This window comes from Macrotis lagotis, chromosome 3, assembly GCF_037893015.1.
Source record: "Macrotis lagotis isolate mMagLag1 chromosome 3, bilby.v1.9.chrom.fasta, whole genome shotgun sequence".
Classification (NCBI taxonomy): Eukaryota; Metazoa; Chordata; class Mammalia; order Peramelemorphia; family Peramelidae; genus Macrotis; species Macrotis lagotis.
Genome location: NC_133660.1, coordinates 131,681,778 through 131,825,956, shown reverse-complemented (window position 1 = coordinate 131,825,956; position 144,179 = coordinate 131,681,778). Strand labels below are relative to the sequence as shown.

At 35.2% G+C, this 144,179-nt stretch overlaps 1 pseudogene; it reads left to right on the top strand.

Annotated features, from left to right (window-relative positions):
• Positions 1-110,532: 110,532 nt before the first annotated feature.
• On the top strand, positions 110,533-111,796 carry LOC141519202 (tubulin alpha-1C chain pseudogene; annotated as a pseudogene).
• Positions 111,797-144,179: the final 32,383 nt, after the last annotated feature.

The following is a 144,179-nucleotide window of genomic DNA, read 5'->3' as shown; positions in this document are numbered from 1 at the left end:
TTCATTTTTTATAGCACAATAGTATTCCATTATATTCATATACCATAATTTGATCAGTCATTCAATAATTGGTAGGTGCTGCTTTAGATTCCAGTTCTTTTCCCTCATAAAAAATCTACTCTAAATATATTCATAAATTTATGGAACCTTTTTATTCTTTTTAAAATTTCTTTAGGGTATAAGCCTAGTAGTGGTATTGCTGGGTCAAAGAGAATGTTCAACTTAGTAACTCTTGAAACACAGATCCAAAATGCTTTCCAGAATGGATGGATGAATTCACAGTTCACAAAGAAGATATTAATGCCAGCCAAATCAAATATTTTCAAAATAAAAAGACATCAGAGATAATCTAATCTAACTTCCTCCTTTTCTTCCTTTATGCATTAAAAAAATGAAAGTTCAGAGAGATTTAGAGACAGTGTCTATGGTAACACAGGTAATAGAGTATATAGCAGAGTTTAGAATTTAACATGGATCTTCTGATTCCATATCCAGTGCTTATTCCAATATACCATTTGGTTAATCAAAGTTCATAGTATTCAATTTGTAATCCAAGGCCTCCCTATTTCAGGAGCTATTTTTTGATTAATCTGGTTCTCATTCCTTTTAGTTTAGTTGGCAGATCTGTCAATGCTATCCTGGAATTACTGTAGGCTCATTAATTTGTATCTCCTCTTCTAGATTCTAGAAGAGTGCAGGGACCAGTCTACCTTTAATCCTAAATGCTTAGCTTGTTTCTCTTCTCTCCATGGGCCTTCCATTGACTTCCTATTGGGAAGAACCTAAGAATTCAGGCCAGATCACAAGTGTGCATCTTTGGCAGAGATCTGCCAAAGACTGATAGATTTGCTGATGCAGCTGATGAACCCAACTCATGTGACCATCTAATTATGGGCAGTTAAATTCCTAAAGGCACTCATCACAGTAGAGAAAAGCACAGCCTTAGGATACAAAGGCTCCAACCATTCCTCAGTTTAAGGAGACTGAAGTTCAAAAGCTAAGGAACATTTTTCTACCCATTAACAAGCAGCTGAGGTATCTAATAATTGGAGAAGAGGGTGCAATTATTCAGGGAGTGTACGATGTTCTAATAGTAAGTCACCTTGATATTTATGGGCAATTATTCCATGAATCAAAGACCACTATTAGACTATAATGTATGCCCAGATATACATCAATGGGACTATAAAATTGTACAAAGGCATCCAATATGAAATTATATATTGCATATAAATCTTTTATGCTTAAGATGTTACATGAGAATGTAAAAGGTCTCCTAGAGAGAAGTATTACAAGGGAGAGTAAGTATTGTATTGGCAGGACATCAGGACAGGGAATAGAAAATCTTAATTCCTCTGGTACCAAGAAACTTGGTACCATTAGGCGAATTGCTTGGCTTCTTTGGACCTCAGATTTCTCATCTGTAAAATGACAGGACTAAATTATCTAAGATCCCTTCCAGTTCTAAAATTTGATGAACTAAAATCCACAAAAGAGAGACAGAACATCTTAGTATTGAGAAAGATGGCCTCAAAGTCAAGAAGAACAAGGCAAAAGTCCCACTTCTGACATATTAGCTGTGTGACCCTGGGCAAGTCACCTAAATTCTTAATAGTCTGGGAAAACTCTCCAAGACTCTCAGCTACAGAGTAGGTACAGATATGCATTGGTAGAGGGAGTTTCAAAGTCTAATTTCTGTCTATATCTAAAGTCCACAAAAGAGTCATTCATTCCATATTTACTGAGTGTTTACTCTGGAGTATTTTGTCTAGGTGCTGCATGGTGACAAAGATTCACAAGACACAGTGCAGTTCCCTGTACTCCTGAAAATTAGTGTATTCAGACAGGTAACACACACAGAAATAGTAAGGGCTAATACATACCAGATGCTAAGAGAAAGCATGATTGCTTCTAAAATATTGGAGTGAGCTGGATATCAGGAAAGATGACACGTAGGATCTGAACTGAAAGAAATTATCAAAGGAGAAAGGAAATAATATTAATGAAAAAAGTAATCCATTAGAGCATTGAAGACAGTCCTTACCCAGTTTTCCAACCTCTGTCATCCCCTTTATTGGTTTATCTTCCTCCTGCTGTCCCTAAAACTGAATTTTCCTCAAGCCTCTGTCTTTTGTCCTCTTCTTTTTCTATCTTGTAAGTTCAACTATTCTTGAGACTTCAATTATTACCTCCAATGATCCCAAATGCCTATCTAATCCAGAAATTTCCCCAACTCCAGTCTTCACCCTTTAATTGCCTGCTCATCCATTCTGAAGAAATGACCCATCGATATGCAAAACTCAGCATATTTATAATGAAATTCATCATTTCTTTTCCTCAAAACCCAGCTTTTTCAACTTTTCCAGTTCTCTATAACCCCTCCCCCCAGTAATACAGGCTCACAACCTCAGAGACATGTTTGACTCTATTAATACCTGACCCCAGACATCTTGACAGTATCTTTTTTATTTGTTTCTCTCCTCTTCATACACAAGTATACTACCCTAGTTCAGACTCTCATTTCTTCATGTCAGACTCTCCCTTCATGTCAGTGTCTTAATTGGCTTCCACACTACTGTTAGAAATATCTTCCTAATGTAAAAATCTAATCATGTCTTCTCTTTGGTCAAACATCCCCCAGTTCTTTGCCAGGAACCTACTTCCTTCATGTCTTGTCCTATTAAAATATTTTTTCTTCTTTTAAGAACATAACGAAGTTCCACCTCGTCCAGGAAGGTTTCCTTGATCTCCTCAGTGGAAAATGAATTGCCACTAAAATTTCTTGCCACATTGTCTAATTTTTCTCATTGACCCTATTTCCACACCATGCTACTTATACTCTGATCATCATCTTCAAAGGGCAGCTAGTTGGTGCAGAGTACAGAGCACTGGCCTTGGATTCAGCAGGATAGGAGTTTGAATCCAGTCTCGGACACTTGTTACTTGCTAGTTGTGAGACCTTTGGCAAGTCACTTAACCCTGATTGCCCTGAATTCTGGGCTGTCTCCAGTTATCCTGATTCAAATCTGGCCACTGGACCCAGACAGCTCTGGAGGAGAAAGTGAGGCTGGTGAGTACCCTTCACTCGAATCCAAGTCACATGTGCTTGTCATATCATCATTTCCCTGATGTCATGGTCTTCTTCAAAACTAAATGACAAACATGTAGATGTGCCCACTGCTACCTGGACTTCCTGATTTGATAGCTGAAATTTTTCCATTGCTTTTTCTCCCTCAAAATGAAACCTCTTTTCCACTAATTTACCATTTCCTCTGCATGCTTTCCCCTCTCACCTCCTTCATACATTACCTCTATTAGAACATAAGCTTCTATAACACAGGGACTGTCATGCTTGCTTGTAAATGCTTCTTCAGTTCTTAGCATGGTCCTAACATATGGTAAAGGGAAGTAATTGTTCTATCTTTATATGTATGTATCTATCTATCTATAAACCATTCTATATTATAACATTCATATGTATATGCTCACCTTTTCTCTTCTTGGGATATAAACACTAGGTTCTTCTTTTTTTTTTAGGTTTTTGGAAGGCAAATGGGGTTAAGTAGCTTGCCCAAGGCCACACAGCTAGGTAATTAAGTCTCTGAGACCGGATTTGAACCCAGGTACTCCTGACTCCAAGGCCGGTGCTTTATCCACTATGCCACCTAGTTGCCCCTAGGTTCCTCTTTAAGGGCAAAGTTAAAACTGTTTTTCATCTTTCAACCTTAGTACTTTATCAAGCAAAACTTAAGAAAGTTAATTGAATGATTCAGTTCAAGAAAGGAATTCAAAATTAATCTAGGCCTCAATTTTTCAGAAGAGGAGATCAAACCCAGAAAAACTAAGTTATTTGTCCAAATTCATGGAGAGCAATGTCTGATGTCTCTAGATCCAGTATATTTACTGTAGTTGAGTCAATAAGCATTCATTATGCTTATTATATACCAAGCACTCAGGTATCTGATCAGAATACAAAAACAAATAGAAATAGTTCTTTCCTTCAAGTAGCTTACATTCTAAAAGGGTAGGACAATAAATACATCAAAAGAAGCTGAAAGTCAAGGAAAAAATGGTTTGAAATTGCAAGGGAGCAGGAGAAACTGCAGAGTCGGGAATGCAGTCCTTAAAATAGAGATTCTGAGAGGAAACAGTCAATCAGAGGGAGAGAGACAGAGACAGGCAGAGACAGAGACAGAGACAGAGATAGAGGGTGAAGAAGCAAAGGTTATATCCCAGAAGTCCAGGGGTGGAGTAAGTTTTCAGAATGAAGAGTTTTCTTTGGCATGAAAGAGAAAGTCCAGAAGAGAGTTAGGAGTGCAGTACTGTTTGTTGATATTATATCTCAGGAAACTGAAAATGTATGCCTTCTTAATGATATGATTACATTGGCCTGAGAATTGCTTTCTCAAGTTTATTGTTTTCTAAGTTTTTTAAGAATAAAGTATCATACTATTACTAATTATTTTTATATTTGTAATTATATCTAAATATATAGTTTAGGTGAATTATTTGTATAAATTGTTGTTCATTACTTTTAAATTAAAATTTCAAATAGACAACATCTTTGTTGCTAAAAGCATTTCTATAATGCTATTTAATAAGTTGTATAACTTCATATTGCTCCTATTGGTCTCTTTTTGTTTCCTGTCTCCTTACCTATATCTCTCCTCTCCATACTCAGTAGTCCCAATGTAGCTGAAAGGATACCACGAAAGATACCAAAAACAACCATATCTCTCCTATTCGTCATAACCCTTCAAAACCTCACTCATAATCTAAGTCCTATCATGAAAATGATCTCTGAATCAATCAGGTGTTTGAATAGGGAAAGATTCAGAACAAAGAGTTGAAGATAGGAAATATTGCTCATTTAACATGCGTAACTAAAGTAGAACAAATACTTTGTCTCAGATAAATCAGTTCACATACTACTGGAGCATATAAAGATTTCTTTAAATAGGTATTAAGTATTGTCTAATTTGGCTTTCTAGTCTGACATTTGAAAGGTGGAACTAGAAAAAGGGAGACAGACAGACAAACATACAGAAAGACAGAAAGGCAGACAGAGACAGGGACAGACACAGAGACAGAAAGAGAGAGAAAGTTGAGGTCAGGAGAGGCAAGTAAAGGAGAGGAGAAAGGAAAGGAGAAAGGGGAGGGAAGAGAATGAGAGAGGAAAAGAAGGGAGAGGAGAGAAGAGGAGAGGAGAAAGGTGAGGGAGAAAAAAGGAGAGGGAGAGGGAGAGGAAGGGATAAGAGAACAGAAATTAAGGGGTCAGTCTGGAGGCAAGAGCTGCTAGTAGGCTGGCTCTGTGGAAACTCAGATGGGCTTCAGTAACAATAGCATCTCATATACTTTCTTTTTTCCATTGCCTGTCAGAAAATTGAAAAACGAAAATAGCAGAGAAAGGGAAAAATCAAATTATTTTTCACTCCTATTCTCTGACCACTTTTTCACAAGGTGCAGAGGTTGTCCAGAGAAGAAAATTGCAGGCAAGATACAAACAATTCCACTTTGAAACTAAAATTAACAAAGAAGTAAATCTATAGTCCTCTCAATTGTTTTGCTGGATTTTCCCAAACTTTTCTTATAATTTTTTCATTGGCATGAGTGGGTGGTGGACTTTGTAATGCTATCTCTTTGAATGGTGTTATAATTTGTGAAGGAAATGATTATGGTAATAATAATTCATGTTTATACAGGTCAATAAAAAGGTACAGTTAAAAAATGGGTAAAAAAATAAGACTGAAAATAAAGTATATAATTGACTTTTAATTTCTGGTTTACTTCTTTTCTGGAATATTGGATTTTTGTCTTATTATTAATAAATAACTTCATAATTGAACAACCAGAATGCAATGTTTTTTAGCTCAATTCAATTCAACATATGAGGTCACAATGACTGAAATAACTGAACAACAACTACTAATGGAAAGCATTGTACCACATTCCAATACAACATAAGTTTCTTGAAATCAAGACTATTTTCTCTTTTGTATTTCTACCCCCAAGAGGCAGTGTTAGAGAGTTTGGTCATAGGGGTCACAAGATCCGAAGTTTACATTTAGCTTCTTATATTTACTAACTCCGTGACCAGAGGATGATCTCTCAGTTTTCTGACTAACAGTGAGGCTCAGATGAGATAATATCTGTGTAACCTGATTGAAAATACTCCCCTACTCCTCATCAAGATGCACTGTCATGGAGAACCTCAATGGGACCATAGCTATTTGCTGGTCTAAAATGTAAACAGGCATCCAAGAAAGTCCAGGTCTTTTCGAGATTTAGTGCCCTCAAAGAGAAGATCAGCTCACTCCCCCCCCCCCCCCCCAAGGAGGGAAACTAGACAGGAGATATGAAAGGAAAGATACAAGTGGAAAGGAAAAATTATAAACTGTACTATAGTCTATGATCTTGGCAGAGAGCAGCACAAAGTTGCTCTCTCTTTGACAAAAGTTATAGAAAGAAATGTAAATCCTTTGTAAAACTATGTAGGGAACAAAAAAGTATGTAAATGAGATGAGAATGAATGATTAGGTGGAGTCAACTGTGGCTGATGAAAGTAAATGCAATATAATCCATAGGTCCTTTCTCAACCTTTTCCCCCAAAGCATTGATCACAAATTTTCACCTAGATTTTAAATTTCAACTCCTTTTCTTTGTCACTTCCTCAGACCAACTAGGAAGAAGAGGAAAAGAGAGAAACTGATAGACAAACTTGGCTGCACTTTGTCTTGTATCCTCTTAACATTGCTTTGGTGTCTATCCATGTTAACTATGCTACTTGAGGCTATTAATAGATTATCTGATCATTAGTAATGATTTTTATTTACTCTTGTGGGTTGGTGAAGGACAAGACTGAGAGAGAGAAAGCCTATCCTTAGGGATAAAACATAGGACTTGAGTTAATTAGAGAGAGAGAGGTAGGAGAGGAGAAAGAGAAAGAGAGAAATAGGGAGACTGAATATACACATACATATATATATATATGTGTATATATATATATATATATATATATATATATATATATATACACAAAGAGAGAGAGACAGACACACACACATACAGAGAGAGAGAATTTGCACTTTTTTAATGTTTCAGTGCATCCCAGAGCAAATCCAACAGATTGTCTGGAAATAGAATTAAAAAGGGGACAAACCTGTGAATCTGTGTGGCAGAGTGGGAGGGGTGGAGGACATGGAATAGTTGCCTCAAGTGTCCCTGTTTCCAGCCTAGATGGGTCTAGCATATTGAAGGTGCACTTTGGTATGTAAAAAACTTAAAAGCTTTAAATCTCTAGATCTCAAGGACTGCAGAAAAACGGTTTTCACCTTCAAGCTACTTCCATTATGCTGGAATTTTATCATAAGAATAATACTCCTCTCTTCAATATTGATTTTTATTTCAAAGAATGATTTTTTAGCAAAGCAAACTATTCATTAAAGGACACTAACTTTTTTTTTTCTTTTCCATCATTGGAAACTGTTTTCAGAGGCACTCAGAAAGTTCTCAAGTCATTTTCCTTGTGAAAACTTGTCCCTAAGTTTGAAGTCTTTGACAGACTAAGGAAAAATGTAATCTCTTCAACTACGCACATATACAGACAAACACACATACACACAATCTATGCAGTAATCCTATGCAGTAAGCTATGCAGTAAAAGTTCACACTTCATCAACTGTATTATATTATGGGTTGCTGAAGGACTGATTAGGTGGGTCAATTAGGGAAGTTATTAACTGAGAAATGAACTATGGTTCTGAACAACCAAATTCTAACATTCTAGCTGCTTTTCAGGTTGTTATACATCTTGATGAGTCAATTAGGTAGTGCTCTGCATAGAGCACTCCACCTGAAATCAAATAGACTCATATTCCTAAGTTCAAATATGGCCTCAGACACCAGCCATGTGACCCTGGGCAAGTTAATAAACTGTATTTGTATCAGTTTCCTCAATAGTTAAATGAGCTGGAGAAGAAATGAAAAATCATTCTAGAATACTTTGTGCATATATGTGCATGCATACACTCAAATATACACACACACAACTCATAAGGGATCACAAAGAATCTAATATGACTACAAAAATAGATCAAAACAACAAATGTATCCTTGATCTTAAATTCAGACACTGGATAGTGTACATTTGGTTGCTCTGTAAGAATGTATTTATAACAGGGAATGTATGAAGACATTCTAGAAATGGATTTGAGTTTTTAACCAACTTACTACTTGAATATCATCTAATAAAAATACAAAAATCAAAGGACCTTTAACAAGTCACATAGGTTGAATGTCACTGACTCTTTCTGATGGTGTTACACTATAGAACAGCAGCAAAATATAACTTCTTTTTACCATAATACTGTTAGAGATAGAAATATAGACTTCTGGTGTCTAATCAAAACTACAAAAAATAAGAAAATATTCCCCAGTCACCATTGGTTTAGGTTTCTTTTATTCAAAGTGAATAAACAGAAATGAAAGCTTGACACCTGGCAGACATCCTTCAGCAAAGCTCAGGATCTCTACCAGGGATAGAGAAAGATCAGAAAGAAGACAAGCTCTTTCTTATTCTTTTCCAGATATCAATTCTAGGGCAGTTATTCCTGACATCAAGGAAAAACTCCTAGAACAAAAGGGCATGGAGTCACTAGCCCCATCTGTGCCTCTTTGGCTCAGGAGTGCTGGTAAAGATATTACATTAGCAATTTAGGATGAAGAAAAGAAAAAAAACAGGGCAAACCCCCTTTTGTGAAGGTATATTTAAGGGGATCAAACAATAGACAAGAAGGAGGAGGAGGAGGAGGGAAATGAGAGCTGAAAACCTAAACTAAAGCACTCATTAAGCAAATCTTCACCTGACCTTTTAGACAAAAGGTTTCCATTTTTAAAGCTGACTAGGGAGTTATATACATTAGCCCACTGCAAAAAGATACTTTGATAAAGTGTGCTTTAAATGTCTTGTTTATTTACATATATTTTATCTATTAGAAACCATTTATTATATAATGCTGCTTTTATTTTATATTTATATTTTTATTAATAAAAACTATGTTTCCTTTTAACTCAATATTTATACTACAATGAATTTGATGTCAAAATCTCCTCCACTGTTACCTTTAGTCAATACGCATTTATTAAGAACTTACTATGTGGAAGGCACTCTGCTAAGTGATAAGGTACAAAGAAAGGACAAAGACAGCCATTGTTCTCAAGGTGTCACAGTATAATGGGAGAGACAACATGGATGAGTTATGGGTATACAAGATATATTATTGACAAAAAGAAGGCATTTGTATTAAGAACGCTTGAGAAAAACTTTCTCTATAAGGTAGGATTTTAACTGGGCCTTGAAGGACACCAAGAGGCAAGAGATGGATATGAGGGAGAAGAGAAATCCAGGCATGGGAGATAACCAGTGAAAATATACCCATAGAATCAAGACAGGTAGTATCTTATTTGATAAATAGCAAGTATGTTAGTGTTATAGTTTCCCAGAGTATACCTAAAAGTGAATAAAGTATAGGAAGACTGTCAAGACAGGAGAAGAACTTTGTTCATTTGTTTATAAAATGGGAACATTAGTAAAGGTTTTATTTGTTTGTCAAGAAACAATTTAAAAAAAACAAAAGAATTGGGGGGAAAAGGAGAAAAATATGAAAAATCTCACTTGGAAAAAACAACTGACCTGGAAAAATCGATCATATGGAGACAATTTAGGAATTATTGGACTACCTGAAATCCATGATAAAAGAAAGAGCCTAGACATATCTTAATAAATTATTAAAGAAAAATGACTCTGATCCATTAGATCCAGAGAGTAAAATACAAATTGGAAGAATCAACCGTCACATGCTGAAGGAGGCAACCAAATGAAAACTGTAGGATTATTATAGACAAATTCATGAATTCCAAGGTCAAAGAAAAGATACTTCAAGCAGCCAAGAAATTATTAAAATAACACAGAGCAACAGACAGGCTAACACAAGATTTAGCAGCTACCAAGATAAAGGAATAGAGGACTTAGAATATGATATTCCAGAAGACAGAGCAGTTCAGATTATAAACAAGAATAATCTACACAGAAAAACTTGAGTGCAATCTTTCAGGGGAAAAATAAACATTTAATAATGAAAAGACCAGAGTTGAATAGAACATTTTTATATTCAGATAACTGATTCAAGTAAATCATAAAAAGATAAAAATGAAAGAGTAATCATAAGGAATTTGATAAAATGGAACTATTTACATTTCTATATGGGAACATGATACATGTAACTCCCAAGAACTTTATCATCATCATGGCAGTTACAAGGAGTTTAAAATGAGTTTATGTAGATATAGGACATGGGTGTGAGTTGATTATGTGGGAATGATCTTTCCCCCAAAATGAAGGAATAAGAAAGTGGGATACATTGGGATAAAGGAGGAGGTAGAGGCAAATTGGGGAAAGCTTTCTCACATAAAAAGCAAAAAAGGAAGAGCTTTGATAATGGAGGAGAAAATGGAGAGAGTGACCGGGCAAGGCTTGAATGGTACTTTCACCAAAATTGGTTCAAAGAGGGAAAAATATATATGTACATATGAAGTAGTGAACTGATCCAACCATTCTAGAGAAAAATTTGTAACTCTGCCCAAAGGGCTCAAAAACTGTGCATATCTTTTGACTCAACAATGCCACTACTAGGTTTGTACCCCAAAGAGATCAAAGAAAAAGAAAGTAGAACTTTATGTACAAAAAATTTTTATCAGCTCTTTTTTGTGGTGGCAAATAATTAGAAATTAAGAGGATACTCACATGGTTGAACAAGTTGAGGCATATGAATGTGGTTTCAGAAGAAATATGGCAAGAACCTTATTAATTGATGTGTGAAGTGAGAAGAACTGAGAAATCATTGTGCATAGTAACAGCAAAGTTGTGATGTAATGTGAAAGACTTGGCTACTTTGATCAATAAAGTGATCTAAGACAATTCCAAAGGACTCATGATGAAAAAATGCTATCCATCTCCAAAGAGAAAACTAATTAATTCTGAGTGCAAATTGAAGGGTTGAATAGCTTTCTCTCTTTTTTTTACAATATGACTAACATGGAAATATGTTTTTCCTGATTTCATATGTTGAATTTATATAATTTTTCTTGCTATCTCAGTGAGTGGGGAAGGGGTGAGAGGGAGAAAAAATATGGAACTCAAAATTTAAAAAGAAAAAATAATAAATGAACTTAAAAAAATGACACCCATCCTGTGCTCTTGGATTTCCATCTATGTCTTCCTACTCTGATACTTATTACCAGTACAAAGGCAGAACAGTCTGATTCTCCATTTCTTCATCTATGGAACAAAAGGGTTGGCTTTTATGGATTCAGATCCTTTTCTTTTATAGATCAAGGATCATAAGATCTCAAAGTTTATAGGATCAAAGCTTTAATTCTGGGATGAACTTTTATGACCATATAATCCAACTCCCATTTTCTTACAACAGAAAATTCAGGCCCAGAGAGGGGAACCTTGCCTAAGATTACAGAGGAAGTCCCAGAACTAGGATCTTCCAAAGTCTCCTGACCACTCCTGAATGCTCTCTTTTCAGTCTCCAAGTGTAGCATTCTTATGGATAACTCTTTATTGACAGTATCCTCATTTAAACCTTCCAATAGCCCTATGGAATAGGCACCATAGATATTTTAGTTTTATCCAAACAACTTTGTTATTTCATTTCCTCATTTATATAACACTTTTGATAGCATGCATTGACTGACTTCTGTGTAATATGGGACCTTAACCACCATGTTGTTTTACAACAGAAGTATTAGGAATTAGAGATAAACATTATGCTTTTGCTCATCCTCCCACATTTTAGGATTATTAATAAAATAAATCTCAATAATGTTTTGTTTTTTTCTTTTTATTAGCATAAGGAACTCTCCAAAGAGTAAACTTTCTCTACAGTTTTTAAGAGAATTGTCCAGATAACTGAATTATTTGCCCAGTGATACAGTTCCAGAATATCAGAATTTATATTCAGGTCACCCTGAGTCAGAAGCCAGCTTGCTCCTCTGAGTGATATAATCTTACCCCTTCCACAAATGAAAAAAATGAAATGCTGAATGGTGAAGTGCAGAATCACTTGCTTGTGGTTACACAGCTAAGTAATAGGTATTGAATCAGAAAGACTTGAGTTTGAATCAGATCCACTGAAATAAGTTGCCTCTTGAATAAACATCTTACACTGCTCTCTCTGTTGTTATAGTTCTATCTTTCAAGCTTACTTGCTTTTTGCAGGTTAACCATATTAGAGCTAGGCCATATAAGCACTAACATATAAACAATTAGCCATGAACAACAATATAGGCTCATAGGATTTTATCTCTGAACAAAACTGCATAACTTAATAATCATTTCTAGAAAGGAAAATTGAAGCTAAGAGGTCATATAGAAAGGTAGTAACAGAAGTAGGAGTGATGACTGAGTCAAAGTGGCTGTTCAGAGGGTCCTGCCAAAGTGATTATTAGATGTGGCACTTTATCAGGAGCAAAATGATAAGATGTTGAGTCTGAGGTCCCATCATTGTCAGCATCCTTTAATTTTCCAAGATACAAGAAGGTAATAATCCTCCTTCAAGTCCCTAGACAGCTAAATTGTCAGTACCCAAACTATATTTAGTCTTCATCTACTAGGGCATTAAATAGTCACATGAGTATTAAGATTGGTATACTTGTCTTTCAGACAATCTTCTTGTCAAAATTATACCTACAGAATTTCTTGCAGGGTTTTTAAGAGCAAAGAAAATATCTAATCCCTCATTCACAATCTTCTCTAAGTTCTTGCCTCTTAAACATGTGACCTTGAAGACCTCTGCATTCTAGATTTCTTATTCACCAATTTTTCATTTCATCTCTTATCATTGAAGGTTAAAAACAAAAGCACCAGACTCCAAGACTTCATGCCTAATTAGTCACTTCCCCATATGGAGTTTCCTGACAAGGACACCACCCTCAAACAGAAGGTGATAGAACAAGTGTGATTTGGGAAAGGAAACAATTTGAAAGAATATGGTGAAATCTTAACAAAAATCATCATCATCACCACCATGCCTTCCCAAATCTCCACTTAGCCCCAATTTGAATATTTGATGCTGCTTTCCCCAGGATGCAACATATGTCAGGAGACTGTCAACATTTTGGCCTAAAAATATTTTCCCTGAATGGGGGGATATTCCATTACTTAACCATTCAGTAAACATTTATTAATCATCTACCATTTCCAGGCATTTTACAGATATTGGAGATAATTGAAATAAACAATGAAACTGTTTCTGATTTCAAGATTCCATTTTATCAGCAGAAACTATATATATATATACTTGGTTAAGTGTAGGCTGACTTTTAAGTATGTCTAGTTCTGAGAGTAGATGGGTGATTGAATGGCTAGAGTTCTGGACTTTGGGTCAGGTAGATATGAGTTCATATAAAAACTCAGATACTTATCGGCTATGTGACCCTTGGGAAGTCACTTGACCTTTGTTTGCCTTAATCCATTGAAGAAGGAAAAGCTCTCCAGGATCCTTGGCAAGAATGCCTCATGGCCAATACTGGAAACCTATAGTCCACAGGTCATGAAGAGCCAGACAAGGCTAAGAGTTGGCCTCTACATCTCTGACCAAGTGATATAGGCTCTTTTAATGATGAGCCTGAACTGGTGACCCTGCCAACTTTTTGGCTGAGCTCCTAGGTTCTGATCCCAGTTAGGATGATATGAAATAAACTGATGAGAGGGAGAAGGTCATTCTCCTGTTCCCCAGACTCTGAGAAAGGGCTAGGGGAAGGAGGAGAGGCAGATAATTTGTTTGTCCTCACTGCAGCCATCTACTCTGACAAGAATGCCTTGAGAACCAAGGGATACCTAGGACTCATCACCTCTGAGCTGCATATTGTAATAGCCTTTGAATTAGTCTACTTATTTTTAGTCTCTTCATTCTATCCTCCACAAAGTTACCAAAATTAATATGAAGGCATAGATCTGGCCATGCCATTCCCTCACTAAGAACTCTTCAGTGGCTCCCTATCACTTCTGGGAAAAAAATGATAAAAAATCTTTAAGATTTAAATCCCTTCACAATCTGACTAATCTACCCTTTCAGTCTTTTCTCCCATTACTGTCCTTCATGCTGATTTATGGCAAATCAAATCAAACTACATGGTTCTCAAGCTTGGTGTTCCATCTCTGGAGCTTCACATGACCATCCCCTGGGTCTGGAATCACTTCCATCCTCACTTTTGCCTCAGAGAATCTTTAGCTTCCTTCAGGCCCATCTCAGATGTCACTTCCTATGGGAATCCTATCCTCCACTTCATCTTCTATCCTACTGTCAAGTTTTTGGAGTTCTCCCTATCTGCAAATTTCATTATAATCTCTACTTGTTGTAGCAAAATGTAAGTTCATTGAGGACAGGAACTTCTTTGAGTTTTTTTTCTTTAAACTACTTAAAGCAGTGCTTTGTACTTAAGACATATTTGTTAAGGTGAATTTAGTTAAACAGAAGAGAGGAGTTATTAAACAAGCAACTTAGATTAACACCATAGAACAAAAACTAGAATAGGACACAGAAGAGGTAGTTAGGTGTCACAGTGGATAGAGTGCCAAGACTGGAGTCAGGAAGACATATTCCAGAGTTCAAATCTGACCTGATACATAATTGTTTTGTGATCCTGAACAAATCACTTAACCCTGTTTGCCTCAGTTTCTTCATCTGTAAAATAAGCTGGAAAAGCAAACTGAAAACTTCTTCAGTATATTCACCAAGAAAACAAAGAGTAGACATGACTAAAAACGATTGAACTTGCCCTTAGTTTTATAACTTTGGATACGTAAGTTAACCCATTTGATTCCTAAAATAATGTGTAGATCAAATATATATATATATATATATATATATATATATATATATATATATATATAAACATTTTGAAACTGTAAAGCTAAATAATATTTGCATGCATTGATAGGATCATAGACTCAGAACCATAAGGAATCTTAGAGATAATCAAGCCTAATCCCAGACAAGGATAGGCATAGAGGTGTTAAATGATGTGCCTAAGGGTCACATAGCTAGGAAATATCTGAGGTTAGATTTGGATCCAGGTCTTCCTGATTCCAAGCTCAGCACCCTAAACATAATACCATGGATATATCAGTGTGGAATTTCTCTCCATCAATATAGATTGGGAATTCATCTATAATTTGTCATTTTAAACCAGTAAGTAGATTTCTAAGAATAATTCCTGTAACCACATATCAAGTCAGGGATAAAACTTGAACTCAGATCTCTCCAGATCTGTCAATTTAGACAATTCCAGGCAATTGTCATTTATAGGTGCCCAAAAGATTCTTTCTCTTTTTCTAAGAACTTCAATACCTGAGCTTTCAGTCTTCTTTCCCAATCCAAATATAATGTTATAATTAATGACTTGTATTTTAGGAATTCACCTCACATGTTGATGTACCCTTAAAGAGTCCTGCTTCCCATTTCATCAATGTCTTCAAGCACCATACACAGTTACAGTCATACCGTTGTTCATAAGATATCTCACAAGTATTCTACAACTATAATCCATGACTCTGAAATTCTTGAATTTTTCCATTACCTCCTTCCCTTCCAGTTCATCTTTAGTCTCACTCTAACTTTGGAATTCATACTGCCCATAATTAAGATGAAAACCTTCAAAAATCTCCAACAAAGGAAGAAACCCAGGCTTATGCCTCATTTTTCTTCATGATTTACTTTGGACTTTATCCACCATCATGCCCCTACCCTCAGATTTTCAATTTATTTGTGTGAGTGTGTGTGTTTATGAATATGTGTGTGTGTGTTTGTGAGCATGTGTGTGTGTGTGTTTGTGAATATGTGTGTGTGTTTGTGAGCGTGTGTGTGTTTGTGTGTGTGTGTGTGTGTGTGTGTGTGTATGTGTTTGTGAGTGTGATGCTGTCCATTAGGAAAAAAAACTCCTCAAGGGCAAGTCTATCTTTTTTTTTAATATGAATTCCCAGCATGCATTGTCCCAGGCCCTGCACATAGTAAGAGCTTATTGACTGATTTAGCACTGTCTACAATTTTGTTTTATATATATATATATATATGTGCATATATATATATACATACATATATATATATATATATACATATATGGCAAAGCATCTATGTAGCTACTTTCTTACTTTGTGCTCCAGCCAAAGTCACTTACCCTCTGAATCTGCAATAAAATCAGACTTAGTTGATTATTCAAGTCCTACTGAGAACTAAAGTCCACCAGAAACTGCCAAAATTGAGACTTTTCATTTATGAAATATTTTATTCATTCCCTAGTGTTGTTGAAAAGCTAATATAGCTTTAGTTCTTACATTGTCTTCCCTAAGACCAAATGGAAAATACCAAACTTATGGAATTCTATAGCCCCTTGTTCTTATTACTTCAAGTCTCCCATGATGCCTACTAAAATGCACCCTAGTTAGATGAGCTTGAAGTATCAGCAGCTAGCAATCAAGCAGCTCAATGAGAGACTGCAGTGATTCTTTGCTATTAACTATACCTCAGAGAAAATAACTATCCTAGATTGAAATCCACTTATGATTTTCAATATCAACTGGACTCAATTTTTTCAACTGGGAATAAACAGCCTAAAAGGCAAAAGGCTCTTATTCTTCATAAATGGATAAGCTAGAAGAACAAAATAATGTTTGAGAAAAAAATAAAGGGAGGAAATAATCCTGTTGTCATTTTAAATAGCTGAACATCATAAAACTAGGAAATCTTTTTTTATTATTTCAAAGAGTTTCAAAGTGAAGAAATAATCCTTTAATCTTTAAATATCCATCAGCATATTTGTAAATGCACCACCAACCCTCATCTTTTTGTTCAGCAAACAGAAATTAGTTTTGTCTCTTGAAGGTGAAATGAAAGAATAATGTAAGGCATCTTTGTTAAAAAGTGACACTTCCTGAAAAAATTCATCTCTGGTTAGAGCCAAGATGGCAGAAAGAAATCAGGAAGTTACCTGAGCTCTTCTCATTTATATTATAGCCAGAGAGCCCAGAATTATCAGACCAAGGAGAAAAATACTGCAAGCAACCAGAAAGAAACAATTTTAATACAAAGGAGTCACAGTCTGGATTACACAGGATTTAGAAGCTTCAACATTAAATGATCAGAGGAACTAGAATATGATATTCAGGAAGACAAAAGAGCTTGAATTACAACCAAGACTCAATTGCACAGCAAAACAGAGTATAATCTTTTAGGGGAAAGATGTATATTTAATGAAATAGGGGACAATCAAACTTTCCTATTGAAAAAACCAGAGCTGAATGAAAATTTGATCTTTAAATACAAAACTCAAGAGAAGCGTGAAAGGCAAACAGGAAAGAAAAAATGGTACTTAGTAAAGTTAGGTTATTTACATCCCTACATGGGAACATGATACTTATGATGCTTAAGTAATGTATCTCTATTAGGACAATTAGGTGTATACTTAGAGGGTGTGGGTATAAGTTGGCTTTGATGTGATCATAAAAAATAATTAAGGGATAAAATTTTACTGAGAGTAGAGGGAAGGGGAAGGCAGATTGGAGTAAATTATATCACATGAAGATGAATGAAAAACCTGTTTCAGTAGACAGGAAAGATAGGAGGGGATAAGAATTATTTAAACCTTATTCTCATTGGATTTAGCTCAGATGATAATATAAACACTTGGCTGGGTGAAGAAATATTTCTTACCCTTTAAAGAAGTAGGAGAGAAAAAAAAGGAGTAGGCCTGATAGAAGTGAGGGCAGATTGAGGGATGTAGTGGTCAAAAGCAAAACCTTGGTGACGAGGAATAATGTGAAAAGAAAAAGAGAATTATAAACAAAGAAAAAAATAGGGTGAGGGAAATACATAGTAATCATAACTGTGAAGGTGAATAAGATGAACTCTCCCATAAAATGGAAACAGCAGAGTGGATTAAAAAAACAGAATCCTACAATATATTGCTTGAACAAAATATATTTGAAACAAAGAAATTACACACAGAGGAAAGGTAAAAGACTAGAACAGAATGTTATGTTTCAGCTGAAGTAAAAATAAAAAAATAGGGGCAGTAATACTGATCTCAGACAAAACAAAACAAAATAGATCTAAATAAAAGAGACAAGGAAGAAAACTACAACTTTCTAAAAAAACTCATCATAGACAATAAAGTAATATCAATATCAAAAATGTATGCCTAATAAGTGGTATATCTTCCAAATTCCAAAGTCATAGAGGAGAAGTTGTGAATAAGAAAAAGGAATAGAGAGTAAAACTACACTAGTGGGGGACTTCAACCTCCCCCTTTTAGAAATATATGAATCTAATTATAAAATAAACAAGGAAGAAGTTAAGGAGGTGAATAGAGTTTTAGAAAAAGTTAGATATGATTAAACTCTGAGGGAAAATTAAATGGGAATAAAAATGAATATATATTTTTCTCTGGTACATGGCACTTATACAAAAATTGACCATATATTAGGGCATAAAGACTTCACAATAAAATTTAGAAAGGTAGAAATATTAAATATATTCTTTTTAGATTATGATGCAGTAATAATTATATGCAATATAGACCATGGAAATATAGATTAATATTAATTAAAAACTAAATAATCTAATCCTAAAGAATGAGTAGATCAAATAACACATCATACCAGCAATGAATAATTTTGTCAAAGGAAATGACAATAATGAGACAGCATACCAAAGCTTATGGGATACAGTCAAAACAGTATTTAGGAGAAATTGAATATTGATACATGCTTACATGTATAAAATAGAGAAAGAACAGATCAATAAATCGGGCATGTAACTTTAAAAGCTAGTAAAAGAAAAAATTAAAATCACATATTAAACATCAAATTAGAAATTCTGATAGTCAAAAGAGATCAATAAAATTGAAAGTAAGAAAATTACTGAACTAAAAAAACCTGTTTTTTTTTAGTTCAATAAGTTTCCTACTTTCAAAATACTGTGGGGTGGGGGAAGGGAAGTAAGATTAGAGGAAAAATCATAAAACTCAAAATAAATAAAATCTTTAATTAAAAGAAAAAAAAGAAAGTTAAGTTCAGAGACTTTCCAAGATAGAGCCAAGATGGCAGAGAGTTAAGTTCATATCTAGCCTCAGATATTAACTAGCTAAAGCCCCACAAGTTTTGGTATGTTGTCTCCATATTTTCATTGTCTCCAATGAAATTATTAATTGTTTCTATGATTTGTTATTTGGTTTCCAATTTTAGGTCTATTTCTCTGTGGTCCTTTATTGCATGTAATTTTTATTGCATCATGATCTGAAAATGATGCATTTAATATTTCTGCCTTTCTGCATTTGGTTATGGGCTTTTTAATGTCCTAATATATGACATTTGTGAAGTGCCATGTACCTCTGAAGAAATGTATATGTCTTTCTATCCCCATTCAGTTTTCCTCATAGGTCTATCATATCTAACTTTTCTAACATTCTATTCACCTACTTAACTTTCTTCCTGTTTTTTTTAATGGTTAAATTTATCTCATTCTGAGAGATGGCAGTTGAGGTCCATCACCAATATAACTTAACTGTCCTGTCTTCCTATAACTCATTTAGCTTCTCTAAAAATGTCAATGCTATACTGCTTGGGGAATATGAGTTTAGTATTAAAATTACTCCACTGTCTATAGTACCTTTTAGGAGAATGTAGTTTCCTTCCTTATTGATTTTAATGAGATCTATTTTTTTAAGGTTTTTTTAAATTTTTTTGCAAGGCAATGGGATTAAGTAGCTTGCCCAAGGCCACACAGCTAGGTCATTATTAAGTGTCTAAGGAGGGATTTGAACTCAGGTACTCCTGACTCCAGGGCCAGTGCTCTATCCACTGCACCACCTAGCCACCCCCAATGAGATCTGTTTTTGCAATTGTTTTGTCTGGGATAAGGATTACTAACCCTGCTATTTTTACTTCAGCTAAAGTATATTATATTCTCTCCAGTCTTTTACCTTTACTCTGTGTGTATCGTTCTCTTTCAAATGTGTTGTTATTATAGGATTCTGGCTTTTAATTCACTCTGCTATCCACTTCCATTTTTATGGGAGAATTCATCCCATTTGCATTCACAGTTATAATTATTTTTTATTACCCTCCATCTTATTTCCCCTCCATTTGTACTTTTCTTCCTCCTTTTACCCCATCTATCCTTTTTTAAATTAATTTTTTCTTTTATTTTCTATCTTAGAATCTCAAAGAACCGTCACAGTATAATATAGATGCATTATATTGAGTGTGTGAGTAGAAGGAGGTGAGAATAGTTGTGGTAAGAGTTGGGATTGGGGAAACTGAACCTAGTGGCCTGGGCACCTATAAGTAGGATTAACCCCAATATCTACCTAACCTATTAGTTTGTATTTGAGCATTGGAATATATAGTTTCTGAAAGCATGTTAAAGATTTCTCCATAGAATAAGAAGACCACAGAATTGAGAGATGTCCCAAATCCAGCCAATTAACATGAATAATGTTACATCTGAATCGACTCCAATGGCAGGACCCTCCTCCTAAGATGACAAATTTCATAGCTGGATAGCTCTCATTGTTAAGAAACCCTTACATCCATTTGCATATTTAAGTTGGACAATTATAGCTGCACAAAAATGGATGGGTACCCTTGGAAATATCAGATTTCCCTTCACTGGAAGCATTTAAGCAAAAGTGGGAGTACCCTTCTTCTAGACTACTGAATAGTAGTATTACTCTTCTGATACTGGATAGACGAAATGGCCTTTTAATTTCCTTTCTTTTTTTAACCTGTTTTGCCCTTTATTTTTTTTTAAATCTTTTTTTTAACATTAATCATATGCATATGTATATTTTTTAAGTTACAAAATTTCCTTCCACCCTCCCTTCCCACCCACTCCCCTCAGCACTGAACAGTCTGGTTAACATTGTACATACATATTTGTGATAAACATAGTTACATATCAGTCATTTTCAATATGAGGAATTAGAATTAAAGGAAAGAGATACATAGGAGACATTTTTATAAAGCATTCATCAGATTCTGAAGGATCTTTTTCCTTTTTTTTTAGGTTTTCACAAGGCAAATGGGGTTAAGTGGCTTGCCCAAGGCCACACAGCTGCTAGGTAATTATTAAGTGTCTGAGGCTGGATTTGAACTCAATGTCCTCCTGACTCCAGGGCCCATGCTCTATCCACTGTACCACCTAGCCACTCCTGAAGGGCTTTTTTAAAACACCCTATCTCTTCTAACCAGTGTTTTGTTTCTCAGTACTGCCTCCATCAATCATCTTATATTAGTCACCCTCCCTTTTCTTTCCTTCTTCCCTTTTCCCTTCCTCCTTTCCTCCCTTCTGTCAATTCTTCTTTCACTCTCCACTTCTTTTCCTCTCCTAATATCTGAAGGATAATATGAATTTCTAAACCCAATTGAATGCATGTGTTACTCCTTCTTTGAGCCAAATCCAATGAAAGTAAGCTTCAAGGAGTTCTTAAACGCTCCCTTTCCTCCCCTCTATGATAATGGGATGTTTGCACCTTTTCATGTGATATAATTTAACCTCTTCTGACCCCCCTTCCTCCATTCTCTTTACAATCCCCCTTTTGTTAATGACTCATTTTTTTTAAATCATCCTACCAAAATCATCTTACATTGATACCTTCAGGCTAATTATAATCCTTACAATAGAGTTACAAGTCTCAAGAGTTATGAGAATCTTCTGCCTATGTAGGGGTGTAAACAGTTTAAGCTTATTGAATAACAGTATTTTTCTTTTACCTATTTACCTTGTCATGTTTGAAGTCTCCTATTTGAGTCTCCTGTTTGAAGATCAAACTTTCTCTTCAACTCTGCTCTTTTCATTAGAAAAGTTTCTAAATTGCCTATTTCATTAAAGATACATCTTTCCCCTTGAAAAAGCATGCTCAATTTTCTGGATAATTGATTCTTGGTTACAGTTCTGGGTCCCTTACCCTTTGGAATATCATGTTGCTGACCCTTCAAGCCTTTAATGTTGCTGCTACCAGGTCCTGTGTAATCTTGACTGTGTCTCTGTTATTTGAATTGCTTCTATCTGACTGCTTACAGGATTTTCTCCTTGATTTGATAATTCTGAAATTTGACTACAATATTCCTTTACTTTTTTTATTTTGGGGTCCCATTCAGGAGATGAATGGAGGATTCTTTGTGAATATTTTGCCCTTAGATTCAAGGTTATCAGGACGGGTTTTCTTGATGATTTCCTGTAAAAAAAAAAAAAGAAAGCTGTTCAGGCTCTTTTTTTTGGTCCATGGCTCTCAGGTAGTCTAATAATTCTTAAATTATGTCTTCTAGATCTGTTTTCTAGATCAATTGTTTTACCAGTGTTTTATCAATTTTACATTTTCTTCTATTATTTTTTTCATCTTTAAATGATTCTTTGTGTCTCATGCAGTCATTAGCTTCTATAACGTCAGTTCATTCTTCAAAGAGTTATTTTCTTCTGTTAGATTTTGAATACATTTTTTTCATTTGAATGTATTTTTACAGTATTTATTTTCTATCAATTCTTGTCTCAAGATGTTAAATTTATCTTGCATGTCTTTTCCTAATTTTTCAACTTGATTTTTAAAATCCTTTTTGAGCACTTCCAAGAAGTCTTTCATGGAGACCAATTCATATTCTCCTCTGCAGCTACATATACAGTATCCCTTCTAACATATTTTTCTGAGATAGTATTTTGTCCCATACTTATCTCCAAGGTAATTTTCAATAGACCCTGTTTTTCTCTGACTTTTCTGACTCATTTTGAAATGTGTTACTGGACATTATTCCCTCATTTTTCTCATCTGTGAAATAGAAATGATAATGAAATCACCCCCCACACACACACACACATACAGTTGGTGTGAGAAACAAAAGAGATAATATATGTAGAGCACTTTGCAAAATTTAAGGAATCATTTAAATTTCAGTTATCATTATCATTGTTAATAGAATATTATTGTGCAATAGAATAGATAATGAAATGAATATTTTAAGAAGAAACTAGAATGATATCTATGAACTGATACAGAGGGAAAGGAGCAAAACTAAAAGAACATTTTTTATAATGATAATAACACTCTAGAGAAAAACATCTTTAAAAGACTTTAGAACTCTGATCATTGTAATGATAAACTCATCAGAAGATTAAAAAATGAAACACATCACTCAGATCAGATCAAATTGTCGGAGTTGCAATAAATTTAAAATGTGGGTATATATAAACAAATGAATATGTATACATGTATATTATATATACATAAAACTATATCTAGATACATGAATATACACACTTGTTCTAATGTGGCCAATGAAGGAACTTATCCCTTTTTATGGACTATGCATGGTTATGATGAGGGTTTTCTTTTAACTTTTCTATTTTTGTTGATGGGGATAGATGATAGTAGGAAAGGAATATACTATAAATGGAAGTAAATATGAAAAAATATATTTTAAGAGGAAAAATTATGTTTCACAGAGCAAGGACTTTTTTTTTCATCTCTTTTCATGCCTGACAGATAGTACTCTAAAAAAATTAACTGAAGGTCAGTCAACATGTAAATTATCTGGAGGCAGCTAGGTGGTGCAGTGGATAGAGCATCAGCCCTGGAGTCAGGAGGGCCTGAGTTCTAAACCAGAATCAGACACTTAATAATTGCCTAGTTGTGTGACCTTGGGCAAGTCACTTAACCCCTTTGCCTTAAATAAATAAAAATTTAAATATCTCTTACAGGAAGTTTCTTGAGCTCTATAATTTCATTATATTTTTTCTCTATTCTTCTATTCCTTTAATATACTGCAAGGTACAACTTCTGCATGAAGATTGCTTTTGTTTTTGTTTTTGTTTTTCCTGACCACCCCTCCCTTCCCCTACAACTGCTAATATCCAAAATACCTTGTAATTAACTATTCACGTGACTTTAAATTCTCAAAGAATTGGTTATCAGTGTGCAAGCTTGGTCAGGCCATACACCTAGTTGCAAAGGCTACAACTATAGGCCAATGGTAGACCTTGTGACCATTTTCCCATATCCAGGGTAACTAAGTCCTAGTCTCATCAACACCAAGTTGGGGAATGATTAATTGGAGTCATAGAAATTATCTCAGACTTTCTACTGCGATGTATGCATCAGTAAAAGAACTATTTATTCAGCCAAAATAACAGATCCTTGAAATATCAAAAATACCTGCTTCTTAGCAATTATATCAGTATCACTTAATAAATGTGGCCTGTGGTACAGAACTCTTCAGTTCTGCATTCTAATGGATCATTTTCCATCTTGGTGGGGATGTCATTTCTTCACACAAACACACACACACACACACACACACACACACACACACACACAAACATACAATCTCTTCCACTTTCTTCCTAAAATATTACTCTGCTATGTTTTGCCCTCATTCAGAGTTTTCACTTGAAAAATCATAATATAGGACTCCATTAATGAGTCTAAGTCTTTCTTTCTCTAGGTACCATGCAAGTAATGAAGTTACTTATGTATATTGGGAACTAATCTTTATTTCAAGTCACAATCAGAAATTAAAACCAAGATAAACCAAAAAGGTTCATAAAGCCTTACGAAAAATTGATAAATTTTCCTCTTTCTCCAGTTATCTTACCCCCCCCCCCGGGAGTGTCACCATGTGGCTTGCATATCCCTCATGATGAAAGAGAAATTAATTTGGGACTTTTATATAGTCTAGGGAATCTTTTCTTTCTCCTAAGAACCTAAACATGCCTCCAACTTTCTGGCTTTTCCCTGAGAACAGCAACTTCCTCAATCTAAAAAATCAAATTGTGATTGCTATAGGTGCAATTCCCTTCCAACTGTACCTATGCTATTCAAATAGTTCACTGTAAGGGCAAGGGACAAAAATCTTATCTTTTTGAGTCTTCATATCATGTTTCCATCTTTCCCTGCTCTTCTTTGAAAGATACAGGAATTATGTTAATCTCCTCTCCCCAAGAGTTGGGTTCAACTCAGGAACTTTACTTTCTAGACTAGTCCTTGAAATTTCACTATTGGATAGGAAATCCCTTCTTTTCTATCCAGTTAGATGGGTATGTGACTCTATGCTCTCTGAGGTTACTTGTTTGAGAAATTCAGTGGCTGCCTCTTACCGTGATGATCAGCCTCCAGAGAAGAGCTGTGCCCATACTTGGAACTATTTCTTACAGCATCTTAACCCTATTGCTCTCTGGTCTGTGTTCAGTTTTTTCAGGATCTCTCAGAAAAGAACCAAAATCTTTGTGACCAACTCCTAATTGGAAAAATAAAATCACTTAAGAATTTATTTTCTCTTCCTGTTACCTCCTTCCACCATTATGGAAAAGAAAAACAAACAAAATGCAAAATTTGTATCAAATAGAATTAGTTAAATAAAACAAAAATCCCATATTGGCCATATCCAAAACACTAAATACTACTGAGCTGTAGAAATGAAGAAAAACATGATTTCAGAAAAATCTCAGAAGTTAAATGTTGAGTAAAGGGAACAGAACCAGAAAAATATGTGTATGCATATGTGTAAAAATACAAATATATCTACATATCTATACACATTGCATAAATATACATGCATATACTTATATTATTTATAATGCATAATAGAAATGCAGAAACAGATAGATAAACCATTGCAAAACTGAACAACTATAAAATATATAATAATCCAATTTTTAATAGGGCTAACACAAAAGGGGGGGGCAGCTAGGTGGTACAATCGATAAAGTTCTGGGTATGGCGTCAGAAAGACCTGAATTCAAATCTGAACTCAGGCACTGACTAGCTGTATGATCCTGGACTATTTGACTCAGTTTCCTCATCTGTAACATGAGCTGGAGAAGGTACCACACAAGTATTTCTAGCCAGAAAATTCCAAATGGGATCACAAAAAAGTCAAATAAGACTGAAAACTACAGTAAAACAGCAACACAAAGGAATGTTTTTATCTAAACAGCCTCAACCAATCATGGGTAAATGAACACATCCTTGATCATCTAGGAATGAGATATTCTCAGTCCTTCCAGTAATGTGCCTGTGAAGACTTCCCTACTTTCCATAGGAAAAGATCATCAAAATTGTTAAAAGCTTCCCTCTCAATAACCTCATCAGGAAACTTTTCTGATCAGGCCTTTGCACACTGGCCTAAAGAGCACCAGCAGGAAACAAAGTGTTAAAAATGAGTCTCCAAACTGTTCTAATAGTAAGTGGAGAGATGATTAAAATATCTGCCTTCTGTGTGATACCTTCAAAGTTTTTAATTAATTACACTGCACTGTCAATCTAGCAATGTGCATTGTGGTGTCTGAAAATAACTTTTTCTAGTGGAATAATTATGCCTTACTCCAATTACAATATTGTCATAAAATGTTATTATAACATTTGCTTCTGGAAAGAACAAATCTAATTGTATAAACAAATAGATATGTGTGACTGATAATAACTGTAGAGGGTCAAACAGAAAATGAATAGCCTCACTAAAGTTTGCACAACATCACAGAAGAAATTCTTCACAATTCCCAGAAGAGTCTTAGATTTCTGTTTTCTTCTACCTACAAATTCAGTTCTTTTTCAGCTTTATTTTTTCCTTATCAGTTTCTTTCTTGCTACCTTTAAGAAAGCAAGTCACCAATTAAGATTACCTGTTAACTCTAAAGACAAAAAAGGAGATTACTAAAGGTTTTTAAATTAATTAAAATTAATTATAAGCTGAAATACATCAACTCCATGTGGATGGTCAATTAGACAACTAATTATCTTGAAACACAATTGCTTGCATAAATAGATAAGCACACCCCCACCCCTTGCCCTCTCTCAGCCTTACCAGGTGTTCTAGTCATTGACTGAAATGTTTTTAGGACTTACTTGGTTTGAGTTAAAAATTGTACACACTCAGGATCTGCATTTCAATTTGATTGACATATTCCTATAACAATTACAATTTAGGATTCAACTCAAGTGCTGCCCATCCCTAAAGAGTAGTAAATGTAGTACAAATTCCACCTTAAGCATTCCAATTAATATTTTCTGTCCTTTTGCAAGTAACAACAAATAACCTTAAATTCATGCAATCCTGATTCTGCTATCTAAAATATCTAAGTTTTCCACTGCCCAATAATAATTATTTTTTTTCCCCTAAGAGCATTGACAGGGAAGAAGAAATAGCAAGAACAGAGTAGAAAATTTTATGGAGCTAATGAAGGATAGTGTGACCTTCATTTACCATTTGAATTGCATTCATTAAAAGAGAAGTATGTGCCTTATTAAATTCACAGCCTAGCACAATTCACTGCACACAGTAGGAATTTAATAGTTTTCTCAAGCATTTGAACAGTTGTCATCTGGAAGATGAACTTGATTTCATTTGCTTGGGCCCTAGAAGCAATTGAAGTGGAAGTTGCAGAGAAGCAGAGTTAGGTTCTATTTCAGGAATAGCCTTTTAATAATTAGATCTGAGTAGTGGAATGGACTGCCTCAGCAGGTGGCAGGTTATTCTCTACTTGAGATGTCGAAGCCAAGACTGGCAAGAGTCCCTACTCTGGAGGAACCTACCATATAATATTAAGTAACATTTATATAATGCTTTGAGATTTTCAAAGATATATCTATATCTATATAGATATAAAATCTCATTATAAAGGACTTTTTCTACCTTTCCTGTCTTCTGATGCTCTGCTCTTCTTTACGACCTGATGACTCAGTGGTCAGTCCCATCTTGCTATTCTTCACATTCCACATCTCCTTGTTTTTTGGACCATATGGCCCCCATGCCTAAAATGTACCATCTTCCCATCATCACCTCTTAGAATTTCTGACTTTCATGAAGATCCAGAAGTGGGCTAACCTGAAACCAAAGGAAGAAGGACTTCTGGCAAGGCCACTAAGAAGAGGGGGCAGAGTTCCAGACAGCTGGAAGAGGTCAGTACCCCAAGGAGCATATGGGCCAAAGGGAAACATAGCTCAGAGTGGAGAATCAGCTGGCTGGCACTAGTTCTGTCAGTTCAGCTGCAGAGCCTGGGCAGGCAAGGGCTAAGTAGACAGACAGGAGCAGGTTCAGCAGCTGGGGGTTGGACTGACCAACATTAGCAGTCAGAGAGATATAGAAGGAGGGACTCGTGGGGCCTTGAGTTTTTGCTTTTTTTTCCATTTACATGGGCAAGGCTGAAAGTAACAGCATGGAAAAGTTAATGGTCAGCAGAGTGATACTGATTGTTCAATGGAAGGCTCAACATGTTGTCAGGTCAGTGGTTATCACTCTCCCAACTGGGCAGGGTGAACATTGGTCAGAGGATATTATAGGGTAAAAAAGCAAACTGAGGAAGAATCATGGGAATCATGATTTGAGTGGAAGGAGTATCAAGATCTGAATATCAAAAAACTAGAACCTATTACCCTTTATAGTGTGCAAAGATGCCTTCAATAATCTAATGAAACTTCTGGACCCCTTCTCATAAACACATAAGATTACAAACTGAAGCAATGATTAGCAAAATTAAAGATGAAATTATTTTCTATAACATTTTATAGACTACAACCCTCGGGTTAAGGATGATCAATTTAAATCATCACTCGATCATAGGAGACTGTTGGAGGATACCTTCAATAGTCTAATGAAACCTATGGACCCTTTCTCATAAACACATGAAATAAAACACATAAGATTAAAAATTGAAACAATAATTAACAAAATTAAAAATAAAATCACTTTTTTTGGATTTTTGCAAGTCATTGGGGTTAAATGACTTGCCCAAGGTCACACAGATAAGTATTACATATCTGAGATTGGATTTAACTCAGGTCCTCCTGACTCCAGGGCCAGTACTCTATCCACCTAGCTACCCCTTAAATTATTTTCCTTAAAAGTTCACAGACTACAACTCTCAGAACCATTCATCTAAATCATCACCAGACCATAGGAGACAGTCTGAGGAACACATCTGGTATCACACCTTCCACACTCTTATTTTTCCCCAATCAGAGGTTAAGGGTTAATTTATAGAATTTTTGAGACAGAAGGAACCTCATTTCCATTTAAGAATTCTCACTATGACATACTTGACCAGTGAGCATCCAGTCTCTACCTGAAGATTTCCAAAGACAGAGAGCTCACATAATGTCGTATCGGCAACCATGTTAAGATAACTTTAATTTTAGAGACTTTTCTGATATCAACTCCAAAATGCCTCTTTTCAACTTCTCCCCATTGCTCCTGGTCCTACCTTGTGAGGCCAAACAGAGCAAATCTAATCCCTCTTCCAGCTAGATAGTGCTATGAAAAATCCTAGCATCAGGAAAATCTAACATTAAATTCATTCACAGAGACCCTGGTAAGTCATTTGATCTCTGTCAACTTCAATTTCTTAAAATGTAAATAGGAATCACAACCTCCTCTCAAGAGTGTTGTGAGTATTAAATGAGATAATATTTGTAAAGAATTTATCATAGAGTCTGGTAGATAATAGGCATTTAATAAATGCTTGTGTTCCCCCTCCCTTCCTTTACCACATGACTCCCAATGACTTTAAAGACTTGAACACATCACTCAAGTCCCTCTGAAAACTTCTCCAGTTTAAACATTCCCATTTTTAATAACTTATTCCAAAATGACATGAACTCAAGGACCTTCACAATTCCAGTCGCTTTCTTCCAAACATCTTTCATAAATTGTGGCCCCTCCATAACTGAACAGAATACTTTAGATAAGGTTTTCCTAAGAGATAGAGAGAATACTAGCTGAGTTCTGATGCATACATGGTCCAGTACTCCAAGTACTTTAGTACTATGCTCCAGGACTCTAATTTTATATAGACTGATTACAATCTTAGGGTTCATTACAATATCTCTTTTGCTCATTCTTCCATTCAGACTTTCCTCTAGGGACCTCACACCATAGCTCTTTATAGATTACATCTAGGTTTCTGAAAATGTAGTTCAAACAACCCTGGTTCCCATGGTGGCATTATAGGTAAAAGACACATTCAGTATAGTACAGACTTAAATATGCCCACTTCCCCTAAAAATCCAAAAATACATTAAAAACTTGGATATACCATGAATAATCTATAAAATTCTTCTCCCTCTCTGTTTAGTCCTACTCTCGGGATAGAATCCCATACTTCTCTAGATTGGTAGTGATTTAGATGCTTGTCAAAAGGGAAACACATTTAAGGCTGCTAGAGAGGGAACACACTGATATTCTATGAAGGGGCAGCTCGGTGGTTCAGTAGATAGAGCACCTGAGTTCAAATCTAGCCTCAGACACTTGATACTTGCTAGCTGTGTGATCTTGGGCAAATCACTTAACCCCATTGCCTTACAAAAACCAACAAAAAAACAGCAAAAATACTAATAGATCGTCTATGGAGTTCCAGTTTCACTTTAGGGACACATGCACAGCTATCTTAGAGACAGGTATTTGTTAAATTTTAGTATAAATATTTATACCTTAGAAATCAGCAAATGCCACAAATGGATTTTTTTTATGTGTTTTATTTTATGTGATGGAGTGACGGAGGAAAGATGCCACACAACTTGGTTAAATCTGCTAACCCAAAGTTATTTAGTAAATTCTTCATGTGTTACACCACTTACTCTTTCAACAGGTTATCCTGTTCACTTCTGGGTTGAGTGGGGAAGGAATCTCCAGAGCACATAAAGTGTCCTTGGGGTTATGTCTTGCAAATAGGAAATGAAGAATTCATCATTATCATGTGTCAAGTTTGCAGTCTTGAAAATAATGACTGCCAAGAAATTAGATGGAAGAGGAAAAAGTGAACTCAGAGGGAGAAATTTCTGGAGTGTGCCCCAGTCTTCATCAATCCTTCATCCTCTCAAATAGAAGCCCTAAATAGAGATAAGTCTCTAATCCAGGACCCTTCAAGACCCACAAATATGCCACTGATATAAAAGCTATAGAGTGAATCTTAAGCTTCTCCCCTCTTCAAATAACCAAATAGCTGCCAAATTGATATTTTTAAAGCATGGATCAAACTATGTCACTTTCCTACTCAAGGATGAATTCAGATATCCTAAAGCATTTTAAATGTCACATTCCAGGAGATTGGGAACTATATTCATTCTATGTCTTATCAAAAGGTTCACAAAGAAAAGACAGTTCAAGACCATAATAGAGAGGCTGTATCATGCAATGATGTCAAACAAATAGAAATGGGGGCCATTAATGTGTATGTGTATACATAAGGATTTCTGTGGCCTCCTGTTGACTTAGAAAACCATATATTCACATTTTCTATTGTATTATATTTTTATTTATTTTGCTAAATATTTTCCAATTACATTTCATCTGGTTTGAGTTGCCTTCAGGAGCATAACAAGTAACAAGATGGTATGGTTGGTATAAGGAAGAATTCTAGAAGAATCCTGGGTTTGAATCCTATCTCTGACCCTAACTCTGTGACTCTGGGAAAGTCACTTAATTTCCCTAAACCTTTACTTTCCTCATCTGTAAATGTAAATGGACATATAACTACCTCCTAAAATTGCTTTGCAAACTTTCGGGTACTCTTTTATTATTATTTCTATTTTAAACATGTTTAGAGAAGTTATGTGGTTTGTTCATTTCACACAGGTAACAGGTAAGCCAGGATTAAGGTCCAGGTCCTTTGACTCTCCCAATCCAGGACTCAGCTTGCAGCAACACATTCTAGTATTCTTTTCCTGGAAAAACTTTACAATGTTATGCTTTTAATTGTGTCTTTATTTGAACTTTTAAGATCACAAATATGTTGCCAAGGAATTCATTTTTTTCCCTAAAGTGAGGGAAATGAACAAGAAAAAGAAAATATGATCCTTCTTTTGAATGAATCCTCCATTTTCTATTTCGCCTCAGAAATAATGGTGTCAGTTTCTGGCATGTAATTTTGACATTCCATCAACAGAATCATGAAACACTGAAGTGGGAGGTTCCACTCTGACATTTATTATTGGTTTGGTATAGGAGTCTTCTGAGTGGAAGAGTCAGTTTATTCAGCAGTGAGGTTGTAAGTCCTTTTAAAGAGAACTTGGGGTCAGGGCAAAAGTCACCAAGCTCATTTCTTCAGACCAGATTATAAAATAACAACCCACAGTCCTCATAAATGCAGAGAAAATGAGGATTTAGATGTACTGGTCACCAAAGAAATGAGTTTTGAGGAAGTCATGAAGTAAAGGTTGATTTTTTTCCCCTAGTTATAAATAACAGGTTAGGGGCTTCCCTGCTTGTCCAAAGCAAGGAATAAGCTGCAAAATAATGATAATCCCCTATTTCCATAAATCTTTAAGGTCTACATGACTCAGTAAGACAAGTCATATGATTTTTATTTCATGGAGCAGGAAAATAGGACTCAGAACATGAAGTGATTTATCCAAGGTCATAAAATAAGTGAGATTTATATCTATATTTCTAGACTGAGGCCCCCATGTTTTCTACAACACCAAGTCAAAGTCCCAGGTGTTTCAATCTTCAGATTTCTGCTAAATTGTTAGTTTCCATGGATACAGTAAAGGCACGAAATTCTGTTTAGTTAGGAAGATATAAAACTTGGTCTTCAAGAGGGTTTAGGTAGGAGTGTAGGAAGGCCTTGGTGAAGGAGTAGATATTATTAATTTAATGTGCTGTTGAACAATTCAAAGGTCATTGCTATTCATTTAGTCTATTCATTTCCCTTATGGTCAGCAGGATACTGCTCCCTCCAAATTGTGTTTGCTATGTCAAGCAAGGAGACTTGGTTAAGGGCCAATCTCAGATAAATAAAAGCTCCAAATCATTTCAAAGAAAAAAAAATCCACAGTGGTGGAAAGTTTTCTAATTCTTCATGACCTGATTTGTGGTTTCCTTTGCAAACATAAACAAGTGGTTTGTGGTCTCTTTCTCCAGCTCATTTTAGAGATGATGAAACTGAGATAAAAAGAGTTAAGTGACTTGCTCAGGGTCACACAACTAGTCAGTGTCTGAGGCTAGGTTTAAAATCAGGGTGATTGAGTCTTCCTGATTCCAGACCTCGTACTCTATCATTGGGTCACCTGTGTAATCCTTTAGGAAAGAAGCCAAGCTAAATCCAATCTTTAAATCCCACTGCACAGGAAAGTGACCAGCATCTGCTAAACTTTCTAATACCAAAAATTTTTCCTCAGGTAAGATAAGAGGATATATGGGTAGAAATATAACATATGATGTTTCTTTTTTTATTTCAGGTTATAGAATTAAAGAATCATATGGCATTTGAGATATTTTTTGCTTTATGATTATAATTTTTCCTATAGTCAGTTATTTCTCTTTAAATTCTCCATCAACTTTGAATGTTCCATCCAACCAAGAACATACTTTTTATGTGTAACCAATCTATAATATAAATACCTTTGACTTTATATACTTCCCATCCTTTGAAATATAAAAAGATATGTTTCTTGTCAATTCTCATGGAACAAGATTATTCAATTATAATTTATCAGTTCAACTGTTTTTGTTTAGTTTTTAAATGTCAGTTATTGTACTGATTCTGGGTTTCATTTTCTTTCTTTTATTATCTGGTGTTACTTTATGTAAGTCTTAATATAAGTACTTTGTTTGCCATACCCTCCCAGCTCTAATCCCCACTGGACCTGTGATTTTATTGGGATAGCTGTGACTGATATCGATAATTCCCATCGGGGAGATATGTCTACCAAAGCATATCAGAGTCTGCTCTACAGTTTATGATATAAGAAAGGTACTTGGAAGGCCTGCAAGATTAAGTTATTTGCCTGGGGTCACACAGCTAGCATTTTTCAGAGATAGAACTTGAACTCAGTCTTCATGACCTTGGAACGAGCTCTCTACCCTCCACAACACCTTGACTCTTGCTTGTCTAGCATGATAATATTCTATTCTACAAACATGTCAAAATTTGGGTGGAAGTTCTCCAAAAATAGACATTAATTTCACTGCTATGAAATTAGAAAAATGTATTATATATTTTGTTTTTTTAATATTCTTTTTCCTGTCATTGAACTTCTTAGAGTATATATGCCTGTAGAAGAATCATTCAATATATGGACAACTTAGTGACTTTTCAAGCTATGAGAATACAACTAATAACATGATTTTCGAATCCAACAGTCCCCAATTCTTTATTAATCCAGGGATATAAGTCAAATCAAATTTCTAGAACCATACTGCCTTTTTCACATGACAGTCCAAAGATTTGAAAAGGGCTTTATTTTTCTTTACATAAAATCATTTGATGTTTTAGAAAGAGAAAAGCATGAGAACACATTTAGCATTTCATTATATTTTTAAGTGTCAAGGTGGGGAAAAATACTTTCTGATGACTCTATATGCTGAAATTCTCTTGAAAAGGCACCTTAAATCTATAATCAGCTTAGTTATCAATGTTCTTCCAAGGTCTTTGTTAATCAGTATTTCCAAGGAGACATGGATTGTTCTGATCCTAAACCAAGTGTAAATTTCTGACCTATAAAAAGTGTCAAATGAATACGTGGATTGAATGAATGAATGAATATTGGGCTTGGGACGTGCAGTTTCCATTTAATATTCCAAAGAAAGAAACCCTTTTTTGTTGTCCCATGGGGTAGTCTCAGTAGCCTTGATTCCACACTGGAGACAGTTCAAGTCCCAGCACAAAAGCTCATTAGAGACCTCCCTCTAGCGTCATCATCAGAACATCAAGGTACATTGATTCACTGATGAGAACAGATTATCCTGCTCCCAAAACAGGATTTTTTGAACTTGCACTTTTTATTAAGGGAAAGAAGGCCTGACTGTAATTCTTGAATCTTTCTTACATAAAAACCTTCAGGGGGAGAAAAAATTCAGATAGCCAAAAATTATGTAAGAGGTCACGACTGTGGTTTTTATTTGTTTCTTTTAAAGGATTAGTTTTCAATGTAAATACAGGAGAACTATGTGGTAACTTATGAAGATGTAGTAGCAACAATGATATATCTATAAAACTTTTTACTTTGCAAAACGCATTATAGATTATCTCATTTGAATTTGATAATAACTCCATGAAGTAATCCTACAGTTACTACTATCATCCTCATTTTACAGGAAAACTGTGGCTATGTTAAAATTATACCTTGTCTGACTATCCTGATAACTCCCCATTTTCCACTTAGTATAGTAAGTTTATAAATAAGGATTATAATGGGGCAATAGCAGGGAATAATATTGCAAAAGGAAGCCTGGAAGTTCAAACCATCTTAAAGATCTAAGAAGCATAATTTACAAACTGTACTCCATATTAATTAAAATTCACTCCCTGGAAGTATGCATTAAAGAAGCAGAAGCCATCTAGACACTACTATCAGGGCCTTTTGGTCCTATGATACGTAAATCTCAGACAAGTTCCAGATCAGTACAACATCAAATATGCTGAGAATTTTGATATGATATAGACATGTTCACTTTAAAGTTTTACTGGCAATTTTGAGATGATGTGAGTATGTTAATGAAGTAACTCCAAAGTATTACAGATAAGAGTTACTCTGTCCCAGCTTAAACTCTTACTCTCTGAACTTCTCCCATCTCCATCTGGATCCTGTCACTAAGTGCTCTCAACTCTAATTAAGGCTATAGGAGTAATTCCTCCCCTCCCCATCCTCTTCCTCACACTGCCTGATTTCCTTCACCATCTCATTCCTTGTTCACACAGGTATAACTGTATATTTTTTTTTCACTCCCTGTCTATATACTTTCTATGGGGTTTTTTGTGTCCACATCCTCTGTAGTTTTAATAAATTATAAATACAACTCTGTTTCTCACTGCCCAGTCCTGATTTTTCCCAGAGAGTATCCAGAGAAGTGATTGTGCCTGTCCCAATTTCATAAATTAATTATCAATACAGAGAGTCAGAGGGGGGAAGCAAGGAAGCAATCTCCTCATAGTCACAAAATTATTACCTATAAAATGTAGGATCAACCATGGTTTTCCTATTATCCCTGAGAAATCATATATTATATATGTATATATACACATACATAATATATATATATATATATATATATATATATATATATATATATATATATATATATATATATAGTTTTTTTTAACAAGTCAATGGGGTTAAGTGGCTTGCCCAAAGCCACACAGCTAGGTAATTATTAAGTGTCTGTGGTTGGATTTGAACTCAGGTACTCCTGACTCCAGGGCCAGTGCTCTATCCACTGTGTCACTTAGCCACCCCCTATAATAATATTTTGAAAACCAAATAAATGTTTTAAAAGTCAGAGTAGGTAGCCAAGATATTATGTAGATGAAACTCAAAGGCCAAGTGCTTCCAATGGTAAGTCCTTTATTCATAGATTATCCCATTTGATCCAATATTATAGGTCCTACAGATGGGTAAACTTCCCCTGTCTACCAATAGAAAGTAGCAGGGCTTTTATAGCATAGATAGATAGATAGGTAGATAGACAGACAGACAGATAGATAGATAGATAGATAGATAGATAGATAGATAGATATGGATATATAGATATGACATTTCTTCAATATAAGGAATTCCTTGCATGGAAACACTTTTCAACTATGTAAATCACTAAATAATGAATATAGCATATGTAATAATGTATGTGATACATACATAATTGATATATATCATTTATAATTTTATGTATTATAATTCTATGTCATATTGTATAGAATATATAATCATATAATCAAAATTATATAATAATTAACTATATAAGTGTTATATACTTGCACATTCATAATCAATATGAATATTATTGATATATAATATATTATAATTATATTGCATATTATAAATTGATTTTGTGTAATATATTGTCAACAATTATTATAACCAATAATTAAACTAAAATTCACAATATACAATCATTTAACCTACAATTGTATATAATTAATTATATATAATTATGTAAAATTATATATACACAATTATGTAAAAATTATGTATTTGATCATTGTATATTACTGATTATATACTCTGTATGTGTGTCTGTGGGTGTGTATGTGTGTGTGTAATCAACTCTAAGGTGGCACTTCAATCAATGAGGTATAATGGAAAGAATATTTAACTTGATGACAGAAGATTTTTGATACAGACTGTGATATAAATTATGCTCAGATATGGGAGCAAATCATTTGTCTCCCTGAAGCTCAATTCTCTCGTATATGAAATGGGGAGAAAAATCAAACTGTACTAGCTACCTACCTAACAGATTGCATGTGAGGAAAGATTTGTCCAAAATCCTCCAAGAATACAAGCTACCAATATTTATCTTCTCAGTATAAGTATTGAACTACCACAGGAATCTCATATTCCTGTTTAAGGGAGGGAAAAAATGAATTTTAGAAGTAAATAAATATCAAGAAGTGACATGACCATAAATAAGAATTTAATTCCAGTACAATTCATCTTTTGATAAAATGTATTATTTTCAGATCCTTGAATAACAAACTACTGCTACCTTATTTTGGTTGGAACTGATAGTGTACCATAGTAGTCACTCATTTCCAAAAATGCAATGGTTGGTTATAATAAGAAAGACAGAAGAAAATCTAAAGCTTCTTTGATCCAGTAGTTTGCAGTATTTTAGGGTTACTCAAGGACAACAGCTCTTGTCACTAACCTAGAATTAAAAATAAACCTTTTAAGGTTTACAAAGCACCTTGCCTCATTTGATGTTCACCACAGTCCTAGGAAGTATGTACTCTCTTTTCACTGAAAAGAAAGAGGCTAAGTGAATTGTCCATGGTCACATAGCAAGTCTAAGAATGGAATTGAACTCACTTCCTTCTAGCCGATACCAACCTTCTATCCATGATTCTAAAAGAGGCTAATTTGTCCATTGAAATTTCTGCTTGAGTGATTTCTTAACCATGAACCTGTATGATTCAGTCACTTTAGACATATTTTATTGGGGAGGGGGGAAATGAACAATAGTCTTAAATCATCTCATCAGTGTTGTTTACAGTTACAGAGATAATAGGTTTATTTCAAACAGACCTACAAATTAAAGAAAAAAGATAAAAGTTATAATTTACCTTGCCACTGTAGAATGTGAATTTTAAACAAAGTATTTTAACAAATCTATTTTAAAAAACAACAATTCATCTTTAAATTCCAGAGTTAATGGAATACTTTAAAGTCTGCTTCATTATCACTGAGAAGAATTTGTGCCAATTTTCCTCTAAGGCTAAATGACCTGTTTTGTAGATTTTTTTGTCAGAACTTATAATATTTAATCAATAAAAAGAACTTTTTCCATCTATGCAGATCATTGACTCATCTATAATTTAGAGAATTACCTGGGAACATGAAGGGTTAAGTAACTTACCTATAAACAAGTAGTATGTCACAGAACTAGGATTTCAATTCAGTGCCTCTGAACTCTCTGTAGTTCTCTTTTCAGTACTACATGTTGGGCTTTGTTATAAGGTTTTAACATGAACCAATCATTTTGCCAACTTTCAGGAAATTTGAAGCTTCATGAAGAAAAAGACATGTCTCCTACTTTCTACTAGCGACTCAATCCATATTTGTTGACAGAATTAGATTAGATAGACAGAAATAGACATAGATAGACAAATAAACAGAGGTAGATAGATGATAGATAGATAGATAGATAGATAGATAGATAGATAGATAGATAGATAGATAGATAGATCAGACAGATAGGCAGACAGGCAGATATAGATAGGATAGAACTATGTCAATTTGACAGAAGACCAAAATGAATATGAACACAAATCAGAAGAAGAAGAAATAGAACAACAAATGCCATTTTGAGTAAATTCATGTTTACATTATGCTGTTGAGCACCCCTTAGAGGCATCTATGGTAACCCAGGGAAGAAAAAGAGAAACATTTTTGTCTTGTAAATGGCAGCTGTCCTGTCAAAGCAATCTTGGGCAAGATACATACCTTAGTCAAAACAAAGTAAATACTTTTTTTTTTTTTTTTTTTAGGGAATGGCCAAATTGTAGTTAGTGACTGTCTTCCCCTGTCTCAATAATTTACTATCTATTAATTCACTGATTCAGCAAGCACACTTCTCTCTTGTTGGTTGCATGGGTGATTCCCATTAGTGGTAATGGTCTGTGTCATGGGTAATCACACCCTCTGGACCCTTCTACCTTGAGCGTGAAGATTTGAGACTGAAGCTATTGGTCCTGTAAGGGGAAGGAGAGCAATGACCTGAAAAGGATATGTGAGAACCTCAGGAGATATTAGGTTTAAATTTAATAAAGATTCATTAATAAATAAAGTACAGTGCAATTATCAACATGACCTACATTTAATAATTAATAGCTTGCAAATGAAATAGAAGTGAAATATAGAGTTGAAATAGACAACTGACATATATAGAGGTTATATTTAATTTCCTTAGAAGGTCTCTTTTTGAAGGGAAGATTCTAAAATATTTCTTAGGTTAGAAGAGTCATCTTCTGCCCCCAAAGGTCATGTTGGGAGTCAGCTAAAAGTGTGCTCAGGGTTACTCTGTGCTATGGCAACACTGTACTAGCTGTATCCAGTTCTCTTTTGATGAATACTTCCATCTAAAGTTTTTCTATTCACCTCCTATCAGAGTATCAAGATACTTGGATATACATTCCTGAATATCAACAGTGAATAAGAGAAGCAAGTGAAATAGATCCTCTTCTACCTGCCCTGAACCACCTGAGATATTCTTAGGTTAAAAGATAGTCTCTAAGTATTCCAGATTGACTAGAAAGTCTAAGTTTTTGATGATGATATAAACAAATATCTTTAAGAATCCTTGGATGCAACTGGTTGGCATGGTAGATAGAACTCTGGGTCGGAGTCAGGAAGACCTGAGTTCAAATACTGTCTCAGATACTTACCAGCTGTGTAGTCCTGAGCAAGTGACAGCCTTTGTTTGCCTCAGTTTCCTTACCTGCACAAAAAATGGATAGTTCCTATCTCACAGAGTTGGTGAGAGGATCAAACCACTTTTAGCAAAGTTCTTAATAATATTTATTTGCCTCTTTCCTTTCATTCTATATATATATATAACCATAAAGAAATTATGAAGCAAAATGAAAGAATCTTCATTAGGATGCACTACATTAGAATGTATTATCGAGGTCACCTATGTCCAAACTGTAGTTATAGAAGCACCAGCATCTAAAGTATGATTTCAGACCTATGATTTCCTTAGCATGCAATTACAAGTTTTGCTGAGTTCCCTAGGCTACTAAGAGGTTAAATGACTTGTCCTTAGTTCTATAGCTAATGTGTCAGAGAGAATTGAAGTCTTCCTGACTCCAAACCCAGTCTTCCTTCCCCTATGAGACACTGCCTCGATGGCATTTGTATAGTACTTTGTGTAGTGATCCAAAGTTTCCATCATCCTCACAATAACCCTGTGTAATTCCATTTTATTAAAATAGAAACCAAAGTTGAGAAGGGCTCCATGAAATGAATATACATGATCATCCTCCTTGCAAAGGTCATGGTAGGGGCAGCCAGGTGGTGCAACGGATAGAGCACCAGCCCTGGAGTCAGGAGTACCTGAGTTCAAACATCTCAGACACTTAATAATTACCTAGCTGTGTGGCCTTGGGCAAACTGCTTCACCCCATTGCCTTGCAAAAACCTAAAAAAAATAGCAAAGGTCATAGTAGAGATTAGACCTGGTCTCTCCTAGTCCTAAATCTGACTTTCTTCCCATTATAATAAGAAATTCTCTCTTCAGCTTCCTCAGATAATGATGATTCAGGTTTTGCTTCAAGACCTCTAGGAGAGAAAGCAAGACATTAATGTATATTCAGAGGTACCTCTGATTGGTTTTTAAATTTTGTTTTTTTATTTTTAATTTATGGACTAAAAAAGTATTTCCACACGTAATAAAATAAAAAATTTCAGCATAATACAAGAAAAAGATTTTTGTCCATGAAACTGTAAATCTATTATGTGCAAATTGCTTTCTTTTTAAATATATAACTGTAAATCTATTGTGTCCAAATTGCTTTCCTTTTAAATATATAATAAAGTTATCATGTAAATTCTTGGGTTTTTTTTTATCCCCCTACACCTGAAAATGGCTACCCATTAGACACAAATAACTATTTATGTCAAAACTTTCTCTACATACTTCTATTCATGAATTCTTTCTCAGGATAAAGAAAGTGTCTTCCTTCATATATCCTAATTGTTAAGCTCTAAATTGTTAAGAACTGTTACATTTTAGCTTTTTAAAAAAATCATTTATTTATTTACTTATTTTCACCCATATGCACATGTATTTTTTTTTTTTAGGTTTTTTGCAAGGCAATGGGGTTAAGCGGCTTGCCCAAGGCCACACAGCTAGGTAATTATTAAGTATCTGGGGTCGGATTTGAACTCAGGTACTCCTGACTCCAGGGCTGGTGCTCTATACACTGCACCACCTAACTGCCCCCATGGACATTTTTAAGTTAGAAAATTTCCTTCGACCCTCTCTTTTCACCTTCCTCCCCTCAGCAGTGAACAGTCAGGTTAGCATTGCACATATACATTGCACATACATATTTTGGATAAACATGCTTGCATATTAATCATTTTTGGTATGAGGGATTAGGATTAAGGGAAAGAGTTATATAAGAAATAATTTTTATAAAATGTTCATCAGACTCTGAAGGGTTGGCTTTTCTTTTCTTTTTTTTTTGTTTTCTTCCTCTGGATGGGGATAACATTATCCATAGCCAGTCTAATACAATTGTCTTAGCTCTCTGAACTGCTGAGAGGAGCTGCTTCCATTAAGGTTGATCATCTCACAATATTATTGTATATGTGTACATTCTTCCCTTGGTTCTGCTTCCTTTGCTCAGCAACAGATCCTGTAATTCATTCCATGCTTCTCAAGAGTCCAACCATTTATGATTTCTTATAGAACAATAACATTCAATAGTATTCATATACCATAACTTGTTTAACCATTCCCCATTTGATGGGTCTCCCCTCAATTTCCAATTCTTTGCCATTACAAAAAGAGCTGCTACAAATATTTTGGAACATGTAGGACTTCCTTCCATTTTTTTATAATTTCTTTTGGACATAGACCTAGAATTGGAATTGCTGGGTCAAAGGGTATGAACAGTTTTATTGCTCTTTGGGTATAGTTCCACATTTCTCTCCAGAATGATTAGATCTGTTCACAACTCCACCAGAAATACATCAATGTTCCAAGCCTACACAATCTCTCCAATATTGATTATTTTTCCTTTTTTTCTCATCTTGGCCTATCTGATAGGTGTGAGGTAATATCTCATTGCTGTTTTAATTTGCATTTCTCTAATTAATAATGATTTGGAACATTTTTGACTTTAATTTCTTCATTTGAAAACTGTCTATTCATATCCTTTGATCATTTATTAATTGGGGAATGACTTGTAAACTTATAAATTTGATGTAATTCTCTATTTATTTTAGAAATGAGACCTTTATCAAAACTCCTAGTTGTGAAGATTGTTCCCCAGCTTTCTGCTTTCCTTCTAATTTTGGCAGTATTAAATTTATTAGCACAAAAACTTTTCAATTTAATATAGTCAAATTCATTGATTTTGCATTTTATAAAGTACCCTAATTCTTGTTTGTTCATAAATTTATCTCCATAGTATTCCTTTTTTATCAAACAAAAATCTGCCTTTCTGCAGATTCTCCTCCTTGATACCTGTGTTCCAATAGAATCCAATCCCTTGTCTATATGTAATCTCTTCAGTTACAAAACAATATACCTGAATTCTTTTCTTCACCTCTTTTCTTCACTCACAGAGCCTGGTTTCTAGTCCTGACATCAAATTGTGGGTACCATCCTTTGGCAATTCTACAACTTATTTGTCTCTCCTTAAATTTTGCAAACAAAATTAAATGTGAAACTCGTGATAAGGACTAGTGAAAACAGAGTTTACTGAGACTATTATATCCTCGGAATTCTGCAAGCTTGCACCAAATTCCTGGCTATGATGCCTGACATTAATACCCTCAAGTTGTCTTCTCAGTTCTCTACACCATCTCCTGTCACCATTTAAATACCAGAGCCTTCCTCACATCCTTCAAGGATTCTAGCTTCTTTCTTTACCTTAGGACCTTCTTCACTTCTGTGGAGGTCATATATTGTGCTAATACTCTATTTTTCCGTCTCATATTTCTAACTCACCCCTCATAACAAGACTCCTTCCCTCCTTTCTCCTGTCCCTCTCTGGTTACCTGCTCTGGTCTGTTATGAGGCAGGCCTCCTGCCTCATGTATAACATCAGCTTCTTTTCCAACCACAAAGAATATACTTGAATTGTCTGTTCATGTATGTTCCTAGGTAGATCTTTAATCCTAGGCCTCAACTCATTTCCCAGTAGTAAACCTACTACAATCCCCTCATATTCTTTGAATAACAGTGATTCTGAATCCCCTACACACTTCCAGGCCATACAAAAATTCATTTTCCATCCCCAACGCTGCTCACTCACTCCCATACTCCTGGCTCTTCTCCCAATGTCCCACCTCTCTGGAATGAATGTTCCATAATTAGCAAATTTATTTTCACTATAAAGCTGTCTTTCCTGCTCTTTTTACTTTCTTATACTGACAAATGATTTAGTGATACTATAATTCTGACCATCTTTTCCACTACTGTTTTCTCATTTTCCTTCATACTGATACCTCATTCATTGTGATGGAGTATTGGAACATTTCTTGTTCCCCTTTGCCATTTCCAAATTCTCTCCCTACCACAATCAATCAACTTTTTAAATTTAGATTTCTATACTTTCCAAATTGTATTACCGAGTCTATATTGCTATGTTCATTACCATTCTACACCTGTCCTCCTTTCCACCACTCAACCCCCCCTCCCATACACCACCACCCCCTCTACCACAATTCCTGTCCTCATACTAAGGGATTACAACATATTGATACTCCCTCAAATACTCTATCTATATAGTTACTCATTTCCCATGACTTCCTCCTCTACTCCAACTCAACTGCTCACAGGGATGAGCAGATCTTTGACTTTTCCACCACTCACAAGAATTCAATTTTCACATTTATGAACTCTAAAATTCCCTTTTCTGGTATATTGGTCAATTGGTCCCAGGACTTGGAATAATAACCCAATTTTCTGCTTCTGATGGGTCTTGGGTTCATTCAAACGTCATCTCCTACAAGATGTCTTCCCTGTTTTCTCCAGTTGTTGGTGCCTCCCCCCCTTTTTCTCCACCAAATATTTTGAATTCATTTTGTATGTAGCTTATTTTTATTTAATCTGTGAATATTTTATCCCCTTCACATATGTCCCAGAATGCAAATTCCTTAAAGACAGGAATTCTTCTTCTTTCTATTTCTGTACCCCAGAGACGCTTTCACAGTGTTTAAAACATAGAGGGTGCATAAGAAATGCCTGTCAAATTAAATGAAATTGTCAGCCATACAGAGATGCCAGAATTTTGTGGGACAGAAGGGATTTTTAAAAGTATGTATTTTATTCTTCCTGTACTTCAAAGAAGATTCTTTTAAATAGACTGTGACTTCCTGACTTAAAAAAATGTTAAAAAAATAATACTCAGTTCAATTTTCTCCTAACTTATATATGTATTTTATCAAAGTTCTCTTTTCTACAACTGAGTAGGTATGTATTTTAGGGTCTTCCCACTCCAGAGAATTTGTATTCAAATCATAATGAGGTCATTATGAAATAATGGCTTACTCATAGACTCATTCACCAATATTTCCTATCCTATACTCAGAATCAAGTCCAGTAGGTTTCTTTTCCTCTAACTGTGTGTTTGGGGGGGGGTGAAGTCTTTTTTAATAATGCTGGAATAAGATAATTTAGAGCTCAGAGGAACTTTTAGAATCATCTAGGTTTGACCTCATGCTCTAAGGCAATTAATATATAGTATAGTCATCTTATAGATGAAGCTACTTGTTCTAACCTCAAAACTTTTTCAAACTTTGTACTGATGAAGTCATTGAACAAAAATCAATATGTGGATGTGTTGAAATCTGCTAGTTATATTATCTATCCATATTGTGGAGCTTCATGAACTCATCAAGCATTGCCAGTCAACTCAAGCAATGATGTAACATTTAATGATTGAACACAAATACTTTACTAGACCATATGGACATGAACGAAAAGAGAGAGAGAGAGAGAGAGAAGAAATATATTACACTGCCCCCCCTTCTTCTAGGACACTGTAATTTAAATAAGGAGGCAAAATTTTCTGGAAAAGAACCAATTCCTAAACTGTGAAAAACTCAGATGTTCAGATAATATTCATCTCCAGAGTAATTAGAGCAGGTTTCATGGAGGAGGTAAGATGGGACTTAGGTTTTGATGTGCATATGAGAAGGGTGTAGAGGGAGAAATGATATATATTTTGGGCTAAGGGGCATGTCAACTGATTCTATTATTTTGCCAAATCAATCTATTGTGGGGAGGTGGCTTAGACAGCATCTAATCCAATCTCTCTTTTTTTTTCAAGTCAACCAAGATTTATTAAACATCTATTATCACCAGGCATAGTGTTAAGGCAGAAAATACAAAAAAAGGCAAAAATAGTCCTTACCCTCAAGGAGCTTACAATCTAATGGGGAAACCACCATGCAAACAACTATATATAAACAAGAAATCTATAAAGCATATTTATAAATAAATAATTGGCCTGTTAATAGGGGATATAAGTATCATGAGGTGAGAACACTTGAGTTTTAGAGGTGGTGACTTGCCCAATTTCTCTTTCTATAGATGACAAAATTGAAGTCCAGATACATGAAATTACTTATACAAGTCTTAAGGGCCAGAGCAGGATCTTGCTCTAATGGTTTATTCTATATTATTAATTATTATTGTGGCTTAAAGGTTCCTTACCATATCATTACCACATGGCTGCTGTAGGTTTATCATTATCAATACTAAAAACCATACTTGCTCTACATTTCCTATAATCAATAATTTTTCTACTTTTAAATTATTACTCATTGATTTTTTGAGTGTTATTTTATTTTTTCAATTGTATGCAAAGATAACTTACAACATATATCTTTCTATAAGCTTTTGGGTTCCACATTTTTCTACCTCCCTCTTTTCCCACTCCTCTCCCCATGACAGCAAGTAATCTGATATGGGTGATACATGTACAATCACGTTAAACATTAATTGATTTTTAATGTCATCGTCAATTTCCAATGATCAATCCCACACACACACTAACACAGGAAAGTTAAGTAAACAAATTAAAACAGCAACTAGGTTTGACAGCATATGTGGCTTTGTGAACTCTGTAAGGAAGGCAGAATTGAAACAGCTAAAAGGAAATATGACATCCATAAGTTTAGAGTCCCCACCCCAGGTGTTCACATGGATTATTTGTGCCCAACCTGTGGTGGAGCATTCCAAGCTCATATTGATCTGATTAGCCACAGTAGGACATGCTGCAATTTATCTCAAACCTAATGATGTCATTTTGGTCTTCTTTGATAGATAATGAAGGACAAGAAGCAACCAACTATGTACCCATTAATATGATAAAAACATGCCTTATCATCAGGGCTCTGAAATGAAGCCAGGCTATTATGATCATATGAATTTTAATGCCATTTTGTCTTCTTTTTCTTTACATTATTGTGATCGTTGTGCTTATTGTTCTTTTAACTCTGTTTTCTTTATTTTATATCGGTTCGTACCATTCTGTCCAAATTTCTTTAAAAACTTCAAATCTGTTATTTCTTATTGCATTATAATATTCCATTAACTTCATAGAACACAAGTCTTGGCCATTCCACAAACAATGAACATCCAATTTGTTTCCAGTTTAGTGTTGCTATAATTAGATTTTTTTAAAAAGTAATTCATATTAATTGTTTGGTTTATAGAAATTGCCACCATTATACATACCAATAAACCAAGACACAGAAAGTATCACCAAATTGCTGAGTGTAATATAGTTTACAAACTTAGGAATGGAAAACATCATAATCTTGAATACAGTCATAATCATGATTTGTTATTATCAGAGCAAGGTTTAAAGTTGAATCTCCTGAAAGGGTGCTGAGGCGGTATAATGAATAGAATACTGGATTTGAAGTCAATAAGACTTGAGTTTAAATCTTTCCTCAGATATTGAAATGCATTATCTTCCTTACTTTATTTATCTGTATAATCAGGATAAAAACAGTACCTATCTCATAGGTTTATTGTTAGGATAAAAGAAGATAAGACATATAAGGTACTCTGCAAAAATTTAAATCACTTTATACATATTATTTTGCATCTAAGTGTACAATTTTTTGTGCTATATCTTTCTGCATTTGATTGATATAGAATTTCTAGAAAGGAACATTAATGTTCTCAAGCAAAAGTAATAGCAAGAACAAAAACAAAAATATATATTCCTAACAAATACCAAATCAATACAGATCCCCTTTCTAGATAAAGTTACATTTTAAAAATCCTCTACCTTCTCCTTCCTCTTCTTTTTCTTCTTTTCTCCTTCTCCTTCATCTTCATCATCACTTTCTTCTTGTTCTTCTTCTTCATAATAACTAACATTTTTGTAGCACTCTACCATTTGTAAAGCACTATATATATATATATATATACATATATATGTATATGTATTAATTTGATCATCAAAGTAACCCTGGGACAAAATGATTATTTTCACCCCCATTTTACAGATGAGGAACCTAAGAGAGAGGGATTAAATCACTTGCCTATAGTCACAGAACTAGGAAATGTCTCAGACAGGCTTCAACCTCAAGTCTTCATTATATCAGAATATTTTCTTCTTAGCTTTAGGATAAGCTTGGCAATTTAAGAAAGAGAATAGAGAAGGTGCAGACATACACAAATATATATATATATGTTTGTATATTTGTACATATACTTTTATTATGTGACCCATGAAATAGAAAAAACTACATAGTTTAAGACAGGAAAAAATATTTTCATGAAAATTGTTAAGTACTAACAGGATGTACACTTTATTTGGATGGATTTATCATTTCCATAGCAACTACCTGCAGGAGATATCACAACTGATAAGTTCAAGATTTTAATGTTGTGTTCAGTGGAACTCTAAAGATTCTAAGATAATCTCTCCATGTAAATATTCTTAATACTAAGGGGAAAATTATGAAATATATACAAATTTGTAAAATATATGAATGACCCCAGCTATTTATAAAGGAAATAGCTCACCAAGGTAATAGAAGTACTTTTAAAGCAATTTTGAATTTGTAAACAATCTTTTTGCTCCCCTTTCCTTCATTTTTAGTCCTTTGTTATCTTTCTCTTTTTCATCCTTATCTCTCACAAATTCATTCTCTCTTTCCACATACATAATTCTATTGGAGGGAATTATGGGTGTTTTTGGAGGAAGGTACTATGAATTCAGGATTCTCTGGATTGCTCATATACTCATAGCAAAAGAAATGTGCTTCTCTAATCCAAAGTTATTAGAAGAGATGTTCATTATTTGAACCTTGTGCCCATGCAACCTGTTCACATCTCTATACCCTGGGCATTAAAATGTCATCCTGTTGCCTAATTTCTAATTAGGTTATATTTTGATTCTGTTTATCTTACACTATATATACTAGAACCAGTCATCCTCACAGATCAAATTGTTGCTCATAATCACCTAGATATAAAAGTGATCTATAAGAAATACTAGCTTTCAACCTTAACCTTTTCTATTGAATTGAATTGAATTGAAGAACCCTGAGATTCTTTTGTGAAAGGAAACTAAAAGGAAGATCACCTGTTCCATCATATTCCTATCATTTGACAACATTATCCTTTAGAATCAGGGCGGGGAGAGGGGAAGGATATAGTTATAAAATTTTAAAAAGTTAAGTTATCAAATTATAACTAACAAAATGAAGCCAATAGAGATTTCTTCTAACTCATTTCTAACTTTAGAAAGTTTTATGGAGATCACACATACAGGAATAAGGGTTGAGATCTGCTCCATTCCCAATTAATCAAAGAAGTCTCAGACATTTCAAATGAATCAATTAATCAAAAGTGACTAAGTAGGACTAAGTCCTTAATCAGTTTGAAAGACTCACAGGGGTTTTAGTTCATTGAATAAAGAAAGATAATGTCCATAGGTAATATTTTGGGATTGATTGAAGAGAATCACTTATACCTCATGGGGCAATGCATAAAATAGCAAGAAGTCTAGAGGTGGAGGGATGTCAGTGAAGTATTTGATAGGAAATCTCTTTGTGAAAAGAGAGTTTCTTCCCCCTTTTTGTTCTGTCTTTCCATCAACAATTTGACACTATAATAGCTGCCAACAACAGAGGAAGTGCTTAAAAATAAATTTGGAAAGATGGGATCACAAGAATTTTAGGAAATGTAATTCACTGAGGCAGAGAGAAGTGCTTCTCCCTATAGACTCTAGAAGGGCAACAATCCTGGGTGCACATAAAGAGAAATTCATGATCTTACAAAGGGAAAAACGTCCAGGGCTTTCAAGGTACTACCTTGGCAAAAGGGTTCCCTCTAAGTGTGCCCCACTATTCTTGTACTTTTAATTTGAGCCAAGGGACCTTGTGTTTGCAATGGAAAGAGTGCTCACAATGAAAAGTGGAGTGGGAAACTATTTTATACTATTTATATAATATTTTCTCCTTTTAAAAAACTAATCAATACTTTATTGATAAAGAGGAGCTCACTAGTTGGGGCTAATAAGTGTAATAATAAAAATATAACTGTTTAAGAACTAGCCCTATACTACTGTTTTGTTGTTGTAATTGTTCCTTTGTTTCAGTCATATTGAACTCTTCATGTACATATTTGGGGTTTTCTTGGCAAAGATACTGGAGTGGTTTACCATTTCCTTCTCCAGTTTATTTTATAGACGATGAAATTGAGGCTAAAAGGGTTCAGTGATTTAGCCAGGGTCACACAGCCAGTGTCTGAGGCTAGATTTGAACTCACAAAGATGAGTTTTCCTTTGTATCCATTCAACTGTCCTTGTTTTACCCAGCTGTCCCAACAACTCTAAGTAGTTAGTATTCAGTTATCCTCTGAGAACCTGACCTTCAAGCAACTATCCAAGTAAGTGGACAGTACAATAGGATTAAAGAATTAGCTTAGTAAGGGCCCTTAAAGATTACCTGCTCTGATGTTCTAACCTCACATCTCTAGCATAAAGTAGATCATATCTCCAATACTTTCTATGTGATCATGAACAAAGGATTGCTTCTCTTTGAAGTGGAGATGATGATACCTGCAGTACTGATTTCATAGAGTAATTATGAGATGATGTACATGATGTACTTTGTAAACCTTTAAATGCTAAATAAATGACAATTACTGTTACTGTCATCTCATTCTTTTCATATTTTTCCCATAAGGCTAAGATAGAAATGTTTCTGGGGAAACTTGCTATCCTACTTTTTTCTGTTGTATCTCATATTCTATAGACTACCTTACAGTTACATAAAATAACTGCTTTTCTTTTAGTTTAATATAAATATTGGGATGCAAGCTGATCCTCTGCAATCTCCCTTTAAGTATCCTCAGTAGAATTCTAGAACAGTCAGTACACTACCTATTCATGTGCCCAGAGACAATTTTCTCCCTCCTCTGCTAGATCTCTCATTTTAAAGCTTTTTATTCCATATAACTTAAAGATTATGCATATTTGGCAAGATGATATCTATTAAATATTTTCCTTAAGTTTTTAGAGATCAATTCCAAGTCCAGGAAGATGTGAGAAAAAATATGTTCTGTGGGAATGGTCTGATTCCAATACCATTCATTGGTTAAGGTCTCTAGGGTATTTTGAGATCTATATTTGTGGTGTGGGGTTGTGTTGTCTGTCTAGCCTTAAAAATAGTAAACTTCTGATAAATGATTCCAGCAACCAGGTCATGTCTTACTTGCTATTTGGCAGGTGCAAAATTTTTATACTGACCAGTAATATTTTGCATTTGACTTCATTACTTCAAAAAAGTAAGCATGGGATTCTCAATCTTTCTGTAATTTCTAATGGCAATAAACTGCTCCTGAATTGAAATCTTAATCAATTCCTTTTTTTGTAAACAAATACTTGTATCAGTTTTTGTTCACTTCTTATTCAATATATTTTTTGGTTGATTGTGCCTAGGCATCATCATCATCATCATAGTATTATTATTTTTCTCACTCCAAAGGATCATCTCTCCCCCCTCCCCTTTCCCATGGCCCCTTCCTCTGTTTGGTTGGTTCTTCTTTAAGTCTCTATTTTGAGAAAAATACTGAGCCATCCCTGTTCATCCCTCTCTGGTTTCTGTTTCTCATTTCCCTCTCCAGCCCTCAGTTATCTATCTACACCATGCCCTGCATGTATACATTATTCTCTTCACCACCATCCCCAACCCTGTCCCTGCTTTTATTTTATCTTCTCCCATGAGAATGAGAGCTCCTCTAGGGCAAGTTATATCTCTCTTTTTGCTTCTATTTATATTTCCAGAGTTTAGGATTAGCACAATTCTTGGTAGATTTTAAGTACTTAATAAAGGCTTGGTAACTGACACTGGACCCAAGATAAAGAATCTTATTTCTATAGAGTAAAAGATAAGCTCTTCAGCTGGTCATTTAAAACCAGTCTGCCTCTAGCTTACCTTTTCACATACATTTTACATACATACATATATATATATATATGTATGTATCTATATATGTGTGTATACACACACACACACACACACAAACACACAGAGATGCTTTGCTTGTTGGATATGTATACCTTTGTTCAATTTGCTCTTTTCCCTGAATTTTTCCTTCTATCTCCTACATCTATTTCTTTGAATAACTAAAACTTGCAATACACATTCTCCTTACCTCTGCCTCTTAGAATCTTGTGTTGAGTTCATGGACCATCTTCTATGAGAACCCTTATCTTTCCCCCTTAATAGTTCTCTACCTTCCTCCTTTTCTGTTTCTCCTACTGCCTTCTCCATGTCCTCTACCCTCTTTCCACTCCCCTCTCTCTGCCATCTCTGCCCCCAATACACTAGAAAATCCTGGAAAGAAGGGATTATTAGTTTCTATTTCATTTAGTCTTGGGTTCCCAGGTCCTAGCATAGTGCCTTTATCATAGTGGTTGCTTAATAAATTCTGTTGATTTGCATTGGAAGAGAATACTGCTAGAAAATCTCTTGAACACATAGAGAAAGCAAGGAATTTAGTGTCATCTAAACCTGTCGTGTACATTGGGTTTTTTTAAAACAATCTCTTTCCTTATTTTTCTCATCTCTAAATTGTTGGAATGATTGTTTCACAAGGTGAGGTCTAATTAAGGTTAGTAAAAGTGTTTTACTATCCCCATATGGGAAGCATTATAGTATTTGAGCAGTAACTGCTTATAATAGAAACTGCCTATTAAGATACTTTAAATCTTAAAGCCCACCTGCTGTCAGCATATGTCTGTATCCCAGACATTTTCTAGGGTTTTGCTTGAGAGCCTTTTCTCCCGTTAGCTCACAGCTGTTTGAATACTCATAGACTGATGAGGGAGTGGGAGCAAGGGTGGGAGAATGTACTTTAAGTAGACCAATTCTATAGGAGATGAACTTAGTCTAAGCTCTCTGTGACTTTCCATATGGTAATCCTAGTTCTGACACTGATCCCTCCTGTGACCTGGGATAAGATAGTTTACCTCCTTCCCTTGGTTCCTGATCCTTGAAATGGGAATCATAATCTTGTTCTTTGAAGAGTATCATATGAATTAAACATCTAATGGACCTGACCCTGAAGACAGGCAGGAGTAAAGCAGCTTGTTCTTGGCAGAGATATTTAACTGTTTGGGTTCAAAAGGTTCACAGGTCATTGTTTTTGGAAAAGATGACTTATGTTGACCTCAAACCAGTCTGAACATATAAATATGCATTTCTAAAAGAATTTAATTTTAGTTTTGGATGAAAGATAATTTTAACATAAATGTGGGTGGGTTTCACAGTGAATCAGCCATGTTCTTAGGAGACAGATTTCTTTTGGAAATTTCTTTTGGAGGTTTTTGAGAAGATCATCTAAGGTTAGAGGGGCAGGAGAGCTAAGGAAAGGAAATGATTTTGATTCTGCACTTTGAGGTGAACTGATATGTAGAGGAATAAAATAGATTTAAGTCTTTTTTTTGCCTTATCAAGCCAATGCTTGAACCACTGGAGCTGATTTTTGTAAATTATTTCAGAGGAGAAAGAAAACAAAAATTCCCCCTATAAGAACTCCACTAAACCTACTGAATGCTCTAAGTCCTTGTTCAGAATGTCATCTTAGACTGTGGACCATAATCAAATGCCACTGTGCCAGTGGTGTTATATAATAAACCCCCACCATAGGGGACAGAATGTCAGACTTAGAGTCAGGAAGATACTGCTTCATTTGATATATTTTCTCAATCATTTACTTGCTGTTATCCCTATAAAGTCATTTATTTTCTCTCTGCCTCAAATGTCAAATGGAGCTATCAAGAACTCCTGCATCCTGGTGTTGTGAGAATTGAATGAGATAATGTATGTAAAGCACTTTGAAGAAATCAAACTTCAATAGAAATGGAAGTTGGGATGATGATGATGACAATGCAGCAGACAGTGAATAACTAGAAAATAATCAAAGGATTTGAAGTCCATCATTCACTTGAATGATATATATCTCACTTATTTATTCACTCACTGATCATTCATCTTGCACTTCCTATGTATAGAACTCTTTGCTAAGAAAGGGGGAAATATAAAATTTAGATGTCTTTTATCCATGTTTACCAGAAAGAAGAGAGAGAGAGAGAGAGAGAGAGAGAGAGAGAGAGAGAGAGAGAGAGATCCTGTATATGATGATATGATGTCTGGCTTTTTTTTTCTTTTACAGAATCCATCCTATTATGTCTTTTTTGCTTACATATAATTCATTGCTGCATTTTTCAGTTCTGGGTCAGTTACTTCGATTGGGATATGACAACAAAGACTATGTCAAAGGTACATTTGTATTCTTCCCTTCCATTCAAACTTGGCTCTGAGCTTTCTAACTAAATATTGAATGATTTAAATAAGTGAGTGATTGCATAATTAAATGAATGATTCTGATGACATAGAGGCCACAAATTTGAATTTCATTGAGATTACTTAGTGTTTCAGAGAAAAGTTCAATTCTTTTTTGTTCTCCTTTCATTTAAATCTCTCACATCAATTTTAAGATCTGTGGAGATTTCCGAGATCCAGTCATTTCTCCCACAGATTATAAGGTCATCAGAATCCTGAGTTTAGGTATCTCCTTGCAGACTATCTCATTATGACCACTCTTTCTTCTCCTCACTCCAAACATAGTTCAGTCTTCTGAGAGTTCCTGAAGCAAGTTTCATATTATTCTGCCATCCTGAGTCTTGCTCAAATATAGCATCTTTGCTTGAGCAATTAAAGGCAATAGAGTCAGATAGAAATTTATTGGGCATGACCAATATGCTCCTATTACCTTCAAAGAACACATATTTACATAAGAATAATCTTTTAACTTTCATTTTGATATTGCTGAATGGAGATTTAGCTGAAAAAAATAATTTAACATGTGTTTTGAAAGGATAGACCTCCTAGATTATTGATTATAGCAAGTTCTTGCATCCAGAAAGATCCCTTGAGTCTTTCCCATTTTATCTTTATTTGATTTTCTGTAATTGTCTTAACATTTACACTCTTACATTTTGTTGAGATAAGATATTATTCTACTATGGAAACATTTTTACTTATGAGTCACCAATGAATATTAAGAAAGGAAAAGTCTTGATTTTCTTCAAAATGTATTTTGCTTCTTCCTTTAATTTAGCATAATAAATGAGCTGCCTTTGTTGAGAAGACAGAAGATTGGGTAAGATTTCCAAAGTCATGTTAGTCAGTATGTAATAAAGTTCTGATGGTGGTTGATTTGGGAGGAAAGAATAACCTGGGATGGGGAAATTATGTGGAGCAGTGAATAAAGCACGAACCCTGGAGGCAGGAGCAGCTGAGCTCAAATTCAGTCTCAGTCATTTAATAATTACCTAGCTCTGTGACCTTGGGCAAGTCACTTAACCCCATTGCCTTGCCAAAAACAAAAAATAAAGTAAAACAAAACAAAATAAACTAGGGAAGAAAATGAGAAGTACTAATGCAAGATGTTCTGGAACCAATACAACCAGTTTTTGAGACTTGTGGTTATATGTTATATATACATATATATGTATATAACATATATATAACCATATATATAAGAAATATATATGTTTGAGACTTTATGTGGTTATATGTAAATGTTAGTATTTACACCTCAGAAACTGGGAAACTCTAGAAATCAAGGTTAGATTTATTCAGACAACATTAATTCATTCTATGGAGAAAGATATCATGCTTTAATACCTAAGAGATTCACAGTTCTTTATCATACAAATTGCTCTCCCAGTTCTGCTCACTTCACTTTGTATCAATTCATATGTCAGGTTTTTCTGAAATCATCCTGTTTGTCATTTCTTATAATACAATAATATTTCATCACAATCATATATCACAATTTGTTTCATCATTCACTAATTGATGGTAATCCCCTTGATTTCCAATTCTTAGCCACTGCAAATTATAGATTATTATATTTTATATACTATAGATTCTATATTATTATGGTTTTGCCCTTCATTCTTGAAAAGGATCAAGATTCTATATACATATATATATATTTAATATCAATAGGCCTACTTCTTTTTTGTTTGATCTGTTTAGGATATTGATGTAGCAATGGGATTGCTGAATCAGAGAGTATAAACAATTTTATAGTCCTTTGGGCTTAGTCCCAAATTTGAGCATCACATTTTTATGGGTAAATGAATAAATTGAGGCTTATACAAAAGAGAGTAATCAAAAGAGGTGCAGGATCTTGGGATCATTCTGTTAAGGTGATCTGTGTTTGTTGCTACCCACTTGTATTACTATGAGCAAACCATTTTAACTCTCTGGGCCTCAGTTTTCTCAAGTGTAAAATGAAGGAATTGAAACAGATGTTCCTCATAACTTTGATTCTATGATCATTTGATCATATAAATGACCTATTATATAGCAATATAAAAGATCAGTTGAAGAAACTAAGAAACTTTCACCTGAAGAACAGAGGAACTAAGAAAGAATCCCAAAACTCTCTTTGGAATTTGAAATTGGCACAAAATTGGAAGATAAAACTAACTTGTATAAGGAAGACAAATGAAAAAAAGGAATTTGGAAAGAAGCTCCACCACCACACAGATTAAAATGCTGAGGAAAAATACATATTGTTCTGTGGATCTGAGAAAAGACTGCTTTTCAAATAAAAAAGACTGAGAGGACCATTAAGAAATAACCACTCACTAGGTTAAGGATAGTTCATTTTTGTCTGCCAGTTTATTTATAAATGACTTTTCAGAATTTTGAAGAATACAGTTGTATCAAAAACTAGTTCTAGATTCTAGCTTGATTATACAAAGACTGTGTGACTCAGATCATCCCTGAGACAAAAGTGTATTTTTTTTTAGTTTTATATCCTTAGCTAGAGATCAGTCATTAAACCAGAAGACCATATTTGAGGCTTTAGAAAGTGGGGATAGGAGATGGGCAGATGAAGATAGAGCAGAAAAAAAAAACAGCACAAGAGAAATCAAAAATAAAAGACTAAGAAGGCACCAAGAGAAACTGCTTATAGAAGTCAATATGGAACCTGACAAGTGCTAATCTGATAAATAGACTGCAGATGTTTTGCTGGGAACTATGATGAACAGAGCATTGCTTAGCAGATAAGCTGATTATCTGGGGAAAAGGTCACCACATTGCTAGTGATATCCTGAAGGAAAGTCTCTTGGGGAGGAGGGGGGTTACTTTTATTACCTTTCAATACCCTGCATGGTTCAAGAATTAGAAATAGTGAAAGACAGTCTATTTTTCTGGAAGCAGTGCCCTGTGGAGATTGATCACTTTGCTGAGACTTGATTAGAGAAAGCAAAATTCCCCAGTTATTTGAAGAGTTTGATGGCTAAGGAAAGACCACTCTTACTCTCAACATATTAAAAAGGAAGAAAGTCTTCAGAGCCCCAGGGCAGATTCTAGAAATTTGGTAAAGAGAACTGCTTATCAATGAAATAGCTTAACATTGTCTTAACACCCTATCAAGAGCAGCTATGTGCTAAAATAGTTTGATGTTGCTTCTGCAGCCTCAGAATAACAAAAAAGTAGTTAAGGTAGTCATTTGGCCAACAGATGATGCATGGTGTAAAATATTCTTGAAAAGAGAATAAGAACATTAAATTTTGTCATTTGGAAAGAGAATAGACCCTAGAGTCAGTAGGACCTGAGTTCAAATACAACTTTAGGCACTTAATAATTGCCTAGCTATGTGACCTTGGGCAAGTCATTTAACCCCATTGCCTTAAATAAATATATATTTTTTAAAAGCCTGTCATCCAGAGCCATAATTATCCCTCATAAACAATTTCCATTTTCATGTAACTTCTTGCTAGGCTTCTATAAGTGTGGGTCCATTCTCTTTCCATGGACACATATTCATCAATAGGAGAGAGACTTAGGTTAATGAGTAGATTATGATATTTTTATTAGTCCTGCTTTTGTCCTTTTTTGACCAAAAGTTTTAGTTAATATTACTTTTGCCTTATTATTAAGTAAATGATGTTAATGTCTCTGATTTTGTGTAATTGGCAAGAAGAATTGTGTAATTGGAAGAAAAGTGGAGATGTCTCAGAAGCTGTAATCTCCACCTCACACCCTACCAACACACACACACACACACACACACACACACACACACACACACGCACACACAACAGAGTTGAAGTTAGGATACGAAAAAATAAGTGGCAGCCATGTTGCTGCTTGACTGACAAACCATTCTCACAGATAGATAGAGTCTTAGGGGAATTGAAAATCATTCTCATAATTAGACTACAATTTGACTGGTTTGTAGAATACCTACCACTTTCCCTGAGCTCTGAATATAGTGTTTTCCCATTTACAAAAATATCAGTCACAATGTCATCATTGATTCAAAAGTTATCGCCATTCCATCACATCAGAACTTCTTTCTGTTCTCTTGCTTTCCTAGGAAAGAGGAAAGTTGCCATTCTAGTAAGCATCAATCTCTTGCTTCTGGGACTAGGGGTGAAAAGCCCTTCTGTGGCAGATCTTCTGTCTTTCTGAGGACATGGAGAAATAGAAGGGAAGGAGAAACTCATTTATATAGGTACTGTGCTAATAGTATCTCATTTGATCCTCAAAACAACTCTGATAAGTAGGTATCATTATTATCCTTATTTTGCAATTGAGGAAACTGAAACAGAGTTAAATGTCTTGTCCAGAGTTGCACAACTAGCAAAGTGTCTGAGGTTACATTTGAACTTGAGTTTTCCTGGCTCCATATCCAGCACTCTATTTGCTGAGCAACCTAGCCACATAAGGAAAAGAATACGATTCCATTGTGCAAGAAGTTTTATATGACCTCCTGCTTCCCTAGGGAAAAAGAAATCACCATTCCATTAGACTAATTTTCCTGCCTTGACTCCTGTCTTCCCAAGGAAGAGAAGAAATGTCATACCATTGTGACAGGCATCCTAATTGCTTTCTTGTCTCCTATAAAAAGAAGATAAACACCATTCCATTATATCAGTTCTCATACCCAGTCTTTCCTGAAGAAGTAGAAAAATGTCATTTCTTTGCACTTCAGTCTCCTGCTAATGGTCAAGAGTCAGTCTCCTGCCAGTTCATTATACTAAGTCCCCTGTCTGGTCTGCCTTAGGTAAGGAAAACAGTACCATTCTTCCCATTGTCTTCACTTGTCCCTTAACTTGGACTGCCTAGGGCCCTGAGAAGATTTTAGTGTGAAGTCAAATCCCTAGGGAGCTTGTTAACTTACCTGAATTCATTTCTCAATGATAAACAAACTCCCATCTGATCATACACACCCAATTCCAGTGACTCAATGAACCCCTAGATGTCATCACTTAATCCCCCATTCTCTGTCCTCTATTGCCTGATCTGTTATTTCCTTGTCTCTCAGCTTAACTTTTCCCCAAAGCCAGTGCTCTATTTTGTGTCTATCCACTAGTCCAATTGTACACTCTGTCACATCTGCTCCTTACATATGAGATTTCTCACCAACTACTTCAATCTTCTGTCTCTCATTAAGACTGGACTGGATCTTGAGGACAGTTTCCATGGTCTCTCTTTGCAATACTGGTTGAACTTTCATTTGACATGAGGCACTGGTTTAGGTGGGGGAATTGGATATTCCTTACTACCCTTTGCTGTTCCCAGGCTCCCTCCCTATGACCTTCACTAAGTAACCTCTTCTTTAAGGTTCATTCAATCCATATCTACCACCTAATCAAAATTCTAGTCTCCTGATCTCCAGGACATTCTCTTAGCCTACTTATTGAACTTGTTTCTAAGCTCATAGTATTTCTCTTCCCCATACCTCTTGCCCACGAAGAAAGACTTCTCTATTATTTATTCATTTCACATGACCTACTTCTCCAACCCACTTCAATTATACATAAAAATGGTCATAGCTTGATCTTACCATCCCACACAAAATTACCATTTCCATATATGAACTCAGAACTTGCTTTATCTAATGACAACATATTATCATTCAATCTCTCCTTCTGTGTTGCAACCAAATCCTAAATTTCATCCTCACTGGGACCTCCTATTTCTCCTATTTCTCAGTCTATGAAGCTTCTTTTTTTTTTTTTTTAGTTTTTGAAAGGCAAATGGGGTTCAGTGGCTTGCCCAAGGCCACACAGGTGATTATTAAGTGTCTGAAACTGGATTTGAGGTATTCCTGACTCCAGGGCTGGTGCTCCATCCACTGCGCCACCTAGCGGCCCCTCTATGAAGCTTTTATGAGCTCTGTTCTCTTTTCTCCATCAGGATCCCCCACCCCAGTTACAATTTACCCAGTTCAGTTTTCTTGAGTTCCTTGAATTCCTATCCTATTGCTGATTTAACCCTACTAGATTCAATCTGGGATGTCTCCTGTCATCTGCAGCTTTGTTGCTATTCATCTGATGCTGAGCAAAGTTTCAGAAAATAATGAAAGCATGAAAACTATGTCCATTACAAATTTATATTGTATAATCTCAATTGGATCCTCATAGTAGAAAGGCAATTCTTTTATACCTGTCTAGTTAACTCAGTATCCCACTCACCATAGTAGCTCTTCCAAACCTTTTCATGACTCTTCAAACCTCTCTTGGCTCCCCCACTCCCTCATCCTCTTTGCTGAGAACTTTGCCTCATAGTTCATTAAACAAAATTGAGACCATTTGCTGAGAGTTACCTTTTCTCCCCTTATGCTCCATTTCACCCTTGTTTCACAAGTGGTGAGTCTTTGACTTAACAAGATAAACCTCTACATGTGCACAAATTATCCCATTCCATCCTATCACCTCAGAAGATTGCTCTATCTACCTATACTCTTTCAATTACCTCCAATCTCTTCCTTTCTGTAGACTGCTTCTCTACCACATGTAAACATGCCCATCTCTCTCCTATCCTCAAAAAATCTTTACTTCATCAAGCTATCCCCTCTACCTCCCATCCTAACCTGAAGCAGCCTATCAACAATAAGTTATCCCCTCCCTTCTGACCTCCCTCTGCTTCGTTTCCTTCTCACTCTATTGTTATCTCTCTTCAAATTGACTTCTACCTCACATTCTACCCAAACTCCTCTTTGAAAAATGGTCAGTAATCTTTTAATTACCAAATCTAGTGGCCTATTTGTCAATCTTAGTCATCTCAACCTGTCTTGTGGTCTCTGACAATGTCAATCATGCTATTTTTGATAATATCTTCTACGTTTTTGTGAGAAAACTATTCTGACAGTTTTCCTCCTAAGTATATGGCTGCTTGTTTTCAATATTCTTTACTGAATCTTCATTCCCACTAACAGGGAGTATCCCCTAGGCCTCTCTCCTCCATCCTCTTTTCTTCTTTCTTTATATGAGGGGTTAGAAAACTATAGCTCGAGAGCCAAATCTAGCTTCCTTTCTAGGGTAATATGGTCTGAAAACAAAGAATGGCTTTTACTGTTAAAATAGACTTCTTATTAAAAATGAAAATTTATAAAATGTTCCTAGCTTCTAAAAATATAAATAACACTTTATATTTTAATACAATCAAAAATAAAATTATAAATACAAAATCAAGTGGGTCAGATTTGGGCTTCCAGTCATAGTTTGTAGACCCATGCTTTATATTATTTCACTTAGTGATCTGTTCAGCTGTCATTGATGCAATTGATATCATCTCTAAGTGAATGATTCTTAATTCTACTTCTCTAATTCTCTAATCTTCAGTCTCACACTTCCTATTAGACACCTCTTTCTGAATGTTCTATAAACTTATATTTAACATTGATAAAACATTATTTTTAATCCTCAAGTACTCTCCTTTTCCATACTCCCTATTACTATTGAGGGTACTATCATCTTCCCAGTAATCCAGGTTTGCTACTTGGGTATCCTGCTTAACTTCTCATTCTTTTAATCTCCTCCCTCATATTCAACCTTTTGCCAGGTCCTGTGAATTTTATCTTCATAATATAATTTGACTATGCTTTTTCCTCTTTTCTGATATGTAACCATACTGGTCCTAGCCTTCAGCACCTCATTTCTGGACTATTGCAATCAACTTATGCCTCAAGTCTCTCCCTTCTACAGCCTATCCTCCACTTAGCTGTCAAATTTATCTCCCTTAAGTATAGATGGAACCATGAAACATTTTCCTTTGCCATTGAGTAAACTCCAGTAGTTTCCTATCACCTCCAGAATTAAATATATTGCCCTCTGTTCAAAGTCCTTTAGGTCCTGTTCTCCTTCCACATTTCCAGTAGTACTCACTCTCCCTAATGCCCACATACTCTGACTCAGAATCAAGGACCTTTTTGTTATTCCTGGTATATAACATTCCATCGCTCAACTCTTGGTATTTTTATTGGCTTTCTCCTGTGCCTGGAATTGTCTCTCTCTCTCTTCTTATTTCTACAAGAAACCTTCTCTGATCACTTTTAATGTTAATCCTTTCTATCTGTTGATTTTTCCCCTTATTTATCTTGTATATGACTTGTTAATACATAGATATCATTTTGTCTCTCTTACTGTGAGTTTCTTGAGAATAGAAACTATCCCTTTTTTTATTCCTAGCACTTATCACACAGTACCTGCCACAGAATGATCAAGAATAAGCATAGTATTTACTTAATAAAAGGCAAAAAGAGGAATAATCATAGAATTTACTAAATATTACATTCACAGTGATGGGAAATTGAATAGGGATAAATGCATAATTTAAAAACAAAGAAGTATAAGAAATGTGTGCTCAGGAATTTAAAGTTATTTCCTTCCCTGCATCATGGAACTCCATTACTATTCTGACATGAGCTTCTTCCCTTTCTTGTTTGAAGTGACAGCTTCGTAAGAAAGGGAAGGAGAAGGAGACACGAGGAAGTTGTGAGAGGCACAAGAAAAGCCTCTAGGAATAATGACAAGTATATTTAAATTATGGAAATAAAATGGCTTTAAATATTGCTATACAATTATTCATTCCTTTATGAGGATTTCTGAAGAAAATAAAGATAATGTATAATGACAAGAATATGAAAATAAACACAATCAAGAATAGAATAATCAAACCAAAAATCAACCTAATCCATCAGTTTCATAAAAAGGAATACACTTTAAATTCCTTTTACAACTTCTTTTTAGCCTGTTTCATAATTGTTTGTTTGTTTGCTTTTTAATATGATCTGCCTAGTCTGTCAACCTATCATGACTCAGAATCAGCTTTGTGGAACATGTAGAGGGGTGGGGGATAAGAGAGAGAATATTTCTAATGAATATATATGATGGATGTATATTTCTAATTTATACAGATAGATTGATGATGGATAGATGGATGGATACATAGACAGATAGACAGACAGACAGACAGACAGATAGATAGATAGATAGATAGATAGATAGATAGATAGATAGATAGATATTTAGGTACTTAGGTATTTAAGTAGGCAAGTAGGTAGGGAGATAGATTTCTAATAAGGGAAGCACAATAATTTTTGGCTATTATGATGAAATGGAAAGCATGAGGGCTTTGGAATTAGGGGTCTAGATTTGAATCTCCTTAGTAACTACATAAATGTTAATATGTTTCTTTCAGGGGGGATTTGCTATAAATGATTCTTGTTGTCCCTTCCAGCTCTAAACCTACGATACTGTGCTTCTTGTTCATACTTTGAGGATTGCAATATAACTACAGAGGGTGCAACTATGATGAGTTGGACACGTTGTTAGGAATGCCAGAAGTATGCTTTGCCAAAAAGATTATTTTATGGAGAACTTACATAGGGAAAGTTCTCACAAGGGGGTCAGAAGAAGTCGTAACAGGACACCCTGAAGGTCTCTCTGAAGACCTTTAGAACTGATTGTACAGCATGGGAGACAATGGCACAGGACCACCTAGCATGACGTGCCCTCATCAGTGATGGGACTGTTCTTTATGAGGAAGGAAGAATTGAAGCAGTTCAAAGGAAACGTGACATACATAAGTTTAGAGTAAGTACCCCAGGTGTTCACATGGACTCTTTGTGCCTGACCTGAGGTAGAGCATTTTGAGTTCTTATTGTTCTGATCAGCCAGTCAGACACACTGTAATTTATCTCAAACACGGTGATGTCATTTTGGTCTTCTTTGAAAATGTACGGCAAGAACCAAACAACTGTAACAACCAGAAAGGTATTAAGAGTTTTTTTTTAATTGTACAGAATCAATAATCTCATGAACATTGTTCCCTTCCCACTATAAGCCTGAATATATCATTGCAAAATAAAACAAAACAAAACTCCTCCTTTAAGAAAAACTATGAGTAATAGAATCACAGGGGCCAGATATAATCAGAAGAGAACTTGTGACATGTCCCCTTCCTCCAAACAGAGCAATAGTCAAGCTATTTTAGAAAGTTTCCCAACATTTTCCTATAAATATCGAGACAAGGAGATTACACAACCTCCCTTGGAAATTTATGACAAAATTTCATAAGCTTTGAATAGAGAGTATTCTTGATAAGTAAATAAAAGAGTATAAGGAAAACAATTCCTTGTTTTTAGGGAAATGAGTTGTGATAGGTATGCTTTTAATCATAGGCAAAATTTAGGGTATCTCAGAAACACCCAAGCATACCATTTTCATGTCTATAACCTTGCTATGTCCCTAATGGTTAAGATTTCAAACAAAATTATGATAAAGTAAAACCCTTATAATGGGTTTTACAGATAACTTTTTAAGAAAAACCCTCAAATTACCAATAATCACTTAATCATATTTCTACCTAATAATCAAAGATTTGAAAATTGGAAGAACTTTGAGGCATCACCCCATGTTACTTAGACAGTAAAATAATTAAAAGCAAGGAAACTCACTGCTTGAGTTTGGAGAAATATAAATTCAGTCATGATGATAGAACAGCAAGGCACTAGAGTACTTTTTTTTTTTTTTTAGATTTTTGCAAGGCAAATGGGTTTAAGTGGCTTGCCCAAGGCCACACAGCTAGGTAATTATTAAGTGTGTGAGACCGGATTTGAACCCAGGTACTCCTGACTCCAAGGCCGATGCTTTATCCACTACGCCACCTAGCCACCCCACTAGAGTACTTTTCAAAACAATTTACCAGTTTTCAGTTAAAGTTATAAAAATTATTATTGCTCTTTGACACAATTATTCACTTTTAGAAATATACTCTATTAGCATAAACAATTGTATTTTAAAAAGTCATAGAAAAAATTTGTAGTTACAAAATCAAACAATATGCAGGATAGAGAGAATAATTGAATAAATTGAAGTATATAATATAATTAAGATCATCAGATATGAGGGATATAGAAAAATATGGAAAGGTTTTTATGAAATAATAAATGATGAGGGAAGGAAACAAAACTAGAAAAAAAAGCTAAAAATAAGATCTTCAATCATCAGTCTACAAGCATTTATTAAATGCCTACTGATATAATAAGGGAATTGAAAGGATTAGGATAGCAAGTGGTTAATTGTGAGAATTTAATGAACTACACTGATTCTATCTTGTGACTCAATTCTGGAGCTAGCTCATTTCCCTTCCCATTCAATTATGAGTCTAGTCCAATTTCTATTATGACAAAACATTATTCAATTGTGGGAATTAGGAAAAAACCTTATTGTATTGCTTGAACCTATCCCTGTGTGACTGAAAATCTGGAACACCTCTATTTGCTGTTTAGCCTTTAACTAGGGACCTGGGTTATGTTGACCAAAAACTCAAGCAAGTCCAAAGACTGATGAAAGTTTTTTTTCCCCCACAATTGTTTGTCTCAATCAACCCATATGATTTATCTTAAAACTGGTCTCTAACTTATCAATTAATTATTGCTTCAAAGTTCCTTTGATTGTTTATAGACATGTGGGGGAGAGTAAGACACTCTTTTTTTCTGAATTTAGAGAATTACATTTGTTCACTCTCCCCCTTCCAAATTGGAAAGTTCCTAATCTTTCATCTAATTAGAAATCAGATTACTTACGTTGCATTGTTTTCCTTTAATTAATTGATCTTAATTGATAAATTGTTTTTAATATATAAAAGTCTATCTCCCCTTTTTTATTTGAGGTCTAGTTATAAGGTTCAGAAGCTGCCTGTTCCTGATTTGTTCAGTAATTGACATGTGTCACTTAGCACATCAATATGCTTAGATTATTGAACCTTCATTTCCTCAGTCATAGCATCTTTGATATGCCATAATACCAGATACTGTGGCACGGGGGTTACGATGACAAAGAAAAACAATTTCTACCTTCAGGAACTCTATTCTCTTTGGGGTTGTGGTATATTGGAGATTCATGGGATTATGTCTTGACACATGTATGAACTGAATTCTAGTAAGCCAGAGACACACTAAATCATTGGCCTCATTCTCTCTTCTAGAGTCATCAAAATTCAGAGGCAAGACAAAAGTCAGGATTTCTGAAGGTGTCCTGGGATGAAATGGATGATCTTGGCATCTTAAATATCTGATAAAGTACTAAGAACTAATCAGCACCTGCTTCAGTTTCCCTCATCCTGCAGGAAAGAAGTCTTCAAATGCTTGGAGTAGACATCCTCCCAACTTACAGATGGTCTGAAATGCATTGAATACCCTCACCCTGGCTAGCCTGTCTGCCAAAATGCTTCTACTGGATATGGCCACTGAGTATGTTACAGCTGAACACAGGTAGAGATGAGAGCACCAAAGATTAAAGAGAGCAAAGAAGTTGAAAAGTGACTGGAAATGAACAAAGAATCCTTGTGGAGACCTCCAGGAAGTGACTAAAAATGACATCTTATTTATTGAAACTATTCACTTTTAATATAAAATGGTTGTAAAATAAGTTTAATTGGTTCAATCATTATAATAATGTTTATAATATATAATATTTAAAAAGAAAAGGTTGCAAAATAAAGACTTTGTCATTTATTAAATTCCTTTGAAGAATGCCTATAAAGATATAATAACATCAGCCATTCATTCAGTGTGATCAGAAGCTAGAGCAGAATGGGGACAGACCACAGAACAAAGAATATGGAAGAAGGCATATTCCTTTCATTTTTAGGACACTCACAAATGAAGGTACAAATTATATGGGGTTCATTGACTTTTAAATAATTCGAAGACCTACTCTAATGTACTGAAAGGATAACACACAATTCTTTTGCAATCTCAGGTGACAAACAAGTTATATAGAATTTCAATACAGCAATTATCACTTTCAATTTGTACTTCAGATTGGCCACATAACTATTTAGCATGGAGGAAAATGTGACTGGGTGATAATACAAAGCCAAATCTGGACTCTCCCCGCCCCCCCCCCCCCGAAACTTTTGGCACATTGTATTTTTTAAATGGTAAAAGATAACATTTAAAACCCAGTTATGTCATAAAATATATCATATATATTCTTGGAGAAACCAAAATAGCAAGGAGCCATCCAGTTCATAGAATATTGTTGTGTATACAAAGGAAGTAATTGTTTTGCTAAAACTGGAGGGTATATTAATAAATATAGAAGCAACCTAGGAAGCCCCTTCTATTATGATATATATGGGATTAATTTGTTTGTATCAGAGGAAGATGATAGATTGTCAAGAGAGTAGAGTCCAGTCCCAAGACTTTGTATTGTTTTAAATTTTCGCTTATTTGTTCATTCACAGCTGTCCAGATTTACAGAGCTTAAAGAAACTTGTTTCAAAGCTTTGACTGAGCAAGTGCAGGACAACGACAGTATATGCCAATCACATTATAATGAGGGTAAATAATAAAAGAGGCAAGATGCATCTGATTTTTGATTGAGAGGAGTAATGTGAAGCAAGTAATGCTTGATAGCCATGGAGACTGGAAGAGGGTCAAATGTGCCCTGATAAATTTGAAGTCCTGTGTTTCTAAAAGAAGAGTATTAGACTTTGCTGAACACTGGATCCCTATAGGGATTCTGCTTCCCATAGAGACTAACCAGAGCTGTGTGGACCAATTAAGTTGTTAGATAAATTCATATCTTCTCTATGTGACTCCCAAACCTGGAAAACCCACAGTGGGGAAGGGAAGGGAGGTACCGTCCATTGATTCATGTATTCATTCATTCAAAAAAATTATTAAGCTGTCTGCCTGGGCTAGTCATTAGGAATACAAAGGGAAAAAATGAAATTGGTTCCCTCCCTTCAGGATTTAAATTCCATTCACCCTCAGTTGCTGAGAGATTTCAAGGTCCAGAAAGGGTTATTTTAGTTTAATAATCCCTCCTTAGAATTCTCACTAAGGTCTTAAATCTTCTTCACATCCAAGGAAAAGCTCTTGACCTTTTACCTTGCAGAAAACATACCTCCACCCACAGGGACTGGAGAATAGAGAAGATCATTGAGCCCACAACACCTTCAAGAATTTTTCTCCAAGATCCTTTCACTAAGGAGTACCAGAATTTCTTTAGAGTTTAGGATCCCTGGCAAATACTTCCACAGTTCTCTGTGTTAGAATGGGATAAAGAAGTTTTGAGGCATATATGGATAGGGACAGGGACAATGTTCATGATTTTATCAGTATGGAATCTCCCGGGTGAATTTCTCTTAACCAGTACAGGCCAGCACCTTCTATAAAACTTAAGGTCTCAAAATTATTTAAAGCACTGAGACATTCTTCAACTGACCCAAGGTCATACATCATTATATATCAAAGGCAAATCTCCTTGACTCTGAAGTAAGTCTCTATCCACTACATCAAAATACCTCTCTTGAGACACATAGGTAGTATTTCTAGAAGAATTGGAAGCATAGACACTAGCTCTTAGAGAAAAGGAAGATCTTGAGAAACAGGCCAAACAGGCCAAAGAATTAGCAAGCAATACTAACAGATTGTCTGAGAACTTCCCATTTACAGAACCTGTTTCTTAAGAATCTGATAGACAGACGTTGTTCCCCAATTAGCCAGAAGAACCATCTTTTAAAAACAATGTATTTAATTGTTGTCTGCATATTATAGTTATTTCTAATCAAAAACATACTTCCAAACTTTATTATATTTGGTGATAAACACAATCAAGGAAAATCGCCAACCTTATTAACCTTGTCTGAGAATGTATATTATATTATATTATACTCTGGGAGAAAACCCACACTATTTTGAAAGGGAGGAAGTGAAAAGCCCATTCTTTCAAATGAGTTAGACTGTAAAGTTCACAGGACAGAGAGTAATGTCTAATCAGACATTCAGTGGAATGAAGCATAACAAGAATTGAAATCATTTTCTAAGTAAAATATAAAGGGAAAAGAAAGTTTTAAGAACTCCACAAGAAGCATTGCCTACAGAAGAAAGTAGTTAAAGAATAAAGAAAATGTGACATGTATAAACTGGAAATCTAGTTATGACTAATAGAAGCTAATAATAGTTAACATTTATAAAGCACTTACTATGACTGGACAATTCACTAGATGCTTGATAATAGTTAAATTATTGAGTCCTCACAATAACCCTGGGAAGTAGATGCTATTATTCCAATTTTTACAGATAAAGAAACTGATGTAAATAGAGCTTAAGTGACTTGGATTAGTAAATGTGTAAGGTTATATCTGAACTCAGGTCTTTTTGATTCTAGACCCTGAGTTCTATCTACTATGCCATCTTGCTGTCCCTGTAGACAATGATCAGAGGAAAGTTGAGCAACTACCAGTAACTATTTCACCTGAGGCATAAAAGTTGGGCTATGGGAATCAAAAGGACAATCCAACTTCAGATGCTGTTTTATTAGGAGAGGAATTTGTTTGTTTCATAGAGAGTATGAATCCCACCAACAAAGGATATGGAAGGAAAGGTATTACAAAAAGAGAACAGCAACAACGGGACAAATTTGGGAGCAGAAAACTAATAGAATGGTGGTGTGGAGGATAGAAAGGCAATGTACCACTGGGGGAGGAATTTAAACCCCTCCAAAGTCCCATTTATTTTCATGGAGACTGTAGCTAGAGTACTGAATTTAGAATGAGGAAAACTTGAGTTTCAATCCTGCCTGAGATACCTACCAGTCATTTAACCTCTTATAATTCATTTAAATCATTTGTATCTGTTTCCTCAACATCTGTAAAATGGGGAAAATAAACTACTGACCTCAAAAGGTTACTGTGAGGATCTAATGAACCAATATATGTAAAGCTTCTTGCAAATCCTGTAGTGTTGTTAAACAGTAGCTAGTATCATTTTGCTGGTGTTGACTGGAGAAAAGTATGGGAAGTGCCCACATGTCTTTGGAGACAGATTTAATACTATACAGGTCTCTTTCCTTAGTGTGAGGTCACCCATTAAATTACAAATAAATAGACAGTTAGTTGGGACAGTGGATAATACACTGGGCTTGGAGTCAGGAAGATCTTTATGAATTCAAATCTAGTTTCAAACACTGATTAGCTGTGTGATCCTGGGCAAGTCACTTAACCCTGCTTGCCTCAGTTTTTTCATCTGCAAAATGATATACAAATGGAAAACTACTCCATTATTTTTTGCCAATAAAAGCCCCAAATGAATCAATGAAATCACACAACAACAATAAAATACTCCTTAACAGACTGGTTAAATTGCTTTTGTTCTGGGTCATGGCTATAGGAATGAGGTACATGAAGGGCTAACACCCCCTTAGAAGTTCCCCTCTGGTTTATCTTCCTCAACCCCATGAACACTAAAATGGTGACATCCAGTGACCTTTTCATTGTATTAATCATTTTCATATAATTCCACTCACTACAATTCAGACACCCATGATGTCTTTCCTCTAGGAATTGAAAAGGTTCTTCTCTTTGAGAACAACTATGATCTCATCTTCATAAAGGGTCCAATGGAAGTACTTCAAGCATTTGCCCATTAAACAGATGACACTCAGTCAGAGGAAGAGCCAAAGATCATTAGAGGTGACAGAGTATTGAATTTCTTTCTGTCAGCATCAAATATCACCTCATTCTTTCATGCTTCTATTGGTATCTATGTTATAAATCATTTATTTAAAATAGTTTTGAAAGAAGGTCACTGAGGTTTTGGAATTGTAACTTCACACTCAAAGTGAACCACTACTTTTCATTCCTATTATTGCCCATTTACTGAACATAAGGCATGCATTGGATGACTGAAGACAAGGGCCTTATTTGAAAATACCAAAAAGGGTCAGGTGCCTCTGCATGAATAAAGTTGAAGACCATAATATTAAAGCTGTAACATGCCTCTCATTCTTGAAAGATAAATGGTAATTTTTTGCCTGTATTATTTCTGTAGCCCTTCTCCTAAACTCTGGTAGTAATGCCCTCTCTAGCACAGGCAGGGACAAATTGCCTCAGTGGGCCAGCCTTAGTGTCTGCAGCCATGGTTCTCGGTAATGAATTGGAGTGATCAGACAATCCGATCAAGCTAGTTTTAGCCTAAGTGGCAGCTTTATGGGGAAGAACAAGAGGAAGCAGTGAGGGATACAGGGATGCATCATAAACCTGCAGGATTTTTACAAGGCAAGATAGATGTTAAGATAATGAGAATAGACTCACTTGTCAGAAGCTTTGTTGAAAAAAATTTTTAAAAAGCTAAAGCGTTTTTGTTATTGTTGGTGGTAGTTTCAGGAGAGAATATATATATATATATATATATATATATATATATATATATATATATATATATATGGTTAATATGTACAGAAAACAACAGCCCTCCTGAGCAGTTGATAAGCCTCGAGATGGGTATAAATCAATAACCTCAATAAGCATCTGCCTACGGTCACAAGGAAAGCCTGTGGAGCCTGTGGATAAAATGAGAAGGAGCGACTTGAAGCACCAAGATATTTTCTTGCATTAACTTTTGCAGGGCCATCTGGAGTATTTTCTCATTACCCTGGATCTAATTGAAGGATCATACAGAGGATGAGAGAAGTCATCCATTTAGGTATCTATACTGTTTTTTTTTTTATGAAACATCCTCTTGGGGGTAAAACTTAGGAAATTTAGTAACCATAGGGCAAAAGGTAAAAAGTTGCATCATTAAAACCTACTTGAAAGGAAGAAGGCAGAGAACAGAAATAAATGACTGATGCTCAGAATAGAAAGAGGTTAATGGTAGGGTGGCCCCAGAGTCCAATTTTAGAGCTGATAATGTTCATTGAATTTATTAACCTGGGAGAAGGAATGGTTAGTGAGTCAGAAAGTTTGCTAATGTTAAGGAAGTGCTTAAGGTAATTGAAGATAGAAAAAATTGGGAGGATTTCAGAAGACTCTCAACCTAGATTATGTAAATTAAACTTGGGTAATAAAAAGTAGGATGAGAATACCTAAGGAATAGCCTGGCACTGAACCCTAAGACTCTGAACAAAATTTCTTCCCTTTATTCCAGGAACGTATGAATACCAAACTATGGTCACTGAATTCTGGGACAAAATAATCTAAGCTATGTGTGTGATCATTAATGAGTATTAAATGCAATTTCCCAATTTAGGAAAAAGATGGAAAGTATGGAGCTGTGATGATCTGAAAGACCTATAAGAATTTCTGAGAGTTATTAGGCTAATCTGGGTCAATCAATCTCACTTCAGGTATGCTGTTATTGCTATTCTCCTCTCTTCCCTTTTATAGAAATGTTCATACACAATATTGATATGTTCTGTCTGACTCAGTGAGCCTTGTCAGAATTCTGTATGTCAAGTTAGGGGATATTCCCTCCAAAAGACCATCCCTGATTCTCTCCCTCTTTGTCCAAAGACCACTATATCCCTGGTCTCAGAAGAAAAAAATCCTGATTAAGACATTATTTTGTTGCTCTTGTTTCCTCATGTGCCTACCCTCAAGTGTTTCATTTTAGGTTTTGAATGTTTCTTTGTATGAGTTAAAGACCTTATAGAGAGAACTGAGTCATATTAAAAAAAAAAGCCATTCCCCAATTGACAAATGGTCAAAGGAAATGCAAATGCAATTTACAGATGAGGAAATCAAAGCAATCCATAGTCATATGAAAAATTGTTCTAAATCAGAGAAATGCAAATTAAAGTCTCTCTGAGGTACTACCTCACACCTCCCAGACTGGCCAATATGACCAGAAAGGTTAATGATCATTGTTGGAAAGGTTGTGGGAAATCTGGGACACTATTACATTGTTGGTGGAGCTGTGAACCCATTAAACCTTTCTGGAGAAAAATGCCCAAAGGGCAACAAAAATTTGTGTGCATTTTGATCTAGCAGTGCCACTACTGAAGAAATGATGAAAAAAAGGGTGAAAACATCACTTGTACAAATATATTCATAGCAGCCCTGTTTGTGGTGGCAAGGAATTGGAAATCAAGTAAATGTCCTTCAATTGGGGAATGGCTTAGCAAACTGTGGTATATGTATGTCATGGAACGCTATTGTTCTATTAGAAACCAGAAAGGATGGGAATTCAGGGAAGCCTGGAAGGATTTGCATGAACTGACGTTGAGTGAGATGAACAGAACCTAACAGCAACATGGGAGCGATGATCTGGACTCACTCATTTCATCAGTGCAACAATCAGGGACAATTTTGGGCTGTCTGCAGTGGAGAATGCCATCTGTATCCAGATAAAGAACCATGGAATTTGAACAAAGTTCAAGGACTATTTCCTTTAATTTAGAAAAAAAACTGATATCATATTGTCTGATCTTGTTATCTCTTACACTTTATGTTTCTTCCTTAAGGATATGATTTCACTCTCATCGCACTTAATTTGTATCAATGTATACCATGGAAACAATGTAAAGACTGACAAATTGCCTTCTGTGGGGGGGGGTTGGAGGGAGAGAAGTAAGATTAGGGGGAAAATTGTAAAACTCAAAATAAATAAAATCTTTAATGGGATAAAAAGACTTTATGTAACATGGATCCATCGTGGGGTTTTTTTTTGTGAAAATCCTTCTGAGTCCTTGACAATTATTAAATTTCAGGATAGAAAAACTAAGTTAAATCTGTTCACAAAATATCAATGAGTAAAAGGGATTGAAATCATAGTTCCAGATGACATCAAGGAAAACATAAGCATTCATTCAACAAATAATAGCTAACAATAACTTGGCCTGCATTATTTCATTTGAATCTCACAACAACTATTTCAAGAGACTACTACAGAGATCATTATCCTCATTTTACATCTAAAGAAACTGAGGCCCAGAGAATTATGCATCTTGTCTATCATTACAGAGGTAGTGTCAGAAGTAAGATTTGAAACTAAGAATTTCCTGCCTCCAAATGAATTACTCTAACCACCATATCATCTTGGTTGTGATTGGTACATGGAGAGATTAAGAGAGCAATAAAGAGCAATGGAGAGATAGAGAGAGAGACAGAGAGAGAGAGAGAGAGAGAGAGAGAGAGAGAGAGAGAGAGAGAGAGAGAGAAAGACAGAGAGAGAGAGAGACCAAGAGAGACAGACAGAGAGACAGAGAGAGACAGAGACAGACAGAGACAGAGACAGAGACACAGAGAAATTGAGACAAAGAGAGACAGACATAGAGAGAAACAGATAAAGACAGAGAGAAGAGAGAGAAAGAGGAGAGAGAGAGAGAGAGACAGACAGACAGACAGACAGACAGACAAACTACCTTTAACAGGAAAATAAGTTCACTTCCAGGGCATAGTCAGGATGGCAGTGTGAAGCTAACATACTTCTGGAACTTTGCCCTATACAATATTAAATGAAGCTTCTACCCAGACATTAAAGCTTCAGATCTCACCAAAAAAAAAAAAAAGAGCAAAGCAATTTCTCAATTGTAGACATCACAGAGGATCTTCAGTGAAGGTCTTTCTCTTTGAAAGAAAAGGGGAAATAGAGTACAAATAGGTGGGAGAAATGGAAAACCAGTGAGAAGCTTCTAGCCACAGCGCAGGCCAGGTCCTGGCAGTTAAACAGAAGCCTAGGTCCTGGTAGTCAGAGGCAAAATATCAGGGAGGGTTCCAACCCTAGACAAAATCTGAGCCCTGGAAATTAAGGCAACTAGGGGAAAAAACCATTGCATGGGCAGAGCCTGGAAATAAAGGAGGAAACAAACTTCTGCATAGGCAACAGCTGGGCTACTTAGGCAGTGCCTTGGCAAGAGATAAGCCAGGGACCAGAAATCAGCCCCAGCACAAAAAGTTTGGAACTATTTTATCTAGTTACACTATAAAAATGAGCAAAAACACACAAAAAAAGCATTAACCAACAATAGAGATGATAGATATGATAGAAAATGCCACTGAGAAGAAGAAAGCAGTGACAAATTATCTACATGAAAGTCTCAAAAGAGTTTATAAATTGAACTCAAATTCAAAACCTCATGGAAGAGCTTAGAAAGATTCTGAAAACCAAAGAAGAAAAATGGAAAACAGAAATGAGAGGCATGTAGGAAAGTTACGAAAAATTGACCAAAGAAATCAACTCCTTTGAAAGCTAAAAATAACCAACTGGAAAAATAATTAATTCATCAAAAAATAAAATAAAATAAAATTGGCCAACTGGAAATGGAATGCAGCTCATCTAAAAGTCAAATAAGCCAACTGGAAAAGGAATGCAATTTGCCTAAAAGTTAAATCGATCAACTGAAAAAGAAATGCAACTAATCCAAAAGTCAAATTGACCCTATGAAAAGGAAAACAGCTAATTGAAATGGAAAATTAATTACTGGAAGATTCAACACAAAAACTAAATAAAAAAAGAAAATTCTAAATATTAGAATTGAACAAATAAAAAACCTAATGAATTTATATGACACCAAGATTCCACAAAACAAAATAAAAAGGATAAAAAACTGAAGAAAATATAAAGTATCTTTTAGTAGAAACAAATTATCTGGAAAATAGATCCAGGAGAGATAATGTATGGATTATTGGTCTACACAAAAGCCTAAATAAAAAAACAACTGGAAAATATCTTTCAGAAAATTATCATAAAAACCTCTCCTAATATACTAGATCTACAAGATAAAATAATTCTTGAAAGAATATACAGAACACCTCCAAAAAGAGACCCCAGAATAAAAATTCTAAGAACTCTCATAGCCAAATTTCAGAATTCTCAACAAAAGGAGAAAATACTATTAGCAGTCAAAAAAAGTCAATTTAAATGCAAAGAATTAGATAGGACTTATGATCTTCATCATTAAGGATCAGAGGTCCTGGAATATGATATTTCAGAAGGCAAAGGACCTTGGATTACAATAAAAAATTAACTATCCTGCAAAATTCTCTAAGGGGAAAAGATGGAATTTTAATGAAATATAGGACTTCCAAAATGTTCTGGTATAAAGATCAGAACTAAACAGAAAATTTGATCTTCAAATACAAGAATCAAGCGGTACATAAAAAGGTAAATGGAAAGAGGAAAAATTAATTGAATTGTATACATCCCTACAAGGGAACATAGCATTTGTAATGCTTGAGAATTATATTTCTCTTAAAAGAGTTAAAGGGTTGAATATAGTTGTAGGGATTATACCCAGAGGATATCAGTATAAATGAGCCATGAAGGGATGTTGGATATAAGGGCAATATTTCCTATAGAGATGGAGGGAGAGAGAGTACCTAGAGGTTCTATATATAATTACATCACGAAATGATTTTACTTTACTAGATACTTTATTTAAGGAGGGGTTGTCTTACAATAGGGTCAGAAGGAGGTAATATGCTTAGAAAGTTTGGACATAAATAGATCAGGAAGTGATCTTGCCTTAGGGTTATAATGCTATAGTTGAAGCATTAATAGAGATTGAGGGAGAGGGTGTACTTAATGGCACTGGACATGAAAAGATCATGAAGTGATTTGCTTTGCTTGACACTTTGGTTACAGTCAAAGGGAGTGTGAATGTCGGGGGGAGTTATAAACAGTTCATGAAATGATTTGGTTTTGCATGATGCATTGGTTCATGAAGGTTGTGTGTCCATAGAGGGTACTTGAAAAGACAGGGGTGGGGGTGGCTAGGTGGCGCAGTGGATAAAGCACTGGCCCTGGAGTCAGGAGTACCTGGGTTTAAATCCAGTCTCAGACACTTAATAATTACCTAGCTGTGTAGCCTTGGGCAAGCCACTTAACCCCATTTGTCTTGCAAAAAAAAACCTAAAAAAAAAAAGACAGGGGTGATATAAATCAATTATAATTTGATGTGCTTTGTAACTCTTCTAATGGGACAGAAGAGGGGAATTGTACTTAGTGATTGAGACAAGGCTGCTTATTAAGCAATTAGTCTTTGAGAATGATACTTTGAGAACAGATAAAAGAAGTATATTTTGACAAAAAGCATTGTAGTACAAGAGATGTTAAAACAATAAAAATAGATAAAAACAATAGATAAATAATAACAATTAAAAACAATAAAAATAGATAAAAAACAATAAAGAACTATACAAGATGAAGGTTAGACATTAAATAACATCAGGTGAAGAGTAATAAAGACCAATTATAGTAGAGGAAAGAAGGGAGTGTGTGACTACTGAGTAAATCCTACTCTTAATGGATTTGGCCCAGAGAGGAAATGATAAACAATCTCCATTGGGTTTAAAAATTTATCCTACCCTACAGGGAAGAAGGGGGGTAGGGCTAAAGGGAAGATGGGACTGATAAAAGGGAAGATGAAGATAAAAGTAAAAGAAAAGTAAAAGTTGAAATTTGGAAGAAAAGTTAAAGTGAAAAGAGAGTAAACCTTTGTTGGGGAGGAATAAGAGGAAAGAAAAGAGAAAAATATAAATGGAGAAATATAGCATGGAGGGAAACATAGAATTAGCGATCTTAACTGTAAATGTGAATAGGGTGAACTCTCGCATAAAACGGAAGTAGATAGCAAAATGGATTAAAAACCAGAATATTACAAAATATTGTTTATAAGAAATGCATTTATAGTAGAGAGATGGATGAAGTATAAAGGTAAAAGACTAGAGCAAAACATGCTTCAGCAGAAGTCAAAAAATGAGGGGTAGCAATTCTGATCTCAGATAAAGTAAAAGCAAATATAGACCTCATTAAAAGGAAGGAACTGCGTGTTCTTAAAAGACACAATAGACAATGAAGTTATATCATTAATAAACATATATGCACCAAGTGGCAGAGCATCCAAATTCTTAGAGCAGAATCTGAATGAATTACAAGGAGACATAAACAGCAAAACTAAAATAGATAAATCTAACCACAAAATAAACAAGAAGGAAGCTAAATAGGTGAATAGAATCTTAGAAATTTTAGATATGATAAACCTTTGGAAAAAACTGAATGGGGATAGAACAGAATATGCCAATTTCTCTGCAATACATGGCACCAAAACCAAAACTAATCATTCTTAGGGCATGAAAAACTTTTTAATCAAATGCAGAATGGCAGAAATAATAAATGCATGCTTTCCAGATCATGATGCAATAAAAATCACATGAAATAAAGTACCATGGAACAATAAAGCAAAAATTAATTGGAAATTAAATAAATTAATTTTAAAGAATGAATGGATCAAACAATAAATCATAGAAATAATCAACCATTTCATCCAAGAAAATGACAATGGTGAGACATAATACCAAAACTTATGGGATACAGTCAAAGCAATTTTTAGGGGAAATTTTATATTTTATGTCTCTGAACCTTTTTATAAATAAAATAGAGAAAGAGGAGATCAATGAATTGGGCATGCAACTTAAAAAGTTAGAAGAAGAACATATAAAGATCCCCAATTAAATACCAAATGGGAAATTGTGAAAAGCAAAGGAGAAATTAATAAAAATGAAAGCAAGAAAAACCATTGATCTAATAAATAAAACTAAGAGTTAGTTTTATGAAAAAAGCAATAAAATAGATAAACTTTTGGTTAATCTGGTTAAAAAAAGAAAGAAGAATATCAAGTTACCAATATCAAAAATAAAAAGGGCAAACACCACCAATGAGGAAGAAATTAAAGATATAATTCAGAGCTATTTTGCCCAGCTATATGCCAATGAATTTGACAACCTATGTGAAATTGGTGAATATTTAGAAAAACACAAACTACTCAGATTAACAAGAGAAGAAATAAAATATTTAAATAATCCCATTTCAGAAAAAGAAATTAACTCTTTAAGAAAAAGTCTCCAGGTTCAGATTGATTTACAAGTGAATTCTACCAAACATTTAAGGAATAATATATTCCAAATATACAATTTTTTTAAATAGAAAAAAAGAATTCTCCAAAATTTCTTTTATGACTCCAATATAGTGCTGAACCTGGAAGAGTCAAAACAGATGAAAAAGATGAAAAAAATTATAAGCCAATCTCCCTAATGAATATTGATGCAAAAATCTTTTTTTTTTAGGTTTTTGCAAGGCAAATGTGGTTAAGTGGCTTGCCCAAGGCCACACAGCTAGGTAATTATTAAGTGTCTGAGACTGTATTTGAACCCAGGTACTCCTGACTCCAGGACCAGTGCTTTATCCACTACGCCACCTAGCCGCCCCGATGCAAAAATCTTAAAAAAAATTTTAGCAAAGAGATTACAAGAAATTTTTATATAATGATAGAATTTATACCAGGTACAATAATAAGTGGTAGCTATCAGAAACCATGGTTTAAATATCAGGATGACACTCAACATAATTGAATATATTAAAAAAACCCAATAAAAATCATATGATTATCTCATTAGATGCTGAAAAAGGTTTTGACAAAATACAACATCTATTGTTATTAAAAAACATTTTTATTGTTTATTCTTCAGGAAAGTGACATCAGGAAAGTGACAGCCATGACAAGAGCATGAATTGGATTTGAGAGAGGAGGTGCTGTACTAAGTCACCAGTCTCACTTTCTCCTCCAGGACCATCTGAGTCCAGTGGCCAGATATGAATCAGGATACCTGGAAATAGCCTGGATGTGAGATGGTCAGGATTAAGTGACTTATTCAATGCCTGATTTCAAGACCAGTGTTCTATCCCCATTCCACTTAAAAAACACTATAGAGTATAGGAATAAATGAAGTTTTCTTTAAAATAATAATAAATAATAAAACTATCAATATATAATAAATATAATCAGCAATAAAACTATCAATGAACATTATATATAATGGGGATGAACTAGGAGCATTTCCAAAAAGATCTGGGTTGAAACAAAGATACCATTCAATGTATTATCAGAAATGTTAGATTTACAAAACAAAACAAAGTAAAATAATTGCTACAGTATCTGAGTGAACATTACCTTCAACTCTTTAAAAATTTCTCTTACATATTTCTTTCCCAACTCTTGGATTTCTTTCTTTTCCTTTAATCCTAATTCTGCATACAGAAAATGAGTAACCTGTAAACATGTTAAAATCAAATGTGTATGTACAATATTCACTTGACTTCACTGCAACAGGGAAGGGTATGGGAAGAGAATTATGGTACTTAAAATGTAACTTAAAATATGTATACATATATGGATGAATGTTGAAAAACTTTCATAATATGTAATAGGAAAAATAAAATAAAATGCTGATTTTTTTAAAATACTAGTTTTAGCAATAAGAGACTAAAAGGAAGTTGAAGAAATTAGAATTGACAATGAAGAAGCAAAAGTTTCACTTTTTACAGATATATAATATACTAAGAAAACCCTAGAAAATCAATAAAAATTACTTGAAACAACTGACAACTTCAGAAAAGTTGCAGGATATAAAATAAACTCACATAAACCAGCAGTATTTCTATATATATAAACATCAAAACCCAAGAGCAAAAGATAGAAAGAGAAATTCCATTTAAACCAAATGTAGACAATATAAAAATACTTGGGAATCTACCTCCCTAGACAAGTACATAAACTATATGGACACAATTATAAAATACACAAATAAAGTCAGATCTAAACATTTGGAAAAATATCAATGACTTCTGACCAGGCCCAGCTAATATAATAAAAATGACAATTATATCCAAATTAAACTACTTATTCAGTGCTGTACCAAACAAATTAACAACAAACCCCCCCCACTATTTTACAGAGCTTGAAAAAATAGTAACAAAATTCAACTGGAGAAATGAAAGTTTAAGAATTTCAAGAGAATTGATTTTTAAAAATGCAAAGAAAGGTAGCCTAACTGTACCAGATTTAAAACTATACCATGAAGTGTTATCATCAAAACTTTCTGGTACTGGTTAAAAAATAGAGTAATGAACCAGTGGATTATAATAGGTATAAGAAAAACAGTAGTAAGAAACTATAATAATCTATATATGACAAACCCAAGGACATTAGCTTCTGCGATAAAAATTCACTATTTGACAAAAACTTCTGGAAATACTAGAAAATAGTATAGGAAAGACTAGGCATAGAACCACATCTCACCCTATATTAAAATAAGGTCAAAATGAGTACAGAATTTAGACATAAAGGGTGACATCATAAGCCAATTATCAGATTTAGAAATTGAATCAATGGTAAAGGGAGAAACTTAAGCCCAAAGAAGAAACAGGGTCAATTATAAATTGCAAAATGGATGATTTTGACTATATCAAATTTAAAAGATTTTACACTAATAAAATCAATGCTGACAGGATTAGAGGAAAACAGAAAACTGGGAAATAAATTTTTCAGCTAGGTGGCCTGATTAAGGTCTCATTTCTAAAATACATAGATAATTGAATCAAATTTATAAGGTTAAGTCATTCATTCCCCTATTGATAAAGGGCCAAAGAATATGAACAAGCAATTTTCAAATAAAAAAATTAAAATGATTTATAATTACATGAAAAATGCTCCAAAGCATTATTGATTAGAGAAATGTAAATTAAAACAACCACACATGTATCAGATTGGCTAAGGTGACTAAAAAGGAAAATGATCAGTGTTGGAGAGGGTGTGGGAAGATTGGGGCATTGATGCACTATTGGTGGAGTTGTGAACTAATTCAACCATTCTGGAGAGAAATATGGAACTGTGCCCAAAGAACAATAAAACTTATCATGCCCTTTGAGCCAGCAATATCAATGTTAGGCCTATAGTTAGAAGAAATTCTAAAAAATGATGAGAGATACTAGAGAAACACTGAGATGATTTGAGTAGGGGCGTGACATGGTCAGTTCTATACCCTATGAATATCACTTTGGTAGCTGTTTGGAGATCAGATTAGAGAAGAGGGAGATTGAAAGCTAGTTCAATAGTCCAAATGAGAACTGATGAGAAGATGAATTAGGATAGAGATCATGTGAGTGAAAAAGTGCTATCTATGAAACATGTTAGGAAAGGAAAATATTTGGCATTGCCTGAAGAGGAGAACTGAATGAGAATATAGAGATAAGAGTGACCATGATATTGTAAACCTTAGTAATTTTGTTTTAGGAATTCTTCAAGGTAAATGGGGTTAAGTAGTTTTCCCAAGGCCACACAGCTATGTAGTTATTAAGTGTCTGAGGTCAGATTTGAGCTCAGGTACTCCTGACTACAGGGCCGGTGCTCTATCCACTGCACCACCTAGCTGCCCCTAAACTTTAGTAATTAAAGGATGATGGTACCTTTCACAGAAGCAGGGAATCTAAGAAGAGAGTAAGGGGAAAGGATAATAGTAATAATAGTTATTAATAAATTGCATACTATGAAAAGTTATATACAGCAGCTAGATGGCTCAATGGATAGAGCAATGGGCCTGTAGTCAAAGAGACCTAGCCTTCAAATCTAGTCTCAGACATTTACTAACTGTGTGACCTTGAACAAGTCTTTATCTTTGCTCACCTTAATCCACTGGAGATGAAAATGGTAAACCACCCTAGAAACTCTGCCAAGAAAAGTCCATTCACAAGATGGTCATGAAGAATTAGACATGACTGAACAAGAAGAAAGATAATTTGGCATATTTTGACATATATTCTAAATGCCTAGTGGAAAATAAGTGTATTGGTGAGTTGCAGAATAATGTGCTTTGTAGGGTTAGGTGGCACATATGTCATGGCTCCTGGCAAAACTAGACAAGGCTTCAGGGAGGAGCACCTTAAAGAATACCTAGAAAGGGCAGTAATTCTCACAGTGGCTAGAGCATCCAGCCCTGGAGTCAGGAGGACCTGAGTTCAAATCCAGACTCAGACACATAATAATTACCCAGCTGTATGATCTTGGGCAAGTCACTTAACCCCATTGCCTTGTAAAACATATATATATATATGTACACACACACACACACACACACACACAAGGACAAGGAGCAAGAAAGGAAGGCATTTCAAGCACAGGGTAATAACGAGTTGGAGCTAAGGGATTGTACGTTTGGCAGACAAGGACCTATCCAGTTTAGCTAGATTATAGACTGTGTGGAGTGGAGCAATTAGATAATTCTAGAAAGATAGGTCCTCCAGATGCCTCATAGGAAAATGAAAGTATTCCAGGAGCGAGATTCCCCTTCTCCTTTCATCACCCCAAACCTCCAGCTGCTCCAAATGGAGCAGCAAAGTGAAATTAAGAAATTCCCTTGAAAGTGCACAGTGGTTCAGCTTGAGGAGGTTTGCTCATTTCCCTTCTCCTGGGGCCTTTGAGTGAGGCCTTGGAGAAGAGTGGAGCAGGAGTGAAAGGAAGAATTAACAAGCCTCTGAAGCATTGCTCCCAGTGGCTTTCCAACGAATTGCTCCTTTCACTTTGTTGCTCCATCCCAAACCCCAAGCTTGAGGAGAGCTGCACATTAAATTCAGAAGGAAATGATGGAGTCAGATTGGGTAGGAAAGGGAGGAATTAGCAAGAATTTTTTTAAAATATCATATTTAAACATTAGTTTTGCCTGGATGTACTAAAAAAGTTAACAAAAATATAGAATGAACTTTTCTACTAAACAAAGTGTGAAATTCTCTAGGCAAAGTCAATAGTTAATTCCTTGACAAGGTATAAAATTACCCTTTTGATTCTTAAAAAAAAAGTTTTTTTGTTTTGTTTTAAAGAAAGTATAAGAAGAATACATAAACTTACTTATGACCAAACTTGGAATATGAGTTCTGATGTTAAGAAATTGGTTTTGATATTGAATCTTGTTTTGATACTTCACCAAATATGGACATGCCTTGTCCTGGGTACATTGTTACCTTGTTTTCAGCATGTTGATGAGTGATGTTGGGCAACTTTTATGTATGTCCAGGGAATACTCTTGGATTTTGTCCTTAGAGGAGGACTAAGAGAACTAGGAATATAAAAATATTTTTTAAAAATAATTAATGAACTATTTGACTGATAAAGGAGGTGGATGACATCATAAAGTAATAATAGAGGAAAACGGATAAGCAGTATTGCTATTGAGGTAAAGTCAGGAAATATAGAAGAAATCCATGAGGACCCTGGGTAGATTTCATGTGAAGGATTTATGAGAGAACATAAATAAGTATAACAGAGGATAGGAAGATATGTATGGATTGAAGTTGTAACCAATGAGGGAGTCTCCACAGTGATAACACCATGATCCCTTGAACCCACATTATACTTGGTGACCTGGATTGCATCTGCCTCTGACATTATCAAGTATGAACAAAGTCAAGTCACATGATCTTTTTGAGGTTTAGTTTACTTATATATGTATGTATGTATGTGTATATATATATATATATATATATATGTATGTATCTATAATACCCAACTCTTAAGTCTATTGAAGAATAAAATGAGACATTTTAGTTAAAATACTTTGGAAACTTTTCAGCAACATATAAATGTCAATTATTATTATATCAAAAGCAACAACTCCTAAGTTCAGGGAAGATAGTTTAGCAACTTATATCTAATTTGATTGATTTTAGTCTTGTTTTAAAACTACCCAGTGTGAATCTTCTTAGACATAGCCTTAATAGTATCTCTTAAGGTTAACAGTTTGGGGTTTTTTGTCATTTTTTTAATGGTTGTGGTTAGATTCTGTCCCCTATTTCAATCCTCTATCAAGCTTCCTCTAGGGAGAGGATGTGAAACTCAACCCAATTAAAAATAGATTAAACGAAAAGAAAATGGAAAGAGGAAGGCAAGAATTGAAGATAAAATCCAACAAGGAGGAAATACTTTGGAAAAACAGGAATCACCACCCAAGGGTAAATCATTTAACTTCTCAGTATCTGCAGGCAACTCCCCAAACTACAAATTCAATCACTGACTGTCTCCATTTGTTACCCTCCCATCTCCCAGTCTGAATCCTTCTGCCATTGGTTATCCACCTCTTTGATCCTGTTCCTCTCTAATTTTTGAGGGTAGTTTTTCATAAAGCTTTTAATTGACCTCCTCCCCTAAAGTGTTTCTCTGATATGTCATCAAGTATGGAACATTATCCTGGTACTTGAAGACTGTGTAATCAGAATGCAAGCCCATGCAGGTCCAGCCAAATAACAATGGTTTTGAAGATAGGTCTAGCTATGGACTCTGTCCAGCAGTCTAGCTAAATCCACCTGAGAGAACTGGAAACTGGAAAAAGTGAGGAAGTAAAGTTTGGCACAACTTAAAGGAGTATATACATTTCTATTATTATATCATCATCATCATCATATTTTTAAATTTTTTATCAGAAGAATTCAGATGAAAATCATCCCAGAACAAGTAACTTTTCTGTTATTATTTTTCTATAATTAATGTTCTGTGAATTTTTGTACAGGTAGATAAAATAATCACTTTTTGAATTGAAATACTCATACATTGGTTTATCCTTTAGGCTTGCTGACCTGACAATAAAATGGTATTCCTTCATTCATTTCCCACATGTATTTGATTTCTTCCATTAGTTTTATAAATTTTGAAAATATTTATCATTATCATCATCATCATTATCATCAATCATCATCTGCTTCTCATTTTTGGTGGTTTCAGATAAACATGGTGCTGGGTTACCTGAATATGATTCACTCCTTTTCTAATTAATTCTGCTTGCTCTAATTATCAGATTCCTTGAAGACTCAGCTCATGTACCTCCTTCCTCTAGACATCAGTATTGATACTTCCAAAATTCCTTTCCCCTTCCAACAAAATTTATTCTAAGCTACATGATGGAAGGAATTGTTCTATATACCTTTGTAAATCTAGTACCTAGCATAGTACCTTATAGATGGTAGATATGTAATAATAATAATAACCAGTAAAAGAAGGACTATTATGTGCCAGGAACTATTGTTGATGTTTGTCCTTTATTCTTGGAGAGGACCATGACATCAGAAAGGTGATGCCAAGACTTGCAAATGAATTAGATTTAAATTAGAGAAGGCTTTGCAAAGTCACAAGCCTTATTTTCTTCTCTGGAGTCATTTGGGTCCAGTGGTAAAGTATATATCAGTATGACTGAAGATGAACCACAGAGTAGATAATCAACAGAGGGAATACACTGGAATTAAAAGGAATTGGAATAGGTTTTTTGTATATGGTATGATCTTAGCTTGTACTTTAAGGAAGCCAGGAAATAGAAACAAGAAGGGAAAACATTCTAGGCCATATGAATGAAATAAGTCATATAAAATGCCCAGACCTTATAGAGCAATATCTCACACCATCTATCAAATTAGGACCAAAATGGTTATATGGTTTAGACAGAAATAGTAATATTGGGAGAGCATGGAATAGTTTGTCTTTCAAATTTATGAATAAGGAAGAATTTGTGCCCAAACATGGAAACAAAATATTACTAAATATAAATGTATAATTTTGATTGCATGAAATTTAAGTGTTTGCACAAACAAAACCAATGCAACCAAATTGAAAGGAAAGTGGGAAAATTTAATAGCAAACTTCTCTGATAAAGGTCTCATTTCTCAATGCCAGATACTATGTTAGGGTTACAAAGAAAGGCAAAGAAATTCCTGCCTTGAATGAGCTCCCATTGTAAAGGAGGAGACAGTATGCAAATAATTATGTACAAACAAGATATATATTTAGGGTATGTGGGAGGTAATCTCAGAGGGAAAGCATTAACATTAAGGGACATCAGATCAGGCTTCTTGCAGAAGGTAAGATTTCTGATGTTTGTCCTTCATTCTTAAAGATCATGCCATCAGAGACCTGATGCCAGGACAAGCTAATGAATTGCATTTGAGTGAGGGGGTCCTGTATAAAGTCACCAGTATTACTTTCACCTCCAGAGACAACTGGGTCCAGTAAATGGATATGAATCAAGACTACTGGACATAGCCCTGGCAATTAGGGTTAAGTAATTTGCCCAAGGTTACACAGTTAATAAGTGTCTGAGGCCAGATTTGAATTCAGGTACTCCTGATTTCAGGGGTGACACTCTACTTCCTGCCCAAGTAAGATTCTAGTTGAGACCTGAAGGAGGCTAGGGAATATGGGATGCTAGGAAACAGAAAAAAGGATGGAAAGTATTCCAGGAATGGGGGAGATGAAGGGTAGTCTTTGAAAATGAATAATAATAATAATCATAATATTTATAAAATACTTTGAAGATGGCAAAATGCTTTCCATATTTCATTAGATCCCCACAACTCTGTGTTTTTATTATTTTTATTATTATTATTATTATTTTAGTCAAAAAAATCTTAATCTCTGAGCAATTAAATGATTTGTACAGGGTCACATGGCTAATAGGTTACTAAGGCAGGATTTGAACTCAGATTACTATTAATTGCACCATCTAGTCATTTCTAACAAATTCCTGTTAAATTGGAACAAAGTTTGTAGTAAATAATGATACACTACAGACTTACATCCTTTAAGGAAGTGAGCCATAACTAAAGTATGACAAGAGGAAATTTACATTCCCCCCCACACGAAATTTTAAAAATGTTTTAATTAACTAAGATTAACCATTATTTAACAATACTAATTAATTTGACTGGAAAGCTATTGGCAGCCTCACTTTCTTTCCAGCCGATCCACTGTGGCCTCAGGTCAGGTAATTATATTTCCAGTCCAGTCTCCTCTTCCCACCCATGCCTATTTTTATTCTTTGTTGTTGTTGTTGTTTTTTTTCACTTTCCTGCTACAAAGCAGTTTCTCAAGAACTCAAGAACGCATTTCCTGCTGCTCGCCCCAAGCAGGGTTGTGCACTGCTGTCCCAGGTGCAAAAATTGCTAGCTACAGCTCTGTTAAGGAGAGATCTTTCTTACTTATTACCCATGAACTAGCTCTGGCCCCCTACCCATTTTGTGCTTGATGCCTGACAGCTGCAAAACCTCATCATAACAACAGGGTCTCGACAGCAAATCCCTTCTCAAACTGTCTCTGAAGCAGGTGACTTGTGTTCTCCCCCTTTGCTGTAAGTCACCAATATATCAAGTCAAGGGGGAAAGAAGAAAATCAATAGAAGGCAAGAACATGAGGCAATGTGATAAACAATGGACTTGCCTCCCACTTGCTTGTCACTTATTTGATCTCTCCTCATTTTGTTTGGATTGGCAGATTACAGTGGAACCCAGCCTGTTATTTCAATTTTAACATCAAAGACCTAGAGGGATAAAAGGAGAGAGCTCTAAGCACACATTCACAAAATGTTTAGAGAAGAAAGCTGAGTCCCCCAAAACATAAAAGCACATTCATAGTTCTTGATCTGTAAGGGATCTTATTGAATTTGCATATGATGAAATGGAAGCCCAGGGAAATTAAGTAACTTGACCTATCTCCTAAATAGTGAGCATCTCAGAAAATCTGAACCCAGATCAATCAATCGATACACATTTATTAAACCTACTATATATCGGTTATTGTCTAGGGCACTTTAGATACAAATACAAAGAATGAAGTAATTTCTACCTTCAGGATTTCTTTTGTAGATTTCTCTGATTCCAGAGCCAAAACTCATTTCTCCTTACCACGTATTCCTTTTAAAACTATGAAGTTATCCCAAAAGACTGCATATAAAAATTACCATTAATGATGAAAAATTGCCCTTCAAACTACAAACAAGTTTTGGTTAGTCAAATTGTTGTTGGATAATAGTTAACTTTATCTCAGTATTTAGAAAAAAAGAATTCCATTCAGCTATGGTCCTGATGGCTGTCCCTGAAAAAGAAAACTGGAGAGTCAAATGAAATTATTATTGACTGATTTTCAAAATAAGTTTATCAATGTCTTTAGTTTTGACATTTTATCCTTTCTAGATTCAAAGACACTATGTTTGTGAAAAATAAAAACAGTCACCCCAAACAATAAGCACAGACTGGGTGATTATACCTGAGCATATGCATTATTCAGTCCTAGAAGTCTTCCATATCTCTCCTTTTCTTATCTTCCTAGTCTAAGAAATACAATAGCTTGTATTTCTAGAAAGCCTTAGCTCTTTTTTAAATTGATTTTTTATTTTATTTTTCCAGTTGCATATTATGAAACTTTTTCAATATTCATCCACCTCTATATGCTCCTTCCTTCTACCTGCCCCCCCCCCCCCAGTGGTGAGCAGTCTGGTGAATACATACAAATTTGTGTTGAGCATATTTATAGATTAGTCATTTTCTATATAAGAAATTGGGATTAAGGGAAAAAGAAAGAAAATCATGAGATAGGAAAGAAAAACATAAGAGAAAAAGAATTTTTTTTTGAAGTGAATGTAGTGTTCATTCAGATTCTGAGGCATTTTTTGATTTTGTTTTGTATTGTTTTGTTTTTCTTCCACTGGATATGGATAGCATTGTCCATAGCAGGTCTCCGATGTGTTGTCCTAACTCTCTAAGCTGCTGAGAGAAGCTGCTTCCATCAAGTTGATCAGTTCACAATGTTGTTGTTAATGTGTATATTGTTCTCTTGGTTCTGCTTTCTTTTTAGAGACTTAACTCTTAAAAAGAACTTAACCTACCTGGCCATTTAAGCCTTACAAATGTGTTGTTGGGTAAATTCTATAGAAATTATAAAAATAATAATAGCTAATATTTAATTAGTGTTTTAAGATTTGCAAACTGGTATGTCTCCATTTATGTATATATATATATATATATATATATATATATATAATCTCAATGCTTATAATAACCTTGTATCATTGTCATTTTACAGATGAGGACACTGAGAATCAGAAGTTATAGGACTTGCTTAAGGTCAAACAATAGTGTCAGACAAAGAATTTGGTCTTATATGGATGGGCCTATGAAAGCAACATACTCCAGACATGGAGCATTGTGAGATATCACTAAAGGCATTTGTACTTGAGAATAGAACAGAGGAAGTTGGCAGAAAGAAAGCCAGGAAGTAGCCTGAATTCTCCCCAGTTTCTCCCAGAAACAATATTAAATCAAGCCTCTAGAAGAATTCTACAGTAACATCATCTTCAAAAAGATAGAGTGAAATAATTTTCCAGTCCAAGATTACTTAGAAGGACTTCAGGACAGGCCTTTCTCACTTGGATAAAAGGGAAGTGTAGCCCAGAGCAGAAAGTATCTGAGCAAGTCAATGGGAGTCTCTTGGACACAGATAGATGAGCAACTGAGGTCCCATGTTTCTGGTTCAGCAGACCAACAGCCCAGCAGCCCAGCCAATAGTACTCCATTCTGGTTCAGCAGGCAAACATCCAGTTCTGGAATCCAGGATGTATCAGGCATGAATAGGTTGGCCCATTCTACTGCAGTGAGAAAAACCACCGACCCCAAAGGAAAAGAAAATCAGTGACCAGGGCCCTGGCCCCCAGAATTAGAAAATTGGGACAGTGCCCCCTATACCCAAGGAATAGAGCTCAAATTTTTTAAATGACCAAGAAAACCCCCAAACCCTGAAACTTATTATGGTGACCGGAAAAATCAGAAGACAAATTCAGAAGAGGACTACAATGCCAACATGCCAACATGAGAATAGGACTCCTAGGGAGAGTTCCTGACATAAAACAGAATGCTTTCCTTTCCTGGGGGTAAAGTGTCCTTATAGCTTAAATGATTATACTCTGGTCTGTGGATTATGTTCCTGACAGAACATCTATAGACTTGCAGGAAGCAGGTGAGTCCTCAAAAAAGAGAAGCTACAATAAATAAACCTTTGATATGATTATATACTATGTTTATATAACACCTTTCTACAGAGAACTTGGGGCCCCCTCTTTTCTCCACCTTCCCTCAATCCCATCCCATGATTCCAAAGTAAGGCTGCCAAGGAGGGATGTTGATCTTAGAAATGATGAATTCCATTTTTATAGGCTTAGAATAAATACAGGCTAGGTGCACACATTCTCCACCCCCACAACTCCTGAAGAAGTGACATCATGGAATTTTGGAAACAGCTTATGGTGCCCGAGGAAATTGTAAAATAGTTTCTCTCCTTCTAGAACATAGCATTGAGACATGCCTTGGGCATCCCTCAAGTAACTGAACAGACCCCCAGATAATTATAGAGCTCAGTTCCTTTTAAATATATGTTTCTACATGGCAGTAGCTGCAGTTTACCACCTGTTCTTCCAGCCTGCCGATACTGGCATGCTAGGAGGAGTGGGCATAGGCCAGTTACAAACCTGAAACTAATCATTAGCCCCTGTTAACATATCATAGTGTTCTTCTGAGATGTCATTGTCTGTCAACCTCTATCATAAAAAGAAAAGAGTGAAAGGAACCATGCCTCCCAGCCCCCAGTTAGGCAAATGAATATCTTTTCTGTTTGTTAAGTATTTTCACTATCTAGTCAAGGCCTCCATCTAAGACCTGTGTTTTTAGTCCAATTTGAAAAAGGGGGGAAAAAAGCAAATATCTGTCTTGGCTAAAGACCAAGAGAATTCTGCCAAAGTTCTCTTTGTAAAACACAGATCAATCAGTCAATCAACAAGCACTTATTAAGTATCTATCATGTTCCAAGTAATAATCATTACTTGGATAACTTTTATTTTTTCTAATTACATAATATGAATATGGATTTTTACACAATCATCATAGCAAGAGAATCCAGAGACAGCATGACTTAGTAAAAGTTGTGGGAGTTGTGGTCAGGTGGTGTTTCATGAGTCTGAGAGACCTTTTGTGGTCTTGAATTGAATTATTCATTCATCTATAAAATAGAAATGATGAGATTTTTACTGTGTATTTCAAGGGACTGTTGTTCTTTGTAAACTTTAAAATACCACTTAAATGCTAGCTATTATTACTATTATTATTTATTACTAATTATTATTATTACTAATAACCTCTCTAGTCCAAAGTTTCCTCATCTCTTAAATGAAGGGGCTAAGGACCCTTCTGGATCTAAATTTATGATTTTATTAACCCTAACCATCTCTTAAATTGGAATCTTCAGAGGAACATAAACTCCTGGAGGACAGAAATTGTTTCTTTTTCAATTTTTTTTATTCTTAACTCTTCCACACAGAGCCTAGCGCATAGTCAATATTTGCTTAATATAATACAATGAATCAATTAATATTGTTGCTCAATTGTTTTTTAGTTGTGTACAATTTCATTTAGGGTTTTCATGGAAAATATACCAATGATTTGCCATTCCCATCTATACCTCATTTTACAGATGAGGAAACTGAGACAAACAGCTTTAAATGATTTGTTCAGGATCACACAGCTAATAAGTGTCTGAGGCTGGAATTGAACTCATGTACTCCTGAGTCTAGGTTAGGTGCTCAATCCACTACACTCCAAATAATTAATGATATTTTAATTAATATACAAGTAGATACTTGCTTAATATAATGCATCATATACTGAGGAAGGGAGAATAGAGCAGCCAAGCTAAGAGTCCCAACAGAGACAAGCACCCATGAATATTGACCCTTGTTCTATATTCCTCAGTGATGGCATAAGGAAAAAGGACTCAAAGTATTTCTTTCCTATCCTTTCCCTTAAACTTATTCCACCTTCTTGTACCCCGTAATATATTGCTTTTGCTATCACATACTTCCTAGCTCACACACAACTCAAGCAACACTTTGCTCTTGCAGGACCTAGGCCAGTTATTTCATTCACCACCCTTCATCAGAGGGTGACACTGCACCCACTTTCTAGACAATTAATTACCTCCACAGAACCACAATCAATTGTCCTCCACAGCTGCTTTCCCTACACTGAAAAGGGCACCTATTGAACCAATCTTCCTTCTCTCAGCCCAGCAGAGTCCCAATAGCTTAACAATAAGGTTTGTGGATCATTTTTAAAAAGCACCATGGGCATGAAAAGAAATGTACTTTTGTAAGTCAAGAAGCAGCCCCAGGTGTCATTAGAGATTCTAGAGATTTAAGTCAAAGTCGTGTGTGCACAATCTCATAGTCATATGGGTTCCCCACATCCTGCCTGGATTCTTTGAATAGTCCCTTTAATGAATGCATGGAGTCATATGCAGCTTGAATGCAATAATTTGGGCCCAGCAAGGTGGCTCTTTATGCTGTGAAAATGAAAGTCCATTGAAGTCAGAGCATTTTTCTGCCATCTTTCATTCCTCAAGGTCATCAGTACAAGATGCCAGCTCAACAGAAATTTAAGAAAAGATAGTTTTTATTTTTTATATGAAAGATGCAGAAAACTCATCTAACCATCCCAAAGTCCCCAACTCACAGGAACTTTCATAATGCCATTTGTTCAGCACTTTAATGCCAATCTCTTCAATATAGCTTAGAGATGAGTGCCCTCTATTGGGGATGGCTTCATGGACCCAAAGAATTTTATACAGGGAATCAATTTTGGTCCCTTAGCTCAGTTTAACTGATTAATTTGGATGTCTCTGGATTGACATTGAGGGGTTCTAATTTCTTCAAAAAAACCCCCAAAGGGGATTATATGCAGAAGATTTTCAACTTTAGAGTATTTTCTCCTTTTCAGTTTTCCATAACTATGAAACTGCTGAGTAAAAAATAATCAGCTTTCCAAAAAGTTCTTTAGAAGACAGACCAGGTTAAGCCACAGGAAGAGATAAAGAAACTCTTCCACTGGAGACAACAAACAGCCATCTCTACTAGAAGTCCTAATGAAGCTCTGTTGATCTCCTGTTCCTTCCAAAGACTCATTTTCACTTTTGCTGTGAATAGTTGTTTTTATCTACATCATATGCATAAGTCTGGGATTTTTTTTTTCAGGAGGAGAGAGTGCTGCGTGGGCTGGAAATTTTTAAACACCATTTAAGAAGGCCCATTTTAGTCAGAGAGCAATATCCAGAATTCATTTTTCATCAATTCACAGTTAGTCTGGCTTAGATTTAGGATCCTGTGGTTCCTTTGTTTAACATTTAAGAGAACTGAATTTTTTTCACCAGAGTTGGTATTACTGATCATCATGGTGACAGGCAGGAGAGCAGTTTTTGCCTGTCTGAGTTCTGAGGAGTGAAAGCAAGGCAGAGAATATTAATTTTTAAAGAATCAGAAATTAGGGAGGGGAAATGCTGGGCAGCAAAAGAATATATCCCACTGTGGGGAGGGTGAGAGATCTTGAAGGCAGTAGAAATTGCCTTCCAGAAAAACCACTTTTCCTAAGGAAGGAAAAGAGAATTTCATTAGCTGTCCAGAATTTCTTCCACCATCTTCATCTTCTCCCAGCTCAGGACAGGATTTGATTTAATCCCACATTGCAGAAACAGTAACAAGAAAAAACCTGTGGTTGCTGGGGAAGAAACAGGATGTAGCAAAAAGAAAGCAATTGTTGATTATTGTTTATTATTGTATCAGTTACCTCCTTAATAACCATCCAAATATCAGACCTGGCTGTAGCACTTTACAATTTTCAAAGGGGATTGAGAGAAATGATTTTATTAGCACCTCGCAACACTCACAGGTAGACAGGGAAGAAGTTTATTGCCCTAGCTTTACAAACATAGAACCGCTTTACAGGAAGGTGAATGAACTTACTAGCTAAGGGCCAAAGATTAAAAATCTACTGTAAGCATTGAGGATGGTCAAGAAGATGTCAGTCAGCTAGTCAAGAAGCTTATATATATATATAGTTAGTTAGTTAGTTAGTTAGTTTTTGCAAGGCAATGGGGTTAAGTGGCTTGCCCAAGCCCACACAGCTAGGTAATTATTAAGTGTCTGAGGTTGGATTTGAACTCAGATACTCCTGACTCCAGGGCCTGTGCTCTATCCACTATGCCACCTAGCTGCCCCACAAGAAGCTTCTATTAAGAGTTTATTATGTGTTGAAGAATTATGATTATCATAGGAGATACTGGGACAGTTAGGTAGAACACTGGACAGAGTCCTGGATCTGGAGTCAGGAAAACCTATCTTCTTGAATTCAAATCCAACCTCAGATATTTACCAGCTATGTGACTGAGCTAATCACTTTACCCTGTTTGTCTCAGTTTCCTCATCTGTAAAATGAACTGGAGAAGGAAATGGTAAACCACTCCTATATCTTTGCCAAGAAAATTCCAAATAGAGACAGAAAAAGACAGGCATGCTTCAAACCACAGAGAAAAATAATAACAAGAAAGGCAAAAGCTGTCCTTGCCCTCAGAAAACTTTGTAAAGGAAATTCAAGAAAATCACATATCTTGAAATATATAAGGTCATTGTAAGTGATATGTTAGTATAGAAATAAATATATAAGCTGTTCCTCTTTGGATATTTAAATAGTGGCTGGGCTTTTGAGGGTCTGGTGGCCTAGTAAGTATTGGCATGGTTTGGAGGAGCAGTATAAATTACCAGGGTCCCTGTATCTTTGAAAGGCCAGGGATTTCACCAAAGCAGAAATTATTTAACTTGTGGCTCTCACCAACAACAAATGTGGTTCTTTGTGTTTGAAAGCTAGCAGGAAATCCCATATTCCTAAGATTCTAGATTTATGGTGGGAATGGATTTCAGAGTCCGCTCCTTCAGTTAACAGAAGAAAAGACAGAAAGATTAAGATTAAGTAATTTTCCTAAGGTCATACAGGTATCAAGTGGAAGAAGCAGGACCCATGCTAGCTTCTTTAATCCTCCTCCTTCTCCTCCTCCTCTTCTTCTTCTTCTTCTTCTTCTTCTTCTTCTTCTTCCTCTTCCTCCTCCTCCTCCTCTTCTTCTTCCTCTTCTCTTCTTCTTCTTCTTCTTCTTCTTCTTCTTCCTTTTCCTTCATCATTATCATCATGGTCATCATCATCATCATCACCATTACTGATGATAAGTGAATTTGGGTTGCTTCTAATTGGTAGAACTACTTGATTAGTTCCCTGAAAGGTAAAATAGTAGTAAGAAGAGCATTGTTTGGGGGGAGGTCTAAGGTCCTGAGTTAAAATCCCCACCTGCCATTTACTACCTATTTGATCTTAGCCAAGTTACTCACCTTCCCTGGGTCTCAGTTGCTTCATCTATAAATAAGGGGGGGGCTTAGACTAGAAGACCTCCAAGCCCCCATTAAAGAGGATAGTGTTGCAGAATGGATAATGTTCTGGACCTTTATCAGGAAGACCTGGGTTATAAGCCTGACTTTTATTCATATTACTTATGTCAACATGGGTAAGTTACAGCTTATCTGTACCTCATTTTCCTCTACTCAAAATAGGAATACTAATGCATACAATACTTACCTCATAGAATTATTGTGGCATTCAAATAAGATAATGTATCTAAAATGCTTTGTAAACTTTAATAGGCTATATAGATGGCAACTACTATTATTATAAATGACTCCAAGAGGTGGGAATAGATTGATTTCAAACTGAAATCTGGTCTTATCCAATCCCACCACCCTTCTCATTTTACACATAACACTTAGGTCCAAAGGTTTTACATGACTTGCCAAATAAAATAAGGAGCAGACCCAGAATTGGAACCTCAGTTCTTTGATTGCAAATCTACCATGCTTTCTATTATGCCACATTGCTATTGAGTGCCAAGTCTTTCTAACTTCTCAAGGAATGTTCCTAGAAGCATGCTCCTATGTGGCTACTCAGAACAGGGTCATGGGCTCTAAAATGAAATGGAGACACCTGTTCTTCCTAAACTTGCTGTTTGTCTGTTGATAATGGAATAGGCTCACTGCTGAGACCCCACACCACTTCTTTTAAACTAATGATTATGAGAAGTGTAGACCTCCATTTTTTACCATTTGCATTTGCAATAAATGGGATGTGGTAGTGCTCACAGAGAAGATAATGGCCATCTCAGTGTGGGAGGGGATGGTATAGCCTTTATGCACATCAGTGCTCAGAGGGGAGTGATCCTAGCACTGCAAGAAAGAAACATCAACAGATTCCATTAGCAACAGCAAAGAAGAAGCTTTATTCACCAAACTCCCCCAAACTGCCTCAGACACACCCTTGCTGAACAAAAACCACTTTGGATGCCATTACTAAGTCCTCATCATCATACAAACCATATTGCAATTATATTAGAAAAAATCAAAAACCTTGCATTTATCAATCTATATTTCCTCCTCCCACAGAGCACATTCCTTCCAACTTAGTTTCCCTTAAGAATGTGCTAAGAGCAAAATTTCATTTGATTCTCTTTCTTATGCACCCAGAAAAGTTGACAGTGCCAAAGTACATAGCAATTCAAATTTGAAAAATGGCAGCTATGCCTGTAGTAGTCATAAGGAAAGGTTGAGAGAGAGATGGCAATGAGGATTCTGTTGTTTTAGGAAGAAATCTTGTCAAGCCTAGCCCTGGGGGAAAGGAGAAGCAGGATGGGTTGTATAGAGATGAACAGAGACCAGAGAGGCACTCCTATCCCTTGAGCAAGTAGTGCCATGGTGGTCCACAGATGGCAATTGATGAAGACACTGGCTGGCAGCCAGACATAGACATGAAGTGTATCACAGATCTTCAATATCTAACAAATGAAAGAAGTTCAAGCAAGTAGGCAGCTACTGTCAGAGTAGACTGACATGGTGTGAGTATCCTGGTTACACAGTGTCAGGTTGTGAACAATGCTCATGGATCTGAATAGGCAGTTGATTGGTATTAGAGACACTAAAATGGAGAATTACAATATCAGGGTCAGAGATCATTGGCAAGAATACTAGGATAAAGATGTAGTTGAAATTGAAGTCCCAGTCAAGATTATTAAGGCAGGAGCTTTGGAAAAGTTACCAAGACAATTCAAATCAAGAACGATCTATTAAACAGCTCCAATATATGAGATAATAACGTGAACCTTTTCCTCAATAGCAGCACTCTAGGGCAGTTGTTCCAAGTACTCCAAGCAAGGACAACTGAGAACCAAAGTTCTCTTTAAGAAAGTGTGGTGGGGGTGGAGCCAAGGTGGCTATGTGAAGGCAGCATTTCCTGGGACCTCCTTCCTCCCCAGACTCCAAAAAACAAACAAATAACGACTGTAGCCAAAATTTAGAGGGGGCAGAACCCACTGAGTGATACATTTTCCCTGTGCAAGATAACTTAGAAGTTCTGCGGGAAAGGTATGTTTCACCAGGTCGGGGGTTGGAAATAAAACCATGGCCACAGTGCAGCCCAGCCCAGAGATCAACAGCAACAGCTTGAAGGGGCACAGAGAGAACTCTGCTACACCAGAACAAGTGTGGAGTGAGGAGCACTGGATGCAGAATCTGCAGCGAGAATCTGGAGAAAGCAGCCTGCACTCCCAGAGAAAGTAAAGGAAGTCTGCAGAGATTACTCTGCTCTCCCTCAGTGTAAGACTCAGCTGCTTGTTCAGATCCAGGTTGTATTTTGGGTTTCCATACCAGCATAGCAGGATCATCCTTATAGCCCCAGGGTAGAGGGAAGTAGGGGGGACATCTACATATCAAAGTACAGGCTAGAGAGCATAAGACCTTGGAGGAATAAATGTCCCAGTGGGGTATTCCCCCCCAAAAAACCCAAAGCCTTGGAAGTGCTGCCTTGGGCTGAGGAAATGAGTAAACAACAGGAAAAGAAGAATTGGACCACAGAGAATTACTTTGGTCCCATGGAAGATCAAAACACTCACTCAGATGATGACAAAATCAAAGCTTTCATATCCAAAACATCCAAGAGAAATAGAAAATGGGTTCAGACTATGGATGAGCTCAAAAAAATACTTTGAAAAGAAATTAAGGGAGGTGGAGGAAAAATTGGGAGGACAAATGAGAGCAATGCTGAAAAATAATGAAAAATAAATCAACAGCTTGGTGAAAGATATACAAATAAATACAGAAGAAAATAATATGTTAAAAACCAGTTTAGGCCTAATAGAAAAAGCAAAACAAAAGGCAAATGAGAAGAATGCCTTAAAAAGCAGAATTGGCCAGATAGAAAAGGAGATAAAAAAGCTCTCTGAAGAAAATAACTCCTTCAAATGCAGAATGGAACTAAAGGAAGCTGATGACTTTGTAAGAAATCAGGAAGAAATAAAACTCTTCCAAAAAAGCCAAAAATTAGAAGAAAATGCGAAATATCTCATTGGAACAAAACAACCAACCTCAAAAACAGATCCAGAAGAAATAATTTTAAAATTATTGGACTACCTGAAAGGCACAACCAGGAGAAGAGTCTAGACTTCATTTTTCAAGAATTAATACAACAAAATTGCCCTGAGATCCTAGAAGCAAAGGGTAAAATAGAAATCTAGAGAATTCACCAGTCACCTCCTGAAAGAGATCCCAAAAGAAAAACTTCCAGGAATATTATAGCCAAATTCCCAAACTCCCAAATCAAAGAGAAAATTCTAAAAGCTGCCAGAAACAGCTGAGGCTCCATAGTGAGGATTCCACAGCATCAGGCAGCATCTACATCAGGGGCTAGTAGGGACTGGAATATGATATTCTGAAGGCAGAAAACTTGGTTTACAACTGAGAATCAACTAACCAGAAAAACTGAACATCCTTCAGGAGAAAAGATGAACTTTCAATGAAACAGGGGATTTTCAAGCTTTCCTATTGAAACAACCAGAGCTGAACAGAAAGTTTGATCTCCAAGTTCAGGACTTACGTGAACCATAGAGGGGGTGGATGAGAAAGACTAACTATGAGGAACTTAATGATATCGAACTGTTTGTATTCCTGCATGGGAAGAAGATATTGTTAGAAGGACTATTTATAGACAGAACATAGGAAGGAGCAGAATATAATGGTATAATATGGTAAAAAGATGGAATCAATGGATAATAAAGGAAAGCATTGGGAGGAAGAAAAAGAAGATGAAGAGGAAGCTAAGAAATTTCACATAAGAGTCAAGAAAAAGTACATACATAATAGGGTGATGAAATCTATCTTGCCCTGAAGAAGGATGGGAGGAAAAGGAAGGGATGAGAGGGAATGGGGGGAGAGAAGGGGGGAAATAGGTGATAGAAGAGAGGGAAAATTGAGGGGGGAGGGTATTCAGATTCAACACACTTTTGAACAGGGCCAAGATGAAAGGAAAGGGAGAGAATAGAATAAATGAGAGTGGGGAGAAATAGAGTAGAGGTACAGTTAGTAATAGCAACTGTGGGAGAAATATTGAATCAACTTCTCTGTGGACTTATGATAAAGAAAGCAACTCACCCCAGAGACAGAGCCATTGAAATCTGAACAAAGACTGAAGTACATTTTCTCTCTCTCTCTCTCTCTGTTCTTGAGGTTTCTTATCTTCTTGGGTGGGAGGGGTTATGTTTACTCTTATGTTTACTTTTATAACACATTCAATTTATATCAGTGTATAGCATGGAAACAATATAGAGACTATCAGACAGCCTTCTGTGGCGGGGAAGGGAGGGTGGGGAAAAATTGTAAAATTCAAAATCCTACAAAAAATGATAGGTACATATTACTATTGTATATAATTGGAAAACAAATAAAATGCTAAAAGGCAAAAAATAAATAAACAATAAAAAAGAAAGTATGGTGAGGGGAGAGTATTTTGCAGTGACTTTCAGAGTATGATGTATTACTTTTTCTGCCACTACCAAATAATTGGTATCTATCCTTAAAGTATAGGCTTGTGTTCCTGCTACAAGAAAAAAGAAAAACGTTTTTTCACTCTCTACATTATTAGAGAGAATAAAATGTTCCTTTTAAAACTAAAAGAAGGGTTTCAGTGTAGAAAATAAAGAGACTGAAGTGTAAGAAGAATAAGCGATAAAATACTTTCCTAAATAACTCTATCAGTTTCTCCACAGTGGATGTTCTGAACCTTTACTTAACTTCTCAAACTTCCCATAACACGTGCTTTTTTCTAACATCTCAACTAAAGATCTTGCCTCATACTAAGAGGACATATATCATGAGATCCTTGTTCTTCCCTGTTCTATATCTGTTTTTTTCCCTCTGAATCTCTGAAGTACAGGATAATCCCTGGACTTGTACCCTTGTTCTCCACCCAGCCATCCACTACAGCAGTTCATCCCTAGATTCAATCTCTTTCTAATTTTCAGTATGCCCCTATCTACTGACTTCTTTCTGATTGCCTATAGACCTGTTTAAGATTGCCCCACCTGTAAAAACTTTTCACTTGACCTTACCAATACCTTGAACTACTGCCCCAAGGTTCTCCTCTCCTGCATAGATGAACTCTTGGAAAAATCTACTCTCACCTGTTGTTTACACTATTGTCTTCTTAATCCCATCTCAGTCCCTTGACATTTGACTTCCAAAAGTCAAATACACTTTAAATTTCAAGGTTACCAGTGATCAGTTGATTTCCAAATGCTGTGAACCCTTCCTGGTCCTCATTCTCTTTTAACAAAGTAGCTTTTGACTTCATTGCTCACAATCGACTCATTAAGACTCCTTTCTCTTCAAACCATCCTTTCTCTCTTTCTTATTTCTATTGATGGCACCACCACACTTCCAGTCTCCCAGCATCACTACCTTAGTATTATCCTTGACTTTTCCCTCTTGCTCATCCTGTACACCTAATCAGGTGCCATTTCATTGTTTTAACCACTAGAACATCTCACATGCAATTTCCTCATCTCCATTCACACAGTTCCTTCTCTACTTTAGACTTTTATTAGTTTAGATTGACTTTAGCAATATTTTTTTTTAATTGGACAATTCACCTCTATTTTTTCCCTCTCTCCAAATTGTCTTCCACAAAGTTGTCAAATTGATCTTACCTAAAACACAATTCTAACTATGTCATTCCCTGGATCAAGGAACTATGCTGGTACCCAATTGGTTCTAGGATAAAATATAAATTTGCATGTTTGGCATTTGAACTCATTCACAATCTAATTCTAGTCTACCTTAGGTTTATCCATTATTCTCCTTCATGAACTTTCTTAACTGAACTGGTCTACTTGCTGGCCTATATGTTACATCTCATTCTATCTCAAATCTCTGTGATTCCTTCAAAGCTCAGTTCATAAATGACCATTTATAGGGAAACCTATATTTATTTTGTTATTGTAGTAGTTGTTTTGTCATTTTTCAGTAGTATACCACTCTTCATGTTCCTCCTTTTCTTGGGAGGTAGGAGATTTTTGGCAAAGATACTATAGTAGTTTGCCATTTCCTTCTCCAGTTCAGTTTATAGATGGGGAAAATGATGCAAATGAGGTTAAGTGACTTGCCCAAGGTTATATAGTTAAGAGTCTGAGGTTAGATTTGAACTCAAGTCTTCCTGACTCCAGACCCAGAGATCTATTCACTGTGCTGCCTGTCTATCCTTATCATTCTCCTCTTAATTTGTTTAGTATCCTCTTCTATCTACTTCCTGTAATTATTTTGTATTTACTGTATACAAATTTTATATTTACTTTTCTATGATTCCCAAATGAAATTCTTTTTTCCTCATAATCATAAGTTCCTTGAGGACAGGGATGACTTTGAAAATGTGTGACTCTGCACAGTGAGTATTAATAAATGTTTTCTGATTTAATTAATTAATTAATTAACAGAATCTTTGGAACTAATATATAGGATGCTCTTCCAGAAGGGAAGAAAACAACTGCCTTTCTACCCAAGATTGAGGATATGCATCTATAGGTGCTGTCAAATGGACAGATCACCTAGTAAGGATCAGAAAAGAAAATGGAAATAGTAGTATTTGCTAATGCAACAGCTCCAGTGTTACAGTGGATAGAGAACTGGGACTGGAGTGAGGAAGATCTAATTTCAAATTCAACTTTAAACACTTACTACCTATATGCCCCTGGGCAAGTCACTTAGTCTTCATCTACTGCAGTTTCCTCAACTGTAACATAGGGATAATAGAGTTGTTATGAGGATCAAATGAGATAATATTTGTTAAGTATTTAGTACAGTACTTAGAAAACTGTAGAGCACAAATACTTGCTTCTTCCCTCCAAGCTTCCCTCATTCCTCTCTTTCTTCTTTCTTCTTTCTTTCATTCTTAATGATTTCCAGAGAAGAAATAAAAAAATTTATTTATGTAATTGATGGGTTTAGAGTGGTCTCCTAAGACAGTTAACCAAGAAATGACACAGAAATTTTTCAAAATTGTCAAAATGAAAAACTACTGCCTCCTTCTGGTGATTCTTTGGGATACAAAAGGAAGACTAGAAAACATTGCTAAAGATTGACTCTTGAATAACATAGCAAAGACGTGAGGGACACTAATAATATTTTCATCATCACTTCCCATAAAAGGCCAGAGATTCAAAAATGAGAGTCAGATTTCAGATCTGATTAAAAGTAACAGTGTAGCAATCAAATTTCTGGACATGTCTCTTGTATGAAAATGAAGTGTACCTTACTTAGACTAGTAATAGTGTAGTGATTCAAAGATTTGCAAATCTAATCAAAATATCCTTAAAGCACAAAAAAAAAGGGGAAAGGGAGAAATTATCGTGCATCTGTATTTTATCAGCTTGTATTCAATAGATAGTAGCTACAACATAGGAAGTAGAATAACAGTTCAGATGCAGAGGAAAGCAGAAACTGATAGGACATAAAAAAGAACCAACAGTGGCAATATTGTGCTTAGATATTCACAGATTCACAAAGAATGGGTACAAGCAAACTGAGCTAAAAATTCTTACACAAGGAAGGAAAATTGCCATTATAGGTATCATTAAGACTTATTGGGGGACGGCTAGGTGGTGCAAGTGGATAAAGCACCGGCCATGGAGTCAGGAGTACTTGGGTTCAAATCTGATCTCAGACACTTAGTAATTACCTAGCCGTGTGGCCTTGGGCAAGCCACTTAACCCCATTGCCTTGCAAAAACCTAAAAAAAAAGACTTGTTGGAATAAACTAATACTAACAGGTAGCTTTCAAAAGGTAAGTGTGATTCAAGAAAATGGATAGATCAAATTAGAGAGGGACATATGGATAGTTATACTGTATATATTGAGAAGATAAAATCATTTGAAGAACCTCAAGAGACAAAAGGTGGGGAACAAGATGGAGAAACTTTGAGTGAAGTTCAACAGAGATATTAATTGATGAAATACTGCCATCACATAATATTTCAGAGAACCTGAACAGAAAGCATGCATAAGGATTTTGGGACAGAGATCACTAATCTGTCACAGTGGTATGTTCTATAGAAGTGATAGAGGAATTCATCTACTTGGAAAAGCTGAACTCCCCCCCCAAAAAATTTTCTTAAACATTTATTTGTTTGTCTGAAAAACAATTTAATCATTTAAATGATGGAGGAAGAAATAAGGAAAACTACTATTTTGGATACCATTCTAACTGTGGAAGGAGAAAGGATGGAAACATTATGGGGAAGAAAAAACTTCATCTAAAATGTTTAATAAGCAAGAAGAAAAAAGCAAGTCAATATCTTATGTACACACAAGAAAAATGGGAGAGTGTGCTTGAAAGGATCCAGAGAAAGACTATCTAGGAATCACTGGCCTAAAACTGTGCAGTGAAATCAGCTGAGGAGAAAGAAAAGTTCTTAGAAACCAAGTTCTGAAGATGCAGAGAAGAAGCAGTTTCAGTTCAGAAGAAAAGAGAGCTTTCTAAAGAGACTAATAATAGGGTGCTTATCAACAACTTAGTTTTTTCTTTAAACTTATAATTGTTGGAAACAAGGGCAAGTAATTAAAAATGAATCCAAAATAAGTGCATGGTTCTGTAGGGAATATTGTCAGCAATATAAACTGAGGTTGAAGAGATAACAAAAAAGGAATTTTTAGGGGACAGAGCCAATATGGCAGAGTGGAGGCAGGAATTTCCACAAGCTCTTCTCCAGACCACTCCAATACCTTTAAATAATGACTGCAACCAAATTCTAGAGTTGCAGAGTCCATGGAAAGACTAAGTGAAACAATTTTCAAGTCTAATACAACTTGGAAGATCCATGGGTAAGGTATGTTAACCAGGTAAGAAAGGTCCATAGTACAACCCATCCTGGTCATCCTGGCCATCTGAGCAAAACAACTTCAGCCATCAAGGAACAGCCATAGGACACTAAGACAGTGAGGTAGTTTCCAGACTTCTCAGCCAAGAATTGCCAAGGACAACTTGGAAGGGCATTAGAAAAACTCTGCCACACCAGAGCAAAGAGCCCAGTCCAGTGCAGGCCTCAGAGCAAGAACCAGAAACCAGGAACCAGAAACAGACCTGGGAAGTCACGTGGCAGCTACTTCCAGAAAGATGAGCCCACAGACTGTAAAGGGGTCGGAGGAGATTACAGAGGTCTCTCTGCTATCCATTCCTGAGGAAGGATTCTGTGACTTTTCTGGTGCTCAGATCCAGGCTGCAGTCTGGGACCCAGTCTCAGGAAAAGGAACTTCACTGCCATGATGGAACAGGGATGCTCCTTACAATTCCCAGGGCAGAGGGAAGTGCTTGTGAACATCCACACATCAAAGTATGGCCAAGAGAACAGTCAGTCTCTCATAAGACCATGAATGAATTGAGATCTCTGAGAGGGTAACCCTAAAGACAGCTACAAAATCTTGGGATAGTGCATTCTCCATCCTGGAAGCAAAACCTCACCTTAATAAAGATTTAAAAATAAAGCCATAGGCTGGAGAAATGAACAAACAACAGAAGAAAAAAATCTAAGCATTATTGCTTTGACCCTATCGAGGATCAAAATATACACTCAGTTGATAGCAAAGTCAAAGTTTCTGTATCCAAAGTCTCCAACAAAAAAATATGAATTGTCTCAGGCCATGGAAGAACTTAAAAATATTTTGAAAATCAAGTAAAGGAGACAGAGGAAAAATTGGAAAGAGAAATAAGAATTATGTAGGAAAATCATGAAAACCAAGTCAATAACATGGTGAAAGAGATACAAAAAAAATACTGAAGAAAATAAATCTTAAAAACCAGCTTAAAAAAAAACAGCTTAGGTTTTTAAAACAGCAGTCCAAAAGGTCAATGAGGAGAAGAAGAAGAATAAGGTCAATGAGCAGAACTGACCAGATGGAAAAGGAGATACAAAAGCTTTTGGAAGAAAATGATTTCTTCAGATGTAGAATGGAGCTAAGGGAAGCTAATGGCTCTGTGAGAAATCAAGAAACAACAAAATAAAACCAAAAGAATGAAAAACTAGAAGAAAATGAGAAATATCTCACTCAAAAAACAACTGACCTAGAAAAGACATTTAGAAGAGATAAATTAAAAATTAATGGATTACCTGAAAGTCATCATCTCCTAAAAGAGATCCCAAAATGAAAACTCCCAGGAAATTCCAGAACTCCCAAGTTAAGAAGAAAATATTACAAGCATCCAGAAAGAAATAATTCAAATATTGTGGAGCTACAGTCAGGATAATACAAGATTTAGCGGATTCTATATTAAGGGTTTGTAGGGCTTGGAATATGATATTCCAGAAGGCAAAAGAGTTTGGATTACAACCAAGAATCAACAAAACTGAACATACTCTTTCATGAGAAAAGAGCAAATCTGTGACTCAGAGGATTTTCAGACTTTCCTGTTGAAATGACCAGAACTGAACAGAAAGTTTGAACTTCAAGTACAGGACTCAGGTGAAGCATAGAGAGGATGGACAGGAAGGGCAAATTATGAGAGATTTAATGTTGCTGAACTGCTTGTATCGCTCATGGGAAGATGATATTGTTAACTCATATGAACCTTTTCATTTATTAGGTCAGTTAGAAAGAGCATATATAGACTAGGCACAGTAGGGAGTTGAATATAAAGGTATAGTATATTATAAAGATGGAGTTAATGGACAGGAAAGAATATACTTGGATAAAGGGAAAGGAGATGGAGAATAGGCTAAAATATTTCACCTTAAAGAGGCAAGACAAAGCTTTTGCAATGGAATGGAAGAGGGGAAGGTGAGGGGAATGAGCCTCCACTCTCATTGGAAGTGGCTCAGAAAGGAAATAACTTACACACCCAATTGGGTAGAGAAATCTATCTTATCCTAGAGGAAAATAGGACAGGAAAGGGATGAGAAAAAGGGCACCAAGGGAGAGGAGGGAGAAGTGTAGGGGATAGGAGAGATAGAAGATGGTGGGTTAGGGTAGTCAGACACAACACACTTTTGAGGAGGGAGAGAGTGAAAGGACAGATAGAATGGGATCAATGGGAATAGGGAGGAATAGAATGGAGGGAAATAAAGTCAGAAATAGTAGCTCTGGGAAAAATTTTTGAAGCAATTGCTCTGATGGAATTATGATAAAGAATGGTATTCATTCCTAAGACAGAGCTGACAGTAACTGAATACAGACTGAAGCACATATCTTTTCCCCTCCCACTTTATTTTTCTTGAGGTTTCTCTTTCTTTGGTGTGGGGGAAGTTATATTTACTTTTACAACGTGTCTTTGTAGAAATGTGGAAAAAAGTCTAAAAAATAATAAGAGGAAAAAAAGATTTTTTTAATTACCCATTTGATGGCAAAGAGAAGGATCAAATAAGCCATAGTATCACATGCAAAAGAGATTGGACAATGATAATGGAAGGAAGCAAAGTTCTCTAGTTTTCTTTTTTCAGGGTCAAGGACTTCAAAAGTTAGCAAACAAAATGATTACAAAGGAAATGAAATGAAATTCAAAATAGTAAAAGAGCACCCAGTTGACCTTGAGTTGTCACAGGCCCAAACAAAATTTATTTCAGGGCACTGAAAAAAAACTGGTAGATGTCATTGCTGAGCTACTATCAATTGTCTTTGAAAAAACAAATGTAGGGGCAACTAGGTGGCACAGTTGGGTCAGCTAGGTGGCACAGTGGATAGAGCACTGGCCCTGGAGTCAGGAGTACCTGAGTTCAAATCCAGCCTCAGACACTTAATAATTACCTAGCTGTGTGGCCTTGGGCAAGTCACTTAACCCCAAAATCCTAAAAAAAATAAATATATGGAGAGGTACCACTGTTTTCAGAAAATGTCTATTTTTTTAATGGAAAAATCTGTATTCTCTGAGCCAATGAGTTGACTCCTGGCAAAATTCAAGCACATGTTATCAACAGAATAATTAATAAACATATTAATTATAAAACTGCATTCATAAAAACCTAACTTTCCCCTCCACCCCACCCCCCAATATTACTGTATTTGCTTATTTGTGAAATTGCTCTTTCACTGTCTGCCACTCTGGCTTCCCTAAAACTTTTTTTTAAAGTTTTTACAGGCAATGGGGTTGAGTGAGTTTCCCAAGGTCACACAGCTAGGTAATTATTAAGTGTCTGAGGTAAGATTTGAACTCAGATTCTCCTGACTCCAGGGCTGGTGCCTTATCCACTATGCCACCTAGCTGCCCCTTATCCCTCATACTTTCAACCTAAAATGTAGATTCCTTAATGTAGGAAGTATTTGTTCTAGGCACTATTTTATCAGTGTATTCCAAATACCTAGCAAGGTGTCTAACTCAGAATAGGTCCTTTTCAATTGATGGATTGAATTATTCCATTGAATCAAGAATCGATTATATCCAGGCAGCTAGGTGGCATAGTGGATAAAGCACTGCCTTGGAGTCAGGAGTACCTGGGTTCAAATCCGGTCTCAGACACTTAATAATTACCTAGCTGTGTGGCCTTGGGCAAGCCACTTAACCCCATTTGCCTTGCAAAAAACCTAAAAAAAAAAGAATAGATTATATTAAATTATGCTCATTGTCTTTTTTTGTCACCAAACAGTCAAGTTAGAGATTGATTTGTAGATAAAACTTACTTAGTTTTTGCTATTTAAAAAAATAACTTTGCAAACAAAATGAATAGAAGTAGGTTAGACAATATACCCACTTGACTAGGCCAAAAAATGGAGAGACTAGTGGGTAGATGTCACTTTGAAAGGAGGCCTCTTGGAAATGTACTCAATTCTGTATTGTTTATAATTTTAAATAAAAATGTTGAATAAATAATTAGAAAACATACTTCTAAGAATTAAGACAACTGATGCAAATTGAGAATGGCAGCTACCATATTAAATGGCAAAGACAAAATACAAAAAAATCTCACAAGCATATAGATAACAAGATAAAATTTAAGGTGAAAAAATGTAAATTAAAAAATCAATATGATAAACATAAGATGAAGGAGATATGGTGAAATAGCATCTAATTTGAAATAGATGAGTTTTAGTAGACCAGAACCATGATATGAGTAGATAGAGTAATATAGGACTTTAAGAAATGATTGTCATCAAAGGCTGTAGGCACATACATTTAGAAAAGAATTTTGGGGTAGGGTTAGAAACTAATGCAAACAAAAAAATTTAGGTTTAGAAACAAATTTAAGGTTAGGGTAATACAGTTCTCTGCCCTAGTCAGACTTCATATCAAGCATCTTGTTTGGTTTTCGAAAAGATTTTTATTAGCTGAAAAGCTCATAAAAGAGCAACAATGATGATAAAGGATTTCTAAATGCTATCATGAAAAGATACATTGAAGGAACTGGAAGAAGAGAAAATTAAACTTAGGGAGACAAGATAGATGCTTTCAAATATTTACAAGACTTACCTGTGGAGGAAAGATTATGTAGATTCTTCTTGGCTCTAGAGGTGAAAACTCAGAGTAATGGTTGAAAATTGAAGGTAGGTAGATTTAGGTAATGTAAGAAAACTAAAACTTGGGACAGCTAATTCTCTGTCGTACAGAGAATAAAGCAACAGCCCTGAGTCAGGAGGACCTGAGTTCAAATTTGACCTCAGACAGTTAATAATTGCCTAGCTGTATGACCTTAGGCAAGACACTTAATCCTATTGCCATAAATCAAAAAGAAATCTAAAACTTTTCAACAATTAGAATTCCACGAAAATGGCATAGGCTGCCTTGGAACATAACATTCCCATCATTGTGAATCTTTAAGAAAGACTGGATCGTTACTTCTTGGAGATATTGTAGAAAGTCTTTTTGTTCATGTATGGTACATTAGATCACATATTTTATAAGGTCTTTTCCAAGTTTGAACATCTATAAGTCTATGGACAGGAAATTCATTTTTGTTGAAAGAATGGTTGCTAACAATGTGAGCATAACAGGGAAACCCTTGACTCTTGGGGAAAGGAAAAAGAGTAAGTTCAGTTGCAGTATTGGGATATACAGCAGTACTTCTACTTCAGCATTTACCAAGTTTATATAAATGATAACAGACAACAATAAATTGTATTTCCCTTAAAATAGCCCTCCTAATTTTGTCAATAAACAATGAAAGAATACAAGAGGAAACAGGAAGAGCAAGGTAGGATTTTCAGTTCAATGAGACAGCTTGGCCATGATGCCCTGCCTTCTAAGTATTCCTTTCCTGTTATGTGTGACTTTGTGTCTGTCCTTTAGTAGAATACTTGTCAGCCAGGGAAGGCAGCTAGAAAGACATGTCTCATATGATTACTTTAGATATATACATTTCTGTCTGCAAAGGAAAGAGTTAAATTATGAATACGGAATTGGCATAGTTGTTATGTGCCAGATATTACATATGAAATCATCACATTTCTCACTTAAATTTTGTCCTTTTTTATTTTTTGAATATCAAAACAAACTAGCCCTGCTGCTGAAGGGAAAAGGAACTATTTATTGTTAATGAGTCTATAGAATCTTTTCTTGATGGAATAGATATGATATCCCAAACTTGTTAAAGTTTGACTTAGTTCTTGTAAACAAAGCTAAGTTCTGTTGAGGTGGGAGATGCATTTGAATTGTATCACAGAACACATGAAATGAAAGGATAAAGTGGGATCAAGGAGGATTGTTTATACTAAACATTAGATTCTTTGGACTTACTTTTCTCTCTGAGAAGTCCTAGAGGTCAGTGGGTGAGAAATCTATTGTCCTCCTTTCCATTTCTTCTTAGCCCATCAGATTCCTGCATAACTTTATAATGTGTGAATACATCTCTAGTCCAATAGGCCAGGCAGATAGGTATCTAAATTGGCAAAGCCTATTGACAGCTATATTGCTTGGAACATGATATACATCCTGATGGATAGATGTCAGGTGACAAGACCACTGGGGGAAGAGATGACTCTTTCAACACCTTATTCAGTGAAAATGGAGCTGAAAAACTGTTTTCCAAACTGTTTTTACAGATCTGGAAACAGCTGTTATTAATAAAGCTCCAACTAGAACCCTCCACCAACTCTTCTACCCTGAGCAGCTAATAACTGGCAAGGAAGATGCTGACAACAAATATGCCCAAGGACACTATACTGTTGGCAAAGCAATAAGTGACATAAATCTGGACAAAATTTGGAAGCTTGAGAGCACGGGACTTCAAGGCTTCTTGGTTTCCCATGACTTTGATGGTGGGATTGACTCTGATTTCATATCTCTGCTGATGGAAAGTCTGTATGTTGGTTATGGCAAGAAGTCCATGTTGGAGTTTTTCATTTACCCAGCCCCTCAGATTTTCACGGATGAAGTTGAGTTTTACAATGTAATTCTGACTATTCATACCATTGCAGACTACTTTGATTGTGCCTTTATGGTAGGCAATAAGGTCATCTTTGATATCTGTTGCAGAGAAATTCATATCGATTGCCCAATCTACACGAATCTGAATCACCTTATTAGCAAAATTGTATCCTCCATCACTGCCTCTCTCCAATTTGATGCCCTAAATGTTGATCTGACAGAATTTCAGACCAACCTGGTCCTATCCCCATATCCATTTCACTCTGGCCACATATGTTCCATTCATCTCTGCTAAGAAAGTCTACCATGAGCAGCTGACGTTAGCAGAGATCCCCAATGCTTGTTTTGAGCCTGCCAACCAGATGGTGAAATGTGACCCATGTCACATTAAATAAATAGCTTGCAGCCTGCTCTACCGTGGTGATATGTTTCCCAATGATGTCAATTCTGCCATTGTCACCCACAAGACAAAGTGTAGCATCCAGTTTGTAGAATGGTTCCCAACTGGTTTCAAGATTTTCAATTACCAGCCTCCTATTGTGGTTCCTGGCCAACATATAGAGGGCTATCTGTATGTTGAGCCACACTACAGCTGTTGCTGAGACCTGGGCTCATCTAGACAACAAATATGATCTAATATATGCCAAGCATGTCTTTGTCCATTGGTATGTGGAGGAGGGCATGGAGGAAGGAGAGTTTACTGAGTTACAAGAAAATATGGTTGCCCTGGAGAAAGATTATGGGAAGGTTGAAGAAGGTTGCACTGAGGAAAATTAATTTGTATGTTATCTTTTTCTTTATACTAGGTTTGTCATTCTTCTGTTCTGTGAAAATGTCCTCTGTGGTCATTAAATGATAATAAAAGTATGACCTTTTAAAAAATGGTCTCTTTGGCTAATGCAGAATTTATAGCTGTTGGTAGAAAGGAATGGGGCAGCCAGGTGGTACAGTGTCAGGCTAACATCAGCAATGCTCCTCTTCATTAGTTCAACTCTGGCCTCAGATAATAGTTGTAGGACCCTAGGCAAATCACTTAACCCTATTTACCTCAGTCTATCATCTATAAAAAGAGCTGGAGAAGGAAATGACAAACCAATACAGTATCTCTGCCAAAAACAAAAACAATACACACCTTAATGGAATCACAAAAAAAGCCAGACATGACTGAAATGATTGAACAACAACTAGAAAATAGGAACTACATTAAAGCATAATAAAGTTTGGAGCATAAATCATAGGGACTGAAAGGAATTTATATATATATATATATATATATATATATATATATATATATATGTATATATGTGTGTGTGTGTGTATATACTTAAGATTATGTGCAATTTAGCTACATTTTGTCCATCTTGTATTTGAAAATTAAATATGTAATAGTTTACATTTTTCCCCATTAAATCTGATCCTCTTAAATATAGACCAACACTGCAGTTTGTTCAGATCTTTTTGGATCCTAGCCCTGTCTTTTAAGTTGGTAGTTATCCTTCTAGATTTGTATCAGTTACCTTGATTCATAGAAGTATGCTTTATATCCATTTATCTAAATTAATGATTTTAAAAATAATAGCACTAAACTGACTATAGTATTTTTTTAAATAAAAAACTAAGATATAGAAAGGACATATGATTTACCTACTATCTCATAGGTACTAAGTGACAGAATTAAGAAAGAAATTTTTATTTTAAAATTATCTTAGCTTTTATTGACAATAACTTCCCCTTCCTCCAAGGAAAAAAGTGTATCAAGTCCATCATATTTTAACCTTTTACTGACTTTTTAGTAAGAACTAAAAATATAATCAATACTGATGTCAGGAGTATGTAGGGAGAAGATGGACCTGTACAGAAGGACTAATTCAGAAAATAGTTAATTCCACTTTGGTTTGACTATTCAGAGATCTGGTTAGAACAAGACAGAAAATTATCTGTAGCCCCATCAGCATACTCCTAGGTTTTATAAGATTTTATTTATCAATATGATGTTAACAGGAGCAGCAGAAGTTCATAAGACGTGCCCAATACTAAGTTAGACATTTAGTATGAGATAATAAGATCATAGGATTTAGAGCTGGAAGGGACCTTTGAGTCATCTAGCTTACTGCATGTAGGACAACACAACCATGTGAAACAGAACCAGATTAAAATGTTATTGGAAAATACTTCACAAAATAAAAAAAAAACTGTGATACAACATAGATAATGTTAATTTATGGTTTTCTAAGTCAATATGTATATCAGGGATTCTTATGGTTAGATTAATGATCCTATATCTATGAGTGTGACATCATCAATCTTTATTATCCTTCTTTTACAGGTCAGGAAAATGAAGCCTGGAGAGAAGATGTGATTTGTCTTGCACAAGCTAATAAGAATTTGCATATAACTGGCTAGTTTAGAAAAACACATATACCATTTCCAATGTTATAGCCTCTTTTCTACTGTACCACTTCTAGTCATGAACTACATATATACAGACATACACATATACATATACACACATACACATACTTTCTTGTCATAAGTACTTGAGGACAGTTTGTTACCTAAAGTATACAATTTTCCATTCATACTACCAGAATTAATTTCATAGTAACTGCCAAACCTTTTGTTTTGTTCTCCGACAAGCAATAATAATCTATTTCCTTTAAAATGCAAATTCACAAAGTCTGGATTCAGTTTCATACTCTGATGGAGGGTTAGTCAAAAAGGAGGTACAACAAGAACTCATCCAGGTGGAGATAATGGATGTGGCACTGGATTTAGTAACAGACTACCTAGGTTCAAATTTTGTCTTTGCTACTTAATACCCAGGTCCATCACTGGGCCAGTTCCCTCATTTCTAGAATGTAAGGATTGGACCAAATGTGTTGCCCATGGAGCTTATTTAAGTATACCCACTTGAAATGTCAAAATGTATAGAAAGGCATTTCACTAGGAAATATAGACAAGTTAACTCTCTACTCTTGCTTATATTTTTCTGAGATCAATGGTAATATCTTCTTGTAGAGACCATATGGATCACTGATCTATTCTATAGAATCAGAAAAAAATGGTACCAAGCTAACTATTCCAAAAAATATTTATAGTATAAGGGTACATGAGTTCAGAACATAGCCACTTTTCTGGTCACTATTCCTGAAAGGTTACCCAAAATTTATACCATCAGGCTTAAATTTTTTCCACTAAAGATCACCATAATGAGTAAATAGCTAGTAAATCCATTCATAGAAGCAAATAGCAAACAGGAGTTGAAGAAGTTAAACAGAATATACTAGAAAAAGGAGAGTAAATGTGCTCTTTCAATGGAAGTAAGATTAGATATCAGCTCAAACAAGAGGGAATTCTCAATTTCAGCCAAGGGATAATTTTCCCAAAATCTTTAGGGAAGTAATATGGAAATCAGGGACATGTTGAATAAACTTTCTATAAACATAGCAAACAAAATGTCTGTCTCTGTCTCTACATCTCTGTCTCTGTTTCTGTGTCTGTCTCTTTCTGACTTTCTCTCTATGTCTCTCTCTCTCTCTCTCAGAGAGACTGAAAACATCAAAGGTTCCTCTTGAAGAAGAATGTAGAATGTCTCTCCTCTTAATAGCTCTTCTATCAACTGTGTCCCTCACTTTAGCATCCCATCATAATTCTTTCCACTTAATTTAAAGAGTCTCATACAAAATGTTCCACATTTGACTTGAAACCACACCTACATCTCACAAACTCTTAGCACTCTGAAGGTTGAAATGATACAATGAAATGATGGAAAGTAGTGACTCTCATTTCTTCTATTGCCAAGTACTTCTTGATTAAAGCCAATGGAGTCAAAATGGGACAATTTTCAACAAATCTATTATTGCTTCCTATGTTACTCTCACCTCTTTTGTTCTGTTTCCCTGTGTTTAAAATGAAAGAGATGGAACATTCTATATGTTATTTAATCTCTAAAAATTGTGTCTTAAGGATAACAAAATGACTTTAGCCAAGGCCAGGGCCTTGTTTTTCTCATCTCTTAAATGATTTAGTTCAATTACATGATCTCTAAGTTTCTTTCCACTTCTAAATTCATGACCTTCAATCCTCTGATTTCAGTCTCACATTTCTCTAATCAAAATCTAAAAGAAGTGCTTCCTGATGCAATTTTTGTCTCTGATAATTTAATATCTATCCAACTCAAAGATTTTTCATGTAATTAATAATTTAACTCTAGAATTTACATTGCTTCAAGATGTAATATTTATTTTTGCTGATGAATTAATTAATGTTTAGTAGGTATCATACAAATACTAGTTCATATTCATTTTTTATTTGTAGGAAAATGTGATCCTTAAACATAATTTAATTCAAAATGTTAAAGTAATAATGTTTTAATACTTAAAAGGTCACTGGTTTTCATTAATATGAGTCCTTTTTCTAGTGGACTACAATCTTTTTGATTTGGTAGAGTAAGTAGTCTTTATGAACTGTATTGCCCCAAAAGTTCAGTACTCTGTGATAAACCTGGCAACAAATTTCTCTCAGCTTAGATTAATTGTCAAGTGACAGAAACAGCTCATTAAAGCCTGTATCTGAAGCTTTTCCAGCTCAGTAGAACCTATTAGAACTTGTCTTAAATATAATCAAATCTGGTAGAGACTTTGAGACCCCAATGTTTCCACCTTATCAAAATGAGATCTGAAAAGAAGCATTTAGTTCAGATGTTATACTATTCTATGGGCATTAATAACCTTTAATTTAATTTGTAACTTAATATGATGATTGTCACCTTCAGATCCAGCCTAGAAAAAAAATTTTCAACTATTAATTTGAGTAATAGCAACTAAAAAGCTTTAAGATGAATCTAAAGGAATTCTAACACAAGGAGGAAGGGGAGGAAAAGATATTTATTTATGGTCAAATTTTGCTGTTGGATCCTTGCTTTTCATAAAGAGTATTACATGTGTCTCTATGACAGTAATTGCTGATTTGATTGCATATGTATAAGGTAATATTTTAGGAAGTTGTCAGACAGATTGATGAGACTTGTCCTTGGTCACATAGTAAGAGTCAGAGGTTGGATATGAACCTACATCTTCCAATTAAGTTTCACATTATATCTACTGCATCAAACTATTGCTCAATTTTGTATGATCCTATATTTACTCCCAAATTGCCATTTATTTTTATATGTCAATCTGCCCATAGGTGAAGCTTTTGCAAATGACAAAGAAGTATAGTACTTCTATAAAGAACTTGATGAAATCTCACAAGCCAAGTCAACATAAACCTTGAAGACTGTCATCAACCAAAGATTGGATACAGAAAAAATCAGCATCTGGGGGTAGAATAAAAGTGAAAGAGACCAAAGGATTGTAGATTATACAAAAAAATCTTACAAATACTGTCTGGAAGCAGCTATATGGCAAACTCTGAAAACCATAACAAAAAAAAAGCAATTTACCAATACAGAACCAGTTATCTACATTCAATCACGTCACTGAGTCATTTAGAGTAAAGATCAAGGTTAAGACCAAAACATAAAAAAGACTATCTATGAAAAGACAATACTAAATACAGTTGTAACAGCACTACTATGGTCAATTGAAAAGCATCTTTAATTGAAAAATGAGAAATATATAAAATTAAATAAATGTACATTGATTGTGAGATAATGTTTAATTAATATAGAACAATCATGTCAATATGGAGGATAGATGAGAACGGAAAACTTTTTATCCAACAAACATTTAATATCCTTGCCAAATTAAAGATGTGAGAACCCTAAGCCAGCAATGATGCAGCACAATTCAGAGAAGAATAACAAGATTATGAGTAAAAGCATCTCAAAAAAATAGTAGTGAAAAACAGAAGAAGAAAAGTTAAACTTGCAGAAAGATTGACATGAGACTAAGTCAGACTATACCATATCATTTACAGGTGAAATTTGAAAGAGGATAGTTCCAAAATATAATAGATTTATCTATCTGAATTTTGATAGTGATCTAATTACATCCTCAGTGCCAGTGGATATACCAACTTTGGAATCCAATTCAAAGTAGAAATTGTGTTCAAGTAAATGAACTTAAGAAAAATCAGTTGCATTTTACTAAATATAGAGAATATAAATTCATATGGAATTTTAAAATATCTCTCATAATTTACCCTTCTGTCCATCCTCTCTATGTTTTTTAAAAATATTTTTACAATTATATAATGTTCTTAAGTCATTCAGGGAATGGTTTTTAAGGTGTCTCAAAGAGTAGAATATACTGAAAGAAACTTACAATCTAATAAGGGAGAGAACATGCAAATAAATTTATGCAAATAAAGCTTTGGTATTGTTGTGTCTGACTCTTTGATGAACTCATGGACCAGACCCTTCTAACCTCCATGATCTCTCAAAGTTTGTCCAGATTCACATTTTTGTTTCCATAACATTCTCTATTCATCTCATCCACTGCCATTCTTTTTTTCTTTTGCCTTCAATCTTTCCCATCATCAGAGTCTTTTTCAATGAGTTCTGCCTTCTTATTCATTATGTATTAAAGATTCATTTTCAGTATTTAACTTCTGGTGAATATTTTGAATTAATTTTTTAAATTATTGACTGATTGATCTCCTTGCTTCCAAAGGTCTCTTGAAAGTCTGAAAGTCTTCCCCATCACCACAATTTCAAAGCATAGCACTCAGTTTTCCTTATATATAATTCAAATCTCAGAACTATAAGTTGTTAATGGGAAAAGCATAGCTTTGACTATATCAGGGGTGGGGTACCTCCAGTCAGAAAGTTGTATTGGTATGGCATTTCCAAGGCAACCACAGGTGGGACTTGAAATTCAATAAACCTAGGAGCTTTGTAGGGATGAATTAATTAAATGTTTGAGCAAGGCTGTGAATGATGTTATAAATATCCAAATGGCCCTTGGTAGGAAAAAACTCCCCCATTCCTGGTCTGTAGGGACTTTGTTGGCAAGAAGATAAATCCTCTTTTTAGTGCTCTGTCAAGGAGCAAACTCTTTGAATTTCATGGCTGCAATCACCACTTTCAGGGATCTTTTAGTCCAAGAATATAAAATCCGACATTGCTTCCATTTCTTTTTCCCTCTGTCAGGAGATGATGGAACCAATTGCCAAGACCTCAGTGCTGTTTTGGGTTTGGGATTTTTTTGGTTTGTTTGTTTGTTTTAATTTTCAAGTCAGCTTTTTTTTTTGCTCTCCTCCTTACAAGAGGCTTCTTAAATCCTCTTTGCCTCATATCATCAGAACAAAGCAATCTATGTATAGGATAAATAGAAAATAATTAACATAGGGAAAGCAATACAACTAAGAGAATGTGGGGAAGGTGAAATTTTGGTTGGGATTGTTGAAGAAGGAGTGTTTTCAGGCATGATGGACAGTCAAGGAAAATTGTCAGAGTTCACAGCTGGAGTGTCATGGAACAAAGAAGAATGCAGTGTTACTGGGTCAAAGAGTGAATGTAAAAGAGTAAGCTGTATGGGGTGGCTAGGTGGCCCAGTGGATAAAGCACGGCCCTGGAATCAGGAGTACCTGGGTTCAAATCCAGTCTCAGACACTTAATAATCATCTAGCTGTGTGGCCTTGGGCAAGCCACTTAATCCCATTTGCCTTGCAAAAACCTAAAAAGAAAAAAAGTAAGCTGTAAGATGACTGAAAAGTCAGAAGCAGTTTAGGTTGTGAAGTATTTTGAATGTCAAACAGAATTTTGTATTTGATTTGGGAGACAATAGGAAGTTACCAGAGTTTATAGAGTAGAAAGTTGTTAAGATTTAGGAAAATAATTTTAGTGACTGGGAGAGATTTGACGTAGGCAGACATACCAGCAGGCTTTGTATTAATCCAGGTATGAGCTAAGTATCCAAAGGTCCATCTGACTACACTGATACAGACAAAGAATTGACATTTTTTATTATATGATAACAAATGCTTAGTGATTGAAAGGTTCATTAATTAAGGTGGATATATATGCATATAATTATTAAATATTTTCATCATTTTCAGAGAGAATGCAATCTTCAAAATCCAAATAAAAAAGGAATTCTCTATAAATAACAATTTTTTGAGATGCTTTTACCTGTTGATTATATTCTGCTGATTGTGCCAAGCACATTGAAGGATCTCATTAACTATCTTGATATTTTCAAACCTATATTAAAGCTAGTCTTCCACATATTAATTGTAATTAATATAATTAATTTTTAAATGATTTAGCAATAGTTCATGCAGTATATTTCCTTCAGGTTTTTTCCATGCATAAGAACAGCTATTTATTTCCTTTACCCAAAAGAAACTCTCAAAAAACAACCAAAATTAAAAATGCTCAGACTTAAAACAGAATAGAGTATTATAATTACAACTGTATTCTCTCATGAGATTGTGACTTAAACATCTAAATATGAAGCAATTGTAGGGCTAAATAAAGAGGGATTTTACATTTCACCTTGTCTCTATATTATTGAAAAAATTTCCTTCAGATTGTGCCTCCAGAGAAGTAGGCTCATCCTATGCCAATGGTTGTCTTTTTCTTCAAGAAGAGAATATCCAAAGTGGATGTAATAAGAATATTTCCTTCACCAATTCAGGACCCAGGATCTTTAAAACTCACAAGATAGCCTCTGAAACTGAAATGTCCATCTTAGAATCAATGTTTTATCACATATGATCAAATACAAAACAGAAAGAGCAACTGGTCTGTGCTTACAGCTCCCATTGTGATGGGATGGATGGTGGAGTGGGATGAAAGTTGTTTCTTCCCTCTCCCTCATCAGAGAATTACTTGCTTCACTGTTACTAAGACTAAAACAAAATTAGGCTTTTCTTAATATCAGTTTAGCCTATGAGCCCATAAATGCCCCATTGGACAGCCTCTGTGTTGTCTGTTTGGATAGCAAAATCTATATTCTCTCTGAAGAATTAATCTATAATGTACCACAGCTGCATAACTGAGGGAGTTCTACGGCAGAGGGCTGGACACCAAGTTATTTTCAAACAGCAGAGCTCAGGGTATTTTTCTTTCAGAATAAAATTGCTGAGTTTGGGGCTATAATTGTCTTTCTCCTGACTACTGAAGCTCTTAGATTTTTTGCAGAGTTAATATTTTTTTCAAAGATGAGCATTCTATTAAAAATATAAAAAATTCAATGGATTTCACTACTCACAGTTTGGTCCTTGATAGAATAGTAATAGTGACTCAATTTGCATTAAATAAACATTCCAAAATTTATTGATAGCTATAAAAGACATGGACCACTTTGCTGTCTTTTGCTATGGATGTTTCCCCTTCCCATAGCTGCATAAAAAAAATATATGATCTCTTCTATTAGCTACTTAAGTATGAAGTTCTGAATTTGGTCATAGAGAGCATTCCTTACACAGGACTATTCGTTATACAGTCTCAGTTTTGTAGCTATTTATTCATATTAACCTACACACACACATGTATATTCATGTTACCTTCCAAGAATGAAACATCAAATTTGTTTCTAAGTCGTTGAGTATATTTTCACTATACTATGAAGCCTTCTCTGATTCTCATACTTTCACCTTTGGAAATTTCCCCTTCTCAGACCTGACAACTCTTTGTTTATATGTCTTTAATATACTTACCATATAAGTGCTAATATTATTTTTACTGGTGTTTTGCTTTATACCAGACTGACTTTGTCTGTTCTCCAGTAGAGTGTTGTCTGTTTGGATAGCAAAATCTATATTCTCTCTGAAGAATTAGTCTATAATGTACCACAGCTACATAACTGAGGGAGTTCTACAGCAGAGGGCTGGACATCAAGTTATTTTCAAACAGCATGTTTACTACAAATCTGTTGAATGAATAAGTAAATATATAAGGTAAACATGATAATACATTTATTAAATGAATGAGTGATTGTATAAGATACACATTAATTATACGACAATGTAATCCAGGATTCATAGAGGGAAGAGGTTTTGTTCCTGCAGTCAGATGCAGCTTCAGGCACTTACTAGCTAGATGACCCTGGGCAAGTCACTTGACTTCTTCTTGCCTCAGTTTAAGTTGATTCTATTAACACCTATCATCCAGGATTACTGTGAAAATCAAATGAGATAATATCTGCGAAGCATGAGTACAAGTGTCTGACATAAGAAGAACTAAGTAAAGGCATCTTCTGGGCTCCCTCCTCTCATGCTTCCAATTAAAAGACACACAGCATAGGGGACTATGGGGAAGTTGTGAATTGGAACATACTGATGTGAGTCATTCTCATATACCCCCAAATTAATTTCTTTTTTAAAATTTTTTGTTTGTTCTTTTGCAAAGCAAAAGGGTTAAGTGACTTGCCTGAGGTCACACAGCTAGGTAAGTATTGAGTGACTGAGGCAGGATTTGAACTCAGATCTTCCTGATTCCAGGGCTGGTGCTCTGTCCATTGTATCTCCCCAAAATTAATTTCAAAATAATTCTGAGAACCATTCTGTTAAGAAGGATATAACCTATATTTCTAGATGGATTTTCTGAAAAATTCATATTGTACAATTTGACTTTTATAGAAAACCCATTCCATAACTGATTTACAAATAAATTACTGGAACACAGGTTATTTGAATACCAGGATTGTCCATCTAGAGAAACAGCACCATTTTAAACTAAGCTAAATTAAACTGTGCATTCTTTTTAAGATATCCTTTTATTCCCATTTTGGATCATCCCATTTGAATCCAGCTGCTTGTGCCCAGTTACCCAGTAGAAGAGGAATGAAGGTCAGAGTGCTGAAGACAGATCGCCATCCTCCTAGTCTCCTTCAGGCAACAGATTGAAGTAGGTCGATATTACCCATCATAATCCAAAGCCTGGAAATTCCTATTAGCAGAACACTTACAGGCATTAGCAGAAAATGTGTTTTTCTTTAAGGATGACTGGCTGCAAAGCTGTTGTCTGTCAGTCAGCCTGTGAAAGCCTCTCTCTCTCTCTCTCTCTCTCTCTCTCTCTCTCTCTCTCTCTCTCTGTATGGATGCTATGCTCACCTCGGTCTTTTAGCACTTCTCATATAGGATCAATTAGGATGAACAAATTGGGCTGATGACATGACTGCCCCATTTTTTAAAAGATAAATCTTGACCAAAATTTGAAAATATTGAATTAAGGTAAATGTGACTCACTCAGACTTAATAACCCACAAATATTTCAATTATGTGGGCTAAAGCTGTCTATAAAAGAGAGGATTGGATTTGATGACCTATAAGATCCCCACTTCCCCCCACACACACCCCTGTTCTGTGGTGACTATACTTGGTTATTCTTAACCTTAGTTCTTAGGTATTCATGGTTACTTAGCTAATCTCCACACAGCCAAATCATTGAGCAGAACTCAAAGGTCTAGACCCTCTTACCTCCATCTCTGCCATTCAATTATGTTCAAAATATAAAAAGTATAGAAGAACTTCTGACCCCTGGAAAAATATCTGAACAATCCCTCGAATTGTTCAGTGTCTTTTGTAATAGATTAAAAATTCTTCAAGAAAAAAAAAAAACTCTCATTCCCTGATTTGAAAAGCATGAGGTCAACCCCTAATGAATACTACTTAGATAGATAGTAGTAGTTTAGTCTTAGAAGTGGTAGCTAGTCTCTGTGGAGTTTTTCCTCTAAGAGGTTTTGAAAGGACAGCTGTAGCTTTTTTCAGGAGCTCTTGTTTGGAAAACCCACCTTTCAAAATGTGCCCCTCAGAATTCTAAGCTTTCCTGAAAGCCCAACTCAGGTGCCACCTCCTGTACAAAGCCTTTTCTGATTCCCTCCAGTTATTAATATTGTCTCGCTCTTAAATTTACTTTGTAGATGCTTTGTTCTCCCTTAGAGGTTCCTAGAGGGCAGGGGTTATTTTATCTTTTTTTTCCCTGCTATTCCCAAGGTCTAACTTGGTTCCTTTGACATAGATGTTCAGTGAATGTTTACCACCTCAGCTGGTTCTGAGGCTCTAGGAATAGAGTTCATCTTAAAAGTAATGAAAACAACCACAGAACATGCCAAATTAAGTGACTTCGCCTCCTCTGATGAGATGATGAAATTAGCTTCTGATATTAAAAGTACAGAAACTGCACTTATAGCTTTGTGTAAAACCAAAAAAATAATACTGAGGAGAAGGCTGAGCAGCTGGCAACTGAATGGGAGGTCAAATTATTTATTTCATCATTACATAGACCATTTCCTAGGGTAATGTAAGTGCTTGGAAAATGAATTCATTGACTGAGATCAGAAATGCTAAATTCTTACAATGGCAGATAAAGTATGAGATTTGGTCTACATAAACAAAATATGCATGATGCCCATATGCTAGTTACATGCACAAACACATCAAAATGATACATGCATTTAAATTGAAAAATAAGTAAAAGAGAGTAGGTGGAAGAAAAGGACAGAAGGAGGAAGGAAGGAAGGAACAAAGAAACAAAGAGAAAGGAGAGAAAGAAAGAGAAAGAATGACCAAAAAAAGAGAAAGAGAAAGAGAAAGAGAGAGAGAGAGAGAGAGAGAGAGAGAGAGAGAGATTGAGAGAGAAGGAAAGAAAGACTTAAATCCAATCTTGTAATACCTTAAAGGAAACAATTGTGATATTATAACTTAATTAGAGCCATCTGGGATTTAATTTCACACTCAGGTTATAAGTGATGCTTATTGGGTAGTTTCCCTTTCACTTAGTCTTTGGCTGCACTAATACAATTATGGAATTTCCAGACAGGAAGACTATTGTCGTCCAACCATCTCATCTTGCATAAGGGGAAACTGAAGAGCAAAGACATGAAGTGATTTAGGATTATAGGGCTATCAATGATAGACTTCACACAACACTAACTCTCTTGTTAGAATTCTTTCTAGCTCCTGACAAGGTAAATCTGAATTCAGGTAAATGAGAAAGGTTTTTTTTTCTTATCTATCTTTCAAGCAGACAGAGGAATAGAGTGGGGAAAGGAGACAACTTCTTAAAGACAGAGTCTAAATATTGAAATTTATTGTTCTTGAGCTATTGCCAGGGCTCTGACTCTGGTAGAGATATATTATATATATGCTCACCTGGGGTATTGAAATTCTATGACTGAATCAGCGATTCATTTTATTTTTACTCAGCTAAAGACTATCTTAATTGAGCCTGACCATGAATGGAATGAATTTAATGATCTTCTAGTGGTTGCTGTTTTTCATATTAAATGTTTTTAACAGCATTTATATCTGTGGTTGGGTCATTATCAGGATGTGGTGGAGTACAATAGAAAGAATATAGTAGCCTGAAGTCAGGGGATATAGATTTGAATCTCATCCCAGACACTTACTTGTTGTGATTGTAGCTAAATCACTTCCCCTCTTTGGGGCTGAGTTCCTAATCTGTAAAATGGGGATAATGATATACATGTAATGGGATTCACAGTATTGTGGGACCTTGCAAATTTCATATTTACTACTATTTTGAGAACTGTGTATAGGATATGGTTGAACAAATTCTATGGAGAACTACTTAGGATACTTCAAGTATCTGACAGGGAAGAAAGGCACAGATGTTGATGCTTTCATGGGAGATTTCATTCTGTTTTTTTTTCTTTATCAGCTGAGAAGAGTAACAGTTGATTTGAAGTTCTGCAAAATGTATTTAGGGTCCTTAGGAAAGTGAAAGATTGTTGGGAGAGGGGACAAGGCATGGTAGATGTGAAACCTACCTGAATATAAAAAAAGCACTAAAATAAGGGAAGAAAGATAATGTCTGTGGTATTATGAACCTTAGTTTAATAGCAGTGGGGAAAGCTCATATACAACTCTGGAGCACCAATGAAGAAGGTATTAAGACCAGATTCTTTCCTAATCTAGTTTATCTTATTCATGGTAAACAAAACTAAATTTGTCTCTAGTTTCTGTGTCCTTTGCAGATTAAATGTAGAGAAGAAACAATGACCAAATTAACAGAATTTGTGCAAATTCTCTTTTCATATCACATTAATGTAAAGTTAAAATCACCAAAATAGACACTATGCTTTACAATGCATGTATAGTACATTTCTTTTAAGAGATTTTTAATGGATCAGATTCACCGAATGACTTGCTTAAGCAACCATGGATGGAGACAAAGAAACAAACTAACCAAATGCCACTTGACCACCTTTAATACTGCAGTGTTGTTTTGTTTTGTTTTTGAATTTCAGATAAATATATACTCTACACATTCCTCTTAAAAGTCTCATAACCCTAACAGAGAGATGGATTATTCAGATAAGTCAATTAAACTTGCAACCAAAGGCAATTACAAAACTCAAGAATTGATAAAGGTTATTAAATGTTTTAATAAATCTTTTATTTCATTAAATATTCTCCAAATACATGTAAAAATTAATAATCATTTTAAAATGTTGAGTTCCAAGTACTCTCCTTCCTTCCTTCCCACCACTCCCTCCTCCTTGAGAAAAAAAAGGAAAATTGATAGCAATTATACATGTGAAGTCATGTAAAACATTTCCATATTAGCCATATTGCAAAAGAAAACAAACAGAAATAAAGAAAAATAAGAAAGTTTTAAAAATGTGCTTCAATTTGCATTCAGAGTTCATCAGTTTTCTCTCGGGAGGTTGATATCATTTTTTTATCATAAGTCCTTTGGAATTGTCTTGGATCGTTTCTTGATCAGAGTAGCTAAATCTTTCATAGCTGACCATCCATATAATACTGCTCTTACTGTATATACTGCTCTTCTGGTACAGCTCATTTCACTTAGCAGCAGTTCATGTAAACCTTCTCAGGTTTTTTTCTGAAACTATCCTGCTTGTAAATTTTATGGCACAATCATATTCCATCACAATCATATACCATAGCTTTCCTCAGACATTCCCCAGTTGATAGGTATCTTGATTTCCAATTTTTTGTTATCATAAAAAAGAGCTACTATATTTTTTTGGTTCTTTTTTAGGTTCTTTTCCCTTTTGTTTGATCGATTTAGAATATAGACATAATAGTTGTAGTGCTAGGTCAAAGAATATGCACAGTTTTATAACTCTTTGGGTATTTTTCCAAATTATTCTCCAGAATGTTGGGCTAGTTCACATTGCATTAGTCTTGATTTTTTTCCTTACATTTTGAATAAGTAGTGATTTAGAGCAATTTTTCATGTGACCATTGGTAACTTTATTTTCTGCTTCTTGTTTATTATCTTTGACCATTTATCAATTGAGGAATGAAATTTATTTTTATACATTTAATTTATTTCCCTACATATTTGAGAAACCAGGCCTTTATTAGCAAAATTTACTGGGAAAAATTTTTATGTTACCTTTTTTTCTTTAACTTTGGCACATTAGTTTTGCTTGTGCAAAAAGTCTTTTCAGTTCATGTAATCAAAATTATCTATTTTACTTCTAATAACCCTTTGCATTTCATATGGTCATTAAAGAGCTGACAAGTACACTTTTCCTTGCTCCCCAAATTTACTTATATCAACTTTTATTTCTAAATTTCGACCTTATCTTGGTAAACAGTGTCAGATAGTCATCTTTGACTAGTTCCTGCTAAATAGCTTTCCAGTTTCCCAGGATTTTTGTAAAATGTTGAATTCTTATTCCAAAATCCTAAGATCTTTGGGCTAATCAAATATTAGATTGCAATGCACATTTGCAAATATGTATTATATATCTAATCTATTCCACTGATCTACCACTGGATTTCTTAGCCAATACCAGATTGATCTGTTCATCACCATTTTGTTATATAGTTTAAAATATGAACTTAAAAACATATTTTTAATTGATTCCCTGGATATTCTTGACTTTTTGGTCTTCCAAATGAATTTTGTTTATTTTTGTGTGATTTGATATGAATGGAACTGAATAAGTATATTAGCTTAGGTAGAATTGTTTATTTCCTCTTCTATTAATTTGACCAATTTATATTTTTATAAATATTCATGCATTTCAGGTAGACTTTCAGTTTTCTTGTCATAAATGGTTGAAATTACTTTCATAAATGGTTCATCATCATTGATGGTATATTCACCCTTTTCATTTTTGATACTAGTAATTTTGTGTTTTTCCTTTCATTTTTAATGAAATTAATCAATGGTTTATCTATTTTTACTGTTTTCTTCATAAAGCCAGCTTATAGTTTTATTTATTAGTGCATTTTTTCACTTTCATTTTTATTAATCTCTTCTTTGATTTTCAGGAATTTGTTTAGCATTTTAGTACTTTTTTATTTTATTGGGTATTTTTAATTTGTTTTTTTGCTAGTCTTTTAAAAATGCATGCCCATTTCATTGATCTGCCCTTTCTCTTTTTTTAATGATATATAAATTTAGAGATCTAAATTTTCCCCTAATTATTGCTTTGCTGCACTCCTCAAATTGTCATTTTCTTTAATGAATTCTTTAATGAATTTATTGATTATTTCTACTATTTATCCTTTGACCCACTCATTCTTTAGGAATATGTAGTTTCCAATTCGTTTTTAATTGATGTTTCCAAAGCTTCTTATTAAATGTAGGTTTTTTTTGGTATCTTGGAAAAAGGTATATTTTATGTTTCCTGCTTTTCTCCATTTGATTGTGGGGAGTTTGTGCCCCAATACCAGTTTTTGTGAAGGTATCATGTACAACTGAGAAAAAAGGCATATTCCTTTCTCTTCTCATTCAGTTTTCTCTAAAGTCTATCACATGTAACTTTCCTATGATTCTATTTATCTTCTTGACTTATTTCCTAATTAGTTTATGGTTAAATTTATCTAGTTCTTAGAGGGGAAAGTTGAGGTTCTCCTCCCCATAGTAAAGCTTTACTAGCTTTACTACTTCCTCCTGTAATTTATTTAACTTTTCCTTTAAGAATTTGGTGGTTATATCAATAGGTACATGTGTTTATAATGTTAATACTTCATTGTCTATGGGACCTTTAACAAGATGAAGTTTCCCTGCTTATCCACTTTTTTTTTATTTTGCTGGCTACTTGATATATTTTAAATTTGACCTGGGACATCTGGAGTTTTGATTATAATATACTTGGGAGCTTTCATTGTGGGAGCTCTTTTAGGTAGTAATCAGTAGATTCTTTCCATTTCTGTTTTCAAGCTGGTTCTAGGAAATCAGAGCAGTTTTCTTTGATAATTTCTAGAAATATAATATTTACACTTTTTTCTTTGATTGTAGCTTTCAGATAGTTCAATGATTCTAAACTATCTCTTCTCATTTTATTTTCCAGATCAGTTGTTTTTCATTGAACTAATTCGTATTTTCTTATATTTTTCAATTCTTTTGATTTTGTTTTTTTTATTTATTTCTCATGGTATCAATAGCTTCTATTTGCTCAATTCTAATTTTTTAGGAATTATTTTCTTCAGTGAGCTTTTGTAACCTCCTTTTCCATTTGACCAGTTCTGGTTTTTATTGAGTAAATTTTTGTCAGTGAATTGATCAATTCTATTTTAAGGTATGATTTTCTTCAGTATTTTTTGCCTTTACCAAACTGTTAATTGCCTTTTCATAATTTTCTCCCTTTGTTTTAATTTCTTTACCCTTTTTTCTTCTATCACTCTTATTTGAATTTGAAAATCATATTTTAGCTCTTCCAATAATTTTTCTTGAGCTTATGTTTAATTCATAATTTTATTTGAAGCTTCACTTTTATCTGTTTTGTTTTGTCTCCTTCTGAAATTGTATCTTCATCTTCCCTGTCACCATAGTAGAATTTTTTTTGTTCAGCTTCTTTTGTTATTGGTGTTTGCTCATTTTTCACCCATTTCTTGATTTTGAACTCGGGTTCTATTCTTCATGGGGTGGGGGGGAGGTGAAGAAGAAGAAGAAGACACTATGTCAAGCTTCAGACCTTCTTGTCCTTTTTTTCAGAACTAATTCTAGGTGCTTCAAAGATTGTGTGATATGGAGAAGTGTAGTCACTTCTCTCCCAATCTTCACCCTGGTCTTTGCCTGTGGGACCCAGAATCTCTTAGGATTGAATTGATTTTGTTCCTCAAGGACCCTGCTACTTTGGCACCAGGAAAAAATACTGTACCTTAGGATCGCTGATCCCTTGGGATGACTAAATTCAAATTTCATGATTCTTTGGATGGTCTCTACTTGAGTATACTTTGAAAAAGAAAAAAAAATGTTCCCAAGCTGGGATAAAATGATAGCAAAGTCAGTGGGGAAAGGATCAAAGAGGAGAGAAAATAGGGCAGAACCATAATGGTGGAGATTTGTATTCCTAACAGGAAAGCATAACATGTTGAATTTTTGACAAAACAAATACATTTCAAAGCAATTGCTGATCTTCCAATGTTTTGAGTACTTCAGATGTCTATTGACCTGGTGCTGGGAGAAAGCAGGCATTCGCAGCAGCTGGGTTCCAGTACTTGTTTCTCAACATGGGGCTGAATACCATTACTTTTATTTACTTGGAAACAAAACATCTTTCACTCCCTCAGTTACCATCTTTTCATACTTCTCAATTTTCCACTGTAGAACTTTGGTCTTTATTTCTTGCTTGAGGAAAGAAAAAATTTACTAAGTCATAGAGGCCATCTTTCATTTTGATCCTATTTTGTGGAATAGACTTAATTAATCAATTAACCAATATTTATTAAGTAATTACCATGCCCAAGTCATTGAGGATAAACTCAGAGTCATTTTTCAAGTCTCATGTCCTTAACAAACAGCTACAGATTCATAATTAGTCTTTCTAGAGCCTTGGACAAAGATAGTAAGCAAGTTAGGGAGTTGGGAGAGGAATAGAAAATTCAGAACTTGGAAAACTTTCAATCTGGGAGGGAAATAAGGAGAGAAACTTCAGGTCTCAGGATATAATACCCTTCATGGTCGTAGAGTTCCCTTGTACAACAGGACATAGTGAAGCGATAAATGCCCTGAGAAACTGAGGTACATCAACTATTAGAGAGGACCCTGTAGACAAGATGGAAAAAGGCCTGGGAAAATTCACCTGGGTTTTGACGAGCAGATAAAGGTAGCATTGTCTGTTAGCTTCCTGTTTTTATTCACCATTCTTTCTAACTAGATCAAAATTTCAGTTGTTTCTAGTTGTTGTTAATACAGGAGAATCAGCAGAGTGAGTGTCCACTAAATTTGGGTCACTTATCATATTATCTTGTTTGGCCCATACCTATAGTTTTAGTTTTGTTTTGTTTTTTGCTAGGCAATGGGGTTAAGTGGCTTGCCCAAGGCCACACAGCTAGGTAATTATTAAGTGTCTGAGGCCATATTTGAACTCAGGCTCTCCTGACTCCAGGGCTGGTGCTCTGTCCACTGCGCCACCTAGCTGCCCTCAGAACTATAGTTTTAGAAAAAAATATTTATGTTGAAACCTAATTGGGCTTTTTTTCAAAGCCTTCATGTCTTAGGGAAATATTATAATTAGAAGGGGGATATTCTTCTTATTGATAAGATTTATGATCCTTTGTTGTACAATGAAATTGGGAGATACTATTTCAATGGCCAAAGAGTTAAAATTGCAAAAAAGTCACAGTAAGTACTATAGACCTAGGCAAGAATAAACTGAAAGAATAAAATGAAGAACATTTAAATGGGAGAAATAAATTATAGAATATTTCAAATCTGAATAAAGCCTTGAGCACCACCAGACAAGAACAAATATAAAAAAAGGAGTTTTTTAATTGATATTTTATTTTTCCAATTACATGATATGAGTGTTTTTCAACATTCATCCCTATGCTTATATATATCTTTTAAAATTTTATTTATTTAAGGCAATGGGGTTAAGTGACTTGCCCAAGGTCACACAGTTAGGCAATTATTAATTGTCTGAGATTGGATATGAACACAGGCCCTCCTGACTCCAGGGCCAGTATTCTATCCACTGTGCCACCTAGCTGCCCCTTATGTATATTTTTAAATTTGAAAATCTCCTTCCATCCTCCCTTCCCACTCCCCTCCCCTCCAGCAGTGACCAGGTTAATAATGTACATACACATTTGTGTTCAATATGTTTACAGATTAATCATTTTCGGTATGAGGAATTAGGATTAAGAGAAGAAATACATAAGAGAATTTTTTTTAAAAAAAATGAATGTAGTGTTCATCAGATTCTGAAGGATTTTAGTTTGTTTTATTTTGTTTTACCTTTGGATGGGGTTGACATTGTCCATAGACAGTCTAATACAGTTGTTCTAGCTCTCTGAACTGCTAAGAGGAGTTACTTCCATCAAGGTTGATCTTCTCACATTGTTGTTATTAATGTGGACATCATTCTCTTGGTTCTGCTCCCTTCGCTCAGAATCAATCCATACTTCTCTAGAATCTGACCATTTGATGCACATCACCTCAATTTTCAATTCTTTGCTACCACAAAAAGAGCTGCTATATGGGATTTTCCAATTTTTTTATGATTTTCTCTGAATATCGGCACAGAATTGGAATTGTTGGATCAAAGGGTATGAACAGTTTTATTGCTCTTTGAGCATAGTTTCACATTGCTCTCCAGAATGGTTGGATCAGTTCATAATTCCATCAACAATGCATTACTATCCCAATCCTCCCAATCCTCCCACAACCTCTTCAAGATTTGTCATTTTCCTTTTTTGTTATTTTAGTCAATCTGTTAGGTGTGAGGTGATACCTCAGAGTTGTTTTAATTTGTGTTTCTCTAATCAATAATGATTTGGAGTATTTTTGTATGATTATATATATATATGTATATATATATATACACATATATGTGTATATATATATACATATATATATATATGTATATATATATACAGAGAGAGAGAGAAAGAGCTTTTAATTTCTTCATTTGAAAACTGTCTTTTCATATCCTTTGACCAACTAAAGGAGTTCTAATGTTCCTTTTTTGGATCTCAAATTTGAATCTCATTCATCTCCTTCCTTAATAAGACATTCATGAAATGGCTATTCCAAATGTACAAAATGTTCCAGTTGCTCTGCCCCGCAAGGAGCCTTCTCATTGTGAGGTACTCTTGTCTGTATCTTTCCATTACTCATCCACATTACTCATTTACGTAACACGCTTATACTTGTATATGCTCTCTCTTATACTTGTAATCATGTGTATACCAAGCTAACATGAGGTCCATCCATTGGTATTCCCTCTTGCTCTCCACATGACCAGTTCATATCACTTTCAAATATGTCAAATTGCAACTTATATACTACTCTACTTTTTATGCCTTTAGTAAAGATGGAAATAGACCTTTTCCTATGAAATACTGGCCAGAACAAATATCCTAAAGGAGTTCTTAATATTCCTTTTTGAAACTCAAGTTCAAAGACTATTGTCTTGTACTTCCTAAGAATAAATTAATGAAAAGTAGCTTTGAGATCCTATTAATAAAAATGTGTTTTTGTAGAGATCCACTAGCATTACCCCATATTCCAGGAAAACAATTAAAAAGTAAAATGATGATTAAAATATCTAAGCAGGAAGACTAGTTTGGAAGAAGGCAAGGTCAAGTGTTCCATAGGAAGTTGCAGCACAACTGACAGTATTTATGGAACAACTTCCCTGTGTATCACTGACTTCTCCTAATAAATTCTCACATCATGCTCCACTCAGGATCTGTCAAACTATCGTCAGGGTCCAAAGTGCTGAATATAGTTGACCTTAATCCCTTTTCCAAAGTCTTCCACATTTGCCACAATGGCAAATCTATAACTCTCCTAAAATTTTCCCCAAGAAATCTTTGGACAGAAAATAAAATTGTAGCCACATTCATAACTTTAGAGATAATTTATCTTAAATTATCCTGAATGACAGATGTAACAAACAGTAGAAAATTCCCTAAAACTTGGATCCCTGCCCCAAGTAACCACAAAGTTAATTCTATATCCTTGGAGGTGAAATCAAATCTAATTTTGTCAAGTAATTTAATGCTTTTTGTATAATGATTGAAAAAAGGCCTGTTTTGGAGGCATACAGTTTCCTATAGAAGGCTCTGGATTCACCCTTTTTTCCCTGGTCAACAGGTTTTCATACTGATTGGCTCATATTCTTTTCAAATCTTTCATATTGAAATTTTTTGGGAAGGTTCCATGTTCCATGCAAGAGGCTTCCTTGTCCTTTGTGTGCTCATGGTCTTTTCCTATCATTCTCTAGTGTCTTCCTGCCTGTGGCATCAAAGATAGGAGACTAATCAGAGGTCCTTGAAAAACTTCCCCTTCCTTCCTATAAAACCTATGACCCTTGCTTACCTTAGTGAAAGGTCCTCTTGCTCAGATAACACAGTCCCAGTCACATCCATCTTTGACTAGAGTGTCCAACTAGATCTGGAAAAGCAGAGTATGTAGTTTCACAGTGCTGTATCCACAGAAATGAAAGGATAAATGAATGACAATGAATACAAATAAGTTATTAAAAGCTAAACTCTTGGAACTCAAATTTTAAAAAACCCTTCTCTCAAGGAGTCAATGCTCTAATTAGAGGAGAAAACACATGAAAGAAAATTTGACTACCAAGTGTTTAGAAAGTCCCAGGAATTTTAAGAATATCACTATGGAGTCTATGGCAAGGCTCAGAGTTCCTTTATAACATATCCCCATTGAAGTGCTATAATAGGCCTATTGCTTCAATTACTGGTCTATCTGACTCTTTTAAGGGAAAAAAAACTTCCTAAGTCCCCAAAGTACAGAAAAATATTTGGCATTGCTATTTAAGAATTATATTTTTACACTTTCTTAGTCCAGAAAGAACATCACTAAATCTACCCTCCATGTGTACTCCACCCCAGCCTTTCCTTCCACCATAAGGATGATAAAAGTCAACTAGGTAGGGCAGTAGATAGGGTTTAGTTGCTGGGCTTAGAATCATGAAGATCAGAATTCAAATTGAAGCTCAACTAGTTACTAGATGTGTGACTCTGGGCAGGTCCCTTGTTTGTGAGCCTCACTTTCCTCACCTGTAAATGGTAATATTAACCATTCCAATCTCTCAATATATATAATGAAGATAATATGAGATGATATTTATGGTGTACCTTGCAAATCTGAAGTATGATGTACATGCTAACTATTATTATAAAGGCCAAACATGAAAATTCATCATTTCTTCAGGGTTTTGTTTTTTTCATTGTAATACAAAGTGGCATGGGTTAGCTCATCATGAATCCTTTGAAAAAGATAGTATTGACAAAGAACCAGACTAGATGGAAATTTCCTCTTCTGTAGGTTGAGCATACAAAAGACAAATCAATGGGAATTGGAGAACTGTGCCCAACCCTGACTCTGATAATTATTCCTTGAGTGATCTTTAGCTTAAATTAAATTTAAACATTTAAACTCTCTAGGCCTCAGTAACCTTGTCTATTAAAATGATGGTTTGCACTAAATAATCTCTGAGATGAACCCCAGTTCTAAACCTATGATCCTCTGAATATAATTTTACCTCCTCTCTTAGTTTCAAACAAAACAGCAGAGCACCTCACTATATTCTGTATATAAATCTAAAAACAATAATATTCCAAAGTAGAATTAGAAGAATTGTTAGAAAAGTTACATTGGACCGGTATCCCTCTGATAATACTCAAATTACTATTCTGACCTTAAATTCCAAGTTGAGCAAAGTAACCAAAGATGAATTGCTTTTGAGCAGGTTGTGATTTTAAATTTTTAGTAGAAGAGAAGATGTTCACTCAGCTTGGTTGAACTTATGAATCAATATGGGTCACCAAGACAAAAGTGTGGTCGTGAGTAAAAGTTATTTGTTTACAGGTCTTTGGGTGAGAGAGGATTAGGTTTAAGTTTTTAAGTTTGATTTCAACAATTTCAGGTTTCTATGTAAGGCATATTCATAGATGTAGCCTGCCATTAAGAGGGCTGTGCCTCCTGGCAAACTTATGGGCTCAGCTTTCACTTTGGGAATTCCTGGGGATGAGACTGAAAAAAAAGGACTTTATTAGCCACCATATCATGAAGAGGTATCAAGATGTGATACAAGTTATTAACTAATATTTTTTTCCTAGATGACTGTGCTGGGGATTATTGTCATTGTTGACATTGTTGCTGTTCCCCCTCTTCTCTTTGAGATTACTGATCATCTACTCTGTATCTGTATTGTATATTTTTAGTTATTTACAAATGCTGTGTCTATCATTAGGTCAGTCTTCACCCTAATGTCCCTCAACCTTAAAAGAACTATATATATATATATATATATATATATATATATATATATATATATATATATATATATAAAAGATAATCCCTGCATTCAAGGAGTTTGCATTCTAAAGGGGGAGGACAACACATGAAAAGTGGAGAGAGGAGAGAGACGATGATGGGGGGGTCAGGAAGGTAGACATGTTAAAGGAAATCTAAGTACATCTTAGAGAGGAATGAGACTTAGCTGACCTGGGACCCTCTATGAATGGAGGTTCTGGGAGCGACCATCAAATCAGAGAGTGAGACTTCTTGGTTTGGGGATTTTTTTTTTGTTTTTCTTTATGTGAAGCAATTGGTGTTAAGTAACTGACCCAGAATCACATAACTAGTAAGTATTAAATGTCTGAGGTTGAATTTGAACTCAGATCCTCCTGACTCCAGGATTGGTGTTTTATTCACTACATGATCTAGTTGCCCCCTGAGTGAGACTTCTTGGGCAGGGAATATTTCTAATATGTGCATTCCAGTGTCAGAGTGACTTCAGCTTGAAGAACTGGGGCACAGTAGAGGATACATGGAGTATACCTTTGTAAATGAATGAGGACTAGAAAGGGAATGTGAATTCCTTGAGGGTAGAGTCCATTTTTGTATCCCTTAACATTTAGCAGAGTTTCTGGAACCTACAAAACACATATGATAGAGTACCTGGAATTGTCCATTAGTTGCCTCTTAACCTTTCCATATATCAATTCATCTTCGACTATTGATCATCTATTTGCAAAGTCCTTCTGCCAAGACTGGGTCTAGGAAGAGGGTTGGAATTAATTTCTAAAGTCATTAGGAATTTTATTTCTTCCTATATCAAAAGAAGAGGAAACTTCTATGGGATCAGAAGTAAAGGGTGGAATCTTCTACTAGGGAAGCACATTTAGAATAGCTCCCAACAGAGAAGAAATCAAAAGGCAGGGGTGTTGGAGTGGCACCACCCATGCCCAGGGGAAACAACAATCCAGTAGCAGCTTTGCTTGTGATATGGGCAAGTCCATTTCTAATCACATCTCTGGGGACATTAGAATGTAAAGTCAATGAGGAAGACAGAAGAGGATAAGATTTATTTTTAAATCTTACATCCTGGCACATATTGGGGAAACATGAGGGGGAAAAACAGATACTTCACAAGGAATATGGACAAACTGACAATACTTATCCCCTTTCTCTACTTTACTTGAATAGACTGTAAGAGGCCTCCATTTCTTGACATGTTCTTTTATTTGATTGTAATCTATATCCCATTGATCTAATCTAATTACTTATAAATATCCATGGTTTATCTTATCCCCTGTATTTTGTTGTGTCTCAACCCTGCTTCCCTTCCCAGTTCATTATTAGAAAGTTCTCTCTCTCTCTCTCAACCCCTCTCTCTCCCTCCCTCCCCCCACTCCCCCTCATCTCTCAATGGAAAATCAATTATGAGCCAATAATATTTTTCATATCTATAATAATAAACTCCCCTCTCAAATCAATGAGACTCTTGCAATTTGAGGGATGAAATGGACAGTCTCTGCATCAGTACCATCTTGGCCTCATGACTGAGGTGGCTTCCAAGTGGAGTTCATTAATGTCATATGTAGTGACAGCAGTATGATTTCAACAGAGATTCATTTCAAAATTGAGCTGACTTTATGAAGCCAATTCCCTGAAATCACTATTCAACTGGCATCAGGACTTTTTTGAAAAAAAAAATCAAAATGAACCAAAGTGCTTCAAATCCTTTAAGAGCAATAGGGACTGAGGTCATTCAAAAATGACAAGTATCTTCAAGTGCTTGGGATTATTTAGTCCAAAATGATAGGGGAGGGAAGAAGCCTTTAAGGCAAGGAGCAAGTCAAAATGGACCTTGAATGAATAAAGGTATGCATGAATGACCTTTTTCTTTTTTTTACTGCTAAAGTATTTGTGAATACATATTTCAAAACTGTCACAATTCCTCTGGGAATTTTTTCTTATTTTTATTTTGGCTTTTTTAGAATCATAGTTTTAAAAAGGGGGCCTTAGAGATCATTTAGCCAAGCCTCCTCATTTTACAAATGAAGATACTGAGGCCCAGAGAGTTTAAATAACCAAACCAAGAGTTGGAGGCAGAGTTAATATTAGTATGCTGACTTCATCAAAAATACCCTGTTGTTTTATCTTATGTTCTGCTTCCTAGGCCTTGCAAATCACCACTAATAGGAAAGATTTTAAGTACCTCCTGTCTGTTTAATATGTTTGCAAAATGTCTACCTCTATGGGGTACACCAAAGAAAACGAAAATTAATTTCCTTCTTCTTTAATCAAATTGTGCTTTCTCTTTTCTACCATGAAACACAATATGGCATATTGGAAAGAGCAGTGGTTTTGGAGGCATACTAGCTGTGTGATCACAGATAGTTCTCTACATCTTGTACTCTCAGTTTCTTCCTCTGTACAAGACTGGCATAATAAGCTTTAAACTGTATCACAAGGTTGCCATGAGGAATATGATTTGAAGTCCAAAAGGTATCATGTGGATGTGAGTTATGATCATGATGACATATGAGAGAGACTTCCTCTCTTAACTTGGGGGGTCAGAACTTGGCAAAATGGATGCAAATTGAGTTAAGTTTGGACTTGATTTAAGGAAAACCTTAATAATCATCAGAACTATCTAAGAGTAAAAGTAGGTTCTCTCAAAGAGGTACCGAGTTCTCTTTCCCTCTTGTTCTTAAAGGGATAACTTATTGGCTACTTGTTAGATCTTTTCAAATCTGGTTTGAGCTACATCCCCACTGAAGCTTCCTGAAAGTCTGAGATTTTATGTTTACTGAATGGTAATTAAACACTAATATTCTACCAGCAAAATTCATGGAACCACAAGACTGGACATTGGAAGGGACCTCACCATAAGTTTATTCCCCAAAAGACCCTTGATAGTAACTTACCAGAAATGTGTTCATAAAGAAGAGGACTTGCCATCTCCTAAGGCAGCTAATTGCAGTTCTAAAACATCCACAATTATTGGGAAGTTTTCCTTGACATCAAAACTAAATTTGTCTCTGAAACTCCAACTTTTCCCCATTTTTCCCAGTTCTTCCTTCTGAGATCAAAAGGAACAAGGCAAATTCCTCTTCCATGTGACAACACTTCAATTTTAACTATTAAACAGAATCATCCTATCTATCTTTCTTTCTACCCATTTCTCATTTTTTTCTCCTCCAGGCTAAACATGCCCAGTGCAATTATTATTCAGGTAACAGTCAACACTATGATTATGGATCATGGAGTATTAGTGTCTTAAAAGAATCAAAACTATAAGTAACCCAAAGAGCAATAGAAAATTCTTTTTTTTTATGTTTTTTGCAAGGCAATGGGATCAAGTGACTTGCCCAAAGTCACACAGCTAGGTAATTATTAAGTGTCTGAGGATGGATTTGAACTCAGGTTCTTCTGAAAACAAGTCCGATGCTTTATCCACAGCAACACCTAGCTACTCCTGCAGGAAAAATTCTTAGTGAGTCTAAGGGGGCTATAGTATATTACTATTGATTTGAGTTCAAGAATTGGTATAGAAGTTGCAGGTTCATAGAATTTCAAGCTGGAAGAGATTTTAGAAATCATCTAATCCAATGTAGACAGTGAAATTAAGGACAAATGGATAGTAAATTTTTCTGAAAAAGAAAAAGATGAATCAGTCTACATCAAAGATAGCCTGGAGAAATGATCATAGTTGGTTTTCTGATCTAGGAGAAGTATTTTAGTTTGGTAGGCATGCCATAAATATCCTGAGCTCTGCAAATTAATAGAAAGCTGGAGGTGTCCGTCTGACCAAATCAGTGTGAGGTACCACAGGAAGAATAGAATTTCAGAAAAGAAAATTAGCATTCTTGCCATGGAAGAAAACTGATATAATGCCCCATTTGCCATCAAGGGTACAAGGAGACTGAAGTGTTTATTTTAGTACAAATGATTAGGCTTTCTTAAATAATGAAACTTTAAGACGAATAAGACCACTAAGATCTACAAAAGAGGACTGAAGAAAGGAAAGTATTTTTTTTTCAAAAAGAAGGAAAATGAAACCTGGAAACTAATGGTCAATAACCTTGACTTTTTCTCCTGGCCAGTCTAGAAGTAATTAAAGGGATGATTAATGAATATCAATGAAAGGGAAGTGATGACCATATGAGTCAAGGTGATTTTATCAAAAAGTCACACTAGACTGACTTAATTTCTTTTATTTCTACAGAGTTTCTGGACTGAAAGGTCAAGGAAATGCTATAGATAAGTTTATATTTTGCATATGACGAGGATATGACAAAGCATCTCATGTTATTCTTGTCAACAAGATGAAGAGATGAGGGATAGATGATTGTACAGTTATGTGAATTCATCCCTGGGTGACAGGTCATACCCCAAAAGTAGTAATAAAATTACTGAAGTTCAGAGTTTCAACCAGTCTCAAAAATCATTTCATGTAACTCATGCCTAAACATGAATTCACTCAATATCATGTTTAAGCTTTTCTTGAAGGTCTTAAAAAGAAGAGGGAATGAGCTTCCTACTGAGAAAGTCCACTTTACTTCTGAATCTTTCTAATTAATACAAAGTTTCTTTTTCCTGATATCAAGTCTACATTAGCTTCTTTGCTCCAGCTCTCTGGAACCAAGGAAAAACATTTTTTTTTTACAATGTGACAGCCCTTTAAATACTTTAAATACCTACTCATTTATTGAGTCTTCTCTTCAGGACAAGCAGCCTCAATCAGTGAAATATGATGTGAAATTATTAATGTGGATTTGAGGCCCTTAACCATCCTACTTGTCTTATGTTAGATATTCTCCAGTTCTTCTTTAAATGAGGAACTTGAAGATTAGTATGACACATAAAGATATGGTTCACAGATTCAAATGATATGCATTTCAGGTTCTAAAACTGTTGTAAATCTGACCTCCAATAATTACATTGGACTTTCATAATATAAAAGGCAGCATAGCATAGAGGCTAGAATGTCAGCCCCTTAACCAGGAAGATGTGGCTTCAAGTCTAATTTCTGCCACAAACTGAATATTTGACCCTGGACAAATCACCTAATTTCTCAGAGCTCTAAGAAAGCTTTCTAAGACTATAATTCCCAGAGAAGTTGTAGACCTGCAAAAGTAGATGGAATTTCCTCCTCCAGGGTTTTCCTATATTGATGAAATGACCAGTCCATTTTCTAACCTAACATATATTATTAGATTTAATCCAAAGTTCTAACCTCTCAGTATCATTTTTGGCTCCTGGCTCTTTCGTCCAGGATGTTAACTCAACCTGCTATCTCCGAGTCATCTGCAAATTTGATAAGCATGGCATTTATTGTTTTATCCAATACATCAATAAAATGTTAACATAGACTGAGAACAGATCCCTGCGGCTTTCCATGTTAGAAAAGCTTCCAAGTTGTCATCAAATCATTAATGATTCCTCTTTGGGCCCAGCCATTCAAACAATTTTATGTCATTATAGTACTTGTGGTTATGTTCTGGAAAATATTCATTGGCTCAATAGTAATGAATTTGGAGCCAGAGGACCTGTTCATGTCCAGAATCAGCTATTAATCTCTTTGTGACCCAGAGCAAGTCATTTGCCTCTCTTGGACTCAGTTTCCTTTCTGAAAAATTAGAGAATTAGGCTAGATAATTCTTAAGTTCTCTTCTAGTCAAATTTTAAATACTTTTCCAACCTACATTACAACTCCCTTTTTATTATTATGAAGGTTAAGGGGAAATGTATGCACATACAAAAAGATGTGTGTGTGTGTGTGTGTGTGTGTGTGTGTGTGTGTGTGTATGTGTGTATGTATGAATTTAAGTTTATTTGCATTTCTTTTCTTTTTTTGAGAGCTGATTACTAAGGGACAAAAATGCCTTTTTAAAAAAAGAAAGAAAAGAAAATCTTTGAGCCTGTGAAAATTCATGACCGGAATATAAAATTTTATTGAGACTGTGCTATATAACTCAAATGATATTCCAATTTTCCAGCAGTTTGTGATTTTTCTACTTGCATTCATATAGCAAAACTGGTAGGCAATATGTATATAAGGAAAAAAATGTTGTTATTATTGCTGTCTGATGTTTTTTTTAAACAATCCATCTGTTACTAAACCTTAAGGTGAATTTATAAAAAAAAAATCCATTTAAGTATCTATTATGTCTAATGGGACATTGCATTTGTTGAATCCCACACAAAACTAGCAAATGCCTGACAACTCGAATGACTTTTGCACTGGCATTATGCCTTAGAAAATAAATTATTATTATTTATGAGCATAATAATGTACATTTACATAATACCTTTCTCCAAAGATTTTAAGCATTTTCCATTCATTTTTACACCAATTCTCATTTATGTATGTCAGAAAACTGCAGCTCTCTTATACCCACTGAGAGAAGAGGTTATAAAGGCACTGACCCATCAAAGGAAAAATGAACCTTGGGTCCAACAGCCTATAAGTCACTGTTCACTGATGAATTACAAATCATGCAAGGTTCAACCCACTCCTTTACAGTTTTTGGCTATTTTTTACGGTAAAAAGACCAAATAGTAGGGGCGGCTAGGTGGCGCAGTGGATAAAGCACTGGCCCTGGAGTCAGGAGTACCTGGGTTCAAATCCAGTCTCAGACATTTAATAATTACCTAGCTGTGTGGCCTTGGGCAAGCCACTTAACCCCATTTTCCTTGCAAAAACCTAAAAAATAAACAAACAAAAACAAACAAACGACCAAATGGTTTAGAATTTTTAAAAATTCTTTTCAACATATATAACAGGTAATGATAATGGTTGAGTTTAATCTTCCCAATAATCTTCCTTTTACTCCCTGTTACTCATAATTGTTACTCACAATTGAGGTTCAATATGTTATTGACTCATTGCTATGCACTAGAACAAGGATTCTTATTCTTTATTGCATCATAAAACCATGTGGCACTCTCATGAAACTTATGAACCATTTCTCAAAATAATGTTTTTAATGCCTAAAATAAAATACATAGTTTAACAAAGAAATTAATTATATTGAAACACAATTGTCAAACCATTTTTAAAAGTTTACTGGAAGGGGTGCAAGATGGCAGAGTAAAGGCAAAGATTCACTTGAGATCACCCAAATTCCCCTCCAAACCATGTCTCAAATCATGCTTTGAGGTAGCAGAACCAACCAAAGGTCAAGGTGAAATAATTTTATAGGTCTGCTGGAAAAGTCTGTCTAACCAAAAGAGTAGCTGGGCCTGGAGTATAGGTTACACCCCAGAAAGCCAGCAGCTGCTCTTGTAGGCAGCTACTACAGCAACAGCAGCAACTTAGGGAGTTGTCAGTTCACAGAGGGTAAAGTGATCAGAAGGAGATAACAGAGGACCCTTTGCTTATTTATTGCCCATACACAGTTTTGGGTTTGCAGCAAACATTATCTGTAATGAAGATGTACTAGAAACTATTCCAACAAGACTGGGGGCAAATCAAGAATACTCATTACCACCATAATTAATCAATATCATACTAAAAATGCTGACCATAATAATAATAAGAGAAGAAAAAGAAATTGAAGGAATTAAAAACAGGTAATGTAGAAACAAAACTGTTACTCTTTGTAGATGATATGATGGGATACTTAAAAAGAATCAACTAAAAACCTAGTTGAAACAAGCAAAGTTGAAGTTTATAAAATAAACCCACATAAATCAGTATTGTTATACATCATCAGCAAAGTCCACCAGGAAGAGCTCAAAAGAGAAATTCAATTTAAAATAGCTATAGATAATATAAAATTCTTAGGAATCCACCTGCCAAGACAATGGTAGGAACTAAATGAACACAGCTTCAAAACACTTTTCCCACAAATAAAGTCAGGTCTAAATTATTAGAGAAATAATTGTTCAAGAGTAAGCTGAGTCATATAATTAAAATGACAATTTTATCTTTATTTTTTCCTTATTCAGTGTCATACCAAACTACCAAAGAATTGATTTATAGAGCTAGAAAAATCATAGCAAAATTCATCTGGAAGGTTAAGAATGTCAAAGGAATCAGTTTTTAAAATGCAAATGAAGGTGACCTAGCAGAACCATATCTCAAACTATATTTCAAAGCAGTAATTTTCAAAACAATCTTCAAAACAATAAACAGAAGAGAATGGTGGATCAGTAGAATAGATTAAGTATATACTCACAGTATTAAATAACCATAATAATTAGTTGTTTAATAACTGTAAAGATCCAAGGTTGTGGGACAAGAAATCAGCATTTGTCAACAAGTCACTGGGACTTCTGGAAAGTACTTTGCAGAAATTAGGTTTAAACTAACACCTCACAATATAAACCAAGATAAGGTCAAAATGAGTATAAAATTTAGACATAAATGTGTAATATTATAAGCAAATTAGGGGAGTTTGGATTATTTTACCTGTCAGATTCATGGATAAATGGACAATTTATAACAATCAAAAAGATAGAATCTACTATGTATTGGAAAATGGATCATTTTGGTCAATCACCTAGCTAACAAACCATAAAGAAACAGGTTAGCTATACTGTGGTGTTGCAAAAGTCACCAAAAAAAATCAACATCCTGGTGTTATGCCTCACTGATACAGGAGAAAAAACATAAGACCAAGGACTCCCACAGCATCCAGAAATCTTGTTTCCCTAATAAATCAAGCCAAGACGTGAAATGGTTCTGGAAAAGGCAGTGAGAAGGCTGTCTTTACACAACACTCCCCTCTTTATAAACATAATGTGCAAGTTATATCATCATGTATATGACAACATGAGTATCTTGAACATAAAAGGCAATTTCCTACCAACCTATCTACCTAATGTTTTGTCCTTCATTTTCAAAGAAGACCACAGCATCAGGGAAATGATGCCATGACAAGCACGTGAATCGGATTTTGAGTGAGAGGATGCTGTTCCAAGTAACCAATCTTACTGTCTTCTCAGAATCATCTGGGTCCAGTGGTCAGATATTAATCAGAATGACAGGAGATGACCATGGACACAAGGCAATCAAGGTTAAATGACTTGTCCAAAGGCACACAG